Genomic DNA, 144,179 nt, shown 5'->3' on the forward strand with positions numbered 1-144,179 from the left:
ATCGTGTGTATTGAGTTATGCTGCTCAGGCCGGCTGAGTGGGTGTCTGGTGTCTTCTGGGCTGCTGGTCAGATACTAAGTGGACCTTCTGGCCCCGGTACAGATGGGGCAGCGCCAGGACTCTGTGCCCAGTGGACAATGCTCAGGCACCTGTGGGTGCTGCCATGGCCGTGACACCAACTGAGTTGGAGCAAAAAGAGCCTGAACAGACTTAGTCGTGACACACTGAGAATCTCTCACTGACTTTTAGAGAAACATAAATGTGCTGTGAGGCAGATACGCTGGCCCACTGAGTTAAGGTGAGGAATACTGAAACTGATGAAGATACTGTGGTGTTTAGTGTTACAAACAGAGACAGATTTAGATACTAAGACACAGATGGACACTGAGGCAAAACAGGGACAGGCTTGAGACACTGAGATGGACTTGGAACCATTGAGACAGACTGTGATTTACCGAGAAGTTATTTGCACCGAGACGTGCAGTCTTCCAGAGACACTGTACGATGAGGTAACCCACAGGCACCTGCCTTGGCAGCCGGTTTGACTTCAGAGTTTCAGAGGTGGACAGCATACCTTGACCCTGATTGAGGAGGGTGTCTGTTCACATCACTTCATGCAGCCAGGCCGAGCCCAGGCCTTAGATTTCTGCTTCGGAGCAGTTTGAGTGTCGGGTGATTTTACAGTAATATTCCCTGTAACTCAACAGGCTGGGCCGGGCAGAGAGATCGAGTTCCCAGACATTACAGAGTGGTTCACAAATAGAAACCAGCAGGGAGAGGATGGGTTTCATCTCAGGGTTTGGATGGAGGGAATGGAAGGTTTTGAAAATATTTTCAAAGAAGTAAACGATTGAATAGGCAATGTAGAAAAAGTGCACAGGAAGCTTTGCAGTGACGCACAGAGAAAGGTGACAATACATAAATTGAGCACAAAGGGAGATATGGAGAGGGGCAGGTGTTAGGAAAATGTCATGTTCTCGTTTACATCACATTGAGGTACTGAGAACGGTAATGAATTCAAATTGTGGCATTTCAGAGTGAGCATTTGCCTAGAAAATATTCTGTATAAGCAGCTGGCATCATCCCCCTGTCAGTCCTTGGCACAACTAGCAAATCATCTGTCGCTGGAGGAATGTCTGTGTTTGTGCGTGCCCCCCCCCCCCCCCCGTAAGCCCATTTAATCTTGTCTCCTGTCGAGGGGACTATTGGGAGTCCTACGTCAAGCGGCCATATAAGAAAAAAGAGGATGATTTGGCCAAGGCTGCGACAGCCAGGACTGTCAGAAATGTTGACGCTGGTCAGAGATTTGATAAACGCAGAGGCTGAGCTCAGAGAGAGATGGAAACCATGAGAAAGAAGTCCCACATCGCCCACACTGATCTCCCTCTGACCTATTAGTCAGTATGCTTCCCTGTGGTTCACATGTAGGCAGCAGACCAGCTACAAACACAACTACCTAAGGAGGTGCACACAAGCATCACTTTGTGTACAGTCTAATGGACTGGTCCGACAAACATACTCTCACACATGAACACCAGGCCACATACTGTATGGATATGTAGTACACTGTAACAGCTTAACTTCCCCTTGCATGTACAGTATCACATCTCTAATTGCATGAAAACTGCTTATGCGCATACTGAGATGTAGGTTTACTTTACCTCACATCTGACAGGAATCACTTACATGAGTCCACTCAGCTCGCTGTGGCTGAAGTGTAAACACGGGATAGCAATGATGATGTGATGCAGAGAACATGGTCTCCATCACTAGCTTTCTGTGTTCCTTCTATTGGTCTAGCTGAGATTAGGCAGCTGTTAGCAAGACACATTTATTCATGTCATACACATTTAGTCAGTACAGAAGTGTTACCATTTATCTGTACACATACTCCTCTCAATATAACACCTCATTCTATTTTGAATTGTGAGTGGTGAATGTGGGCCTTCCTGTTTTTACAAGAAGCCCTCTGCATTAGCATTGTTCAAGCCATGCGGAAGTGTCGTCCTCTCTATCTCTCTCTGTGTGGTAGAAGTTGTCAAAACGCGACAACCCGGCTGCTGTGTGAATGTAGAAACAGGAAGCGCATGTGTGTGTTTGTGTGACAGGGACCGTCTGCCCGCTATTTCTCCTCCCTGCCTCTGATGATAACCTCTGTATCGGCTGTCAGACGACTCTGTGGGAGGGGGAGAGGAGAGAGCGAGGGCCAGAAGAGCAGTGAGTAGGGTACTCTTCAACTCTTGGCTTCAACCTCCCAGAAAGATGCACTATATTAATTTACAACACGGCTGTAACCGGCCTTGTATTTCCTCCCAAGGAGAAGAGCACGGAACGGAAACTGACTGTAGGGCGTTTGAGTTTTCACTATTGGTTGTTGCCCTTGCTGGTTCTGTCTGTAGTGTACTCACCTGACCTCTTGCTGTGTCCCTCTTATGCAGTGCTCCAGCTCAAACTCCAGCAGAGACGGACCCGTGAGGAACTGGTCAGCCAGGGGATCATGCCACGTAAGTAACGCTCTCTCCCGTCTGTCAAACTGCCTCATCCCCAAACCAATCTCCCCCTCCTCTAGCTGCTACCTCACTTCATTAGCTTGCTTTTCAAAGTGAATGGATAGCTTGTTGACCTATCCTCACGCCCATAAGAATCAGTACAGCTACTCCTATTGTAGTCACCTCACTTGTTTCATAACAGGCACTTAATATACAACCGTATAGTATCTTACATGGCTTTACGAATCTCAATGCTTTGCTTTGTGTTCTAAGGTTCTAGAGATCCTGATGATTATGCATGTGGTTAAATCGGCGGCGTCTTTTTTTCTGAGAAATGCCGTTGTCAGTCTTCAAAGCAAAGTGGATCGAGCTCCTTCCTCTGCTTCTGACTTTTGAATGCTAAACTCATTCAGTGTGTACTGGGGGCCTGTTTGTTTAATTCATTGCCCCATTTAATTTGGAGCTGTTACACTTGTTCTATTCATTGCACAGTCAATGAATGTTTACATTACTAAGATAGACTTCCTCTCTGTTTCACACGAGTTAGTTCCAGGAACCTTTTTTACCTTTACGAACCCATTTACGTCCTCTAACTATATTTAGGACAATATAGGAATGCGCCACAGAACACATTTTGTTTGGTATAAATGCATGAAATTTGGTATCAACATAGTAAATACAGGTGACCTGATCTTAGCCCAAATATGGCAAATATATGATTCAACTCATTGTTTGTGAACTACGGCTGTTTCTGTATTGTACTATATTTAGTCTTTGGACACATGGGGTTACTGTTTTTTTACACAATTCATGAATAAAGTCATGTAAATATGTTCAAATTATCAGATCTTAATAGTTGTATAGATTTCCTGGACCTTATATTAGGGATGCTCTATATATCGGTGAACATATCGTAATCGGCCGATATTAGTTAAAAATGCCCGTATCGGCCTATGTCTAGTTTAAGCTGCGTCAATGTGTGTGTGTTAACTATTTAACTCTACTAGAATGCTTAAAAGGCCGCTAAAATTTGTAAAAGCAGTTATCGGTATCGTTTTGGGGTTTTTTGCAAGGAAAATATTGGATATCGGTATCGGCCAAAAAATAAACATCCTCTCACTGTCAACTGAGTTTATTTTCAGCAAACTTAACATGTAAATATTTGTATGAACATAATATTCAACAACTGAGACATAAATTGAAAGAGTTCCACAGACATATGACTAACAGAAATGGAATAATGTGTCCCTGAACAAAGGGGGGGGGGGTCAAAATCAAAAGTATCATTCGGTATCTGATGTGGCCACCAGCTGCATTATGTACTGCAGTGCATCTCCTCCTCATGGACTGCACCAGGTTTGCCAGTTCTTGCTGTGAGATGTTACCCCGCTCTTCCACCAAGGCACCTGCCAGTTCCCGGACATTTCTGGGGGGAATGGCCCTAGCCCTCATCCTCGGATCCAACAGGTCCCAGATGTGCTCAATGGGATTGAGATCCAAGCTCTTCGCTGGCCATGGCAGAACACTGACATTCCTGTCTTGCAGGAAATCACGCACAGAATGAGCAGTATGGCTGGTGGGATTGTCATGCTGGAGGGTCATGTCAGGTTTAGCCTGCAGGAAGGGTACCACATGAGGGAGGAGGATATCTTCCCTGTAACGCACAACGTTGAGATTGCCTGCAATGACAACAAGCTCAGTCTGATGATGCTATGACACACCGCCCCAGGCCATAAAGGACCCTCCACCTCGATCCCGCTCCAGAGTACAGGCCTCAGTGTAACGCTCATTCCTTCGAAGATAAGCGCGAATCCGACCATCACCCCATGTGAGACAAAACCGCGACTCATCAGAGAAGAGCACTTTTTTGGCAGTCCTGTCTGGTCCAGCGACGGTGGGTTTGTGCCCATAGGTGACGTTGTTACCGGTGATGTCTGGTGAGGACCTGCCTTACAACAGGCCTACAAGCCCTCAGTTCAGCCTCTCTCAGCCTATTGCGGACAGTCTGAGCGCTGATGGATTGTGCGTTCCTGGTGTAACTCGGGTAGTTGTTGTTGCCATCCTGTACCTGTCCCACAGGTGTGATGTTCGGATGTACAGATCCTGTGCAGGTGTTGTTAAACGTGGTCTGCCACTGTGAGGACAATCAGCTGTCTATCCCGTCTCCCTGTAGCGCTGTTTTAGGCATCTCAAAGTACGGACATTGCAATTTATTGCCCTGGCCACATCTGCAGTCATCATGCATCCTTGCAGCATGCCTAAGGCACCTTCATGCAGATGAGCAGGGACACTGGGAATCTTTCTTTTGGTGTTTTTGAGTCTGTAGAAAGGCCTCTTTAGTGTCCTACATTTTCATAACTGTGACCTTAATTGCCTACAGTTGAAGTCAGAAGTTTACATACACCTTAGCCAAATACATTTAAACGTACTTTTTCACAATTCCTGACATTTAATCCGAGTAAAAATTCCCTGTCTTAGGTCAGTTAGGATCACCACTTTATTTTAAGAATGTCAAATGTCAGAATAATAGTAGAGAGAATTATTTATTTCAGCTTTTATTTCCTTCATCACATTCCCAGTGGGTCAGAAGTTTACATACAATCAATTAGTATTTGGTAGCATTGCCTTTTAAAATGGTTTAACTTCTTATGGTTGCCATCCCGATAACGGGATAATTGTCATCAACAACCGCTGAATTGCGTAGCGCCACATTCAAATAATATTACTAAAAATAATTATATTCATGAAATCACAAGTGCAATATAGCAAAACACAGCTTAGCCTTTTGTTAATCCACCTGTCGTGTCAGATTTTGAAAATATGCTTTACAGCGAAAGCAATCCAAGCGTTTGTGTAAGTTTATCGATCGCTCGACCAAACATTGTATACCTAGCATCAAGTAGCTTGGTCACAAAAATCAGAAAAGCAATCAAATTAATCGTTTACCTTTGATGATCTTTGGATGTTTTCACTCACGAGACTCCCAGTTACACAATAAATGTTCCTTTTGTTCCATAAAGATTATTTTTATATCCAAAATACCTCTGTTTGTTTGGCGCATTATGTTCAGAAATCCACAGGAAAGAGCGGTCACGACAACTCAGACAAATTCCAAATAGTATCCGTAATGTCCACAGAAACATGTCAAACTTTTTTTTTATAATCAACCCTCAGGTTGTTTTTAAAATATGTTATCGATAATATATCAACTGCAACTGTCTTTTTCAGTTGGAGAGGGAAAGGCAATGGCTGCCCAAACTCTGTTTCGCATACAAAACACTGCTGGCACCCAGCCATAAAATTACGCAATGTTATGTTTCTCGCTCATTTTTCAAAATAAAAGCCTGAAACTATGTCTAAAGACTGTTGACACCTTGAGGAAGCAATAGGAAAAGGAATCTGGTTGATATCCCTTTAAATGGAGCAAAGGCAGGCTATGGAACATGGAGTTTTCAAAATAGAAGCCACTTCCTGGTTTGATTTTCCTCAGGGTTTCGCCTGCAATATCAGTTCTATTATACTCACATACAATATTTTGACAGTTTTGAAAACTTTAGAGTTTTTTCTATCCAATACTACTAATAATATGCATATATTAGCAACTGAGACTGAGGAGCAGGCCGTTTAGTTTGGGCAACTTATTCATCCAAGCTACTCAATACTGCCCCCCTGCCATATGAGGTTAACTTGGGTCAAATGTTTTGGGTGGATTTCCACGAGCTTCCCACAATAAGTTGGGTGAATTTTGGCCCATTCCTTCTGACAGAGCTTGTGTAAGTGAGTCAGGTTTGTAGGCCTCCTTGCTCGCACAAGCTTTTTCAGTTCTGCCCACAAATGTTCTATGTGATTGAGGTCAGGGCTTTGTGATGGCCACTCCAATACTTTGACTTTGTTGTTCTTAAACCATTTTTGCCACAACTTTGGAAGTATGCTTGGGGTCATTGTCCATTTGGAAGAACCATTTGCGACCAAGCTTTAACTTCCTGACTGATGTCTTGATGTTGCTTCAATATATCCACATCATTTTCCAGCCTCATGATGCCATCTATTTTGTGAAGTGCACCAGTCCCTCCTGCCGCAAAGCACCCCCACAACATGATGCTGCCACCCCCGTCCTTCACGGTTGGGATGGTGTTTTTCGGCTTGCAAGCCTCCCCCTTTTTCCTCCAACATAACGATGGTCATTATGGCCAAACAGTGCTATTTTTGTTTCATCAGAACAGAAGACATTTCTCCAAAAAGTACGATCTTTGTCCCCATGTGCAGTTGCAAACCATAGTTTGGCTTTTTTATGACTGTTTTGGAGCAGTAGCTTCTTTGCTGAGCGGACTTTCAGGTTATGTCGATATAGAACTCGTTTTACTGTGGATATAGATACTTTTGTAACCGTTTCTTCCAGCATCTTCACAAGGTTCTTTGCTGCTGTTCTGGGATTTTTTTCTTAGGTCTTGGCTGATTTCTTTTGATTTTCCCACGATGTCAAGCGAAGAGGCACTGAGTTTGAAGGTAGGCCTTGAAATACATCTACTGGTACACCTCCAATTGACTCAAATGATGTCAATTTGCCTATCAGAAACTTCTAAAGCAGGGGTGTCAAAGTCAAATGGACGGAGGGCCAAATAAAAAAATCAGCTACAAGACGAGGGCCGGACTGTTCGAATGTTCATTGAAAAATTTTTAAATGACGCATATAGTCTAGTGAACCTAATTGAACCTACTGAAAACCTAACAAATATATTACAATATGATCAGATAAATAAAGCAATATTTTCTTATGGCTCTGTCAGTAATCTTTAATTTTCAACAGACACAAAAGACAAATTTCCTTTATATAAATATCCCCATAACATGAACATTAAATGAAAGAAACCGGTATTCAAGGCACCATCAGTAGACTATATTTTCTATTTTAGCAAAAGTGGGCTAAATTTACTTCAAAGAAAAAACAATAATAGCAATTTTCTATCATCCACTCAACTGAAATATTTTTAAAATATAATTGGATTGAAATACAAAAAAATAAAGTGCAAAAATCTATTAATCAAAAACAACACTTTGTTTAAGGAGAAGTAACATGCAGTGAAAACAAATATTAAATTTTAACTTTTAAACTTGAACTGAGTAAAAACTCTAAATATGTGATTGCACAGTAATGTTCACTTGTTTGAGGTTGAGGGTGATACTTGGTGGTGTCCCATCTTTTCCACAAGTTCATCAATGTTCGGGGTAAGGCTCTGAGCTGAAGAAATCCTCAGAATTGAGTGGAGGTGTTCAGCAGTAAGTCGACTTCTGTGTGATGTTTTGTTCAGGTTCATCAAAGAAAACAGTTGTTCACACAGGTATGTGCTGCCAAACATAGACAACGTTTGAGCAGCCTGGATGCGCAGCTGGGGCATTGTGCCGGGGAGGAAACGGGCGAACTCCGCAGCACCCACTGCCGCATATTTTGCCCTCAGTGCATCATTGCATTGGAGGTCAATCAACTCCATTTGGAGGTTTGGTGGTGAGCTTTCCACGTCAACAGCAAATGGGTTACCGAGCAGTTCCAACCTGCTTTTTTGTGCTTCAAAGTCAGCAAATCGGCGTCGAAAGTCAGCGGCAAGCATACCTATTTTATCAGCCAACTGTGTGCTCGGGAACGCACTGGTAGAGAGCTTCTCTTTCATGGTCTGGCAGCTGGGAAAGTGGCTCAAATTTTCTTTCCGCATCTGCGTCTCCCACAGAGTCAGTTTGGTTTTAAATGCCTTCACTGTACTGTACATATCAGAGATGACACGATCCCGACCCTGCAGCTGCAAGTTTATTGCATTCAGATGACTCGTAATGTCACACAGAAAAGCCATTTCACACAGAAACATTTCGTCTCGGAGTTGTGTTGTGTCTTTCCCTTTGCTGTCCAAGAACAGACAAATCTCCTCACGAAGCTCGAAACATCTTTGAAGCACCTTTCCCTGGCTTAGCCATCGCACCTCTGTGTGATAAGGCAAATCACCATGCTCCGTTTCTAACTCCGTCAGAAATGCCTTGAACTGGCGGTGATTCAAACCTTTGGCTCTGATAAAGTTAACTGTGCGCGTGATGATGCTCATTACATGCTCCATTTTCAAGGCTTTACCGCACAACGCTTCCTGGTGTATGATACAATGATAAGCTGTCAGCTCACCTGTCGCGTTTTCCTCTTGCATCTTTTCCCGTATCTTCGCCACCAGTCCGCTCCTGTGTCCACACATCGCAGGTGCTCCGTCGGTTGTCAAACCCACGAGTTTTTTCCCAAGGCAGCTCCATCTCATTTACACATCTTGACACCTCTTCATACAAATCATGCCCCGTAGTTGTGCCATGCATAGGACGTAAAGCCAAAAACTCCTCTGTCACGCTTAGGTTGGAGTCCACTCCGCGGATGAAAATTGACAACTGGGCAATGTCAGAAATGTCGGTGCTCTCATCCACAGCCAAGGAATATGCAATAAAATCTTTTCCCTTTTTCACAAGCTGCTCTTTTAGATTGATGGACAACTGGTCTACTCTCTCGGCAATGGTGTTTCTGCTCAGACTCACATTTAAAAAGAGTTGCCTTTTTTCTGGGCAAACTTCGTCACAAACTTTAATCATGCAGTTTTTGATGAAATCCCCCTCCGTAAATGGCCGGGCTGATTTAGCGATCTCTTCTGCCAAAATAAAACTGGCCTTGACAGTTGCGTCCGCGTGTGTGTCCGCGTGTTTCGTTTCATAATGTCGTCTCAGATTATACTCTTTCAGTACCGCCACACTTTCTCCACACAGAAGACACACAGGTTTTCCAGCTACCTTCGTGAACATATACTCCGACTCCCACCTTGTTTGAAACCCCCGGTTCTCAGTATCCACCTTCCGTTTTGCCATTTTTGATGGGTATCTGAAAGTTAATTTTACTGTGATGCTGACGACTGCTGTGCCAATAAATATTGAAATGAAGCAGCCTACTGCTCGGTGCGTCACCTTTGCATTGTGGGAAATGTAGTATTGGTGCGTGTAAAAGATCTGCGGGCTGCCTGCGGCTTGCTGCGGGCCGGTTCTAATAATAAATCAAGATCATCCCAGGGGCCGTAAAAAACCTTCTTGCGGGCCGGATGTGGCCCGCGGGCCTTGACTCTGACATATGTGTTCTAAAGCCATGATGTCATTTTCTGGAATTTTCCAAGCTGTTTAAAGACACAGTCGACTTGTATTTAAGTGTATTTAAACTTCTGACCCACTGGAATTGAGATACAGTGAAATAATCGGTCTGTAAACAGTTGTTGGAAAAAACGACTTGTCATGCACAAAGCAGATGTCCTAACTGACTTGCCAAAACTATAGTTTATGTTCAAGAAATTTGTGCAGTGGTTGAAAAACGAGTTTTATTGACTCCAACCTAAGTGTATGTAAACTTCCGAATTCAACTGTATATACAAAAGTATGTGCATCGTTCCTGACAGGTGTATAGAATCGAGCATAAACAGCTATACAAACATTGGCAGTAGAATGGCCTTACTGAAGAGCTCAGTGACCTTCAACGTGGCTCCGTCATAGGATGTCACCTTTCCAACAAGTCAGTTCTTCAAAGTTCTTCCCTGTTTGCCCTAATGCCAACTGTAACGTTTGGTGGAGGAGGAATAATGTTCTTGGGGCTGTTTTTCATGGTTCGGGCTAGGGCCCTTAGTTGCAGTGAAGAGAAATCTTAACGATACAGCATACAATGACATTCTAGATTATTCTGTGCTTCCAACTTTTTGGCAACAGTTTGGGGAAGACCCTTTCCTGTTTCAGCATGACAATGTCCCGGTGCATAAAGCGAGGTCCATAAAGAAATGGTTTGTCGAGATCGGTGTGGAAGAACTTGACTGGCCTGCACAGAGCCCCTGACCTCAACCCCATCAAACACCTTTGGGATGAATTGGAATGGCGACTGTGAGCCATGCCTAATCACCCAACATCAGCCACAAGACCTCACTAATGCTCTTGTGGCTGAATGGAAGCAAGTCCCCGCAGCAATGTTCCAACATCTAGTGGAAAACCTTCCCAGAAGAGTGGAGGCTGTTATCGCAGCAAAGGGGGGACCAACTCCATATTAATGCCCATTATTTTGGAATGAGATGTTTGACGAGCAGATGTGCAAATATACAGTGCATTCGGAAAGTATTCAGGCCCCTTGACTTTTTCCACATTTTGTTACGTTACAGCCTTTTTGTAAAATGGATTAAAACAATTGTTTCCCTCATCAATCTACACAACACCCCAATTTATTCTAAATTAAAATGGAAATATCTCATTTACATAAGTATTCAGACTCTTTACTCAGTACTTAGTTGAAGCACCTTTGGCAGTGATTACAGCCTTGAGTTTTCTTGGGTATGACGCTACACGCTTGGCTCACCTGTATTTGTGGAGTTTCTCCCATTCTTCTTTGCAGAGCCTCTCAAGCTCAGTCAGGTTGGATGGGGAGCGTCACTGTACAGCTATTTTCAGGTCCAAAAAGTGCTGTAATTTCTAAACAGTTTTTATTATTTTTATTTTACCTTTATTTAACTAGGCAAGTCATTTAAGAACAAATTCTTATTTTCAATGACGACCTAGCAAAAATAAGAAAAGATGCTTCACTGTCCCAGTAATTACAGAGGGCACTGTATATACAGTACCAAAAATTAAGATCGGATCATTTGAACAAGACAGTAACCCCATGTGTCCAAAGGCTAAATATAGTACAATATCAAAACCTCATATTGTAGACAAATGCTTTGGCCGGTAAAAAATGTCCATCAGTAAGCTCAGAGAACAAGTGTACCAAAGGAAATGATACATTTCCGTTATGGACATGAATGGGTTCAATCTGATTGGGTTTATGAGTAATAAACCAGTAGCATACATGTTTTTCTTTTGGCATTTCATTCATTGAGGATGCACGATCCTCCTCAGCCAGGGTTTTGAACCGCCAATAGAACGCGTTCTCTCTTCACTTTCAAATCCCTATTTGGCCCAGTAAAGGAAATGCACATGTACTAACGTTACTCTCTATGCATTACAAGTTGATCATATTTACAGTACACTGCCTAGTATTACAGGAACAGAACACTATTATACATTTCTCACATTTTCCGTGTTCTGTAGGGAACCACACAAGGGGTAGATCTTATGGTTTGACACAGACTACCTTAGCGTTTAGACAAGTATTTAACAATGCCTATTCTCCATGCTTTTGGAGTATTAGAGAAGATACCAGTTGTAATCTACTCCTTTTAGTAATGTTGAGACAAAGGGTGCCGTTGAATTTAGTCACACTCTGTTCAGACCGATGTGTGTAGTGGCTGTCAGACTTGGCTAGAGTAGTCATTTGAGTCTTCCATCCCTGGGCACTCTCCATGAACCTTTGCTGGTAACAAGTGAAACGGCACACAGTGTTGTGTGCAGCGGGATTGAATTCAATGTGCGGCCAACACAAAAAAGGCTCGCATTTCATTCTACTACTAACAGCCTTGATACGTTAGAATCTTTCTTTACTGTGCTTTCCGAGTGGTTAAAATGCAACATTGTTAGACAGTCACAGTAGCAGCTTTGTTGGGCTGTATTGCTCAACGTTATTATATCTGCTATTGCTGCTTCTCTGTTATGTTTACTTCTCCTTTCTTAAGTTGATCAGAAGAGAACCAAAGTTCTGCTTGGGGCCAGACTAAGCAACAAGGCCAGGGTCTCATTTAACTTAAGAGGGGGGGGTGTTGGAGAGAGTGCAGAGGGTATGAGGGGATGGCAGAGAACAGTAGAGGAGATGGTGTGAGGAGATGGCAGAGAACAGTAGAGAAGTGGAGAGGGTGTGAGGAGATGGCAGAGAACAGTAGAGGAGAGAAGGGGGTGTGAGGAGATGGCAGAGAACAGTAGAGGAGAGGGTGTGAGGAGATGGCAGAGAACAGTAGAGAAGAGGGTGTGAGGAGATGGCAGAGAACAGGAGAGGAGAGGGTGTGAGGAGATGGCTGAGAATAGTAGAGGATAGGAGAGGGTGTGAGGAGATGGCAGTGAACAGGAGAGGAGAGGGTGTGAGGAGATGGCAGAGAACAGGAGAGGAGAGGGTGTGAGGAGATGGCAGAGAACAGGAGAGGGTGTGAGGAGATGGCAGAGAACATGAGATGGTGTGAGGAGATAGGAGAGGGTGTGAGGAGATGGCCGAGAACAGGAGAGGGTGTGAGGAGATGGCCGAGAATAGGAGAGGGTGTGAGGAGATGGCAGAGAATAGGAGAGGGTGTGAGGAGATGGCAGAGAATAGGAGATGGTGTGAGGAGATGGCAGAGAATAGGAGAGGGTGTGAGGAGATGGCAGAGAACAGGAGAGGGTGTGAGGAGATAGGAGAGGGTGTGAGGAGATGGCCGAGAACAGGAGAGGGTGTGAGGAGATGGCCGAGAATAGGTGAGGGTGTGAGGAGATGGCAGAGAATAGGAGAGGGTGTGAGGAGATGGCAGAGAATAGGAGATGGTGTGAGGAGATGGCAGAGAATAGGAGAGGGTGTGAGGAGATGGCAGAGAACAGGAGAGGAGAGGGTGTGAGGAGATGGCAGAGAACAGGAGAGGAGAGGGTGTGAGGAGATGGCAGAGAACAGTAGAGAAGTGGAGAGGGTGTGAGGAGATGGCAGAGAACAGTAGAGGAGAGAAGGGGGTGTGAGGAGATGGCAGAGAACAGTAGAGGAGAGGGTGTGAGGAGATGGCAGAGAACAGTAGAGAAGAGGGTGTGATGAGATGGCAGAGAACAGGAGAGGAGAGGGTGTGAGGAGATGGCTGAGAATAGTAGAGGATAGGAGAGGGTGTGAGGAGATGGCAGTGAACAGGAGAGGAGAGGGTGTGAGGAGATGGCAGAGAACAGGAGAGGAGAGGGTGTGAGGAGATGGCAGAGAACAGGAGAGGGTGTGAGGAGATGGCAGAGAACATGAGATGGTGTGAGGAGATAGGAGAGGGTGTGAGGAGATGGCCGAGAACAGGAGAGGGTGTGAGGAGATGGCCGAGAATAGGAGAGGGTGTGAGGAGATGGCAGAGAATAGGAGAGGGTGTGAGGAGATGGCAGAGAATAGGAGAGGGTGTGAGGAGATGGCAGAGAATAGGAGATGGTGTGAGGAGATGGCAGAGAATAGGAGAGGGTGTGAGGAGATGGCCGAGAACAGGAGAGGGTGTGAGGAGATGGCCGAGAATAGGTGAGGGTGTGAGGAGATGGCAGAGAATAGGAGAGGGTGTGAGGAGATGGCAGAGAATAGGAGATGGTGTGAGGAGATGGCAGAGAATAGGAGAGGGTGTGAGGAGATGGCAGAGAACAGGAGAGGAGAGGGTGTGAGGAGATGGCAGAGAACAGGAGAGGAGAGGGTGTGAGGAGATGGCAGAGAACAGGAGAGGGTGTGAGGAGATGGCAGAGAACATGAGAGGGTGTGAGGAGATAGGAGAGGGTGTGAGGAGATGGCCGAGAACAGGAGAGGGTGTGAGGAGATGGCCGAAAATAGGAGAGGGTGTGAGGAGATGGCAGTGAACAGGAGAGGAGAGGGTGTGAGGAGATGGCAGAGAACAGGAGAGGAGAGGGTGTGAGGAGATGGCAGAGAACAGGAGAGGGTGTGAGGAGATGGCAGAGAACATGAGAGGGTGTGAGGAGATAGGAGAGGGTGTGAGGAGATGGCCGAGAACAGGAGAGGGTGTGAGGAGATGGCCGAGAATAGGAGAGGGTGTGAGGAGATGGCAGAGAATAGGAGAGGGTGTGAGGAGATGGCAGAGAATAGGAGATGGTGTGAGGAGATGGCAGAGAATAGGAGAGGGTGTGAGGAGATGGCAGAGAACAGGAGAGGGTGTGAGGAGATGGCAGAGAACAGGGGAGGGTGTGAGGAGATGGCAGAGAATATGAGAGGGTGTGAGGAGATGGCAGAGAACAGGAAAGGGTGTGAGGAGATGGCAGAGAATATGAGAGGGTGTGAGGAGATGGCAGAGAACAGGAGAGGGTGTGAGGAGATGGCCGAGAACAGGAGAGGGTGTGAGGAGATGGCCGAGAACAGGAGAGGGTGTGAGGAGATGGCAGAGAATAGGAGAGGGTGTGAGGAGATGGCAGAGAATAGGAGAGGGTGTGAGGAGATGGCAGAGAACAGTAGGGGAGAGGGTGTGTGGAGATGGCAGAGAACAGTACGGGAGATGGTGTGTGGAGATGGCAGAGAACAGTAGGGGAGAGGGTGTGTGGAGATGGCAGAGAACAGTAGGGGAGAGGGTGTGTGGAGATGGCAGAGAACAGTAGGGGTGAGGGTGTTTGTGGAGATGGCAGAGAATAGGAGAGGGTGTGAGGAGATGGCCGAGAACAGGAGAGGGTGTGAGGAGATGGCCGAGAATAGGAGAGGGTGTGAGGAGATGGCAGAGAATAGGAGATGGTGTGAGGAGATGGCAGAGAATAGGAGAGGGTGTGAGGAGATGGCAGAGAACAGGAGAGGGTGTGAGGAGATAGGAGAGAATAGGAGAGGGTGTGAGGAGATGGCAGAGAATAGGAGATGGTGTGAGGAGATGGCAGAGAATAGGAGAGGGTGTGAGGAGATGGCAGAGAACAGGAGAGGGTGTGAGGAGATGGCAGAGAACATGAGAGGGTGTGAGGAGATAGGAGAGGGTGTGAGGAGATGGCCGAGAACAGGAGAGGGTGTGAGGAGATGGCCGAGAATAGGAGAGGGTGTGAGGAGATGGCAGTGAACAGGAGAGGAGAGGGTGTGAGGAGATGGCAGAGAACAGGAGAGGAGAGGGTGTGAGGAGATGGCAGAGAACAGGAGAGGGTGTGAGGAGATGGCAGAGAACATGAGAGGGTGTGAGGAGATAGGAGAGGGTGTGAGGAGATGGCCGAGAACAGGAGAGGGTGTGAGGAGATGGCCGAGAATAGGAGAGGGTGTGAGGAGATGGCAGAGAATAGGAGAGGGTGTGAGGAGATGGCAGAGAACAGTAGGGGAGAGGGTGTGTGGAGATGGCAGAGAACAGTACGGGAGATGGCGTGTGGAGATGGCAGAGAACAGTAGGGGAGAGGGTGTGTGGAGATGGCAGAGAACAGTAGGGGAGAGGGTGTGTGGAGATGGCAGAGAACAGTAGGGGTGAGGGTGTGTGGAGATGGCAGAGAATAGGAGAGGGTGTGAGGAGATGGCCGAGAACAGGAGAGGGTGTGAGGAGATGGCCGAGAATAGGAGAGGGTGTGAGGAGATGGCAGAGAATAGGAGATGGTGTGAGGAGATGGCAGAGAATAGGAGAGGGTGTGAGGAGATGGCAGAGAACAGGAGAGGGTGTGAGGAGATAGGAGAGAATAGGAGAGGGTGTGAGGAGATGGCAGAGAATAGGAGATGGTGTGAGGAGATGGCAGAGAACAGGAGAGGGTGTGAGGAGATGGCAGAGAACAGGAGAGGGTGTGAGGAGATGGCAGAGAACATGAGAGGGTGTGAGGAGATAGGAGAGGGTGTGAGGAGATGGCCGAGAACAGGAGAGGGTGTGAGGAGATGGCCGAGAATAGGAGAGGGTGTGAGGAGATGGCAGTGAACAGGAGAGGAGAGGGTGTGAGGAGATGGCAGAGAACAGGAGAGGAGAGGGTGTGAGGAGATGGCAGAGAACAGGAGAGGGTGTGAGGAGATGGCAGAGAACATGAGAGGGTGTGAGGAGATAGGAGAGGGTGTGAGGAGATGGCCGAGAACAGGAGAGGGTGTGAGGAGATGGCAGAGAATAGGAGATGGTGTGAGGAGATGGCAGAGAATAGGAGAGGGTGTGAGGAGATGGCAGAGAACAGGAGAGGGTGTGAGGAGATGGCAGAGAACAGGAGAGGGTGTGAGGAGATGGCAGAGAGTATGAGAGGGTGTGAGGAGATGGCAGAGAACAGGAGAGGGTGTGAGGAGATGGCAGAGAATAGGAGAGGGTGTGAGGAGATGGCAGAGAATAGGAGAGGGTGTGAGGAGATGGCCGAGAACAGGAGAGGGTGTGAGGAGATGGCCGAGAACAGGAGAGGGTGTGAGGAGATGGCAGAGAATAGGAGAGGGTGTGAGGAGATGGCAGAGAATAGGAGAGGGTGTGAGGAGATGGCAGAGAACAGTAGGGGAGAGGGTGTGAGGAGATGGCAGAGAACAGTAGGGGAGAGGGTGTGTGGAGATGGCAGAGAACAGTAGGGGAGAGGGTGTGTGGAGATGGCAGAGAACAGTAGGGGAGAGGGTGTGTGGAGATGGCAGAGAACAGTAGGGGAGAGGGTGTGTTGAGATGGCAGAGAACAGAGGATAGTAGAGGGTGTGAGGAGATGGCAGAGAACAAGAGAGGGTGTGAGGCGATGGCAGAGAACAGGAGAGGGTGTGAGGAGATGGCAGAGAACAGGAGAGGGTGTGAGGAGATGGCAGATAATAGGAAAGGGTGTGAGGAGATGGCAGAGAATAGGAGAGGGTGTGAGGAGATGGCAGAAAATAGGAGAGGGTGTGAGGAGATGGCAGAGAATATGAGAGGGTGTGAGGAGATGGCAGAGAATAGGAGAGGGTGTGAGGAGATGGCAGAGAATAGGAGAGGGTGTGAGGAGATGGCAGAGAATAGGAGAGGGTGTGAGGAGATGGCAGAGAACAGGAGAGAAGAGTGTGTGTGGAGATGGCAGAGAACAGTAGCGGAGAGGGTGTGTGGAGATGGCAGAGAACAGTAGGGGAGAGGGTGTGTGGAGATGGCAGAGAACAGTAGAGGATAGGAGAGGGTGTGAAGAGATGGCAGAGGATAGGAGAGGGTGTGAGGTGATGGCAGAGAACATTTAGAGGAGAGGAGATGGCAGAGAACAGGAGAGGGTGTGAGGAGAGGAGATGGCAAACAACGGTAGAGGATAGGAGAGGGTGTGAGGAGATGGCAGAGAACAGGAGAGGAGAGGTTGTGAGGAGATGGCAGAGAATAGGAGAGGTTGTGAGGAGATGGCATAGAATAGGAGAGGGTGTGAGGAGATTGCAGAGAACAGTAGGGGAGAGGGTGTGTGGAGATGGCAGAGAACAGTAGAGGATAGGAGAGGGTGTGAAGAGATGGCAGAGGATAGGAGAGGGTGTGAGATGATGGCAGAGAACATTTAGAGGAGAGGAGATGGCAGAGAACAGGAGAGGGTGTGAGGAGAGGAGATGGCAAACAACGGTAGAGGATAGGAGAGGGTGTGAGGCGATGGCAGAGAACAGGAGAGGAGAGGTTGTGAGGAGATGGCAGAGAATAGGAGAGGTTGTGAGGAGATGGCATAGAATAGGAGAGGGTGTGAGGAGATGGCAGAGAATAGGAGATGGCAGTGAACAGGAGAGGGTGTGAGGAGATGGCAGAGAATAGGAGAGGGTATGAGGAGATGGCAGAGAATAGAAGATGGTGTGAGGAGATGGCAGAGAATAGGAGATGGCAGTGAACAGTAGAGAATAGGAGAGGGTGTGAGGAGATGGCAGAGAATAGGAGAGGGAAAGAGTAGCAGTCACAGGAAAGGCATTAGTCTGCTAAACGACCACCTGACGACAGGTGAGTCATCATGTCTCCTGACTATTTCTTTCGCTACCCCTCGTCCTCTCGCTTCCCTCCTGAATACATATTTAACCTCTAGGTCTGAGTATCACTTCAAAATAGGTCCTCCTTGCTGGTACTGTCAGTGTGCAGACAGCCACTTCTCTTTCCTCTCATTCCCTCTTACATTTTTGGTGTAGTGCACGTTGTATGGAATAGGGTGCCATTTGGGACACATTCTCTGTCTTATGCAATCCCAGGGTGGCACCACTCCATCCAATCAGAGAGCAGTGAGGAAGTGGTCTCATGAAAAAGCAATGGTTTTGTTTGAACCACAGAAAAAGAGAAGCGCTAAATGAGTGTTAACTGTAGGGGCGATGCTCAGTCTCAGGCTCCTCTGCTCACTGCTGACCGCAGGACTGGTTCCATCGGAGGCCTGCAACATTTCTACTCACCACCTCAGAGATACGTAACTACATGACCAGAAGTATGTGGACACCTGCTGTGCAGGCCAGTCAAGTTCTTCCACACCGATCTCGACAAACAATTTCTGTATGGAACTCTTTGTGCATGGGGGCATTGTCATGCTGAAACAGGAAAGGGCCTTCCCCAAACCATTGCCACAAAGTTGTAAGCACAGAATCGGCTACAATGTCACTGTATGCTATAGCGTTAAGATTTCCCTTCAATGGAACTAAGGGGCCTAGCCCAAACCATGAAAAACATCCCCAGACCATTATTCCTCCTCCACCAAACGTTACAGTTGGCACTATGCATTGGGGCAGGTTGCGCTCTCCTGGCATCCACCAAACCCAAATTTGTCCGTCGGACTGCCAGATGGTGAAGTGTGATTCATCACTCCAGAGAACGCATTTCCACTGCTCCAGAGTCCAGCTGACGCTTGTGACTGAAATAGTCCACTAATTTGAAGGAGTGTCCACATACTTTTGTATTAATAGTGTTCAGCCAATTGGCTCTTTGTCCAGACAAACATTATCCTGAATGTGCACTGTTGGGTGGATAACACAACATTCTAGGACATTGGCTAACAGTCATACGTTTTCTTACGCACATTGTTACGAGTGTATGAAAATGAATTACTAAGTCAAGATAATGGGATTTTCCATAGCGTATACGCTCTAACCTAGAAAGCAGTGAAGCATATTCAGGACGCACACACTCATGTCTCTGTGGAGAGACATTTAGATTTTTGCAATTTAAAGCATTTGTCTAATTCAAGATAACAATGAAGCGTACTGTCAAGCCTTCAATTACAGGATTCAAAATGACCTTTAAAATAGAATAGATACTTTATTGTCCATTTTGGACAGTTTAATGACGGTTGATTATTGTTTTATATGATTGACATGAGCTGTTTTTATTAGATGGCTGTTATAGCGAGTGAAATCACATACCGTGTATTGAATTAAATAACAATCATGACTGTTTCTCGTGGTTGGAATCGTTAACAATATTTGCGCGACTGCATGCATGGTTAGCCGGCTGTGGTGTAAGGGTGTGTTTGTGTCACACTGTGTGAAACTGGGCTATAATAAGCAGACCTGGTGATATCTTACCTTACATGTTATTTATATCCACTTTTAAGACATTGCGCGCTGCTACTAGTAGAACTGCAGAGAAGACGTGATCCACACACCACCATGCATGAAACACTCGTCCTCAGGCTCGCAGATGCACTTAGGTGACTCTCGTTATTCTGCATGCATAAATCCATCACGGTCCATGATGTTCGTAAGCTTAGCCTCAGATAGACACAGTCAGTCCATTTAGGAGCGCAGGGAAGGACTGAGAAGGATTCTTTCACCGTGTACATTTCTTCAGTGGCGAGTGGTCAGGATGTACAGTGTTTTGCTCAAGAGGCTAGATGTATTTTTCACAGTCATGTTGGTTGATTATTTGGTGAAGGAAGGTTCAGAAAACACTTTCAACAATGAATATCTAATTAACGAAGATTAGGGTGCTGTGAGAGCAACAGCAATTATTGTTTTATTATCTTTCATTAAATTCAATTAGAAGGTGTAATGAGGGTCAATTTGTTCAGCCCATACATCTTGGTTACATAATGGGGTGTTGTGACTAGAAGGAAGGGGAGGAAGCCGGGAGGAAGCCAGACGGGAAGTGAAAAAAGAGAGTGAAAGTGGGGTTCATGTACAGTTAGTTGCACAGACAAACACCCAGCATCAGACTAAACAGGTTCAACTCCACTATAAAAACACAACTCAGACTTCAACCAGATATAAATTACTCAGGATAACACCTAACTCTCAAAGTCCTCCTGTCTTCAGATCCTGGAATGGCTCTTTGATGTTGTCAGCACAATGCCTCGATAATGAAGGGGGCTGTGCTTTTTACTGGTTGGCTCTCCTCTGTGTCTTTCTCACTTAAACAACCACAGCCCCTGAGAGCCGCCCCCTTCCATTACAATAGTTGGATTTTCAAATCAACCCCCGAGGAAGAATAAACAAACGTTTGAGATGGCTGTAGCGTAGCAGGACCGTTACATGTTATAACTGCTACGTAGCAGTCCCTCTTGTACCCTAACAGCAGGGCAGTGTGTCAGCAGCGAGGGGGTTGGAGGCCAGTGATGCGGGCGCTCACGCAGATAAATGGGGCTTTTGGCTCTGACCTTATCATCGCCCACCCGGTCCTCTCTCCTCACTGACAGACAGGCGCGCTGGAACCGCACCGCCCGAGGCGGTCATGTACCCGTCCAGGAGGCAAGGGGGCACGGGGGTAGAGTCCTAGGGGTATGGGGGCAACAGTGATGTGCTCATGCTCAACGGGGTGAACTGAAGCTTGTGCTGGTACTATGAGGCTGACCTGGGGCCAACTGATCTGACCCGTCCGGTCAGAACACACACTGTGCATTGCAGGGAGGGAGGGAGAGGGGGGGAGAGAGGGAGAGCTAATGTGTGACTGACAATCTAGCTAGCACTCTCTTTATTGCTGTCTCTTGTCTGCTCTGACTGCAGAAGCAGGTTACATGTCACTTCTCCCCACAGAAACAAGGTACTGCAGGTACCTACCTATATGATAGCTCAATATACAATACATGCATTACTCTATAGACCGGGACGCAACATCTAGTGGCTGGAGTAATTCTCAAACAGTGGAAAATCACGTTCAGGGAGAACCCTTCGATGTCTCCATTCCATTCCCACCTTGTGACTATGCCAGACCATGAAAATGGAAACCTGCTATTTGACTCATGCATGACTAGAGGCATACTGATATGCTATTGGTGTGGAGTACTCAAGTGTAAAATGTAAAGTACATTATGAAGTCATTGCCTGGTACATGAGGACATAAGTTTCTAGACACTTGTTTTTTAAACATCAGCATGAACATACACTTTGCCCTGTTAATGTCTTCTCTCTCTCTCCAGCGCTGAAAAGTCCAGCTGCCTTCCACGAACAGAGACGAAGTTTAGAGCGAGCGCGGGTGAGTTTCTCTTCATTCTCCTCTCACTCTTTGTGGTGTCTGTCAGATGAACACTTTTAAACTGAACGGTGAACTGGTTAAAAAGTGAATAATTTCTCCCCTTCTCTCTTCCTCTTTTCTCTTCCTCTTCTCCCCTCTCCCAGACTGAAGACTACCTAAAGAGGAAGATCCGAAGTCGGCCGGAGAGGTCGGAGCTGGTCAGGATGCACATTCTGGAGGGTGAGTTTCTCAGACAGCTCCCCCTCCCTGAGCCATAGGGTGCTGCACCTGAAAAATGTAGGCTACAAAATAAATTCCCTCAATTGTTTGCTCTTCCATTCCATTAGCTGATATTGAGTGCCATAACTGGTAGCTGTGCTGTGTGCTTGTACCTTCGTATCTGCATCATTACTTAAGCATTGATGTTGAAACTCACAGCTTTGATTTCCTGGTTCCCTGATAAAGATCACGTGCCTGATGGTTGTTGGCTGGCTAACCCGCTGTGTGCTGTGTGTTCAGAGACGTCGGTGGAACCCTCCCTCCAGGCCAAACAACTGCAGCTGAAGAGGGCCCGTCTGGCTGACGACCTGAACGACAAGATCTCCCACCGGCCCGGCCCCATGGAGCTCATTCACAAGAACATCCTGCCTGTGCACAGCAGCATCAAACAGGCCATCATAGGTAACTAAAGCAGCAGCATCAAACAGGCCATCATAGGTAACTAAAGCAGCAGCATCAAGCAGGCCAGCATAGGTAACTAAAGCAGCAGCATCAAACAGGCCATCATAGGTAACTAAAGCAGCATCAAACAGACCATCATAGGTAACTAAAGCAGCAGTATCAAGCAGGCCATCATAGGTAACTAAAGCAGCATCAAACAGACCATCATAGGTAACTAAAGCAGCAGCATCAAGCAGGCACAGTACCACTCCATATTATGTAGCCACACTAGCAAATGAGCTCTCATGATCACTACACTATTCTATCATTTCAACAGCATCAAACAGGTTATTGTAAGAAGTCCTCCATTCCACAAGCCCCATGTTTCCAATTGCCACAATTCACTAATTTGCTCACTAGCGTGACGTGAACATCTGCTGAATAAGCAAAAATAGTCCACCCAGTGAAACTACATGAAGGTCATCAGGAACAGGTACTGAATAAAATCTCATATGAACTCAGTCACACGTCATTAATACTGTGCATCTGTGTCTGTCTCAGTGTGTGTGTATGTACAGTGCATTCGGAAATTATTCAGACCCCTTGACATTTTGTTACGATACAGCTAAAATTGATTTTTTTTTTTTTTTTTATGCTGCCACCACCATGCTTCACCTTAGGGATGGTGCCAGGTTTCTTCCAAACATGACGCTTGACATTCAGGCCAAAGAGTTCAATCTTGGTTTCATCAGACCAGAGAATCTTGTTTTTCATGGTCTGAGAGTCTTTAGGTACCGTTTGGCAAACTCCAAGCGGGCTGTCATGTGCCTTCTACTGAGGAGTGGCTTCCGTCTGGCCACTCTACCATAAAGGCCTGATTGGTGGAGTGCTGCAGAGATGGTTGTCCTTCTGGAAAGTTATCCCATCTCCACAGAGGAACTCTGGTCACCTCCTTGACCAAGGCCCTTCTCCCCCGATTGCTTTGTTTGGCTGGGCAGCCAGCTCTAGGAAGAGTCTTGGTGATTCCAAACTTCTTCCATTTAAGAATGATGGAGGCCACTGTGTTTTTAGGGACCAGAAATATTTTGGTACCCTTCCCCAGATCTGTGAATCGACACAATCCTGTCTCTGAGCTCTACGGACAATTCATTCGACCTCATGCCTTGGTTTTTGCTCTGACATGCACTGTCAACTGTGGGACCTTATATAGACAGGTGTGTGCCTTTCCAAATCATGTCCAATCAATTGAATTTACCACAGGTGGACTCCAATCAAGTTGTAGAAACATCTCAATGATGATCAATGGAAACAGGATGCACCTGAGCTCAATTTTTTTGATTCTCATAGCAAAGAGTCTGAATACTTATGTAATAAGGTATTTCTGTTTTAAGTTTAATACATTTGCAAACATTTCTAAAAACCTGTTTTCACTTTGTCATTATCGGGTGTTGTGTGTACGTTGATGAGATTTTAGAATAAGTCTGTAACGTAACAAAATGTGGAAAAATCAAGCGTCTGAGTGCTTTCCGAATACACTGTTAATACACTGTGAATACACTGTGAATACACTGTGAATGCACTGTATGTGTGTTAAACGTGAGAACCTCTGCTTGTCCCTCCTGGCCATCTCCTCCTCCAGCCAAAATAAGTTGGCGTTCTCCCACCATGCCCATCTAGAAGGGCCTTGTCTGCCTTCAGATGCTTCTAAGCTGCTGCCAAGCATGGAGATATCATTGTTAACCTTAGATATGTATTTACACACATACTGTAAATGCATGACTTTCTGATGAACAGGGGCCAACCTCCCCACTGCGGGCCCTTCATGGGTGCACATTTGTATTAATCATACTAATGTTTGTTCGCATTTGTGCATTCACGGTTCACAGAAACATGTTGATTTCAATTTCACACGTCACTATAAAATGTGAGAGTGTCCGTTTGTGTGTGGGTGTGTGGCTGTGTTTGTGCACGCATCAAGACATGACTTGGCACAGTTGGTTGTATTATATGTAAAGGAATCACATAACAGGTATTCTCTACTGTGCTGTTAAAGCGTGAGATAAATGAGATGATGGAAACTAGATTGATTGCTGTGAAGATGAACGTGAACATGTCTGCGCGTCAGGTTCCAGCATGGTTCAATCTCAGGGGATTGCCCTGGCAGTCGGTGGTTCTTAATAACAACAATCAAATTACAGGCAGTCGTATCCACACAGAGAACAGGGACATGACCTCAACCTGTGCTGCTTTCCACACTCTCAGCCACACAAACACACACACACACACACACACACACACACACACACACACACACACACGGCGGTGCAAAGGGGAAGCCATCACATGATTGGTTCAGGAAGAGAATGAATCAAACCCCATATTGGTTATTCATCATCTCCCACTGATGGGAAATTAATAGCCAACGGTGCTCGCTGAGCGCTCCAACTGCCTGCCTGCCGTTAGTAAATAAAAGATCCATAATGGTCTTTGTCAAAGGCATGGGGATGTACCAGCCATATACAATGCGATGATAAAGCCCCGGGCCCAGCAGGCCTCCACCTCCTCCTGCTTCCACTGCAGGAACCTCTGTTGATGCTGACTGACTGATTAACTGACTGACTGATTAACTGACTGACTGATTAACTGACTGACTGGCTGCTGAGAGGAATGATGGCACGGCTAATGTTGACACAAAGGCTTCTTTTTACATGGCTCTCTCACACTGCATCACAACAACGATGACAAGGCAGATTGTTGCTTTGTACGAACTGTCACTGGTGGCTCATTATTCTACTTTAACTATTTATCTCCCTCTTTTCCCCCTTTTCACTCTTTTGTTCTTTCTTCTTCATCCCTCTTTCTCTCCCTCAGAGACAGACTTCCCCAAGGTTGCTGGGGAGATATCCTCCTTTGATGAGGACAGTAGTGATACTCTCTCTCCTGAGCAGCCCATTGGTCAGGAGTCTCCGCTGGGCCACGGCCCTCTGCCCTCTCCCCCTGACGCCCTAGCTTGCAACAGCACCCCCACACAGTTTCTCACTCAGGTTCCTCCGCCACCCCCTCCTCTTCCTCCCTTCCATGGGCCCTGCCAACCAGTGAAGTTGAGCAATGGGACAGCAGTTCTGAGAACCGGCCCTGCACTGATCAAGGTTAGTGGCAGCTGTCACGGCTAATTCTGAGTATTGTACCAAAGCCCATTGTATTATTAGTTTAGCATTACTTCTGTTGTTAACAGTAGACTAGTCCAGTGTTTAATCCACCACGTCTCAATGATTCTTCCCCCTGCAGTCCCAGCCAAAGCCCACCTCAGAGCGCCCCCCTCAGCGATCCAAGAAGCCCAAGGACAACAAGCCCAAGGTGAGGAAGCTGAAGTACCACCAGTACATCCCCCCGGACCAGAAGGCCGACCACGAGCCGCCCCCTCAGCTGGACTCCACCTACGCCAAGATCCTCCACCAGCAGCAGCTCTTCCTCCAGCTGCAGATCCTCAACCAGCAGCAGCAACACTACAACTACCACACCATCCTTCCTGCACCACCCAAGTGAGTGAGTGAGTGAGTGAGTGTGTGAGTGAGTGAGTGTGTGAGTGAGTGAGTGAGTGTGTGTTTGCGCGTGTGTGTATACAACTGCTTCACATAGCCATCAACTCCAGCCTTTATCCTATCATCGTTTTGACTCATGTTTTTTTCTCTCCAGACCACTAACAGATCAACCACCTCCCACCAATGGCCCCTCTCCTTCTCCGGCCGTACCCGCCCCCTCGACATCCTCCTCCAGTCAAAGTGCACCAAGCCGGCAGAATGTCACACATGTGGGAGGGGCCACACCAGGTTCTTTGCCTCCTAACCTGGACGACCTGAAGGTCAGTAAAAGCCGTTGCATTTATCAAGAGTTGACTGTGTTGACAAAACCAACTGTGTGTCTAAACATTTCACATTCTGACACCTTCTTTTGTCCTCCAGGTGGCTGAACTGAAGCATGAACTCAAACTGCGGAGCTTGCCTGTATCAGGCACCAAGAATGACCTCATCGAGCGGTTGAGGAACTACCAGGCTCAGCAGAACAGTCGTGGTGGTGGTAGTGCAACAACTACAACAGCAGGGGGTGCCACAGGGTCTGAGGCCGGAGCTTCCAAAACCAACCACCCAACACAACAACAACAAAAACAACTACTACTACTACAACAACAGCAACTTTCCCAACACCAGGCCCTGTCCTCTGTGGGCCACCAATCAGGAGAAGCAGGTGTGGTAACCTTGGCAACCTTCCCGTTCATGACCACTGCTCCACAGCAGATCATGCACTTTGGCAGCACTAGCTCCTCCCCGCCAGTCTCTCCTGCCCCCTCGGACCGCTCGCTAGCTGGGATGAGTCCAGACGAGACAAGCTGTAATGGAGACTCATTTGGGGAGATGGTAGGTCTCCTTTCTATATCAGATGTGTCCTTGCTTTTAAAAAAATATGTTTTTATAGTGCCCAGATATCCGGTTTTATAGTTTGAATCTTGAGACTACTTTTGTCTTTCCAAATAGGTAAGCTCTCCACTCACCCAGCTAAGCCTCCATCCCTCCCCCCAGCACCTTGGCACTATCAAAGAGGAGTTGAGCGGCTCGGCCCCAACAGCCTGCCAGTTCTCCATGGCTTCTCTGCAGAAACGCTTGCAAGTAGCACCCCCGTCTGTGAACAAGGACCAGATGCTGCAGGAGAAGGACAAGCAGATCGAGGCGCTGACGTGCATGCTAAGACAGAAACAGCGGCTGGTGGAGACCCTGCGCGTCCAGCTGGAACAGGGCAAGAGAGGGGGCCGGAACGCCCCCCCAGAACCCCTGGGCCTTGTCAGGGTGAAGGAAGAGCCCCCAGACATCCCCAGCATCCCCTCCACATTTTGCCCCATTGCCCGCTCCCCGACTCCTTCCCAGTGCCACATGGAGGTCACCAAGATGACCATCAAGCAGGAGGTCGGGGATGTGGAAGAGGCCGTGGAGCCGTCCTTGGAAGCCCCACCTCAGCAGGTGCAGCTGGAGCAGATCCAGGCGCAGCAGCGGTCGCAGCTCGAGCAGCTGAAGCTACAGCAGATGCAGCAGATCAACGCGCTGCAGCTCGCACAGCAGCAGGCCTTGCAGCAGCTGCTCCTACAGCAGAACCAGCAGAATCTGCAGAAACACCGCTCACAGCAGAGGAAGAAGAAGTCCCACAAGCAACAGCTCAAGCAGCAGCAGCAACAGCTACTGTCCCAACAACAACAGCAGATACAATCAAAGAACCAACAGCTGTTACAGTCAAAGCATCAACATCAGCAGATATTGCAGGCACAACAACAACAACAGCAGCTGAAGTCACAACAGGTCAGTGGCAGTCAAAACAACTCAATGGCTAGTCACAACAAGAGCTGCAGACAGTGACAGCAAAACAAATGTGATCCCAGTCAAAATAGTCAGTGTGTCACCTTGTGTGTGTCTCTCACTGACTAATGCCCTTGGTCTCTTCCAGGTGTCTCAGATGTTCCTCAATCAGCAGTCGCGCTCCACCACTTCCTTCCCCTTGGATCTCCTCAAGACACACTCCACACCTACCCTGGTGACAGACAGCAACGGCAACCATTTCCTCATCGCACTGACCAATCACTGTGCCGAGAGCCAAGGGAGTGAAATGCCACAAGGCACTCCACAGGGCAAAGCCTCCAATCGCATCATACTGCAGGTAAACATTTAAATCCCTCTTTCACACAAACCTAATATTTTTGTTTAGGGACTCCTTGTGCTGCTTACTTTTCTTCTCACACTTTTTCTCTCCTTGGTCTAACCAGAGACTGCAGTCAACTCCCACCAAGCTGCCCAGCCAATCCCCTCTTCAGTTGTCCAGCAGTGACACCCAATCAAAACCGAAAACTCAACCAGGCCTCGTGAAACAGCCAACCAGAAAGGTAAGGGAAAGGTTCCAAAAGCCTGATTTGTAGGATGTCCGTTGAACAGCGGTCAATGGAGCTTCAATTATGGTGGTGACTGGCTTGTTGCTAATGTCCCATTAAGTGAGAGAGTCATTTAGAATTGCCTCGGTGAATCCAATAATCGCCTGTGTTATGTGAATTAATGATGTAAACCCTGTAATACACTGACAGCATCCTTGATATGTAAGAGCTGATAACTAAGGCAATGTAATAGTGATTATTATTCTGGTAATTACTGTAATGATATACCTCATCTTTGTGATTCATGTTTTAAAGAATTAATCTTTCAGCTCATTTGCATCTCAGTTAATTAAGATTTATCTCCCATTTTGCTTAGGGACAGAAGGCGGGGCTGCAGGTGTCAACCAATCACTCCCCAGGGGTCGCGCTCTCCTTCTCTGCCCCGCCCAATCTCCAGCCTTTCTTCCCCAATGATGACTCCTCCCCTTCTGAAAAAGACGCCTCCCCCTCTCCTCCAGCTCAAACAGTAATTGTGAACTTGTTAAAACTTGTACTGTAGTTGCGGTTCTTTAAAGGGACAAGTTAATAGTATACATATTTAAGACATGAGAACATTGTTCTATTTCCATCAGGAGGATTTGAGTCCAGGTCTTGACCATGAACCCCTGTTCAGCCCTCCTTCTCCCAAACAGACGCCCTCCCCTAACCCACCGGATGACAAGGTAACCCACGCCACCTGGCTGTCTTTCTGTTTCTATGTTTGTGTCTCAGAGGTCTCATTATGGACAACCATGCCAAGGCTCTTCTGTATTCACCTCTCAACTCAGTGGCTGTGTCAGGACTTACTATTCTCCCTGTGTCTTGCTCCCAGGATAATGGTTCCACCCAGCATATGGACGACCTCTTCGACATCCTGATTCAGACAGGAGGTGAGTGTTGAATGCCGATAGAGAAGGAGAGCTCCTCCTGGTTTCCTGATTCAATATTTGTCTCCTACTGGTTGACATTTCTTCTCTCTCCTCCTCTCCCAGAAATCTCAGCCACCTTCAAACCAGCGCCCGACCCTTCCCTGGCGCGATTGCGCCCCAACACCCCTTCCCCTTCCTGCTCTCAGGCCCCCTCCCCTCTCCAGCTTCAACTCCACTTTTCGCCCCCCACCCCTCCCGAACCCGAGACCCCCAAGCCGAGCCCAGGGGAAGAGGAGCTGCAGGCGCCGGCCACCGATGATCAGGACGTAAGCAACACAGGAAGTGGACGCCTGGAGGACTTCTTGGAGAGCACCACGGGCAAACCCCTCCTGGGAGTGGAGCCTGGCGGGCCCCTGACCCTGATTGACGACCTTCACAGTCAAATGCTGAGCACCCCCAGCATCCTGGACCACACATCCTCGCCCATGGACACCTATGAGCTGTCGGGCTACACGGCCAACCCCCCTGGCCTGAACTTCGGAGACCATGCCCTGGACAGCATGGATTGGCTGGATATCACCATGGGAGGGGCGAGCAACGAGATTGCAGGGCTCGCCCCACTGGGTCCCCTGGGCCCCCACACTCCCCCCAGCGTCTTCTCAGCAGACTTTCTGGACAGTTCAGACCTGCAGCTCCACTGGGACTCCTGCTTATAGCCCTGGACAGTCTTAGTGTCATCCACACGGCTGGATGCTGATGTTACGTTGTCAAACTCTTTCTCTCTTTTCTCAACGTACGGTACAACGACTCAAAAACACACGGGCTCTACTGCACGCTGAACTCAGTCCCTCTTACTGAATAACACTTTGATAGATTTCTTATGTATACCCATACGTTCTATAAGGCAGGCCCTCTTACACACGTAGCTCATACAGTAATACCTTTGTTAACAAACCCGGTGGACTGTAGTTGATGATGCTCCTTCATCTGAGCCAGTCAGCAGCTTACCGGAGCCACCCATCTAGACTATTGTCTACGTTTATTATTGCCCTTAGTAGTATTAGGATGGTAATAGTGTGGAGATATTGTAACAATGTTGAACCAGTAATGTGAGAACAAGACGATAATCACATCTGTCTAGCAGCTTTAGGGTTAAAAAAACACAACCTACTTATTTTCATGAGAACTTTAGAGGAGATGATCAGGGAAGCCAAGGTGAAGGAGAATCAAATAGCTGTTTGTTAGCATGAATGCATGCAGGTGTCAGACCGTGGCTCCAGTGTAGCAGTCTGGTGACAGCAGCTCTGACTGAGTAGGAGAACTGCAGGAGGAGCCTGGTACAGAGGAGAGACACACAGACAGTGATATTTGACTATAATGTATTTTTGCCCATAATATTGGAATATTTTGGAATATATTTGAAAATGCCAGGAAACATGATTTCATGTTTTAGAACACATGGTCTTACCCTCTTAGCTTTAATGATACTGCTCTCGAACATTATGACAGATGTGATAGGATTTGATATATTTGATAAAAATGAGAACCTGCTTTTTTTAACAGAGGTATTGCTGCTACGTAGTGTACTTGATCTCCCTTGGACGTAGGTTCATTTTCATAGACGCGCAGAACTATATGTCAGCCAGTACTGTAGCTAAAGTAAGTTAGGGTTAAGCGATTGCAAAGATGGAAATGTTTGTTTCATTTGAACCTATATAAGCAATTAAGTATGCGGAGATGACGTGTTTCATGTATACTGTAGTGTATACTCCATCAATTATAGTGATGCCTACTGAACCAGGAGCTGCATTGGTGAATCACGAATGCTGTGTTATTATTTTGGGTGCCCCTTAACATCACAATTGTATTATTATTAATATGTACTGTATCAGTACCTTTGCCAAACAATTTTTTGATAAAGTCCTCCCTATAAATTCTTGCTGTGATATACCAATTTAGACACTGAACATGTATTATAATGCACAGTTCTTTTTTTTGACTTGACTCTATTTTAGGCAATGGAGCACTACGAAGTACATGGTTTACTGTGACAAATTCTGTCAACAGTGTGAACTCTGTATCCGGAGTTAGAAGACCCATTTTTTATTTTTTATTTTATTTAACCTTTATTTAACTTAGCAAGTCAGTTAAGAATAAATTCTTATTTACAATGACGGCCTACCCCGGCCAAACCAGGACGACGCTGGGCCAATTGTGTGCCGCCCTATGGGACTCCCAATCACGGCCGGATGTGATACAGCCTGCATTTGCACGGCCTCAGACTCGCAATCATGCAACACTGCACACACACATGTGCACATGCTCAATTTTGAGCATCGCTTGCTTGTTTGAATGTATTATCCTTTTCATGGTTTGTTGCACCACAAACATACATTCAAGATATGCTTCTCTCTCACTTCTCCTGTGTGTGTGTTTGTGGTGGGGGCGGACAGGCAGTTTCTGTCCAGTATATCCTCCTCTTTGACTTTGCCCTCATGGTAGAGGGATTGTAGACCAGTCAGCCCCGATCTGCTGTATTAGGGATTCTGAAATGCTCCATTTTAAGTTGTCAAAACTTGAGGGATTTGGGGATTGCTCGGGGGAGGGAAACTGGTTGGGCTTCTTCATGATTTGGACATTTTATTATGTTTTTTCTTTTTTTAGAAAAGTAATTGATTAAATTCAATTTGATAACTTGTGGTTTGCAACGTGGATGTTTGGGGGCCACAGCATGGAATGAGGGTTGGAGATGAACATTTTGAAAAAGCGGATACTGTGAAGTAATCATTTAGCACCAGAATCCCCATAGAGCACGTTTCTCCAACTGGCGGCCCTTGTCCCAAATTTGGCCAGTGGGTGATTTTATTTGGCCCCCCAAATTTTCTGAGCAAAACAAAATACAATATATAATTGTTTTATTGTTGGACATAAAAGACTAAAAACACGAGCAAATCGGCTTTAAGTTATTTTAATTTTGGAAGTCAGTTCCGAAGAATTCCCATGCATAAGAGATATACAGTATGTGTTCATATACAAATGTATGCAATGTTTGAAATGATTACATCTGTTTTGTCAAATATTTGTAAAATTGTTCCAGCCCCCTGACATTCTGATCAAGAAAAAATTGGTCTGCAGCTGAATCTAGTTGCTGATCCCTGCCCTAGAATGACCAAACTACTGTATTACAACTGGCCAATAGATATAGACCCTGCTTTGCAACTGCCCACTTTCATGTGCTCACTTTTTTTGTCTGTGTTTCATCCGGTATACTGATGAGGAGGAACACAAAGGTGTATATTTATTGGTATCGGTTTTCCACATATGTAGATCACATGTATCATCTTTGTATTCATTGTTTTATTTAATGCTTTCTCAAAAACCTTACAGGACTCAGTCACAGCAGCCACTGTCCTCTTCCCTTACCTCTTCAATGAAGATCCAAGGGGCTTCTGGACGCTTGTCAAAACTGAACTCTTTCAATAAGCAGTTCATATTTTTCCCCTCCTAAACGTTTTAAGGAACCATTTAAAGGATTCTTTGAAAGCTCTCTAGTTCTCCTCTAGCCCCTCCCATATTGTCCCTTTCATTTAATTAACCAATCTGGAACCCTAAATCATTTCCCAGCCAATTAGCCAAGTTAATCTGTTTTTAAGCTTTTATTTTCTCAGTGAAGTGTCCCGTCTTTCCAGTTCCTCTTGCTACTTTATTCCTGACTGTAATTGAAGCTGAAACAATAGTTTGCAGGACTCTGAGTATTGAGTAAGGTACTTTATTTCTGCCAACTAATTGAAAATGTCACTCGAGACCCCCCGCCACCCCATCCACCCACATCATGCCCCCTCCCATCCCACTTAAGTCATTCCGGATGCATCCAGTCACAATGAATTCCTCCGCATTTAATTCATTTTCTGCTCTGAAATAGTCCATCAGGTTTTATGGGCTGTCCAACCCCACCCACTACTCCATCACAGATCACCCCTCTTAAACCATACATATTGATTAGGGTCACTATTGTTTTATGAAGTGGTGGGGGTACCTACCTGCCATTGTTGGGGGATTGAAGCAATCTCTCTCTGGAATTAATTTGACAAATGACAATCTGTCATCTGGTTGACATTATTGGGGATAAAAGAGTCCTGTAGAGGTAGAGCTGCAAATTGAGTTGATTGACGGAGGTACAGTACATACTTGGAAGGGAACCAAATGCTTTTTTATTTCCTGCGTTACCTCTTCTGGCCACCAGGGTGTGATGTGCCCTTCAAGTAAAGGGTGCCTGAGAATAGCAGTGCAGGGGGACTATGCAGCTCTTCAGAAGTGCTCGAATTTAATTGAGTTTATGAAACGGTGAATGGGAAGATCGATGGAGCCCATCCATCTAATATACTGAGGTCGCTGTCGATGCCCCTCTGCAGATAGACAGGGTGTCCAGCCATCCACAGACCATTACAGGACCACCGCGCCACTCGGAGCACGGCGCCTGTATATGTCAGATGTTTGACCCGTGTCTGCTCTTATCTATTTCTCTTCGTCTTCCATGTTTTCCATCCACACACTTCCCTCTCTCTCCCTTTTCTTAAGCCTGTCGTTGCAGCCTGGGACCTCCCTGCCTGTGCACTGACAGCTGTTGTGTGCAGACACTGAGCCAATGAGATTGATGGAGCTGTTGCTGGCTTGCAGAGTGTGTGGGCGTGTGTGTGTGTGCGCGAGAGCATGTGTCGAGAGGGAGGTTTAAAAGGCTCAATATCCTCCGACTGCAGTCCAATCGCCCCTTACTGTTGTGCCAGACTGTTGCCTGTCTCAAACCCCCTATTCTGCTCCCTCCCCTCAGGCCCAGCCACCCCTCAAGGCCCCCCATTCTTGCCGCACAGTTAACAATCAATCAGCAGCATTACAATCACAATGCTGGTTCCTCATGTGGTAGGCTTATCTCTCTCTTAGTCAGCTCTCTCTGGTTTTGCTGTCGCTCTTGTCTCTGTCTCTTTTAATCTAGTGCTGTCTGTCTTTCTCTGTCTCTCTCATGTTCAATTCCTTCAGTTCTGCTTCCGTCTTTCCTTCTGGAAACATCAATCTCCTTTTTTCCCCACTTCCATTCGTCCTGCTCCTTCTTTCATTGTCCCGTCCTGTCTTATTCTTGCTCTCTTTCTTTTCCTCTCCCATAGCGTTATGATTTATTCATTTCCTTCATTATTGACTGCAGTCCCTTTTGTGTTCATGGTCTCCCTTATCTACACAGCCTGGTCTCACAGACTGGGGGTAACATAGTAAATGTAAAGCCTGGAGACTGAAATGAGTATGAATTGTTGCGTTTGGTATGTTTGCATAAGGCAAGAAACAAAAGGAGGAAGGGTGGATGGTCCATCCGGGTGGATGGGTGGGATAATGCGACCGTCTAGCAACCCAAAGGTTACGTGTTCGATTCTCATCATGGACAACTTTAGAATTTTAGCTCATTTGAAACTACTTACTACTTTTGAGATACTTTGCAAGTATTTAGCATGTTAGCGAACCCTTCCCCTAACCTTAACCCTTTAACCTAACTCCTAACCCTATCCCAGACTATTTGCATTGCCCCCCCTTTACGCTGCTGCTATTCTCTGTTTATTATCTATGCATAGTCACTTTAACTCTACCTACATGTACATATTACCTCAATTTCCCTGACTAGCCGGTGCCCCCGCCCATTGACTCTGTACCAATACCCTCTGTATATAGCCTCGCTATTGTTATTTTACTGCTGCTGTTTAATTATTTACTTTTATTTCGTGTTTTTTTAGTTGAGGTAGTATGTACATGTACAGTGCCTTGCGAAAGTATTCGGCCCCCTTGAACTTTGCGACCTTTTGCCACATTTCAGGCTTCAAACATAAAGATATAAAACTGTATTTTTTTGTGAAGAATCAACAACAAGTGGGACACAATCATGAAGTGGAACGACATTTATTGGATATTTCAAACTTTTTTAACAAATCAAAAACTGAACAATTGGGCGTGCAAAATTATTCAGCCCCTTTACTTTCAGTGCAGCAAACTCTCTCCAGAAGTTCAGTGAGGATCTCTGAATGATCCAATGTTGACCTAAATGACTAATGATGATAAATACAATCCATCTGTGTGTAATCAAGTCTCCGTATAAATGCACCTGCACTGTGATAGTCTCAGAGGTCCGTTAAAAGCGCAGAGAGCATCACGAAGAACAAGGAACACACCAGGCAGGTCCGAGATACTGTTGTGAAGAAGTTTAAAGCCGGATTTGGATACAAAAAGATTTCCCAAGCTTTAAACATCCCAAGGAGCACTGTGCAAGCGATAATATTGAAATGGAAGGAGTATCAGACCACTGCTAATCTACCAAGACCTGGCCATCCCTCTAAACTTTCAGCTCATACAAGGAGAAGACTGATCAGAGATGCAGCCAAGAGGCCCATGATCACTCTGGATGAACTACAGAGATCTACAGCTGAGGTGGGAGACTCTGTCCATAGGACAACAATCAGTCGTATATTGCACAAATCTGGCCTTTATGGAAGAGTGGCAAGAAGAAAGCCATTTCTTAAAGATATCCATAAAAAGTGTTGGTTAAAGTTTGCCACTAGCCACCTGGGAGACACACCAAACATGTGGAAGAAGGTGCTCTGGTCAGATGAAACCAAAATTGAACTTTTTGGCAACAATACAAAACGTTATGTTTGGCGCAAAAGCAACACACACTGTCAAACATGGTGGTGGCAGCATCATGGTTTGGGCCTGCTTTTCTTCAGCAGGGACAGGGAAGATGGTTAAAATTGATGGGAAGATGGATGGAGCCAAATACAGGACCATTCTGGAAGAAAACCTGATGGAGTCTGCAAAAGACCTGAGACTGGGACGGAGATTTGTCTTCCAACAAGACAATGATCCAAAACATAAAGCAAAATCTATGCAAATAGTCCGGGTAGCCATTTGATTACCTTTTCAGGAGTCATATGGCTTGGGGGTAAAAACTGTTGAGAAGCCTTTTTATCCTACACTTGGTGCTCCGGTACCGCTTGCCATGCAGTAGTAGAGAGAACAGTCTGTGGCTGGGGTCTTTGACCATTTTTAGGGCCTTCCTCTGAAACCGCCTGGTCTAGAGATCCTGGATAGTCAGGATGTTCTCGATGTTGCAGCTGTAGAACATTTTGAGGATCTCAGGACCCATGCCAAATCGTTTTAGTCTCCTGAGGGGAAATAGGCTTTGTCGTGCTCTTTTATTGACTGCCTTGGTGTGTTTGGACCATTCTAGTTTGTTGTTGATGTGGACACCAAGGAACTTGAAGCTCTCAACCTGCTCCACTACAGCCCCGTCGATGAGAATGGGGGCATGCTCGGGTCCTCCTTTGCCTGTAGTCCACAATCATCTCCTTAGTCTTGGTTACGTTGAGGGATAGGTTGTTATTCTGGCACCACCCGGCCAGGTCTCTGACCTCCTCCCTATAGGCTGTCTCGTCGTTGTCGGTGATCAGGCCTACCACTGTTGTATTGTCTGCAAACGATGGTGTTGGAGTTGTGCCTGGCCATGCAGTCATGGGTGAACAGGAGGGGACTGAGCACGCACACCTGGGGAGCTCCAGTGTTGAGGATCAGCGTGGCAGATGTGTTGCTACCTACCCTCACCACCTGGGGGCAGCCCGTCAGGAAGTCCAGGATCCAGTTGCAGAGGGATGTGTTTAGTCCCAGGATCCTTAGCTTAGTGATGAGCTTTGAGGGTACTATGGTGTTGAACGCTGAGCTGTAGCTAAGCTGTAGTCAATGAATTCTCACATAAGTGTTCATTTTGTCCAGGTGGGAAAGGGCAGTGTGTAGTGCACACTGCATCATCTGTGGATCTGTTTGGCCGATATGCAAATTGGAGTGGGTCTAGGGTTTCTGGGATAATGGTGTTGATGTGAGCCATTACCAGCCTTTCAAAGCACTTCATGGCTACGGACGTGAGTGCTACTGGTCTATAGTCATTTAGGCAGGTTGCCTTTGTTCTTGGCCACAAGGACTATGGTGGTCTGCTTGAAACACACTGCTATTACAGACTCAGTCAGGGACATGTTGAAAATGTCAGTGAAGGGCCTCCCGGGTGGTGCAGTGGTTAAGGGCGCTGTACTGCAGCGCCAGCTGTGCCATCAGAGACTCTGGGTTGCCAGATGCACGGTGTTTCCTCCGACACATTGGTGCGGCTGGCTTCCAGGTTGGATGTGCACTGTGTTAAGAAGCAGTGCGGCTTGGTTGGTTGTGTATCGGAGGACGCATGACTTTCAACCTTCGTCTCTCCCGAGCCCGTACGGGAGTTGTAGCGATGAGACAAGATAGTAGCTACTAAAACAATTGGATACCACGAAATTGGGGAGAAAAAGGGGTAAAAATGTAACAATTGAAATTAAAAAATAAAGAAAATGTCAGTGAAGACACCTGCCAGTTGGTCAGTAACATGCAAATTCGTAACATATTGTACATTTTTCAAATTTGTAATATATTTTACATTTTGCAAATTCGTAACATTTCATATGAAATGGATGATGGATATCCACAAATGAATAAATACCATACTAAATGGAGTGTCTCGGCTTAACGTACAGAATAATATGAAACCAGGTTGGTCTACACAATGTCAGCTGCTAGTAAAACCTTTTGAGAGCAGGAAGCAGAAATGTACTATGTGTAACAATATAGCTTCCGTCCCTCTCCTCGAACCAGGGACCCTCTGCACACATCGACAACAGCCACCCTCGAAGTATCGTTACCCATCGCTCCACAAATGCCGCGGCCCTTGCAGAGCAAGGGGAACTACTACTTCAAGGTCTCAGAGCGAGTGACGTCACCGATTGAAGCGTGTGTACCCCGCTAACTAGCAAACCGTTTCACATCGGTTACATATGTACCATTTGGACTATACCACAGTATTGGTTTAGGAATAGATATAAGAAGGCCTCTTTCTCTTTTTTTACTCCCTGTCTGACAGACACACTCACATAAACATGCCCAGACACAAGGTTAGTCTCACCATTTTTATTTTTTATCAAGTTCATACAAAGAACACTTAGTAAGGTTTCCTCTAAAAACAATGGTTAAAAAGCCAGACAATAAGTTTGACCTTGACTCTTCCTCAAAAATTATTTTGTAATTAGTGCTGTAAAAACGGAAACAATCTTCATCATCATTATCATCGTCATCATCAATGATGACCTCTTTTAAAATGTAAGTAAACAGCTAGGGAATGAAAGGACCCTGTTGATGTTATGAGGGTGTCTTTATGAGACTGATTGATCTGCATAGAACTAAAGTGTTAAGCTTGGGTGGGAGGGGTTTTTAATTCCCCTCATATCAATGTCCTCTGTCTTTGTGGAAGGAGCTCATTGGAACTCTCTAATCAACTGATCTGCTGCCCAAATGCAACATCCTGTAAACCTGTAGTGTAGTTATATTAATGCTCCATAACAGGAGTATGCTGCTATGTATTTCCGTCTTTTAACCTGAACATTTAACATTCCTAATTCAGGACATTGCCTCAGGTTGTCCACTACTGGAGTGGGAGGATGCGAGAGAGGGATGTGGTTTGTGGCGTTTGGCTCTTTGCTCTCTCTGATGGAGTCAGTCCAGACCCTGGAGACATTTAAATGAAGTCAAACATCAGTGACAGCTGGCCTGGGTCTCCGTGGGGATGCGGTGGCAGAACAAAACAAATGCAGGGCACTAGGAGAGAGGGATGCCCAGATAAATGCTGAATTCATGGAGTACTTGCCCAGACCAAAGGGTCTTCTTTTGACAGTGCCTGCCTTCCTTATACAATGTGAATGATAGCCACCAAATTAACATAAAATATGCTTTTCATTTGTCTTGCCTGTTCTTCTGGAATTGTATTTACTGTGTCAGTGTGTACTGTGCTGAATGCACGTGTGTTCGTGTGTACACATTTATTCACATGTAGGCCTACACATTTTTCTAGACATTAAATATACATTTTTAGCTCCATTTCTCGTGGCCTTTAACTATGAATAAAGAACTGCATAATCAAAAACATTTTGTAAACAGAGAACATAAGAACACCTGAAACAACAAGGATTATTTTTAGATGTCAGGGCAGTATAATTAGTACAGGCCCGTCAGCTAAATTAATATAATTTCTGGTCAAAACATGCAATGTTCCAGCACCTTAATTACCTTGTATCTCCATTCTATCTAGACAGCCTGGGCATATTAAGAGGTGTCCAAACCAATTTTCGGATTCATTTAAAAGCCATAGACCTTGAATATAAATCAAATTAGATGACAATTTCATTTAAAACAATCCAATTGTACATTTATAATTGGGCTATTTTATTGACCAGGTCTACAGGCATTGCAACGGTACTTGATAGATCCTTGGTTAAGGACGTCAATTAAAATCTTCCCTATGGTTTCTTCCTTGTCTAAAGAGTTTACACACTGATACCTTTTCATGATGCTGAGGAAGAGGTGGGTATGGCGACTTAATGGTAATGAAGTCTTGCTGATACTGGGCCCCTTCTTAAGGTTAAGATTAAAAAAGAGTACCAGTATTTGCCCTGCTTTACGGAGCGGAGTAGGGGGAAGGGGGGACTTTTAGCTGATAGAACAAGGAGTAGGCCTCCCCTCTTTAGCCTCGCATGTTCACAGATAACTTCACATACTCCAGGGGTTTGGAACGCTTCTGCCAGCTAACAACCAAGAGAAACAGATTCAGCCAAATCGGAGATGTCTGAAAAAATTAATTTGGACACCGCAATCTGGGTGACCCAAACACTAGTAGCTCTCCACTCAATGCAAAACAAGAGAAAGATGTGTTTTTCTTGTTTAAGTCTATAAAAAGCCCTTATATAAACCAAGTATTTAACCATTTTTAAAGCAGACAAGTGGTACAATATATATACACAAGTACATAGCAATCAAAGGTAGTCGACTACCAAAAGTATGGAACAACACATGATTTGCAGATATAAGCTGCACAGGAATCACAAATCTTCAATCGTCATTGTTAATGTCTTGCCAAAGCACTTGAACACAATGCATTTTTGACATGAATACACGAGTGTATGTACCATACATAGTATCCGAAAAAGCACAAGCTTCAAACACAGGACGTTTTCTGTCGGGAAGACGTGCGTGGCCAGTTTTGAATCTGAAAGCACTTCATCTCTCGTCAGTCAAACGCTGCTTTTTTGAAAGAACTTCCAATCCGAATACAGTACAAAAAAAATATACATACACAATATATTGCTACGGATGAAACCCAAGTATGTCTACCAGGTGGCATTCAGATAACCTGTTGTAGAATAGTTGTGTTTAAGGAAGTTTTACAAAGAACAGTCATTCAGCTCTTTCAGGGTGCTGTATATACAGTGTAATCAGTAGAGATTGAGTATACACACTAAGCTGATGGTCCACAGTCTGACATTCCCACTGTGTGCGATCAGTTACGTGTACTCAATTTCTCCTGATAAGAATTGTTTTGGTCCAGCTCCTACAACCACAGAATGGGCGACTGTGAGATATACATGGCTCCTCTGTCCTGCTGTGGTATATAATTTACATCATCCAGTGTTGAGAAACTGAGGCAAAACTTTGGGCCAGTAAGCCTTCGTCAGCTTTAATTCACTTTTGACTGTCCAGCATAGACTGAGGCAATCCAAAACCAGCGGGCTTACTGTGACAGTATTGATGTAGGATTCACTGTACGGAGGCCCGCGGGCAAAAAGACTCTGGCATACCTGTGGGCCAAAAAGGCCCTTCACCGGGTAAATGATACTCACGGAGGGTGTCACTATTTAGAACAGTCAGCAGTGTTTGTCTCCCGTGGGTCAGATATACCTGCGCGTCAACATTTGCTCAGGACTAGGATGGGAAGAAGAGGGACATTAAGGTGGAATCTCAGCCAATTACAGTGCTTCGTTCCACTATAGGAGGCAAGCCAAGGCGCTAGCCTGGCGACATCCTGGTGCCTCGCTAGCTGTCAGCTTGGCCCCAGGCTGTGTTTGTCCTTGAAGCCTCAGAGGCTCTCCCTCCTCATGGAGACTCCCTGGAGCCTGAAGGATCCATGTGTCACAACGTCAGCATCGTTCAGCTAGCATTAGCAACACTATCCTAGTGCCTGCAGCCTGTAGAGCTCAGATGGGGTTTCAGAGGTGTCCACTCTTGCAGGCCAGCCCTGATAACTGCTTGTAGGTTTGTGTTTCCTTTAGTATGGCCTTGCTGGAATTGTGTCTGTAAAATAACATTTGAATCCGTCCAATAGTAAAAGGTCATGGAGAGCTAATCAAGCTTTTTTTCTGAGTGGATAGGGTTCTCAGAGTTCTGATTCGCTAATGCAACTTCCTCTGCCGGAGAAGCGCAGGAGGTGAGAGAAGAGAGAATTAATAAAAGCTCAGTGGTCTGATTTCTGAGAAAATAGTCCTAAATATCTTTCAGAAGAGCCTGAGATTGCAACAACAACAAAAATTCTGGGTCTATGTAGCTCTGCTTCCACCTCAGCTCCCCACATTTAAAGGACTCCGGAAAGGTGCAGAGTCAGACTCCAGAGAGAGGGTTTGCAGATAGATGGGTACTTATTGCTTTGCAGACAGAACATATTGCTTGTTACTTGCACACATCCATTGCTTGTTCACAACCACTAATGCATCCTGAACGATAAAGGAGAGAGTCCATAGAATACTTTATATGGCTGGGCTGTTAAGCTAAGAATCATTGTGTGTAACCCCCCCCCCCCGTTTACAAATTGAAGTTGGAGAAAGCTAAATGGTGACCGTGCATGCTGCATACGGCAGCTATGAGTGCAGATGTGCATGATGCATATTTATACATGTACTGTGCATAACCCAACACTTCTCTATTTCTGATTTACTTTTATTCAACCATATCATAAAAACAACAACTCCAAGTGGGTCTTATGTGGATTACATAACAGCTTTAGAAATCCTGAAGTATGAACCGTGGACAGATAAATCAAATCCCCAATGAAATGTAACATAAGCATAAACCCAGAAACGTAATAGTCTACACGTAGTTTAAATCAATTCAAATGTCCTATATTCCATATCATGCTGCTACAGTGAAACCACTTTGTGTCTGTCCGTAACACAGAATGGCTCGACAATAGCAGCCGAATGAATCTCCAAATCATTTAACACTGTGAAAGCCCTGCTCCACTCCATGCATGCCTAGTGTGTGTGAGGGCCTGCCATGCTGGGGATTGGGTATCATTAGTTATGGCTACACCCCCCGTGAGGAGGCATGGTGTCCCCTGGCTGGGAACAGCTTGGAAGACCATGCAGGGGTTGGATGCTGGAGGCTCCCACCGTAAGTCAACCCCACTGGGAAAGGGAGAGCAGAGGAAAGGGGGTCTGGTGGAGCTCAGGAACAGGCTGGAAGCTGGTTGGTGGGGAGGAGCTAGCAGCAAATGGTGAATGACTCTAGTAAACATGACTGACTGGATGCCATCCGTTGATACGGTTCCACCTGTCTGGAATACCCTGGGCGTAGGTATGCACTGCGGCGTAACCTGTTTACTTAAGATAATACATTAAGCTTGAGGCTTGGGCTAAATTGCATCAAATGTATGGTGAAGGACGGCGCTTGTGTGAACTTAGACATATCAGGTTTCCATGCAAATATTGTACCTTGCGGTCAAGTGTAAAATGATAACGAGCCAAGAGGAGTTGCTTGCTCTCCTGTAGCTGGAAATTATCCTTGTGGTTGGGAAAGACTTACTGTAATGTCTATGTTTAGCCACTAGCTTCAACCCAGCTGCATTTACAGTGACTCATTATACATATAGATGAACCATACACCTGCATTCAACAAAATAATCATATTAAAGCCTATTTTAATATTACAATAATATATGCATGCATCACATGAATTGCTGCCAGTCTGGAAGACATACTTTTATAAAATACTCTGTGTATGAGTTTTCTTTCTTCCTGACGTTTGTGCATTCATGTTTGGATAAATTCTTCAACAGCAAGCCAAAGCTAAGATAAAATAAAAAAGCAATGACCTTTACTTCACACCTACAACTTTCCACCCTTGCATTGCCTTTGGCACCATATTACCCGGGACAGACACGGTAGCCTGTCCTGCCCTCCAGCAGGCGCCTATATTGTCCCTTGCGATTTGCGTTGAAGCTTCACTAACATAGACCGTACCATTTAACACGACTGTGGTGACCTTGCTGATACCTGTGCTGTTTGCCCTTTCCGATGCATGCATCACCGGTTAAGACAACAACAAACAACACATCGCTGAGAGACGTGGACGCTGACGATCCCCAGGGAGTCTCCAGACACAACCACTGTGTGAGATTCCCCAGCTTTGACGACCAGGGGGCCTAAAGCTTCAGGGCTCTTCTCCAGCAGGTGACGAACAGGAGGTGCTTGCCGCACCAAACCTCTGTCCGGCTTAGTTCCTCATCCCTTACGCTTCAGGATGAATAAACAAGCACCTCCTTTCCCGCTGTTTCTCTCTCTTCCTCTCCCTCTCTCTCTCTCTCTCTCTCTCGGTGGTACAGATTTGCCAGAATGGTATCTCACTCTGTTCTGGATGGAGAGTGATGGGAGCTGACAAGACAATGGCATTGTCACTGCTGTTGTTCAGGGTCCTGGGGGTGCTTTACCCATGTGTACCCATGCAAACAGTAGGAGAGTGCGTAAGTGTGTGTGTGTGTGTGTGTGTGTGGGGGGGGGGGGGGGGGGGGGGGGGGGGGGGGGATTTGTAGAGTAGTGGTGCCAGGGGGAGCAAAGAGGAGATTGACCAAAACAAAACAGGGAGGACGCTGGGACAGAGAGGGAATTTAGGGGAACCAGGTCTAGAGAGAGCGAGTCACTTCATGTGATCGTTACCTTCCGTTTTGGATTACATTATCAATAACGAAGAAAACCTGCAATTAAAATAGCAAAAGAAGATTGCTTGTTCCTGTTTGTCCCCCCAGCCATCAACACGACATTGATTCGTACAAAAAGCTCTCGCCCCCTGGCCTTACTCCCAGTCCTATAGACTCTTTTCTTGCCCTCCTGCTCTCCAAACATTCATGCTCAGACTGTGACCTCTGTCTTGCTGTTGGTGGGCAGCCCCTTGTTTTTGGGGTGCATGTGGGGCGACTGTCCATAGCCCAGAGGCTGGGAGAAGAGTTCCGGGAGCGTCTCAATGCTGAACTTCCGCTTGTTGGTGTAGGCCTGCCGGCGGCTGTTGGGCTGTTGATGTAACTGCTGTTGATGTTGTTGATGTTGCGGATGCTGCTGATGCTGCGGATGCTGCGGATGCTGCTGCAGTGCCTGCCCGATGTGGGAGGCCGTTGGATGCTGGACATGGCCCTTACTGGGGTCCCAGACTTTGAAGGCCGAGCTGGAGGTAAGCGGGTGGGTGTTAGTCTTGGAGATCTTGGGCTTGGGGAGCTGGGCGGCGGTGATAGTTATGGCCAGTGGGGCGTGGATGTCTGGAGGGGGCAGGAAGGGCTTGTCCTTGTGAAAGGCGATGGGCTGGAAGGTGGGAGGCGAGGAGTGATGGCGGGAGTAGTCCACCATGGGGTAGCCCTTGTAGTAGTCTCTTGCTGCCGTATCTGCTGCGAGAAAGGGGAGGAGACAAAGGTGGGGGAGAGAGAGAGAAGAATGTGGTTAGTGGTATAGAGGTCAAAATACCTTACAAATACCTTTAATCTTTTCCTTTGACATGGTATCCACTCAACCTGTAGGTCCACAATGAGTTATATGGGTCAGAATATCTACCTGGTACCCCCAGAGACCTCAACAATGTCCTCCTTTGTTCAGATACAGTAAGAGCTCTGTTATCCAGTGGCCAAACCCCTAAACCAAGTTAAAACAAACAAAACAACAATGAGAATCTGTAAGGATCTGTTGCACAAGCATCTCCTCCCTACTTTATCATGCTGTAAAGACAAGTGTGATTCCAGGTAATTACATTGTACACATTGTAATAGCAGTGTAATAGACCCCATCATAATGTGGCTGTAAAAAAATGCTGGAATTGAAGAGCACAGATTAATCAAATTCACTGAGTTATCCCACTCATATCACTTCAATAGCTTTGAACCTCACCCAACCTCTCTGTTTTGATTAACTGTACACTTTTAGGCAAGCTATACAAGACACTGTGTCCCTTTCTGGAGTCACTTGTATGCTATTCTGCTGCCAAGGGACGAATTAAGGTGAGACACCTCTCCCCCTGTGTTAATCCCTGTGCCGTTGGCTGTGTATTATATACCATGAAAGGAACCAGTAGCTTTAACACCATCATCCCTAAACCAGCCAACCTGTCAGGTAAACCTACAATGACATGGAGGTAGAGCTGCACAGAGTGTACAGCATCTTACACCCACAGGGGCTTGCATCTGTGTGTGTGTGTGTGTGTGTGTGTGTGTGTGTGTGTGTGTGTGTGTGTGTGTGTGTGTGTGTGTGTGTTTGTGTGTTTGTGTGTGTGTGTGTGTGTCTGTGTCTGTGTGTGTGTGTGTGTGTGTGTGTGTTTGTGTGTGTGTGTGTGTGTCTGTGTCTGTGTGTGTGTGTGTGTGTGTGTGTCTGTGTCTGTGTGTCTGTGTGTCTGTGTGTGTGTGTGTGTGTGTGTGTGTGTGTCTGTGTGTGTGTGTTTGTGTGTCTGTGTGTGTGTGTGTGTGTGTGCTTGAGAGGGGGGTTAAAATGCCTGAAGCCCCGTACCGTTAACGTTGAATGAAAACAAATAAGAAAAAAAAGCAACAGCAACTGGCGGATATGCTGGAGTTTTGAGGGGAGTAAAAATAGAGCGGGTTTAGAGTGTCGTGTCGTATTAGTGAGGGAGCCCTGAGTGCTACTTCATGAGGTCACAGCCGCCAACCCCTCAGCCCTCAGACACTAACAACCTTGTTCGCCCCACTGTTGTGTCATTTAGGTTTTTCTTCCCCTATTCTGTTTGAAAAAATTATCCTGGTTGTTTCTTTCCCCCCTCAGCCTCTGTGTGTGTGTGTGTGTGTGTGTGTGTGTGTGTGTGTGTGTGTGTGTGTGTGTGTGTGTGTGTGTGTGTGTGTGTGTGTGTGTGTGTGTGTGTACGTGTGCGTGTGTGCATACGTGTGTGTGTGTGTGTGTGTGTGTACATGCGTGCCTGCAGATAGGCTACTACATCATCATGAGTAGCCTATCTATAGCTGGCTAGATCGACCAATGGAGGCCAAGTCTTTGAGTGCATACCTCCTCCAAAGATGGAGAGTGAGGGCTACAGGCTATCCTTTCCGGTTCATATGTAAAGCCGTAACTGATGGTGCATTGAAGACAACAGGGAACACCCCCCCCAAAAATGCTCAGACTGAGAAAAATTGTTTTGAATGGTCAGCCAACTCGGAACTACAGGTCAGAAACTCGGGCGTTATCCTAGAGCTCTGACTTCTCCAACCTGAAGATCACAAAGTTATGATTTTTCCCACTGTGAGCTAATTTTGTTTCCGAATTCCCAGTTGTCTTGAACGTACCAAAAGTAATATGTTTCGGCCATGGCACACTTCATTTTTTACAATACAGTATGTGCTAAATAGCATGTAGTGTAATTAGTACACAGTATGCAGTTTCAGTAAATAGTAGGCAAGCCAGATTTCGGCCTATGTGCATATTGTTTATTTTTAATTTTTTAACCTTTATTTAACTAGGCAAGTCAGTTAAGAACAAATTCTTATTTTCAATGACGGCCTAGGAACAGTGATTAATTGCCTGTTCAGGGGCAGAACGACAGAGAATGTCAGCTCGGGGGAGAGGAGAGAGAAAGGAGAGGAACTACAGATGTATAAAGCTGCTTTAAATGGACAAATCACTGAAATTATTTTACGCAAGGCCTTAAACGACTATTATGCTGATAATGACAGTGCTCTTAAAAGGCCTGCTTTCATGTTGTGGCATGTGCCACGTTTGGCAAGTCATGGGAGGATTAAATGGCTATGTTTGCCAACGCAACTGTATACAGGCATGTGTTTATACATTCTAAATATTCTAAAAGGATAAGCAGCTTGATTCCAGCAGACCATGTGACAGTGTAAACCCTGTCACATGGCTTCTTTAAAGAATAGCAGTCTAACAGGTGCCAAGTCATTCATGCTGAAGACTTCCATTGATCCCCACAACACAGCCATTTTGAGGCCAAGTAGGGGTGTGCTGTAATTAGCCAAATAAAAAAAATTACAACAACCGACATTGCACCAGACTAGACCGACATTGTATCTCTTTATCTTTACTAGTGATGCTCGAAACCCATGCTATCCAGCTACTACCATGCTTGCTAAGAAAAATTTGCACGAAAGTGACGTCAGGGTTGCAGCAGCATGCGTTTTGTCACGGGGAAACACTGACGTTCTCGGCCGACGGCACAGGAAGTGCACGGTGAGAGAGCATATGCGCTGAAGGCGGGGGACCGGCAACGAGGCCTCGCTGCCCTCTCCGTCCATTTCTCGCCTTCTCCATCACTTTTTCGCACTACCCCTTTGTGCCCTAGCTGAAAATCTCAGGTCGTTAGTGTTTAATTAAGATACAGGGCTACAACTACATCCTGGTCCAAGGACCTGCTGGTACACCTGGCAGAAGTTGGCTGACGCCTGAGCCAAAGCCCCTGAACTACACTCTGTCCTCTCAATGACTTTGCCAACACAGTGAGTGGTGACGTGCCGTGTTGTTTATTGGCTTGCTGGGGGTTACAATCACGTGTGAAGAGATGAGAGGGCTAAGCCTATATCCCAAATGAGTTGCTGTCTGTGAGTGTGCCCTTATGAGTGGGTCTGCGTGTGCCCTTATGAGTGTGTCTGTGTGTGCCCTTATGAGTGTCTGTGTGTGCCCTTATGAGTGTCTGTGTGTGCCCTTATGAGTGTGTCTGTGTGCCCTTATGAGTGTGTCTGTGTGTGCACTTATGAGTGTGTCTGTGTGTGCCCTTATGTGTGTGTATGTATGTGCCCATATGAGTGTGTCTGTGTGCCCTTATGAGTGTCTGTGTGTGCCCTTATGAGTGTGTATGTATGTGCCCATATGAGTGTGTCTGTGTGCGCTTATGAGTGTGTCTGTGTGTGCCCTTATGAGTGTGTCTGTGTGCCCTTATGAGTGTGTCTGTGTGTCCGCTTGTGAGTGAGTGTGTCTGTGTGAGCGCTTGTGTGTCTTTGTGTGTCCTTAAGAGTGTGTCTGTGTGAGCACTTGTGTGTCTGTGTGTGCGCTTGTGAGTGTGTCTGTGTGTGTGCTTGTGAGTGTGTCTGTGTGAGCGCCTTTGTGTCTGTGTGTGTGCTTGAGAGTGTGTCTGTGTGAGCGCCTTTGTGTCTGTGTGTGCGCTTGTGAGTGTGTCTGTGTGTGCGCTTGTGAGTGTGTCTGTGTGAGCGTTTGTGAGTGTGTCTGTGTGAGCGCTTGTGAGTGTGTCTGTGTAAGCGTTTGTGAGTGTGTCTGCGTGAGCGCTTGTGAGTGTGTCTGTGTGAGCATTTGTGAGTGTGTCTGTGTGAGCGTTTGTATGTGTCTGTGTGAGCGTTTGTGAGTGTGTCTGTGTGAGCGCTTGTGAGTGTGTCTGTGTGAGCATTTGTGAGTGTGTCTGTGTGAGCGTTTGTATGTGTCTGTGTGAGCGTTTGTGAGTGTGTCTGTGTGAGCGCTTGTGAGTGTGTCTGTGTGAGCATTTGTGAGTGTGTCTGTGTGAGCGTTTGTATGTGTCTGTGTGAGCGTTTGTATGTGTGTCTGTGTGAGCGTTTGTATGTGTGTCTGTGTGAGCGTTTGTATGTGTGTATGTGTGTCTGTGTGAGCGTTTGTGAGTGTGTCTGTGTGAGCGTTTGTATGTGTGTCTGTGTGAGCGTTTGTATGTGTCTGTGTGAGCGTTTGTGAGTGTGTCTGTGTGAGCGTTTGTGAGTGTGTCTGTGTGAGCGTTTGTATGTGTGTCTGTGTGAGCGTTTGTATGTGTCTGTGTGAGCGTTTGTATGTGTGTCTGTGTGAGCGTTTGTATGTGTCTGTGTGAGCGTTTGTATGTGTCTGTGTGAGCATTTGTATGTGTCTGTCTGAGCGTTTGTATGTGTCCGTGTGAGCGTTTGTATGTGTTTGTGTGAGCGTTTGTATGTGTCTGTGTGAGCGTTTGTATGTGTCTGTGTGAGCGTTTGTATGTGTCTGTACCTCAATGTCTTTCCATGTTTCATTAACATTGTTTAGATTCTCGTGCATCAACCTGCTTTTCTGCTTTTGTGGCCATCTGCAAGCATTTGTGTGTGTGTGTGTGTGTGTGTGTGTGTGTGTGTGTGTGTGTGTGTGTGTGTGTGTGCGTGCGTGTGCGTGCGTGTGCGTGCGTGTGCGTGCGTGTGTGTGTGTGTGCGTGCGTAGGCCTGTGTGTGTCCACAGGACCATACGGCTGTCTGCTCCATTCATGAGGAAATAACAAGTAAAATACCCTAGAGGTGTAGATAGACTCCCGTCTCTTAAAATCAATGGATTCAAATGAGATGCAGAGATGTAAATACAAAGCAACTGCCCGTGGTAATGCACCAGCCGTGAGGTGGGCCCTTCTCAAGGGCCTGATGAGCCGGCATGCCAACCTGCTGTGCCACAGGACCCGTGCCCCGGCTGGCACCACGGATGGCAGCCACGCCATTGTCTGTACAACCTACAGCTATGTGTGTGTGTGAGTGTGTGTAGAGTGTGTGTGTGGTGGGCATAGTGTCTGTGTGGTGTGTAGAGTAGCTCTAAAAATGAATGCTGTTCAAAAGTGACTACATTAAAGAGCGGACCAAGTCATCCACATACGTATTCGGTTTAGTGTCCTCCTGGTGACAAGGGTTGGGGATTATAAAATGTGCTTTCATCAAACAGAAAGGAATATGACCACGTATGGAGAAAAAGAGTGTTGCATCACATTCGGATTAAAATGTTAATTTAAGTATTTTACTGCAAATGTCAATGACAACATCATATGAATCTATTGTCTTTTCTATTGACGGTCCTTTGGTGCAATCACACTTATTTACTCAGTAAGCAGCATAAGGAAGTGGACTCCTCCATCCCTGCCATTAGTGGTTTTAGAATAGGAAGGGCTAGTGACATGTTACTGTTACTGTTATTATAAACTGGTTACTAACGTAATTAGAAGAGTAAAAATAAATGTTTTGTCATACCAGTAGCCAATCAGCAAGTGTTTTGTTTATGTGTGTGTGTGTGTGTGTGTGTGTGTGTGTGTGTGTGTGTGTGTGTGCATACGCATGTGTGTGTCCGCAGGACCATACGGCTGTCTGTTCCATTTATGAGAAAATAATAAGTGAAATACCCTAGAGGCTTATAGGGCACCAACTACACAGTTTATGATATACATCAACATACAGGAAGGGGCTATGGAACCCTGACCTGTTCACCGGACATGCTACCTGTCCCATACCTGCTGTTTTCAACTCTCTAGAGACAGCAGGAGTGGTAGAGATACTCTTAATGATCGGCTATGAAAAGAAAACTGACATTTACTCCTGAGGTGCTGACTTGCTGCACCCTCAACAACTACTGTGATTATTATTATCTGACCCTGCTGGTCATCTATGAACATTTGAACATCTTGGCCATGTTCTGTTATAATCTCCACCCGGCACAGCCAGAAGAGGACTGGCCACCCCTCATAGCCTGGTTCCTCTCTAGGTTTCTTCCTAGGTTCTGGCCTTTCTAGGGAGTTTTTCCTAGCCACCGTGCTTCTACACCTGCATTGCTTGCTGTTTGGGGTTTTAGGCTGGGTTTCTGTACAGCATTGTGACTTCAGCTGATGTCAGAAGGGCTTTATAAATACATTTGATTGATTGAGTATCACAGGCATGGTGTCTCACGTAATAATGACAGCAGTTCTTCAAATGCACAATATCCAAATATTAAATGCATAAAATATGTCTATATTATTTATGTTTGCATGACTGGATAGGTTTTAGTTTATTTCTGTCTATGTGAACTGGTCTGTTGATAGACAGTGTATGTGAAAGGATGTCTGTAGTGAGCGGTGCGTTGCTTACCCACAGCCTTGAGGGAGGCGCACTTGTTAAAGCCCAGACCAAGGTTGTTGTGAGGGTGGGAGAGTGCCATCGCTGGACCCAGGGGTGAGAGGGCAGCATTATTCAGGTGGTTGTGATCTGAAAGACAGTGAGAGGGAGAGAGAGAGAGAGAGAGAGAGAGAGAGAAAGAAAGAAAGAAAGAAAGAAAGAAAGAAAGAAAGAAAGAAAGAAAGGAAGAGAAGAGAAGAGAAGAAGAGAGAATGAGCTGCTGATACCCTCCAATTAGTCCCAACACTTGGTATTGAAGATACAGAGTTGATAGAAATTGACAGAGACCACCTTGTGTACCACCTTGTGTACCACCGTGTGTACCACCTTGTGTACCACCATATGTACCAACGTGTGTACCACTTTGTGTACCACCATGTGTACCATCATGTGTACCACCATGTGTACCATCATGTGTACCATCATGTGTACCATCATGTGTACCATCATGTGTACCACCACGTGTACCATCACATGTACCATCATGGGTACCCGCACGTGTACCATCATGTGTACCACCACGTGTACCATCACATGTACCATCATGTGTACCATCATGTGTACCACCATGTGTACCGCCACGTGTACCGCCACGTGTACCGCCACGTGTACCGCCACGTGTACCGCCATGTGTACCGCCATGTGTACCATCACGTGTTTCCTGCCATGTGTACCACCATGTGTACCGCCACGTGTACCGCCATGTGTACAACCATGTGTACAACCATGTGTACAACCATGTGTACCACCATGTGTACAACCATGTGTACAACCATGTGTACCACCATGTGTGAGTAATGCTTAATGACCTGTATATTTATGCATCTACTCTGTGCATAGTGGGGGCTGGTGAAGATAAGGATGCATGCTGAGAAAAACATGTGACCACACTGTCCTTTGTAATATTGAGGCAGTCAAATATCCTCCCCTACACTAGAAAAACATGTGACCACACTGTCCTTTGTAATATTGAGGCAGTCAAATATCCTCCCCTACACTAGAAAACAAGGTGCTATCTAGAACTTAAATGGTTCTTCGACTGTCCCCACAGGAGAACCCTTTGAATAACCACTTTTGGTTCCAGGTAGAACTTTTTGGGGTTCCATGTACAACCCGTTCCACAGAGGGTTCTACGTGGAACAGAAAAGGTTTCTACCTGGAACCAAAAATGGTTATCCTATGGGGACAGCTGAAGAACCCTTTTGGAACCCTTTTTTCTAAGTGTGTATAGGAGGCATAGTGGCTAAAATCCCGTCTTCCGGACATCAAAGAGTCTATTTCCCAAAGGTGTTTTGACAGGAACTACAATCACAACACAACACAACCACACAACAAGCCCACTGTACAGTACTAGCTATAACTATACCGTGTCAAAATGGTTGTGACCCGACATTAACCCTCATTCAACCAGACCCCCACAGTGGTGCCCCCTGGGTCACAGTGAATGGGGGGTTAAGGACGCTAATGTGGCCCAGTGGTTGCAGTCACGGATGTGGCGATCATTGGCGTGCATGAGCACCGCCTCTCTATCTGCCCCGTGGCGGTGTGAGGCCGGATGGTTTGTTGTGCTACACACATGCAGGGCATCGACATGCAGCTGGAAACTCTGCCCAGAGCCATACTTTTAGAGAGTTATGCTTTTAGAATTTTGAATATTGTTATAATTCTAGACGTTCAGTTACAAAGCATTGTTAAAATATTCCCTATGGTATATTTAGATTGTACATATTTTTTAGTTTTTAATATCTTGTTGATAGATGAACTGTAATATCTGGTGGTGACCCACGGAGTTGCAGGACTGATTATGTCACGTCTAGCTAATATGATTTGAATGATGCAGCAACACCAGATCAACACCGTCTTACTGCCGCTTTTACAGTCGCTGAAGCATCACCCAGGTGGGTGCTACATTTCAGTACTGGACAATCTAGTCTATCTACGGAGGAGGAGCTGTGACTATCGAAGACGACTAGGTTCCAGATGAAGAGCTCTGTGTCTGTCAGATGTCTCTACCTCCCTGCCTGGCTGTACCATCTATGTTCCCTCCTCTTAAGATACTTCCTTTTCTGAACTGCCGTTCATCTTAAGCTATGGAAGACAATTTGATTTATGTATTTATTTAATGTAATATCTTATGTTGTGCTTCTCTATTATTTACGGTGGGAAATACACATGCGGAGATCATCCGTTCACCCACACCACGTCTCACAAAGACACAGCGGTTCAAACCAAAATCTCAAATTTGGACTCTAGACCAAGAACAAATTTCCACCATCTCTTCTTCTTATTGGTGTCCTTCAGTAGTGGTTTCTTTACAACAATTTGACCATGAAGGCCTGATTCACGCAGTCTCCTCTGAACAGTTGATGTTGAGATGTGTCTGTTACTTGAACTCTGTGAAGCATTTATTTGGGCTGCAATTTCTAAGGCTGGTAACTGTAATGAACTTATCCTCTGCAGCAGAGATAACTCTGGGTCTTCCATTCCTGTGACGGTCCTCATGAGAGCTAGTTTCATCATAGCGCTTAATGGTTTTTGCTACTGCGCTTGAAATGTTCCATATTGACTGACCTTTATGTCTTAAAGTAATGATGGACTGTCGTTTCTCTTTGTGCTTATTTGAGATTCTTGACCTAATATAGACTTGGTCTTTTACCAAATAGGGCTGTCTTCTGTATACCAACCCTACCTTGTCACAACACAACTGATTGGCTCAAATGCATTAAGAAGGAAAGAAATTCCACAAATGAACTTTTAAGAAGGCACACCTGTTAATTGAAATGCATTCCAGGTGACTACCTCATGAAGCTGGTTAAGAGTGTGCAAAGCTGTCATCAAGGCAAAGGGTGGCTATTTGAAGAATCTCAAATATAACATATTTTGAATTGTTTAACACTTTTCTGATTACTACATGATTCCATATGTGTTATTTCATAGTTTTGATGTCTTCACTATTATTCTACAATGTAGAAAATAATCAAACTAAAGAAAAACCCATGAATGAGTAGGTGTTCTAAAACATTTGACCGATAGTGTACACTGAACAAATGTGACAGTCAGAGGCTTGTTCACTCTGGCCTACTCCTATTTTCACAGCACTGAAATGGAACCCCGCAGTCATCAAGTTCTAACAGGTTCACCAATCCAGTGAGGTGATGCTGGTGTTCAGGCCAATGACGAGAGAGGAAGCTAGCTAGCATGACAACAACAGCAACCTGACCTGAGATGACGGACAGTTGCCCAAATGTAAGCACCAGAGGGTGACAAAAGGTTAAATGTTTGTGCCGTTTTAGATGCATCTTTGCAACTCAGAATATAATTGATTCACACATTATTGTCAGACTCTCTGAAAGGTTACTAGTCATTGGATGCTCATTTAAGTTATATAAAGCTTACATAGCTACTGTACATGGCTGTTGTGTGTGACCCTGGTGGGGACATTTTAAAATAGTCACTAAATATGTTTCACATTTCAATGAATAGATAGAATGATAACTTTTTGTAAAATAACCATGTGTGCTTCAAGGGTCATTATGTAACATAATGTACAAAATGTTTGGAAGGCATTCTTATGTCTAGATCACTTAGTGGCACGAAAAGTTACCAAACACAGAGCAATACCGTCGCGAATCGTCCGAGCCACGTTATGCATCGCATCGATGGAAACCATGCAGGAGATAAAAGGAGCGGTAGAAAAGAGCGGCGAGGGAACGATGACACTGAAGTTGACTGATTGAATTAGAAATGTATCTTCTCGTCCCCGTGTAATTGATATGTGATTATGACACGCTGAGTGAGCCGTGCGGAAAATTAACTGTCTTTCGTGCCACAGTGCACCACTGCTCTACACTCCACTCCACCCCAAGGAGAAAAGTGAAACTGGCTCCGGCCACCAAGGCTTACTCGCTCCCTGGCTGATGAGCTGTGAAGCGTTTGATTCTGGCGAGCAGGACATTTCCCACCAGTTCTCCCTCTCAAGAGGGGCCCGTCTCTCTGCAATCCCAGCGGTCATCTGAGCTGGCACCCCTAATGAGCTCTGTCTCTCACAAAGATTCCCTCGGAATCCCTTTCCCCTCCGCCTCAGAACTCCGGAATGTAATGTGACTGTCTGGCTGGACAGAGCTATGCCCCACTCGGAGTGTTTGTGTGTTTGTATCTTTTTTTTAAATTTTTTTTAGAGATTAAAAGTACATTTACATTGTAATCCTACTGACAACTAACTTTCTAACTCCGCCCACAACTTCAGGACTTTAGAGCATTCACAGAAGGCATGAATTATCGAGTCATTCTTAGTTTTACACTTAAGACATGACTCTGCCGTTATGCTGTTAAATCCAACTCTAACTGACTAATCAGCAGTGGAAAGAGGAGAGGCCAAGAGAGAGGGGGGAAGAACTAGAGAGAAAAAAATCAACTAATTGCATTGATGAAAAAAAATCCTTGGCTTCTGTCCAGTTTGACCACAGGGTTATGTGCTTGTGACATGGGGTGGTGGTGGTGGTGGTGGTAGTCGTGGTGTGGACAGAGCTGGACACTGTGTCCACACTGTGTGTGATGGCCATCTGTGCTGCAATGATGGGGTTGAATATTCACGGATATGAGAGCGTTTTTTTTTCTTTACGAAGTTTGTGCGTAGGTTCCTTGAGTATGTGCACACAGAACAATGTGTAAAGAGAGTTTACAGTTTTCATGTGGGTATGAGTGTGAGTGTCTCTGCGAATAAGGATTTGTATGTTGATATGAATTTCAAATTGTGTGTGTGTGTGTGAGAGAGAGAGGCTGAGTGAGATAGAGAGAGAGAAAATAAAGAGAGAGAGAGAGAGAGGGGTAGAGAGAAAAGAAAGAGAGAGAGTGCAAGGGAAAGATTTGGATTTGTGTGTGTGTACACATTGTGAATGAGTCGGAGCTGGTGTGCAGTACACTGCTGGGCGATGGCCTAATTCAGCAGGGCTGAACTTCAAAGGGCCCTAGTGCTGCAAGGGCTTCAGCAGAGCTGCCACTGATATGGCTCTAAAACACAGAGACAGTGGGGGCGAGAGACTACACCATCAATAGATTAAATACTGATATCGCAGAGCAAGAGGCATTTTACACTTGATGAGAAAAGATGAGAGTGTGAGCAGGCAAGCAAGTGAAAGGGAGAGCATGAGAGAGAGAGAGAGAGAGAGAGAGAGAGAGAGAGAGAGAGAGAGAGAGAATGGAGAACTCCACAGGGAGGATGTTAAAAAGACAGAGAAAGTGGTGGTAAGAGAGACATCTGTCACAGGCAGTCTGTTCTGCCATGTTGCAGCAATGGAGAGGAACCCCCCCCTCCTCTCCAATAAACAGAAAATATGCTTCACTTAATTTAAACACATCCCTCTCTCTCTCTCCTCAGTCTACCCCACTCTCCATCTCTCTCTTCCTCTACCCCACTCTCCATCTCTCTCTTCCTCTACCCCACTCGCCATCTCTCCCTATCTTTCTTTTCATCTACCCCCTCTATATCTCTCCATCTCTCTCTCTCACTCCCTGCCTCTCTTGTTCAGCTTCACAGATCTCTTTCCCCCTATAGCTCTCCTTCTAGTGCAGTTTGGTGCAGTAAGCTGATTAGCCCTGAAAAGCGTTCACATGCCCTTACACTGCAGATTAAGACACCTAGCCGTGAACTCCTGTGCTGTGACAAAATTACCCTGCCTCTCCTCTCAACTACATCTGGGGCACTGAAATCACAGTGTCTCACACTCACATACATACGGTACACACTTTGTCTCTCTCTCACACAGACACATCCTCTTTCTCTCAAGCACACACACACGCCTAGTTCTCTAATCTTACAACTAAAACTTAAGTAATGAAATCACTCTCTTTCTCACACAGACATATGTTACTATCATTAGACTCTCGCTTTCTGTATACTGAAATTACTCAATTTAAACTCACACAAATGTGGCTTGGGTTTGGCAGCTGAAGTAAGCCCTCCCTATTTAAACATGAGAAGATTCTAATTTCCAGAGCGCTAAGTACCCTGCCTGCCTGTACTTGTGATGGAGCGTGCATTGGGCCATCTGTTGTGCTCACGTGAAAAGCTTTAAAGGGATGTGTTTGGGAGATCAGCCATTCCTTACGGCTGCTCATTCTCACTCTCTCACTCTATCCTCTTTTCACATCACACTGTCTCATCCCACTCTCTCTTTCTCTCTCTTTATCACTCTCACTACCACTCCCCACTTCCTTCTCTATTTATGTTGTTATTTTTGTCTTTTAATTTCTCTATTTTTTATTTTTATTTATTTTTATTTAAGGGGTGGATCATCTTTAATAATGCGGATAGATTGTTGCTTCCATCAATGTAATTGTATGCATCATTTCCAACCCCCCTTATATTTTTGTGGTAAATATATGTATCTATATATATATATACATAGACATACCCACACACACATATATATAAACATACATACATACATACATACATACATACATACATACATACATACATACATACATACCCACACAAATATACAGTTGAAGTCGGAAGTTTACATACACCTTAGCCAAATACATTTAAACTCAGTTTTTCACAATTCCTGACTCTTAATCCTAGTAAAAATTCCCTGTCTTAGATCAGTTAGGATCACCACTTTATTTTAAGAATGTGAAATGTCAGAATAATAGTAGAGAGAATGATTTATTTCAGCTTTTATTTCTTTCATCACATTCCCAGTGGGACAGAAGTTTACATACACTCAATTAGTATTTGGTAGCATTGCCTTTAAATTGTTTAACTTGGGTCAAATGTTTAGGGTAGCCTTCCACAAGCTTCCCACAATAAGTTGGGTGAATTTTGTCCCATTCCTCCTGACAGAGCTGGTGTAACTGAGTCAGGTTGGTAGGCCTCCATACTCGCACACACTTTTTCAGTTCTGCCCACATATTTTCTATAGGATTGAGGTCAGGGCTTTGTGATGGCCACTCCAATACATTGACTTTGTTGTCCTTTAGCCATTTTGCCACAACTTTGTAAGTATGCTTGGGGTCATTGTCCATTTGGAAGAACCATTTGCGGCCAAGCTTTAACTTCCTGACTGATGTCTTGATGTTGCTTCAATATATCCACATAATTTTCCATCCTCATGATGCCATCTACACTGCTCAAAAAAATAAAGGGAACACTTAAACAACACAATGTAACTCCAAGTCAATCACACTACTGTGAAATCAAACTGTCCACTTAGGAAGCAACACTGATTGGCAATAAATTTCACATGCTGTTGTGCAAATGGAATAGACAACAGGTGGAAATTATAGGCAATTAGCAAGACACCCCCAATTAAGGAGTGGCTCTGCAGGTGGTGACCACAGACCACTTCTCAGTTCCTATGCTTCCTGGCTGATGTTTTGGTCACTTTTGAATGCTGGCGGTGCTTTCACTCTAGTGGTAGCATGAGACGGAGTCTACAACCCACACAAGTGGCTCAGGTAGTGCAGCTCATCCAGGATGGCACATCAATGCGAGCTGTGGCAAGAAGGTTTGCTGTGTCTGTCAGCGTAGTGTCCAGAGCATGGAGGCGCTACCAGGAGACAGGCCAGTATATCAGGAGACGTGGAGGAGGCCGTAGGAGGGCAACAACCCAGCAGCAGGACTGCTACCTCTGCCTTTGTGCAAGAAGGAGCAGGAGGAGCACTGCCAGAGCCCTGCAAAATGACCTCCAGCAGGCCACAAATGTGCATGTGTCTGCTCAAACGGTCAGAAACAGACTCCATGAGGGTGGTATGAGGGCCCGACGTCCACAGGTGGGGGTTGTGCTTACAGCCCAACACCGTGCAGGACGTTTGGAATTTGCCAGAGAACACCAAGATTGGCAAATTCGCCACTGGCGCCCTGTGCTGTTCACAGATGAAAGCAGGTTCACACTGAGCACATGTGACAGACGTGACAGAGTCTGGAGACGCCGTGGAGAACGTTCTGCTGCCTGCAACATCCTCCAGCATGATCGGTTTGGCGGTGGGTCAGTGATGGTGTGGGGTGGCATTTCTTTGGGGGGCCGCACAGTCCTCCATGTGCTCGCCAGAGGTAGCCTGACTGCCATTAGGTACAGAGATGAGATCCTCAGACCCCTTGTGAGACCATATGCTCGTGCGGTAGGCCCTGGGTTCCTCCTAATGCAAGACAATGCTAGACCTCATGTGGCTGGAGTGTGTCAGCAGTTCCTGCAAGAGGAAGGCATTGATGCTATGGACTGGCCCGCCCGTTCCCCAGACCTGAATCCACATCATGTCACATCATGTCTCGCTCCATCCACCAACGCCACGTTGCACCACAGACTGTCCAGGAGTTGGCGGATGCTTTAGTCCAGGTCTGGGAGGAGATCCCTCAGGAGACCATCCGCCACCTCATCAGGAGCATGCCCAGGCATTGTAGGGAGGTCATACAGGCACGTGGAGGCCACACACACTACTGAGCCTCATTTTGACTTGTTTTAAGGACATTACATCAAAGTTGGATCAGCCTGTAGTGTGGTTTTCCACTTTAAGTTTGAGTGTGACTCCAAATCCAGACCTCCATGGGTTGATAAATTTGATTTCCGTTGATCATTTTTGTGTGATTTTGTTGTCAGCACATTCAACTATGTAAAGAAAAAAGTATTTAATAAGAATATTTCATTCATTCAGATCTAGGATGTGTTATTTTAGTGTTCCCTTTATTTTTTTGAGCAGTGTATTTTGTGAAGTGCACCAGTCCCTCGTGCAGCAAAGCAACATGATGCTGCCACCCTCGTGATTCACGGTTGGGATGGTGTTCTTCGGCTTGCAAGCCTCCCCCTTTTTCCTCCAAACATAACGATAGTCATTATGGCAAAACTGATCTATTTTTGTTTCATCAGACCAGAGGACATTTCTCCAAAAAGTACAGTCTTCAAATCAAAGTTTATTTGTCACGTGCGCCGAATACAACAGGTGTAGATCTTACAGTGAAACGCTTACTTACAGGCTCTAACCAATAGTGCAAAAAAGGTATTCGGTGAACAATAGGTAAGTAAAGAAATAGAACAACAGTATAAAGACAGGATATACACAGTAGCGAGGCTATATACAGTAGCGAGGCTATAAAAGTAGGGAGGCTTCAAACAGACACCGGTTAGTCAGGCTGATTGAGGTAGTATGTACATGTAGATATGGTTAAAGTGACCATGCATATATGATGAACAGACAGTAACAGTAGCGTAAAAGAGGGGTTGGCGGGTGGTGGGACACAATGCAGATAGCCCGTGTGCGGGAGCACTGGTTATTGAGGTAGTATGTACATGGATGTATAGTTAAAGTGACTATGCATATATTATAAACAGAGAGTAGCAGCAGCGTAAAAGTGGGGTTGGGGGGGACACTATGCAAATATTCCGGGTAGCCATTTGATTACCTTTTCAGGAGTCATATGGCTTGGGGGTAAAAACTGTTGAGAAGCCTTTTTGTCCTAGACTTGGCGCTCCGGTACCGCTTGCCATGCGGTAGTAGAGAGAACAGTCTATGACTGGGGTGGCTGGGGTCTTTGACCATTTTTAGGGCCTTCCTCTGAAACCGCCTGGTCTAGAGATCCTGGATGGCAGACGGTTTAGCCCCAGTGATGTACTGGGCCGTACGCACTACCCTCTGTAGTGTCTTGCGTTCGGAGGCCGAGCAATTGCCATACCAGGCAGTGATGCAACCAGTCAGGATGCTCTCGATGTTGCAGCTGTAGAATCTTTTGAGGATCTCAGGACCCATGCCAAATCTTTTTAGTTTCCTGAGGGGGAATAGGCTTTGTCTCATCGTTGTCGGTGATCAGGCCTACCACTGTTGTGTCGTATGCAAACTTAATGATGGTGTTGGAGTTGTGCCTGGCCATGCAGTCGTGAGTGATCAGGGAGTACAGGAGGGGACTGAGCATGCACACCTGGGGAACTCCAGTGTTGAGGGTCAGCGTGGCAGATGTGTTGCTACCTACCCTCACCACCTGGGGGCGGCCCGTCAGGAAGTCCAGGATCCAGTTGCAGAGGGAGGTGTTTAGTCCCAGGATCCTTAGCTTAGTGATGAGCTTTGAGGGTACTATGGTGTTGAACGCTGAGCTGTTGTCAATTATTTCTCACATAAATGTTCATTCTGTCCAGGTGGGAAAGGGCAGTGTGGAGTGCAATAGAGATTGTATCATCTTTGGATCTGTTTGGACGGTTTGCAAATTGGAGTTGGTCTAGGGTTTCTGGGATAATGGTGTTGATGTGAGCCATTACCAGCCTTTCAAAGCACTTCATGGCTACGGACGTGAGTGCTACGGGTCTGTAGACATTTAGCAAAAAATTGCACCGGAAGAAATGGCAGCTATACTTTTTGTGGCTGTTTATTTAACACCACAGACAGATACTGGCACTAAGACAGCACTCCGTCAACTGTATAAGGAAATAAGCAAACAGGAAACCACTCACCCAGGCGGTGCTCCTAGTGGTCGGAGCCTTTAATGCAGGGAAACTTAAATCAGTTCTACCAAATTTATATCAACATGTTAAATGTGCAACCAGAGGGAAAAAAATCGCACTGAGCTAAAGGATAGAGCTGCCGCTTTCAAGGTGCGGGACTCTAACCTGGAAGCTTACAAGAAATCCTGCTATGCCCTGCGACGAACCATCAAACAGGCATAGCGTCAATACAAGGCTAAGATTGAATCATACTACACCGGCTCCAAAGCTCGTCTTATGTGGCAGGGCTTGCAAACAGACTACAAAGGGAAGCACAGCTGCGAGCTGCCCAGTGACACGAGCCTACCAGACGAGCTAAATCACTTCTATGCTCACTTCGATGCAAGCAACACTGAGGCATGCATGAGAGCATCTTTGTCCCCATGTGCAGTTGCAAACACCGTTTGGCTTTTTTATGGTGGTTCTGGAGCAGTGGCTTCTTCCTTGCTGAGCAGCCTTTCAGGTTATGTCGATATATGACTAGTTTTTACTGTGGATATAGATACTTTTGTACCTGTTTCCTCCAGCATCTTCACAAGGTTCTTTGCTGTTGTTCTGGGATTGATTTGCACTTTTCGGACCAAAGTATGTTCATCTCTAGGAAACAGAACATGTCTCCTTCCTGAGCAGTATGACGGCTGCGTGGTCCCATGGTGTTTATACTTGCGCACTATTGTTCGTACAGATGAACGTGGTACCTTCAGGCATTTGAACATTGCTCCCAAGGATGAACCAGACTTGTGGAGGTCTACAATTTTTTTTCTGAGGTCTTGGCTGATTTCTTTTGATTTTCCCATGATGTCAAGCAAAGAGGCACTGAGTTTGAAGGTTGGCCTTGAAATACATCCACAGGTACACTTCCAATTGACTCAAATTATGTCAATTAGCCTATCAGAAGCTTCTAAATCCATTACATAATTTTCTGGAATTGTCCAAGCTGTTTAAAGGCACAGTTAACTTAGTGTATGTAAACTTCTGACCCACTGGAATTGTGATACAATTAATTATAAGTGAAATAATCTGTCTGTAAACAATTGTTGGAAAAATGACTTGTGTCATGCACAAAGTAGATGTCCTAACCGACTTGCTAAAACTAGAGTTTCTCAACAAGAAATGTGTGGAGTGGTTGAAAAATGAGTTTTAATGACTCCAACGTAACTTCTGACTTCAACTGTATATATACATATACACACTTCTTTTATATATACCTTCATTTATTATTCCCTCTAAACCCTACCACCTGGCAAGTAGCCTAGTGGTTAGAGCATTGGGCCAGTAACCAAAAGGTTGCAGGATCAAATCCCTAATGTAAAAATCTGTCATTTTTCCCCTGAACCAGGCAGTTAACACAGTGTTCTCTGGTATGCCGTCATTGTAAATAAGAATTTGTTCTTAAACTGACTTGCCTAGTTAAATAAAGGTTAAAACAATTGGAGTAAACTAATAAACAATAACACTAAGTCTTCTACTTCCAGCTTATACACATTTTACAGACACAATCTATTTTACAATAGTTATATCTCGTTTGTTTTTAGTCCTGGCCTTCCTCTATTTTTGATATCCATCCAGTTTGATTTCTACTTGCAACTGTGCTATTTCACAAAAGTTGAACCTATATACATTTTACAGACCCCGTATGTTTTACATTGGTTATCTTGTTATTAGTCCCACCCTTCAGCTCCATTCAACCCCTCCCATCTATCTCTTAACACCATCCATTTTGGATTTCTATTTGCCACTTCCTTCTCTTTATCTTACTCTATATCTCTTCTTTCTCTCAGTTCCTTTCTGTCTCTCCACCTGAGAGGAAGACTGAATTGAAGGCTTAGCCAGGACAATGAGTTTGCTGCGGTCAGCACAGTCCAGCCCAGCTTAGTGATTTAAAAGGCCCCTCTACCTACCTTCTCTCGTGTACACACAAACACACGCCTTGCTGAATTATGGTCTATTAAAGCCAATTCCCCCTCAGTGCACCATTGCGAGTCAAAAGTCATCAGTGCTGGGCTGTGCTGAGATATCTTTCTGTACTACAGTTAACAATGTACACAACACACAAGTTGTGTACATTGTTAGTTGCAAGGCTATTCTCATGTGTAGACCTACAAAGCAACCAATTCATTTTACACTGGTACATCTGATACATGCATTCAGTTTATTATGTACAACACCCCATTCATGGAAATAGTTTGCTCCTGAAGACAGTGAGTCACGTGGCCATGGTTTGCTATAAAAAGCAGGCAGACAGGCATTCAGTTACTGTTTGATTGAACGTTAGAATGGGCAAAATTAATGACCTAAGTGACTTTGAGCGTGGTATGATCGTCGGTGCCAGGCGCACCAGTTCCAGAATCTCAGAAACGGCCATCCTCCTGGGCTTTTCACACACGACAGTGTCTAGGGTTTACAGAGAATGGTGCAACAACAAAAAACATGCAGTCAGTGGCAGTCCTGTGCGCGAAAACAGCTAGTTAATGAGAGATCGAAGGATAATGGCAAGAATTGTCCAATCTAACAGATGGGCCACAAGCAGGCAAATAACGGCACAGTACAACAGTGGTGTTCAGAGTGACATCTCGGAACGCACAACTTGTCGGTCCTTGTTACGGATGGGCTATTGCAGCAGACGACCACACGGGTTCCATTCCTATTAACTAAAAACATGAAGAAGAGTCTCCGGTGGGCACGTGATCACCCCAAAAAAACATTGCCTGGTCCAACAAATCCCAGTTCCTGTTGTGTCATGCTGATGGCAGAGTCAGGTTTAGCATAAGTCCTTGTCCCCATCCTGCCTGGTGTCAACAGTACAGGCTGGTAGCAGTGGTGTAATGCTTTGGGGAATGTTTTCCTGACACAAGTTAGGTCCCTTGATACAAATTGAGCAACGTATCCATGCCCCAACGAATTCAGACTGTTCTGGAGGCAAAGGGGGGTCCGACCCGGTACTATATGTATCTAATAGGGTATACCTAATAAACTGGCCACCGAGTGTAATCATTAACTTCCTAAGATCCTGTCACTGTTTGTGAGTAAGATAATGCGCTTGTCTGAATACATGACGTGGTTGAGTGTTTCCCACTGGGCACAGATGTCAGTTTGTCAACTAATGTGAATTCAACATGAAATCAGCAAAACATTTCTCTATGACATTGAATTTAGGTTAAATGTTGGGTGAAAAAATACTAAATTCCATTATTTTGATGACTTTTTGCAAATCCAATCAGTTTTCCAAGTGGATTCAACATCATCACATAGATATTTGTTGTTGAAATGACGTGGAAACATAGTTGATTCAACCAGACTTTCCAGTGAACCTCTCCCAGATAGAATTTCCTTTGTATCAAGTGAGTCTGCTGCCCTCTCTCTCTCTCTCTCTCTCTCTCTCTCTCTCTCTCTCTATCTATCTATATATCCCTTGTGATGCATAATTCACCCTGAAAGTAACAACACACCAAACCTCTGGGTGCTCCCTTTTAAGTTCAAAAGACTTAATAATTTAAAACAAGTAATTGAATTGCACAATCATTTCAAGCTTCACGTACAGACAGTTTATACAGCGATGAACTTGAAACCCCAGTTACGCAACAGCCTCTTATTAGGTTCCCTTTTTTTGGCTGGATAAATATTTTATTGACATTTTAGAAACACCTTTTCATTTTGGGATTAATTAGCAAGAGATGCCAAAGAGGGCCTAGTATTGTTATTTTAATGTTTTAGCCTTTCAACGTATTTTTTGACAATTATTCCAACAGGAACAGGGACTTAATTTAGGGATTGCAAGAAGTAGCCCAGGCTATACATTACAATATTAAAGATCCTTAAGAGTCTATTGACGCACCTGTGCTTCAATCCCCATCAAAATCCGTCAGTTTAATTTTGAGATATCATTTTTTTTTTACGGGTTGCGTCTCAACCCATCACATCCACCTATGTCGACTGTCCACATCTGCGGTGGAAGGTGGCCGAGCTACAGTGGTGTTTGTCAGACCATGAGACATCCCAAAAATCGGTCTTCTCACAAAAACATCTATAGGGTCCGAACGGTTTGGCCTAAAAACTATTATTCCACTTTATGGAAAGGGGAGACTCTCAAAAACACAATGAAAAAACATGAAAAATATGTGTACTCTTCATAAAACACAGTTTTCCACCACGATGCTAGAGTGGCTTATGCTACTTCCTGATGTTCAGCCAATCAAGTAGAAGCAGTATGTTGTTTACCACCGGCTGAACACCATGTGCAACATCAGGAAGTAGAATTAGCCACTCTAAAGTTAGTATGATGGTGGCAAACAGTTATTTTCTTTTCGTACTCATATTTTTCCAGATAGTTAAGGAGGAAACCGACGCCCTTGCAGCCTGAATGGAGGATGTGTTATGTACGAGCCGGTCGCCGGGGGACATGAGTGTATAGCCAGCTGCATACATTCCTGTTGGATGCAGATGACAAATGACGTAAAAGGAATAATAGCGCCATCTGCCGGCCGTTTAGTCTACACCGGATGTTTGTCGCAAGGCCAAGGCAGGTAGTTAACTGCAGGGTATTAATCAATTATTGATGAAGGACTTTCATGGGCCCTAGAGCGCAAAAAGGCCCACGCCCTTGGGCTAACCCTGTTTACACCAACAAGTAGGCTAGCTAGCCTAAGTAGCACAGAGTCCTAAGGGTAACGCAGTCAGTTTCAGACAGAAATAATCTATCTTTTTAGATGAATGTCAAATGTCTACTTGATGTCATGCCAACATCATTTGGCGACAGATACTTTAATAGAGGATAATGAGAGAGTCATTTCAGGGCAAAAAGACTCAAGAGGACATGCTTCCTCCTAATCTTCTAGAAGTTCTACAAGTAAGAAACATTGAGCTGTTAATTCATTATTCATGGGTTCACACAAGAAGAAAGAGCAGTCAGTATGCATATTCATGTTTATATTAAATATTACTAGCCAGACCTTTGAAGGCAAAGGAAAGTACTTAGGGTGGGGAGGTGTAAAGTGGACTAGAGAGAGTTTTGCAGTACCCTATGTAAGGCCTACTACACAACTTGTTGGTGGTGATGGTGGTTTTCTAGTCCACAAATTGTTCAAATGGGCTGTCTAGTGTTCACAGTGTAAATTGTGAACGTGGTATATTGTTATATAAGAGCTGTCAGCTCTCCTTTGCCTTTTGGCTCGTCTCATTGGCAGTGAGTTGGAAAGGTTTTGTTGTGATGTAATTTGATGCTTAATGGTAGATGACAGTGATATGTGGTGTCTGTGTATAGGGTATCCCTCAGCCGAGTAGTGTTTGTTTCCTCCTATTGCCCCTTGCTTGTTAGTGAGGGCCTTTCCCCCTGCTGGCAATTGCTTCTCCATAGTAACAATTATGTCACTGTCACACACATCCAGCCTCTCATAGCCACATTCACACACACAACACCACAGAGAAAGAACACACACACAAACACACACATCTAAAAAGAATGACACAGTGTCATGGTTTCCGAAAGATCACTAGATCTCACAAAGTCTGTACAACAAATCAAACTAATTTATGTAGAATACAATTTGACAGTCATAGATGAAGCTATGTTTGTATTCTGAACAAAATAGATAAACCTAATATTACATTTAGTAATACAATTGTTGACAATGTCATGCCACTACCACTTGTAATTCTGGTGGTATGGGCAGGTAACAACACAACACATCCGCCACCCTGATCCTCATCACAAGGGCCCCTCAGGGGTGCGTGCTCAGCCCCCTCTTGTACTCCCTGTTCACTCATGACAGCACGGCCAGGCACAACTCCAACACCATCTTTTAAATTTGCTGATCACCGACAACAACGAGACAGCCTATAGGGAGGAGGTCAGAGACCTGGCCGTGTGGTGCCAGGACAACAACCTCTCCCTCAACGTGATTAAGACAAAGGAGATGATTGTGGACTACAGGAAAAAGAGGACCGAGCATGCCCCCATTCTCATCGACGGGGCAGGTTGAGAGCTTCAAGTTCCTTGGTGTCCACATCACCAACAAACTAACATGGTCCAAACACACCATGACAGTCGTGAAGCGGGCACGACAAAACCTATTCCCCCTCAGGAGACTGAAAAGATTTGGCATGGGTCCTCAGATCCTTAAAAAGTTCTACAGCTGCTTGGTATGACAACTGCTCGGCCTCCAACCGCAAGGCACTACAGAGGGTAATGTGAACAGCCCAGTACATCACTTGGGCCAAGCTTCCTGCCATCCAGGACTTCGATACCAGGCGGTGTCAGAAGAAGAGCCTGAAAATTGTCAAAGACTCCATCCACCCTAGTCATAGACTGTTCTCTCTGCTACCACATGGCAAGCAGTAGCGGAGCGCCAAGTCTAGGTCCAAGAGACTTCTAAACAGCTTCTACCCCCAAGCCATAAGACTCCTGAACATCTAGTCAAATGGCTACCCAGACTATTCACATTGCCCCCCCCCCCCCCCCCTCTCCACACCACTGCAACTCGCTGTTGTCATCTGTGCATAGTCACTTTAATTAACTCTACCTACATGTACATACTACCTCAACTAACCGGTGCCCCCGCACATTGACTCTGTACCGGCACCTCCCTGTATATATTGTTATTTTTTACTGCTCCTCTTTAATTACTTGTTACGTTTATATCTTATTCTTATCCATATTTTTTTAAACTGCACTGTCGGTTAGGGGCAGTAAGTGAGCATTTCACTGGAAGGTCTATACCTGTTGTATTTGGTGCATGTGACTAATACAATTTGATTTGATTTTAATTGTAATTCTCATACAGTCCCTGGTGAAATGATGCCGTGTATCCATGTCTCTGTGTGTCATGTATGCATGGGAGCGTCTGTTTATGTAAGGTCATGGATGTTTGATAGTGCAGTTGTTAACCTTTCATGCTGTCGCCATGACTGGAGCATGCTACCGTACTTTGAGCTGTGAGCTTCACAGACGTGTTCTAGCTAATTGTAGACCTGATGTGAGTGTGTGGGCAAATGTGCAGAGCTCAAGCTACAGATGAGGTGGAAGACACAAGCTCTCCATCATGCTATCCCCCAGAGTGTGTGTGTGTGTCGCCAGAGCCCATCAGAGGATTAGCTCAATCTGACGCCATCATGCATTAACTATATTGAAGTAAAATATAAACGCAACATGCAACAATTTCAAAGATTTTAACTGAGTTACCATTCATATCAGGAAATCAGTCATCAAATTCATTAGGCACTATTCTATGGATTTCACTTGACTGGGTATACAGATATGCATCTGTGGGTCACAGATACCTTAAATAAAGGTAGGGCCGTGGATCAGAAAACCAGTTAGTATCTGGTGTGACCACCATTTTCTTCATGCAGCGCGACACATCTCCTTCTGCATAGAGTTGATCAGGCTGTTGATTGTGGCCTGTGGAATGTTGTCCCACTCCTCTTTAATGGCTGTGCGGAGTTACTGGATATTGGCAGAAACTGGAACACGCTGTTGTATACATCAATCCAGAGCATCCCAAACATGCTCAATTGGTGACGTCTGGTGAGCATGCAGGCCATGGAAGAACTGGGACATTTTCAGCTTCCAGGAATTGTGTACAGATCCTTGGGAAATGGGGCCGTGTATTATCATGCTGAAACATGAGGTGATGGCGTCGGATGAATGGCACGACAATGGGCCTCAGGATCTCATCACAGTATCTCTGTGCATTCAAATTTCCATTGATAAAATGCAATTGTGTTCATTGTATGTAGCTTATACCTGCCCATACCATAACCCCACTGCCACCATGGGATGGGGCACTCTGTTCACAATATTGACATCAGAAAACCACTCGACCAAGCCATTCACGTCATCTGTGGTTGTGAAGCCTGTAGGATGTACTGCCAAATTCTCTAAAAAAAGGTGGCTTATGGTAGAGAAATTAACATTAAATTCTCTGGAAACATCTCAGACAGACATTCCTGCAGTCAGCATGCCAATTGCAGGCTCCCTCAAAAGTTAGAACATCTGTGGCACTGTGTTGTGTGACAAAACTGCACATTTTAGAGAGGCCTTTTGTCCCCGGCACAAGGTGCACCTGTGTAATGATCATGCTGTTTAATCAGCTTTGTTTAATCAGCTTCTTGATGTGCCACACTTGTCAGTTGGATGGATTATCTTGGCAAACGAGAAATGCTTTGTAAATTTGTAGACAAATTAGTGCACACAATTTGAGAGAAATAAGCTTTTTGTGCTTTTGGAAAATTTCTGGGCTCTTTTATTTCAGCTCATGAAACATGGGACCAACACTTTATATGTTGCGCTTATATTTTTGTTCAATATACATTAGCTCTTTTAAAACTGCCCATTAAAGAATGGTACACAAGAATAGTACGAGAGTAGGTGTTCAAATCCATCTGGGGTTAACCAGTAGATTCAACATTGGGACTTTTCATTGTTCTATATTGCACCACACTGACACACACACACACACACACACACACACACTGTCTGGTTTGAGGCAAAGCCCTCAAGCATGTGCAAGGCGTGCGCACTCTGTCTGCACGACCACCCACCATTACAAACTGTGATTGATGTACTGCAGACGCATTAACAGACAGCCCAGTCTTTTGACCTTCAAATCACCTACCTCGCCATCCCCCCTATTTCTGTTCCTGACTTGGTATGTTCTGGCTAGAACCTGGTTTGTGTGGTGTCGGAATGGGTCACCGAGCTGGGGGGCTTGGGGGCTGGGGTGGGGGTTGGGGTTTAACAAGCCCCCATGCAGATTAAATACCACACTGTACATTCTGCTAGTGTCTGTGAGGAGAGAGGGAAAGGGTGAGAGGCGCATTGTGAGAGAACGGCAGAATAGCACAAGGCATAAAAATGTATACTGGGAGAGGGACACTACATGGAAAAAGGGAGAGCAGATGGCTAACAGAGACATTTAAAAAGAGAGGAAGACAGAGTGAAATGTATATCACAGCGTCCAGCTGCTCTCTTGTCACTGAGAATAATGATCACTCTCTTTTCATGTTTTTCCCCTTGTTGTAATGGTTCCCTTCTCATACCTTGCTTCTATCCCCCTCTCCCTCCCTCTCTCTGTCTGGTGTATGCTCAACCTGTCTCTATTTCTATCATGCTTTCTCCTGGACTTACATGTCTCTCTCTTTTGACCTTTCTCCATCTTTCACATTTTGTTCTGTTATCTCTCTCTCTCTCTCTCTCTCTCACTTTCTCGGTCTCTTTCTTCTCCCTCTTCTCTCTCTGTTTCCCACTCTCCCTTAAAGAACCAATGCAGTCAACCATGATTTTCCTTGTTTAAAAAAAATATTTTCACACTATGACGTTGGAATAATATTGTGAAAATTATGATAATGCCCTTTTAAGTTTAAGAGGTGTTTAAATAGACCAATAAGAAAGAGAGTTCCAAACATCTCTACCAATAACAGCTAGTTTTCAGTTTCCCACTCCCCACACCACTCCCAGACAGTCCTAGCTAAATTCTTGCTTGAGAAATTGCTATTTTTGTTTCTCTTTGACCATTTTAATTGAAAGCAATCCCCAGTAGGGCACTTAATTGTTACCCAGAAATGATTTGATACTGCGATAAAAACAGCTGCATTGAGCCTCTAAGGCTCTGATTTGTGGATTCTGTCACATTTCAGCAGCTGGAATCACTGCTCCATCTCATAGTGAGGCTTGGGAAACAGGCTCTGTGCACCGCATAGTAATTACGTGTTTAATGTCTCTAATGAGATCATTGTACATTGTGCAACTGTTGCCTTTCTAACATAACATCTGTATTTATTATTATGCATCCTTGATAATAAAAAGTAGAATGAGGCATTGCAATTAAGATAAACAAACCTTCATATCATAAAAAGCAGCATTAATGGGACATGTTTTTACAACGTCATCCTTATTTAATACCTACAGCTGCTATAATATAACTATTTTTCTGACTTCATAGGCCAAGGTCTTGCCCGTGACATTTTTAATCAGTGATTCAGCTCCCTTTTGACGAAAGCAGATGAAGCGTACAGCTGCAGGGTTTATTACAAAACATAGACCTACACATGTCTCAAGTAAAGACTCCCTTGGAACCTTATATTGCCTATCCACATGCTCTCACACACAGAATGATACTAAGGTACACAGATAGAATACTACATGAATTCACACTTAATTAAACACTCCTTGCATGTGGCAAATACATGCACTCTCACCAACACACAGGCACACACATGGCACACACACTATGACATACAGGCACGCCACCCTTTACCATGCTTGACATTTCACCCATTTTGCACCCACCACATGTAAGCTGTCCAATGACATTTAAGCAGCACTGCAGCAGAGAGCGAGGACAGAGAGAGCGAGGGACAAAGAGAGCGAGGGACAGAGAGAGCGAGGACAGTGGGGAGAGGGGGGTCGAAGGGTTTCCAGGGGTCTCTTTTCCAGAACACTGACCAATGGCTCTATAAATTCTGTCCCCCACATTTCCCTAAATGTTCCATGCCTCCCTCTCCCAACCCTCCTGCATGGTCTTCCATACCAGTTTCTATTACCTCTGCCACTCTTCATTCTCACTCTTTATTTCTATTTTCTTTCCAATTTTACTCCCTTAGTCGCTCTTTGTTTCTCACCTTCTTCTGCCACCTCACAAACCCTCCCCCCTCCATCTCTCTGTCTCCCCATTTCCCTCCTGTCAGAGCAGCGTTTCTGCATCTCTTTATGTTGATCTCACTTTCTTTGTTCCCTCTCTCTCATCCTCCGCTCTTTCCCTATCTGTCTCCCCACCCTCCTCTGTGTTCGGATGAATGATTGAGAGGCTCCATTCGACGACAGCCGCAGGATTGGAACGTCAGTCAACAGGAAATTCTCACTCCTCCCTTGCTGTCGTCAGATCACTGGGAGGCCAGGGGCTCTTTGATCCCCCATAATGCTGCCTGATCGTGGTGTCAGCTCCGACTCTCTACAAACATCTCCCTTGGCACTGTGTGCTGAGATCAATACCACTTCCACGAGGGGGCTTCTCTCCCTGCACCATCTCCTCCGAGCGCTTGCATGGCTCAGAGATTTGACATCTGAAAATCCACTCTGTACACCCTTATCAAAACAGTGGAAGTATGAGTAAGCACACTCTGTAGTTTAACACTGTGCCAAGTGACTGTGTTTGACACTGGCTCTCCGTGTGTCACCAATGACTCTTGCTGTTCTGTCCCATGTGTTTTGACAGGTAGCCCCTCTTAATCACCTTCACCTTGGACAAGACTGTCTGGTAAATACAATCAAAGCAATGAATGTGCTGTAACACACCATTCCTACGGGAGTCTAAGCACAAGGGAAAGCATGGGCACTACCTTTCCGGCTGTGGTTTAGGAGATCTCTCCATCCTCTTCTCTTGACTTAAACCTGGGTTGTCCACAGTCACTTCCTTTGTTCCAGAGCTCTAGTGCTGTAGCAGAGGCTTGTTGACAAATTATGTCTGTCTCTCACACAGCAGTGCACCTGCAGCACTTTGATGGACTCCCTCTGCATGGGTTCTGGAGCAAGCCCTTCCCTTCCTGTCACTCTCCAGTGATGGATGGATGGGTCCTGGACCGTGGTGCTGTATGCTCCAAACATCACTCTCCCTATAACTGGTACTGGGATCGATCATTTTGGGCCTCAGGCACTGAACTATAACCTCCCTGGTGGTGACTGTAGGTGCATCCTCAGTCTAGACGGGACTAGGATCTCATGAAACAGAGAAACAGATGTCCTGTCACAGTTTAAGTTAAAGTCACAGTGTCTTTCATTCCCCCATGTGGAATCCACCCAAGTTCGCCATATTTTCAATGGGCAGAAGATGAGCATCAACTGTCGTGACAGACATTTCTGCTTTTTTTCTCTTACAACTTGGTTGCGCAATCTTTACCCATGATTAAGTCTAAAGGGTCTCTGATCCGGTCAGACGTCTTAATTAGGGGATGCCAGCTATGACAGCAGTGTAAGCAGTGTGCACTGGCTTTTAGTTATGGGATTGCTTCCAATCAGAAATGTTTCAGCTACAGAAATGAACACAGCAGGTATTCAAACAGGAGAGTAGATCTATTAAAGCACACAGTGTGAGTGACCTTCAGCGAAACAACGGAATATACACTGCTCAAAAAAATAAAGGGAACACTAAAATAACACATCCTAGATCTGAATGAATGAAATATTCTTATTAAATACTTTTTTCTTTACATAGTTGAATGTGCTGACAACAAAAAATGTGCTTTCACAAAAATTATCAATGGAAATCAAATTTATCACCCCATGGAGGTCTGGATTTGGAGTCACACTCAAAATTAAAGTGGAAAACCACACTACAGGCTCATCCAACTTTGATGTAATGCCCTTAAAACAAGTCAAAATTAGGCTCAGTAGTGTCTGTATGACCTCCCTACAACACCTGGGCATGCTCCTGATGAGGTGGCGGATGGTCTCCTGAGGGATCTCCTCCCAGACCTGGACTAAAGCATCCGCCAACTCCTGGACAGTCTGTGGTGCAACGTGGCGTTGGTGGATGGAGCGTGACATGATGTCCCAGATGTGCTCAATTGGATTCAGGTCTGGGGAACGGGCGGGCCAGTCCATAGCATCAATGCCTTCCTCTTGCAGGAACTGCTGACACACTCCAGCCACATGAGGTCTAGCAATGTCTTGCATTAGGAGAAACCCAGGGCCAACCGCACCAGCATATGGTCTCACAAGGGGTCTGAGGATCTCATCTCGGTACCTAATGGCAGTCAGGCTACCTCTGGCGAGCACATGGAGGAATGCCACCCCACACCATGACTGACCCACCGCCAAACCGGTCATGCTGGAGGATGTTGCAGGAAGCAGAACGTTCTCCACGGCGTCTCCAGACTCTGTCATGTCTGTCACATGTGCTCAGTGTGAACTTGCTTTCATCTGTGAAGAGCACAGGGCGTCAGTGGCGAATTTGCCAATCTTGTTGTTCTCTGGCAAATGAAAAACGTCCTGCACGGTGTTGGGCTGTAAGCACAACCCCCACCTGTGGACGTCGGGCCCTCATACCACCCTCATGGAGTCTGTTTCTGACCGTTTGAGCAGACACATGCACATTTGTGGCCTGTTAGAGGTCATTTTGCAGGGCTCTGGCAGTGCTCCTCCTGCTCCTCCTTGCACAAAGGCGGAGGTAGCGGTCCTGCTGCTGGGTTGTTGCCCTCCTATGGCCTCCTCCACGTCTCCTGATGTACTGGCCTGTCTCCTGGTAGCGCCTCCATGCTCTGGACACTACGCTAACAGACACAGCAAACCTTCTTGCCACAGCTCGCATTGATGTGCCATCCTGGATGAGCTGCACTACCTGAGCCAATTGTGTGGGTTGTAGACTCAGTCTCATGCTACCACTAGAGTGAAAGCACTGCCAGCATTCAAAAGTGACCAAAACATCAGCCAGGAAGCATAGGAACTGAGAAGTGGTCTGTGGTCCCCACCTGCAGAACCACTCCTTTATTGGGGGTGTCTTGCTAATTGCCTATAATTTCCACCTGTTGTCTATTCCATTTGCACAACAGCATGTGAAATTTATTGTCAATCAGTGTTGCTTCCCAAGTGGACAGTTTGATTTCACAGAAGTATGATTGACTTGGAGTTACATTGTGTTGTTTAAGTGTTCCCTTTATTTTTTTGAGCAGTGTATTATCAGATCATCTTGGTTCTTCACTAAGTTCTGCTCTCAGCCATTAAGTGGTCTCACTTTATTTTACAATGGGTAACATTGTGTCTGATAATGACTCTCAGGCTGGACATGACTCTGTCTAACACAGAACAATTTGTGGTGTTTATTTCGTGAAAATGCTGTGACCTTCAAATATACACAAAACATTAGGAACACCTGCTCTTTCCATGACATAGACTGATCAGGTGAAAGCTATGATCCCTTATTGATGTCCCTTGTTAAATTCACTTAAATCAGTGTAGATGAAAAGGAGGAGACAGGTTAAAAAGTGATTTTTAAGCATGTCAACAATTGAGACATGGATTGTGTATGTGTTCCATTCAGAGGGTGAACGGGCCAGACAAAATATTTAAGTGCCTTTGAATGGGGTATGGCAGTAGGTGCGGGGCACATCGGTTTGTAGCAAGAACTGCAACAGTTTCCCGTGTGTATCAAGAATGGTCCACCACCCAAAGGACATCCAGCCAACTTGACACAACTGTGGGAAGTGTTGGAGTCAACATGGGCCAGCATCCCTGTGGAATGCTTTCGCCACCTTGTAGAGTCCCTGCCCTGACGAATTGAGGCTGTTCTGAGGGCAAAAGGAGGGGGGAGGGGTGCAACTCAATTTGAGTAAGGTGTTCTTAATGTTTTGTACACTCAGTGTATGTTGAGGATTCTACCACTTGATCTTCACCACACATCCAATCGGAAACACATCACCCCACTGGTAATGATGGGCTTGAGACTTGCAGGGGTTAGGTGGAAACTGTAGACTAATTTTGGCTCCGGAGGCTCATCTATGAAAGGGTTAGGTCTCATTATGACGGAATAACAGAGCCAGAATGGAGCCACATCCCCACTCAACCGCCCGGAAGCCATAATATCAGTACGTCAGCAGCCTGGCTTATCCCAGTAATTTAATGTATAGCCACGCACATCTCTGAGGGGCTCAGCTTCCCTCCTATCAGCTACACACAGACACACTGGATCGACGAAAAGCCTGCTTCAGCCCAATCACCATTACAGCCCTTTTAAGGTCAAGCTAAAACTGTGTCAATCCATAACTGTTGGAGCCCAAAGCTACAGTGGAGAGTGGGGAGGAGGCGATAAGGTTAAGAGCATGTCCATATTGTGCCCATAGCCCCATATCCATAATTTCTGTATATTGTATCACTTAAGACAGTGTCATCCGTAGCCCGTAGTGTGAGGTGTCCTTGAGATGACAGAGTGAAAGGACCCCGGGCGCTGGATCTACGCGATGCAAATCCCCTCAACCACAGCTCAGTGGCAGTGCATTACTTTCAGTCCAAATCCTTAACAGGGCACTGAGAGACAACCCAGCACTGGTCCAGGACCTGCTGCTCCATGCTAATCTACACCTCATTGGCTGAGAGGGTATCCAAATAGAACTGACTTGGGGGCACTGTCTGTCTAAGCAGCACTCCAAAAGCCCTGTGCACTTTATAATCCTATTCCCTTCTCCAACCCTCCTTAAACTGCACAGTCTAGCCTGTTGAGACGTAGCAGAAGCAACCAGCAGATATAGCCTGCAGACGCCCCTGGGCAGGACTGAAGGGGGAGAGATTGAGGGGGAGAGTAGGAGGTCTGTGGCTTTGTAAAGACAGCTGGAGGGGTCAGAAGAAGAGCGCCAGAGGCGTTGGAGAGAAGCTGTGCTGTGATCAAACACATCTGCCTCTAATGACACATACGAGAACACACACATGAACACAGCCAGGCAGCCAGTATATCAACTCACAAGCACAGTAATGGAAGTTAAGGGCTTCCGTCAAACAAACACTAACAGACACACTCTGACAGAACAAACAACAACAGACACACTCTGACAGAACAAACACCAACAGACACACTCTGACAGAACAAACACCAACAGACACACTCTGACAGAACAAACACCAACAGACACACTCTGACAGAACAAACACTAACAGACACACTCTGACAGAACAAACACTAACAGACACAGTCTGACAGAACAAACACTAACAGACATACTCTGACAGAACAAACACCAACAGACACACTCTGACAGAACAAACACTAAGGGGGCTTTTACACCAAATTGATTTGGGTTAGTCTGTAGTGGTGTAAACACTTAGTACACTAGGGAGTGCACTAAGCAATGCACTGTGGCTCTCTCAAAAAGGATGTTCTCAGTCCTATTTCATTCCTAGTGTGGTGCGGTTCGCTGCAGGTGAGAAGGCAGTCTGGACCAAACACAGGAAAAGAACCAGAGGTGAGCGGTATTATTGGTTGTTTGACTGAGAGCATTTGATGAAATGCACACAGTACCAGCTGTGGCTGCATAAAACATTCTGTGAATAGCAGCGCATTTATGAGCACATCCGATGCAGGTTAGGGGAGACTGGAGCTGAATATAGCCTATTCACGGCGCAGGTGGAGCGGCTATTCCGCTGTTTCCCACCGCATGTTGTTCGAAGACCAAAGCGAAAGTAATATGAAGTTTGAGACACACAAGTTATTCTTCCTGATAATCAGAGATGGAGTTAACGTGAGCATTTGTGCCCAATAAACAAATGACATGCATGAACATGTGGTTTTGTTTTGGCATTTTAGTTTGTTTAACATTTGGCAATGTGAGAACACCCGGACCAAAGGAAAAAAATGACAATGTAACAAATAATCAAACGCTGATTCGAACTATAGCTCAGAACTAACAAACACACTCTGACAGAACATACAGTAAAAAACAATGACAGAATCACAAACATGACAGCATGCAGGTAGGTTAACTCAAGTATACACAAATGCACAAATTGTGTACATACAGTGCATTTGGAAAAAATTCAGACCCCTTAACTTTTTTCACATTTTATTCTAAAATGTACTACATCGTTTTTTTCCTCATCAATCTACACACAATAATAATAATTATTATTATTAATTATTAATAATACATTTTTTGCAAATCTATAGAAAATAAAAAACTTTAAATCACATTTTCATAAGTATTCAGACACTTTACTCAGTACTTCGTTGAAGCATCTTTGGCTGCGATTACATCCTCAAGTCTTCTTGGGTATGACACTAGAAGCTTGGCACGCTTGTATTTGGGGAGTTTCTCTTATTCTTCTCTCAAGCTCTGTCAGGTTGGATGGGGAGTGTCACTGCACAGCTATTTTCAGGTCTCTCCAGATGTTCGATCAAGTCCAGGCTCTGGCTGGGTCACTCAAGGACATTCAGCGACTTGTCCCGAAGCAACTCTTGCGTTGTCTTGGCTGTGTGCTAGGGTCGTTGTCCTGCTGGAAGGTGAACCTTTGCCCCAGTCTGAGGTCCTGAGCGGTCTGGAGCAGGTTTCCATAAAGGATCTCTCTGTACTTTGCTCCGTATATCATTCCCTTGATCCTGACTATGTGGCTCCAGAGTGGCACAGTGGTCTAATATACTGCATCACAGTGCAAGAGGCGTCACTGCAGTATCTGGTTCAAATCCAGGCTGCATCATATCGGGCCGTGATTGGGAGTCCCATAGGGTCGGCGCACAATTGGCCCAGTGCCGTCCAGGTTTGGCCGGGGTAGGACGTCGTTGTAAATAAGAATTTGTTCTTAACTGACTTGCCTAGTTAAATAAAAAAGTATCCTAGTCCCTGCTGTTGAAAACCATCCCCACAGCATGATGCTGCCACCACCATGCTTCACCTTAGGGATGATTCCAGGTTTCCTCCAGACGTGACACTTGGCATTCAGGCCAAGTTCAATCTTGGTTTCATCAGACCATAGAATCTTGTTTCTCATGGTCCAAGTCCTTTAGGTGCCTTTTGGCAAACTCCAAGCGGGCTGTCATGTGCCTTTTACTGAGGAGTGGCTTACGTCTGACCACTCTACCATAAAGGCCTGATTGGTGGAGTGCTTCAGAGATGGTTGTCCTTCTGGAAAGTTATCCCATCTCTACAGAGGAACTCTGTAGTTCTGTCAGAGTGACTATCGGGTTCTTGGTCACCTCCCTGACCAAGGCCCTTTTCCCCCAATCACTCAGTTTGGCTGGTGGCCAGCTCTAGGACGAGTCTTGGTGGTTCCGAACTTCTTCCATTTAAGAATGACGGAGGCCATTGTGTTCTTGGGGACCTTCAATATTGCAGACATGTTTTGTTACCCTTCCCCAGATCTGTGCCTCTACACAATCCTGTCTCTGAGCTCTACGGACAATTTTTTCAATTTCGAGTCTCATAGCAAAGGGTCTGAATAGTTATGTAAATAAGTAATTTCTGTTTCATAGTTTTAATACATTTGAAAATGTTTACAAAAAAACCTGTTTTCACTTTGTCATTATGGGGTATTGTGTGTAGATTGATGAGAAAAAAACATATTTAATACATTTTAGAATAAGGCTGTAACATAACAAAATGTGGAAAAAGTCAAGGGGTCTGAATACATTACGAATACACTGTACCTACAGTACACAACATAGCTCAAAGCACACACACACAGATGGCAGAGGACACATGCATGAGCATGTATGTCGTACAGTGTGACTGTTATTCCCACAGCATCCTCTCTGTTTCTCAGAGTATCATTACCACAGCGTCATATGTTGACTGGTAGGCAAGCACAGTACGTATGTAATTGGCGCTGGCCCCATGTGGATTTTAATCACAGTGAATATACATAGAAATTAACATACACTCCCTCCACCCGTCCAAATTCCCTCATTTCCTTGTTTTGATTTCAATGTCACACTGATGCTATCGCTCTGGCCCTCACAGACTGCCTCTGCAACATGCAATTACACACGCTCCACAGATGCAGATCCCCCTTATCTACAAAGAGAGCAGGAACAGTGCCAATATAGAACTTGCACACAGTCCGCCCAGCCAAGATTATTCAACGCAGGGATATTTTCCTCTGAACGTGTTTGTTTAGATAACGGTTAGCCACTGTATGAGCAGGATCAACTTTGTCATCACTACAGTATCAGCGTCATCAACAACAACAGGGACATTGTCTACATCGTGTTCAATAACAGTAGTGTAACTGTCGTTATTGCCAAAACATTAACAAATGATGAATGTTGAGATCGGTCTGTTGAAGCATATAGTAACGCTTAAATAATTCATGGTGCAGTTCTAAGGAGTTTAGACCAGCCAGTCCCCTGTATTGTAATGAACCATTAGCTCTGTCCATGGTGCTCGAACATAGCTCACAGACATCAGAAACAAGTGGGATGAGGATAGGCTAGGGCCTTGTGCTTTGTGCTCTCTCAATCATTCTCTTTCCATCTGTTAGCCTTTCACTTCCTGCTTTCAGTCCCTCTGTCTCTGTCCTTACCCAATTTCCTCTCGTTCTCTTCATGTTCTCGTCTTTCTCTCTATTCCCCAAAATCGATATAAAATGTCCTCAGTCTCTTTATTTGTCATTCTGTCTCTGTCTCTTTCCCTCCATTGTTTCACAGAGGAACACACATGGCCTGTTCACTGGGAGATGTTTGACCCTCAGGGCAGCTCTCCACACAGAGCAGCTCTGTCCAGCTGTCCCACTCACTGTCATGAGAATGCTCTCATACAACACACACACACACACACACACACACACACACACACACACACACACACACACACACACACACACACACACACACACACACACACACACACACACACACACACACACACACACACACACACACACATTCACATAGGCACATTCACTATAATACATATAATACATGCCAAACACACTCTAACATAGACACACTCACAGGAACACAAAATTCCAAAAGGAACACTCAATTCCATCACAACTCATGTAGATACTTATACACTGTAATGACCAGCTTATAGCCAGCCAGCCGCTCACTGACAAGAATAATACACACATGCAGAAACGTTATAATTCTCAACCAACATTGGCCTCACATATGGTACATACTGTGCTGTTCAGGGAACAGTCTCAACACTCCGCACAGTTGCACACACTTACACACACACATACTGTGCACACACACACACTCTCTCTGCCTGGATTGTCCCCTAACCCCAACCTCACACTTTCAGACACTGATCTAGATGCAGCCTTAACCATATCATGTCAGATAGAGCACTGAGATTATAGGGCAGAGCAGTATTGGGTGGAATAGAAATAATGAAAACATGTGCAGAGCCAGAGGTTTACACTCTCATCCACCTCAGTAGACTAGGCAGCACCTGTATGTCCTCTCTTGAATGTTCATCATGACACAATGTCACACCCCAGTCAATGTCGTTCTTTCATCTGGTATTATTTGATTTGTTTTTTTACCCCTATCTTTCTGGGAATTCCTCAATGGCTATGTCACCCCATCTTTCATCTTTTTAAATGTTTGCATTGTTTTTTACCCTTATCTATTACAATCCCTACGTTCCCTCATTTCCATCCCATTCTCTCACCTTGTCACTTCTTTCTTGCCCTCTCCTTTGATATTTGTTCCAGAAATCCATCTCCCCCTCTTATCTCTCTGCCAATTCCTCCTTCCCTTTCTTCCACCTCTTCCTCTTCCATCCTCTGCACTCCATCTTTCTACTTCTACCTGCCCACCTTTCTCACACACATGCTCTCTGTCCCCATCCATCTCTTTCTCTCTCTCTCTTAAATTATCCCCTTCTCTCATCTTGCTCCATCTCCCCCTCTCTCCCCTTCCCCCTCCCTCTCTCTCTCTCTCTCTCTGGTCTGTGGTTCTTAATGAAGGTCATGCGGGTGATGGCAGGTTGTGGTTGTGTGGCCAGCAGACACACCATGCTGAGAGCTGAGGGGGGGGACAGGGGGCACACAGACGGGTCTCTCTGGCCTCCACGTCCCATTGTATCAGCCCTCCACAGATAATGACCACTTAATTAAAGACTCATTTAATGGTCAACGCTAGTCAGAGACAGGAGAAAGGAAGGACAGATGGGGAGTGAGTGTTGTTTGGCAAAATAATAAAGAGGAGTAGAAATGAAAGGAAGGTGGAGACTGATGGGTGTAGGTTGGCATGATCGTGACGGAGAAAATAATTGTTCGAATAGAGTGAAGATGAAAGCAAAGCGTGTGTGGTGCGTGCGTGCGTGCGTGTGTGCGTGCGTGTGTGTTGGATGGGAATGGGGTTCAGAGGGATTTGAGGGGATCTAATTAGTAAACAGATGAACTGCTTGGTGCTATATCAACAGGGCCCAGACCAGAACAAAAATAATTACAAATTCATTAACTTCTTTGGGACTGGGGGGCAGTACTGAGTAGCTTGGATAAAAAGGTGCCCAGAGTAAACTGCCTGCTACTAAGAACCAAAAGCTACAATATGCATATAATTTGCATAGAGAATTTGGATAGAAAACACTCTGAAGTTTCTAAAACTGTTTGAATGATGTCTGTGAGTATAACAGAACTCATATGGCAGGCAAAAACCTGAGAAAAAATCCAACCAGGAAGTGGGAAATCTGAGGTTTGTAGTTTTTCAAGTAATTGCCGATCAAATATACAGTGTCTATGGGGTCATATTGCACTTCTTAAGGCTTCCACTAGATGTCAACAGTCTTTAGAACCTTGTTTGAGGCTTATACTGTGAAGGAGGAGAGAATGAGAGCTGTTGTTGTTAAAAACATCCTAAAGATTGATTCTATACATCGTTTGACAAGTTTCTACAAACTGTAATATAACTTTTTTGACATTTAGTCTGACAAAGTGATCGCGCATTATGCATTTGGATTACTGGGCTAAACGCGCAAACAAAAAGGAGGTATTTGGACATAAATGATTGACTTTATCGAACAAAACAAACATTTATTGTGGAACTGGGATTCCTGGGAGTGCATACCGATCAAGATCACCAAAGGTAAGTGAATATGCCTCCCGGGTGGCGCAGTGGTTAAGGGCACTGTACTGCAGCACCAGTTGTGCCATCAAAGACTCTGGGTTCGCGCCCAGGCTCTGTCGTAACCGGCAGCGACTGGGAGGTCCGTGGGGCGACGCACAATTGGCCTAGCGTCGTCCGGGTTAGGGAGGGCTTGGCCGGTAGGGATGTCCTTGTCTCATCGCGCACCAGCGACTCCTGTGGCGGGCCGGGCGCAGTTCGCGCTAACCAAGGTTGCCAGGTGCACGGTGTTTCCTCCAACACATTGGTGCGGCTGGCTTCCGGGTTGGATGCACGCTGTGTTAAGAAGCAGTGCGGCTTGGTTGGGTTGTGTATCGGAGGACGCATGACTTTCAACCTTCGTCTCCCGAGCCCGTACGGGAGTTGTAGCGATGAGACAAGATAGTAGCTACTAAAAACAATTGGATACCATGAAATTGGGGAGAAACAGGGGTAAAATTGTAAGTGAATATTTATAACGCTATTTCTGACTTCTCTGACACCTTCTTTGGAAAATGGCTGGATGTTTTTCTGTGACTAGCACTGACCTAACATAATCGCAAGGTGTGCTTTTGCCGTAAAGCATTTTTGAAATCTGACACAGCGGTTGCATTAATTGTTCTTGTTATGTCCATGCATAACACATAACACTTGTATCAATGTTTATTATGAGTATTTGTGTAATTTGATGTGGCTCTCTGCACTTTCACCGGCTGTTTGTTTGAGACAATGCATTTCTGATCATAACACACCAATTTCAAATGAGGTTTTTGGACGAAAATATTAACTTTATCGAACAAAACACACATTTATTGTGTAACATGAAGTCCTGTGAGTGCCATCTGATGAAGATCATCAAAGGTTAGTGATTAATTTAATCGCTATTTCTGATTTTTGTGAGCCCTCTCCTTGGCTGGAAAATGGCTGTATGGTTTTCCATGACTAGGTACTGACCTAACATAATCGTTTGGTGTGCATTCGCCGTAAAGCCTATTTGAAATCGGACACTGTGGCTGGATTTACCAGAAGTTTATCTTTAAAATGGTGTAAAATACTTGTATGTTTGAGGAATTTTAATTATGGGATTTCTGTTGTTTTTTAATTTGGCGCCCTGCAATTTCACTGGCTGTTGGTGAGGTGGGACGCTACCGTCCCACATATCCCAGAGAAGTTAAAGATGACCAGCCTGTCCCTGCACTTCTGCTCAGCCATGGCGGGAGACAGCAGGGGCTGCTATGGAATTAAAGATAACCAGCCTGTCACTGCACTTCTGCTCAGCCATGGAGGGAGACAGCAGGGGCTGCTATGGAATTGAGCCTTCCTCCTAGCTCAATAACAAGTGTCTGCATGCGTGCGTGTCAAATCAATTTTGATTTGTTACATGCTTCGTATACAACAGGTATAGACCAACAGTGAAACATTTACTTACAGGCCCTTCTCAATAATGCAGAGCAAAAATTGAAAATTGAGTCTGAAATAGTCTGTTGTACCCTATTCAGAGTTAGTAGTGTCCTCATTAGTACATTGAGCACTAAAAGAGCCCTCGTGAGAGTGCTTGCAAAGCGTTGCTGGATCAGTATCCGATATGCTTAATTACACTGAGAGACATCTCCTGTAATAACCACTGTCGCTCCCAGAGAAACAGGTTTACCATTGTTGCTGCGCGGTGACCTGCCAGAGATCCCATTGGTCCCTATGGGGTGGTGACCCCCGGTCCCGTCCACTCCACCCACCTCTCCTGGCTGCTTCAACAACTCTGTCAAGGCCCTGCAGAGAGAAAGACAAGTGTTAGGTTAAAGATCACCCATCAGTAAGACGAGAGAACATTGTGTCAAATCGATTGAGATCACCATAGAATAAACTCCTTCTACAACATCAAATCAAATGGAAGTGTGCTGCCATAATTTCCTAATCTGTGTGATTTGATCACAATAAAAGCCCTCTTATATGTGATGTCCATTGGTGTGTAAAACAAACACTTTAATCATAGTGTAGTATGAGTCACTGACTTGATCTTCCTGTCTGAGTTGGCGCCCCCCCTTGGGTTGTGCCGAGGCGGAGATCTTTGTGGGCTATACTCGGCCTTGTCTCAGGATGGTAAGTTGGTGGTTGAAGATATCCCCCTAGTAGTGTGGGCGCTGTGCTTTGGCAAAGTGGGTGGGGTTATATCCTATTTGGCCCTGTCCGGGGGTATCATCGGATGGGGCCACAGTGTCTCCTGACCCCTCCTGTCTCAGTCTTCAGTATTTATGCTGCAGTAGTTTATGTGTCGGGGGGCTAGGGTCAGTCTGTTATATCTGGAGTACTTCTCCTGTCTTATCCGGTGTCCTGTGTGAATTTAAGTATGCTCTCTCTAATTCTCTCTTTCTCTCTCTCGGGGGACCTGAGCCCTAGGACCATGCCTCAGGACTACCTGGCATGATGACTCCTTGCTGTCCCCACTCCACCTGGCCGTGCTACTGCTCCAGTTTCAACTGTTCTGCCTGCGGCTATGGAACCCTGACCTGTTCACCGGACGTGCTACCTGTCCCAGACCTGCTGTTTTCAACTCTCTCGAGACAGCAGGAGCGGTAGAGATACTCTTAATGATCGGCTATGAAAAGCGAACTGACATTTACTCCTGAGGTGCTGATTTGCTGCACCCTCGACAACTACTGTGATTATTATTATTTAACCATGCTGGTCATTTATGAACATTTGAACATCTTGGCCATGTTCTGTTATAATATCCACCCGGCACAGCCAGCAGAGGACTGGCCACCCCTCATAGCCTGGTTCCTCTCTAGGTTTCTTCCTAGGTTTTGGCCTTTCTAGGGAGTTTTTCCTAGCCACCATGCATCTACACCTGCATTGCTTGCTGTTTGGGGTTTTAGGCTGGGTTTCTGCCATGCTGAAATACTGTCACTGTATTTCATGCTTTTCTTTTCACTTGTTGGGTTTCTCTCTAAAATGCCCTCCAGTCACCCATTCAGCAGTACACAAACAAACACTCTACTCCTTAACTCATCACCACCAGTTAGTGTCTGTCTTTCTGGATAGTTTCTGTCTTTCTCACTCATTCCCTTTGTTTCATCCGTCTCCTACTTGGCTAAAGCATTTCTCTCTCTTTCTCATCCTCTCTCTGTTTTCTTTCTCTCGGGCGTTGCTGATGGTGCTGTTATTGTGGAGTGCTGGTTGTTCCACCTTCTCAACACAGCTGTCAGCTCTCTGAACCCGTATTCTAACCCCCCCAGGACTGTCACATCTCCTAGCTAATGTAAAGATGTAAAGGGATGATGTGATTTGATGTGAGAACATTGCAACACTTTTCAGAAAAATTCCCAGAGCCCTCTCTTAGGCTCAGATATTACAAGGGCAAGGAAATGTTTAAACCACGATGGCAGCCAAATGCCCTGGTGAATCCCATGCACAGATACATTTCCATGCACAGCCAATCGGGATCTGTCTCTTTTATCATAAGAACCTGGGGAAAGGGTTTGTTTGGATGAGCCAGTGTTCCTCAAACACAATTCTCGGGGCTGACAGAACTATTTCCCTGGGTGTTGTTTCAAACATTACGTTCTCACTGCCAGAATGTTACAAAGGAAATTGTGTTAGATAGCTCCACCAGTCCTATTGCAGTGGTCAAATGTCAACTGCTTAGAAAAAAGCTCGGATTTTATGGCTTTGTACATTTCAAAAAGCCCTTGTAGTTTGTCACTGAAGATGTTCATTGAGGAATTAGTCTGTTTAGTCTCTCTCTCTCTCTCTCTCTCTCTCTCTCTCTCTCTCTCTCTCTCTCGCACACATTGTGCCACTGTTAAGAGAGGGGGAAACATTGTTTTCCACATTGGATACATTACAGGGGTTATCTTGAGGTTGCGTCAGATAGGACCACAGATGAGATTCATTTGCAGTTGAATTACTTAAAATGGATTGTGTGCTGTAATACAAGAAAGGAAATGAATCGATTAATGAATTAAAGATAACCATAAAGTTTTGTGCTCCCTCATCAGCAGTAGTGTGTCAGCAGAAAGGAGAAAAGTTAAGTTGGGAAAGTTTAAGTTCGACCTGAGGGGCTTTACTGTATGAGGCAAGATCCTGGAATTTCTTGAGGCATATCGTTGCTATTTCCTCCATATGCTGGTTGGTCGGTCCTGATGATGATGACTTCTGTAGTACTGCAGTGTCTGAGGTTTCCACAGGGTTGACTTGTCAGTTGCTATGAGGGACATTTGAAGGGAACGAACACGTGAAAAAATTGACAGGTGGAAACTCAGCACTTACTGGGCTGGTAAAATTCATAATGGTTACAAATTGAAAGAGTTTAAAGCCTCTGTGCGAATGTGTTTTTTGGCGCACCAATTAAATATGGATGGTAATTACATCAAATTGATTTCATAATCTATCCATCATCTTCTCAACCAAGCGCAAATCTTGGCTGTTCTAGGAGAGGTGAGGCAAGGACTTGTTTACACCACAAACAACTAGATTGAATGATTGAACAAAGGACATAGTTAAGTTACACTGAGTTAAGTTTGTGAGTTGCTTCACTCATTGATGGATGCTACAGTGTAGTGCATGCAGGTTTGCAGAGTAAAATGAATTAGACTGTAATAATGTCTGATACTCAAAGCTGGATTCCTCTGGTATTGTTCAAGCATGAATCAAATTATGCTAATGATAACTTCTGTTGTGATTTCAACCATCTGTAGCTAATTGTTTAGTTTCTTGCTGATGCACTACACAAGAACAAAGGCATGAGGCAACGGTACTTCTATGCTAAGGGATTTTTTTATCGATAATGACTAATTATGTATATATTTCAATCAGGACTGACTAATCAGAATACTATTATGTTACTGTATAGATGTATGAATTTTCTTTTAACCCTAGTACTGAATATAATGTGTGTAAATATAATCAAGAATTAGAACAATGACTGTCTGTTCCTTGGTAGAAATGAATGAACTTATAGTCAGACTGGCTAGAATGCTTATCTACACAGGCAGACCTTGGCTTGGGTCGTAAATGATCTTAGTAGGGAGAGACGATGTGGGAAGGCTTGAGAACTATACAGCCATTGTACTGCTGGTTGACGAGACGGGGTAGTACGAAAACGAATGACGTCATTTTCGGTTTATAATCTGCGGTAAACTGTATCATGTTCAGTACTCTTGAGAATAAACGCTGCTGGTTGATTTTTGAGACTGGTCTCTGTCCATTTTATGCAAATAAGAGTCCTACAAATTCTTAGGAATTGACAGTGTTTAATTTTAATTGGGTATTAAAACATAGAGGAATATAATTCCTGTAACAATACTTCTATTACTTTTCTTAGATCAATTATATTAAATTATAAACGGCTCTGGGATCGGCATGAAGGTCCTGTTACTCTGAGATTGTAGCATCACCCTAGTGGAGGCAGTGGGGGTTCAGGTTGGAGTTGAAGCCTACCTATCTCCGCTGCCCTCCCTGTGGGTGGTAAGGGTGAGGCCTACCTATCTCCTCTGCACTCCCTGTGGGTGGTAAGGGTGAGGCCTACCTATCTCCTCTGCACTCCCTGTGGGTGGTAAGGGTGAGGCCTACCTATCTCCTCCGCACTCCATGTGGGTGGTAAGGGTGAGGCCTCCATAACTCTCCATGTGTGGTAAAGGTGAGGCCTCTTTATCTCCTCTCCACTCTCCATGTGTGGTAAGGGTGAGGACTCTCTGTCTCCTCCACTCCCTGTGGGTAGTAAGGGTGAGGACTCTCTGTCTCCTCCACTCCCTGTGGGTAGTAAGGGTGAGGACTCTCTGTCTCCTCCACTCCCTGTGGGAAGTAAGGGTGAGGACTCTCTGTCTCCTCCACTCCCTGTGGGTAGTAAGGGTGAGGACTCTCTGTCTCCTCCACTCCCTGTGGGTAGTAAGGGTGAGGACTCTCTGTCTCCTCCACTCCCTGTGGGTAGTAAGGGTGAGGACTCTCTGTCTCCTCCACTCCCTGTGGGAAGTAAGGGTGAGGACTCTCTGTCTCCTCCACTCCCTGTGGGTAGTAAGGGTGAGGACTCTCTGTCTCCTCCACTCCCTGTGGGTAGTAAGGGTGAGGACTCTCTGTCTCCTCCACTCCCTGTGGGTGGCAAGGCCACAATCAAAGTGAGTGTATTAGTTCATTACCACCAGACAGCTGGAGCCCACTGAGCAGAAGAGGCCTGCTGTGACCCCCTGCAGTCTCAGCCAGGAGCCAGGGTGTCTCACTGTTTACCTCCAGCTGCTGTCCACTACTGCACAGTACAGTAAAAAAGAATAGAATTCAGATTTAATCCTTTTGTTTATTGTCCTTTCAAGGCGGAAATTGCAGAACACTTCTGCATGTTTATATCACCTTTACTGTCCACTGGTCTGGGGTATGTTTGAAACCCTTTATTCTTGTCACACCAGTGTGACCAGTGCCACACCACTGTCACACCAGGTTAGTGTGTTTTTGTTTGCCTCTACCATCCACCACTAGCTATAGTGTTTGTTATTACGCTTTGTCTTATTTCTACGTGGGGTTTTATCTGTGGTCCCCCACCTCGTGTTCAGTCCACCGTGGTTATTATGAGGACACCCCACCTCGTGTTCAGTCCACCGGAGTTATTATGAGGACACCCCACCTCGTGTTCAGTCCACCGGGGTTATTATGAGGACACCCCACCTCTTGTTCAGTCCACCGGGGTTATTATGAGGACACCCCACCTCGTGTTCAGTCCACCGGGGTTATTATGAGGACACCCCACCTCGTGTTCAGTCCACCGGGGTAATTATGAGGACACCCCACCTCGTGTTCAGTCCACCGGGGTTATTATGAGGACACCCCACCTCGTGTTCAGTCCACCGGGGTAATTATGAGGACACCCCACCTCGTGTTCAGTCCACCGGGGTTATTATAAGGACATCCCACCTCGTGTTCAGTCCACCGGGGTTATTATGAGGACACCCCACCTCGTGTTCAGTCCACCGGGGTTATTATAAGGACATCCCACCTCGTGTTCAGTCCACCGGGGTTATTATGAGGACATCCCACCTCGTGTTCAGTCCACCGGGGTTATTATGAGGACACCCCACTGAGTCACCCCCAAATCCCACTGAGGGTGTGCTGCTGAGGCTAAGTGTGGGTGGGGAACTTGAGCTACCAGAAAAGTTTCCCAAACAAAAAGATAAAATAAACCCTCCAGCGAGGAAAACTAATTCTGGACTGCATGGTGCGACAATGGCTTGGTTCACATTATTTCACTCCCTAAGTGATTTGATTTGATTTGAAGTGCAATCATAGAGCCCAACAGCCAGCTTCACTCACCAGGCGTAAAAGTTTCGTCATTTTGTACACATTCCTCATCTGTAGCTCTGCTCTTTCTTTGTCTTGGTGTTCTAGGCTGACAGAACCAACAGCTCTCTCTGAACCCTGTCTCCCTTGATCAATAATTCAGGCTGTGTCTCCATGGTGCTCGCTAAGGGAGGTATGTAGTAGCAGAAATGACACCCTGTGTTTTGGCTACTGAGTCTCCCACCCCGTGGTGCTGAGAGCCGAGTTCCCTCTCAACCAGGGAGGCTGACGCTGTAGCTACCACTGCCAGATAGTGAGCCCCACCAGTATTAGTGCCTGCAGCTGCCTGCCACTGTCTTCCCTACTTTGGTATTGGACGCGACAGCTGCCAAATAGTGCCTCTTAGAATGGCTGTGTGACTATGCCAGGGTATGTTTATGTTTGTATGTGGGTGGGCATGACTGTGCAGTGGCCTAGTTCCCTTCTATAGTTGCTGAAGCTACTTCTCCAAAACACACACACACACCATTTGTTACACCCTTCATCATTCCTAGGATGAAAAGTACCTCATTCACATTCAACCATCGGATAGGCTGGACTCTGGAGGAGCACCTCTTAGATCAAGCTAGGTTTCGGGCAAAGATGTCATGGGAGCTAGGGTTGAATATATTCCCTGTATTTTACCAATGTTCCATTCCGAGAATAAATCACATTTCTTTGTTTGATTGTGCCATTTCTTTGATTGTGCCATTAACCAATACATAGGCCTATATGAAATAGACTACTGCTCATTATGTACGACAAAAAAACATAAATGCTCATAGATAGCTGTATGCTCTCTTGGGTAAATACATGCAACTAGCTCCAGTAGGCTAATCTGTTTTGAGTGTGAACTGTATTACTGTACTGTATTTTATTATACTGAATTATATGGACTGGAATTACACACCTCGTTCAAACCATGGTAAAGCAGGGAGAGAACATGCAATTCTGGTGCAGCACATCTGGCCTACAAAGTTACAATTATAGGCTAGCGAAAATGATTTAAATGTCTAAATTTAACAGGGCCTATTTGTATAATTCATAATATTTCCCCTAATGTAATTATCCTACTTCCTCTTTCTCTCTCTATTGTCACATCATTCCTTCATCGCTTTCAACAGTTAAATGGAATATGTTTTGTTGTCCTTATCTTCATCATTCTAATGGCATGCTTGAATAATATGGGACTAGAATTAAATGCAGAAGGCTTTCACTTCTATTCACAAAGATTGAATGGTTAGCTGCAAAACGTTAAAAAAATAAAACATCTTTACAGTAAAAAAAAACAAGGTGACCCCGAAAGCCAGCTGGAGATGGGTAAATTAGATGCTGCAGCAAATGAAGGCCTACCTGTCACCAGAAAAAAAGTGACCGTGGTGAGATGAGAGGTCTACATGCATTATGAACTGCTCTCAATACTGTCCCCACCCTGAGCGTTGATGATTCATCATGTAGAGGCCGTAGAGAAGACAGAGTTAGACATCACATATAATTCAAGTTCCATTTCACGCATGCTTTTCATATAAATCATTTATTGTAATTTACCTGTTTCTCACAGTTATTTATCCCAGGAAAAGGGAGTGGTTCTGGGCAGTAAATCGTGGTAACCTGGTTCCTGCCATTCAACCCAAATAGGAGCTAATTAATGTCAACCACTGACTCCTACTCAAATGAAAGTTGGGTCTTTAGGACACACAGACCCTCTCCCAAGGATACAGTCATCCCAGGAGGACACACTAAGGTCCACATGGCCCTATCTAGGTGACGCCACAGACTGGCCATCATCCCCATGACAACCTGCCCCAGCACATAGCCTTATCGCTTCATGACCCACCATCAGCTCTGTCACACACATCCATCTCCACTGTATGGACAAGCGATCAATGTCGCCCCTGACATTTTCCTATAGAACTGTTCCAGTCCCATACTGGCCGTGTCATGCCTAAGATGTCATTGTATATTACCGACCTGCCACGGGGCTCAGGGTTTTGATGACTTAACAATAGCATCGTTCCATTCGCCATGTCAATGTAATGGCCCTGTGATAGCCTGGCTAATGGACCTGTTTTTGACTGCAGGGACACATGGCGCAGTGGCCATGTGCTCTGCTGAGTGCTGTGGCTGTTCCCCGTTCCCTGTGTCCGGCCCGCTTGGTCCATCCCCATTTCGTAAAGCCCATTTAAAGATGATTGTTATCAGTCTCCTGCGTGGTATCAGGGGGATGTTTTGTCACGCCGCGTATCATAATGAATTTTGGGAGAGCAAATAGCGGCGTTCCTAAATGCTCTGTGGTGATTTATTACGCCTCCCACAGGGGGAATCTCACGTATCTAATTAGTCATACCTCTGTCCTGACCCTCCTGCCATCAACACACAAACACATTCAAAATCCTATTGTCCATAACCCCGTAACCTAACCCTAACATTAACCCTAACGTTAATCCCTAACCCTAAGTCTTCAATCTATCGTTAACCCTAAGCCTAACTTTAACCCCAACCCTAAACCTAACCCTTAAGCTTACAACAGCATATGTAAGAATTCAGGCCATGGAAAGGGTTATTGTTTTCCTACCTTGCCAGGACATTCTGGTGACTTGTCAGGACATTGTTGTCCTAATAATGTAGGAAAACATGTACACACACACACACACACACACACACACACACACACACACACACACACACACACACACACACACAGATGGATATACCTCTTACAATACATAAGATCAAAGTATTTCCATGCATGTACAGAGTTAGGATACTCTCAGAATACAGAATGTCACAATGTTTATTCAAATACACCCACACATATGAGTACACTTTCCTCTAAGCACTTTACCCAAAAGCCAAAATAAACACTTCAATGCTTTTCACGAACAATTAAAATAACTTCCCTCCCGCAGTGCAGAGTGAAATCAAATGATGTATCTTATGAGCCCCCGCATTCAGCCTAGCTGAGCAAAGGATGACTCCAACTTTCCGCCATTATTAATGCATGGGCGCTTGAATGGAGCCATGCGTCGTCTGCGGCTGGCCTTGTGGGACCGAAGCCAATGTCCATCACTTCATGTCAGTCACTGGGCATTGAGTGTACTTTGGTGTTTGATAACGCTCTATTGGAAAATATGAGACCTTAGACAGTGTTTCACTGACAGCCAGGAGCTCGTCTGATTTGTGGATCTACTCAGTGAGCAACAGCAAACCAACAGAGACAGTGAGGGGTTGAAATATTGTTTCCTGGGGACAAACACTGCCATCCATCTTTTGAGGCTTGAACACAGAAACTCTACAGAGGAATACATACGAGGGCACAGCCATTATGGCTCTGATGTGGACACTGTACTCAGAGATGCCAACAGATGAATGACTTTTAAGGCCTCAATGCAGAAACTGGGTTTAAGCATGGACGCAGGTGCAAATCCATAATGGTTCCAGTGTGGATTAGTCATGCACAATCTTCTATTTACCTTCTGTGGACACCCACCTGCTCACACATGCACACATGCACACACAAACACACGTGTTCATAATAATTGATTATGTGTGCACTTCACACAAACATTGGCAATGCACCACTAACATAAATACACCAGCCGGAGACCTATGAAGTCATGGTTGCTAATGCGTATACACACACACACACACACATACACACACACACACACACACACACACACACACACACACACACACACACACACACACACACACAAACACAGATGGGTATACCTCTCACAATTCATAAGATCAGAGTATTCCCATGCATGTACAGAGTTGGGATAGTCTCAGAATACAGAATGTCATGATTTTTATTCAAATGCACCCACCCAAATACCAATATGAGGGGGAGAAATAGTGTAAGCACACTCTGACAATGCAGGACAATATCCTATTGCATATTACACTCACATCAAATTGTTGCTTCTCATTTTTCCTAATAGCAAAAACATGCCTTATCTGTACTACTCTTTCTACATGAGTGAATGTGTATCTACTGGGTGGGTCACATCAATGACTGTAATTTATCAACCTGTCCAACCTTCTCTCTCTCTCTCTCTCTCTCTCGCTCTCCCTTCCCCACTCTCTGGTCTTCCATGCAGTCCTTGAGCTATGTCCACTGACTGTATCGGTATGCTACAGTCATTCAGCAATTAAATTGAGTATCCGTCCTCTGTGTGACTCCATTTCATCCATCCCTCATAGTGACTGATTGGCATGACAATAATATTCATGCCTTGCCAAATGAGTTTAAAGAGACAATAACAGAATGCCACAGGAGAGAAAATGTAGCCATGAAAAATGAACATCCACCAGATAACCTCTGATAACATGCCAATTAACCTCTATCTCCTTATATAGTTAATCTCCACGTTCCCACAGACCCTCCCTCTCTCTCCCTTTCTCATGCTTTCTCTCTCTCCCTTTCTCATGCTCTCTCTCTCTCTCTCCCTTTCTCATGCTCTCTCTCTCTCCCTTTCTCATGCTCTCTCTCTCTCTCCCTTTCTCATGCTCTCTCTCTCTCCCTTTCTCATGCTCTCTCTCTCTCTCCCTTTCTCATGCTCTCTCTCTCTCCCTTTCTCATGCTCTCTCTCTCTCTCCCTTTCTCATGCTCTCTCTCTCTCTCTCCCTTTCTCATGCTCTCTCTCTCTCCCTCCTTCCCTGTTACGTGTGCTGTTTAGCTGCGCTCAGCTTCACCTGTCAGCTTGGATCAGGACTCTCTGGAGCAGCAACATGACAAACTGGCCTCTGATTCACACACACACACACACACACACACACACACACACACACACACACACACACACACACACACACACACACACACACACACACACACACATTATTGGGCAAACCTCACTCACAGACAAACACACACTCACAGTTTTGGCCTTTTACACACAGAAACATACACTGGCTTAAAAAGTTGTCCATTTCTACAGAGGCACACAAAGACATAGTTTTAGACAGATGTGGAGGCAAACTGTAGGATCATTAAAGAGTTAGACATACGCATACCTACATTCCTACATTTTGCACACATATTTTGTGTACTGGCATCTACTGTATACTGTAAAACATACATTTAACAAGCAACGCTTAAAGTCAAAATGTGTGAAGGCAGCAGGTACATTTTGTTCTATGGCAGGCATGGCCACTCACAGCCAGGAGATCATAAAGCAATCACTTTAGTGCTTTAAAATGCTAATATATGCAATATCCTGCTAAAGGGGCTGAACCAGCTTTACCGTACTCCCCCACTCACTCTGTCTGTTTGTGTCAAATATCCCAGAGCACACCCCCTCCTCTATATCTATCTCTCTCTCTCGCGCGCGCTCCCTCTCTCTCTCCTCTCTCTCTCTCTCTCTGCCATTCTCTTTTCATCTCCTTGTCCCTCACTCATCTCTTTCATATTATCCCTCGTTCTTTCATTTCTTATCTTTCTCTCTCCTTCCTTTCTCTCTGCCTCTCTTCCTCTAAGTGATGACTGTCCCACCTGCTAAGCCGTTGATAATGTATCCCGTCATTAAGGGGATTTATGGCTAGTCCCTCCCGGAGCATGCTGACATCTCCCACTCACAATCAATACTCCTTTATGCAGTCTTCTCGCAGGGCTGTCCTGCTGTTTACCCAAACACAACTCTGCGTAGCCAGGGTCAGCTCACACATCCTCTCACACCCACATCCAAATATTCAACCAAACGCACAGAAACACACTTACAGACAGCTAAACCAAACTGGGCCGAGGCCAGTCCAGCCAAGCCAGACAGAGTCATTTGGGCCAACGGTCCCCAAGCTCATAAAGAGGTGGCTAGCCCAGCGTGTCACGGCGGCACAGACAGCACATACACAATTGTCAAGTGCTCTGCGTCACACGGAGCGAGGGATCACAGTTAGAGCAGTGGTTAAATAAAACAGCACCGCTGGCAGAGGAGCAGTTCATATGCTTGGTCTAGTGACCTGCTGTAATGCAGAGCATCCATCTGTTTGCTGAGGAGACCTGGTGTATTTGTATTTTTGGTGTGTGTGTGTCTGTGTGTGCGTGTGTGCGCTTTAATAATGTGTACGTAAGTTGTGTGCATGTTAATTTGCATGAAGGTGCTGTATTTGTCCAGTGATTTAGTGTTAAGTGTGTTTTTCTTCCTGCGTGTTTTTGTGTTTGCCCCCGTGTCAAACTAAGTGAGCACATCATACACTCATCGCTCTTCAGGGCTGCAGACGTCAGAAAGAGTTTTGGGAGAAAGCAAAGAGACACGCTACATCAGACAAGAGAGGGGAAAAAGAACCACTCAAAATGGGAGGGGAAGGAGGGACTTGTTGTTTTTACACGTGCCACAGTATTGTCTGTTCATGTTTGTGGTGGTGAGGGTATTTGGAGCAGATGGAATGCACTGGGATGAGAGTAGAAAACGATCATGTCTGTCGAGCCACACAACAGACACTTCCTGTTTTTGTACAGACTTGTACAGTCTTTGCACCTGCCAGGAACCGAGGATTGGTTTTGAATTGAAGGCTGCTGCATCTAGAGGAGGACGGCTCTCAGAAGTGTGTGAACAGGGTGGTGTGGAAGACAGAGGGCTTTTTTGAAAAGTCTCCCACTGCCAGAGAAAGAGACAGAGCAGTCCTTCTCATGGTTTATCATTATATTTTCTGCGGAGGGCAGATCTATGTGCTCCGAATGCGAATGCCCCGCAACACATGTCAGGGTGACTCACATTCTTTTTGATGCTTTGTGAACGTAAGGGGGATCTGGGTAGAAAGGGGGTGAGGGAAGGAGGGGGTGAGGTCGGTGGAGGAGAGGAGGGGGTTAGTCACATTGAGAGCCGGCAGCAAAGGACACAAGACGCACAACTCCTCTTTGGTAATCAAAAAGCATGTGCTTTAGCTCTGCCAAAGAGAGGGAGGAAGAGGAGGAGGAAGAGGAGGAGGAGAGGGAGGAGGCGTCCTCTGGGCTTGATCTCTCATACAGATGTAGTATCTTAATTTGAGCCAGTTTGCTACAGCAGGAAAACAATCCTGCACTAACAGGAAATGTGAATTATTATGTGGATTATAATGAATGGACATTTTTGTAGAGGTTAATACACTTTTCGTAAGGGGAGAATCAAGTCTGACATTTCAAAGTGGAAATTACAAACTTCAGAAGCCTTTTTAAACCTCAAATACACTACAAGTTTGACATGTTCTCCTGCAACAGAGTGATCAAATTAAACGTCCTGCCATCTCTCCGATGGTGCTCTCCCTCTCTCTCGTTCTATTCCGTTCTCTCTGTATCTAGTCCTCTCTCTTCTTCTCACTGAAGCCAAGTCCCATGTTATGTAACACAGTATCTCTATGTGCTCTTCCATTTAAGGATCAAACAGCAGCATATGCACAATTGGGTTGGCCATGGTGCTGTTGGGGTGGGGGGTGGGGGGGGGGTCATTGGTGTAGTTGTACTTGGTCATCTACTCCACATGCAGAATCTCAGTTTTCATGTCACTTCTCATTGACTTCTTATTTTTCATTGGGCCAATGGGAGTATTGTATTGTGTCCTGTGTCTAGCTCAAGGGCACGTTGTCTCTCTCTCTCTCTCGTTCTCTTTCTCTCTCTCTCAAACACACTCATACACATACAGTAGCTATCAGTGTGGGAACCCTCTGTCACTGATCTGACTGTTGCGTCATTGTGACACTGTGTCATTGGCTACATTGATATGGCCGCAGAGTAATTAGTATGCATAACAGTATTGACAGTACCACTTTTGCTGAACGTCACTGTGTGTACAATGTACAATGCACTTCCGGAGTTAGAAAGCACTATTGTTTATGGCGTGTGAAGGGTAGTGTTTACATAGTATTTTGAATGAAAAGAGTCGAGGTAGTAGAGTTAGTATTGTAATGACAAATCATTGAAGTGAAAATGGTTGTACTTCTAGTACAGTGCCTTGCGAAAGTATTCGGCCCGCTTGAACTTTGCGACCTTTTGCCACATTTCAGGCTTCAACCATAAAGATATAAAACTGTATTTTTTTGTGAAGAATAAACAACAAGTGGGACACAATCATGAAGTGGAACGACATTTATTGGATATTTCAAACTTTTTTAACAAATCAAAAACTGAAAAATTGGGCGTGCAAAATTATTCAGCCCCCTTAAGTTAATACTTTGTAGCGCCACCTTTTGCTGTGATTACAGCTGTAAGTCGCTTGGGGTATGTCTCTATCAGTTTTGCACATCGAGAGACTGAAATGTTTTCCCATTCCTCCTTGCAAAACAGCTCGAGCTCAGTGAGGTTGGATGGAGAGCATTTGTGAACAGCAGTTTTCAGTTCTTTCCACAGATTCTCGATTGGATTCAGGTCTGGACTTTGACTTGGCCATTCTAACATCTCGATATGTTTATTTTTGAACCATTCCATTGTAGATTTTGCTTTATGTTTTGGATCATTGTCTTGTTGGAAGACAAATCTCCGTCCCAGTCTCAGGTCTTTTGCAGACTCCATCAGGTTTTCTTCCAGAATGGTCCTGTATTTGGCTCCATCCATCTTCCCATCAATTTTAACCATCTTCCCTGTCCCTGCTGAAGAAAAGCAGGCCCAAACCATGATGCTGCCACCACCATGTTTGACAGTGGGGATGGTGTGTTCAGCTGTGTTGCTTTTACGCCAAACATAACGTTTTGCATTGTTGCCAAAAAGTTCAATTTTGGTTTCATCTGACCAGAGCACCTTCTTCCACATGTTTGGTGTGTCTCCCAGGTGGCTTGTGGCAAACTTTAAACAACACTTTTTATGGATATCTTTAAGAAATGGCTTTCTTCTTGCCACTCTTCCATAAAGGCCAGATTTGTGCAATATACGACTGATTGTTGTCCTATGGACAGAGTCTCCCACCTCAGCTGTAGATCTCTGCAGTTCATCCAGAGTGATCATGGGCCTCTTGGCTGCATCTCTGATCAGTCTTCTCCTTGTATGAGCTGAAAGTTTAGAGGGACGGCCAGGTCTTGGTAGATTTGCAGTGGTCTGATACTCCTTCCATTTCAATATTATCGCTTGCACAGTGCTCCTTGGGATGTTTAAATCTTGGGAAATATGTTTGTATCCAAATCCGGCTTTAAACTTCTTCACAACAGTATCTCGGACCTGCCTGGTGTGTTCCTTGTTCTTCATGATGCTCTCTGCGCTTTTATGGACCTCTGAGACTATCACAGTGCAGATGCATTTATACGGAGACTTGATTACACACAGGTGGATTGTATTTATCATCATTAGTCATTTATGTCAACATTGGATCATTCAGAGATCCTCACTGAACTTCTGGAGAGAGTTTGCTGCACTGAAAGTAAAGGGGCTGAATAATTTTGCACGCCCAATTTTTCAGTTTTTGAATTGTTAAAAAAGTTTGAAATATCCAATAAATGTCGTTCCACTTCATGATTGTGTCCCACTTGTTGTTGATTCTTCACAAAAAAATACAGTTTTATATCTTTATGTTTGAAGCCTGAAATGTGGCAAAAGGTCGCAAAGTTCAAGGGGGCCGAATACTTTCGCAAGGCACTGTAAATTTCTTGCAGGTGTTTAGAATATAAAACTTGATTAAAAATACATTCCTGAACACTGCTGAGTGGTTCTGAGTTGACCCGTGCATCACTATTGAGGAGGTGCTTACGGATTTAGGTGCACTGGTGTACAGTGTATTTAATCATTATCACACTAAGGAAGTCTTAATCGTCATTAAGAGCCCTGAAACAGATGAAAGGAGTGATTAAGATCAGAGAGATAGTGATCAGAGAGATAGTGAACAGAGAGATAGTGTTTTGACCCCTTAACTACATTGAAGCTCTAAGAAGTGTATCAAATTCCTTTTAAACTGAATGCACAGAAACAGATGCCCTCCGCCCTCCATTCAGATCTCATAAAATACACCATTGGATGGAACTGAGTGCTATTTTTAACCACTTGGATCCCCCATGCTAACGCTTGATTGTCCAGACCTACTCCATTTGATATAGGAGATATTACAGATATAACCTACCTCAAACATAAGTGCCCCCTGGGTGACAAGGGGCCGTCTCTCGGAGCGTCTCCAGACCGGCTGGAGAGACTATGATTACCGGGGTTGTCTGCAACAGCCGTGGGTTTGCCTGGCCATCAATCACAGTGCACCAAAGCCTCAGCAAACATCAGAGTGAGATCGTGAGGGAAATCTAGTCCAGTCAAGATGAATGACTGCAGCTTTCCAGCAAAAAAGTGAGAAACTGCCGGGGTGATTATACCAGACAGACGGGCATTACTCTTCAAGGCCTTTTGAGAGTGGACATCCGCATTCAGGTGAGGCTTTAGGCGCTGAAAGAGAGATTTTGTTGAAGCCTATATATTGAAGCCTACTATTTATCATGTGTGCGTTACAGCCCATGCTCTTCTTTCATTCTGTACATTTAGCTTGAAATGAGAATGCGGTACAGTGGACAAAAGATAAATCAGTACCAGTGTACAGATCTAGCCATGGCCGGTCCTACCCCGGGGTCATTATTCCCTGCAGTGGGGTCAGTCAGTCTCTGGTCTCTCTTCACCACAGCAAATTAACCCTAACGAGTCTGTCACTGCGGCCGTTTACACGCCATTTGGTCTCACAAAGGCCTTCAGTCACACTGCCGTCCCTAACACCACCGAAGAGTTCAGGATGAATGAGCAGTGGAGGAGCGGAGGGAAGGGAGGGGAAGGGAAGGGAGGGGAAGGGAATGGAGGGGAAGGGAAGGGAGGGAGAAACAGATGAAAGGAAAATAAAGAAGCACGCTGCTTTGCCCGGTTCCCCCTCGAGGCCCGAGCAGAGTTTCACTGATACTCATCTCTCTCTTGTTTTTTCTTGTGTCTGCTGTGTTTTTCAGGCTCTAGCCGATGGTGTGAACGATAAGGGCCTAGGTGATTACTGAGAGGATGGTGAGAAGGTTGAGGATGGATGGGAGGGTAAACTGATGGGTTTGGGGTTTGCTGGTCCGATAAAGACTGAGGCTCTGATAGTGCTTGGTACTGAGTCCGCTCCAACAAATCGCTACAAGTTAGCTGTTGATGTTCTGTCACTGTGGCTTGGGCACTGTGTCAATCCTCCCTGGTCTTTCCCATTACCCAGCCCAGTCGAGTGAAAACAGGACCCGGGCTGTACTGCATGTCCCAGCCGCCGGTATACACAATCATATGCACTCTCTACACACACACACAGACACACATACACACACACACATAGCGGCAGTTTGTAATCCTCACTATTTGCAAAGCCTACATTGAATTATTACTGTAGTGTTATGTGTTACTATGCACATGTCCCATCTACTCAAACGGCTTGTCTCACAATGAAAAATACAGTATTTTAGCAGTTAGTCTCTGGTTACGTAAACAAAAAGCCTACTATCAAGAGTTATCTACTGACATTCAAATTCAAGTCAAACCCACGTTGTAGTACAGTTTTAGTACATGTCATGTCTTATTTGTGCCGATATCTATGCTGTGTTAGTTTGTCTTTAGGATAATGTGTGTGAGAGGTAGCTTTGGGATAATGCAGCAACAATTGAGCTGTGGTCCTCAGTATTCTGCAGCTCTCACTGTGAGGCTCTGCACTGGGGCCTTCTAAGTGATGTCACTCCCACAAAGCCTGGGATGTGTGGTTGTAAGATAAAACGTTCTGGGGTTGTTTCTGTATAAAATCTCGGTGTAGTAAAACTGGGAGCATTTAACAGTGTCTAGCAGTGGAGGCTGCTGAGAGGAGAACAGCTCATAATAAAGGTCTGGAACGGAGCAAATGGAATCAGACCATTCCACCTATTCCACTCCAGTCATTACCACGGCCTGTTCTCCTCAATTAAGGTGCCACCAGCCTCCTGTGGTGTCTAGGTGTTCTAGGGCTTATTAGTGGTAGCAGATAGTTTGAGTTTAGTTTTATTGGACTATAACACATTTGGTTTGTATTGTATGTTCATGTGTGTGCGTGTGTGTGTGTATGTGTGGATAAGACTGTAACTAATGCCGTGCACATAGCACATCTAAGCGTCCCCGCCTGCACTCATTACCTACACCCTGAAGGTGGTCCCAGTCCCACCGTATCCAGGACACACCTAATGCAAAATCCACTTTGGAGCAGCAGCTTCTCCCATCTCTCCTGACTGCTTTACGGACCGCTCCCCCGACCTGATCTGGAGCGACAGACAGAGCACAGGGGGCCACCAGAAAGGGGTGGGAGAGTAGGATGAAGGGAGTGAAGGGACAGGACCATTTGAAGTGTGGAGTGATACTCCAGAAAAGGCTAAAGGAAAAGCCTGGGGACCACCTGCTGTCAAAAGTGTTTTATAAGTGTGTGTGTGTGTGTGTGTGTGTGTGTGTGTGTGTGTGTGTGTGTGTGTGTGTGTGTGTGTGTGTGTGTGTGTGTGTGTGTGTGTGTGTGTGTGTGTGTGTGTGTGTGTGTGTGTGTGTGCAGGCTTATGAGTGTGTGTGCACACATCAAGGCTTGACATTACATTTTTTAGTAGGACAGATTTTTTACTTGTTCAAAAATGTAGGCTACACTGCCTGTTGGCTTCTTTGCATATTGAAGCCTGTCTCAAAATACAACAGTGCCCCTTTAAGGCTCTCCTGGAGGATGGTTGGCCACACTTGGAAGCCTATAAAATATTGCAACATTACGATTACAACCAGGGCTCAAAATGAAGGGCGTCCCGTCATCCCTGGACAATAGAAATATGTCTACTGTTCAGACTCTGGGACAGTTTTGGGATGACACATCCAAAATTCATACAACCACTGCACATTAAGAAATGAAAAAAACAATGAGGCTGATGCAACAGATCACACCGTATAGCTTAAATGTTGATAGAATTGTATTTCTTCATTTTATTAGCTCAACAATGAGCACATGACTGTAGGCTATGTGTGAATGTTCCAAAATGCAACCAGGAAAACACTGTTCTCAAAAGCGCATGTGACAGAGATGAAAATGTCCATTAGAAATGAAGAAAGAGGGGAGCTCTAAAGATGCATCAACTAGCATGGGTTAGGGTAGCTTGGGGGGAAATGCCCCCCTTAAAGGAAAGGTTCACCCATTTTGCATATTATGTTGTTTTTGTTCGTCTCTGAGCGATGTTCTATCGATTTCCTGGGTCATTTCATGTTTTCATGTGTATTGGCGTTCAAGCATGCAGGAATCTGTCCGGTATGACATAGCACTGTGATAAAGTCGCTCCCACTACACTGGAAGTTAATAGGAATACGACTTTTAGATCGGCAAAACGTCTATCATTCATGTCAGATTTCAATGCTGGCCAATATCAGAACTTGGGAGGAAGTCTTCTCTGGAATAAGCCATTGAACATATTTTTGCGATATTCCTACCTCAAGAAATGTCTAATTTAGGGTCTAGCACATTTATCCTGATTGTCTGCCTCTTTAGTCTAGGGTGCGTAGAAAGGAGATAGGAATCCAATGTATAGCGCCCAGCCCCACCCATTCACGTTGTCATGCTGCTAAGCTAATCGCCACGCAATCCCTTCTCAAAGTCAGTGTACATGCCGATGTGCCTATTTTCCTCGAAAGTACATAATATCACAATTCCAAAGCTATACGATATTACAGATAGCAAGTTAATTATCTTACATAATATTTGTAATGTTGTACCTCTTGTTGTGCTAATGTTGTGCTAATGTTGGGTTTTTGAGACACTCCCTAGAACATGAAAAAAATATTTGAATATTATTCCAATGTTGGCCTCTTATCCAATTCTGATTGGAGTAATTAATTGAGTTTGTCCATTTGGACAACTTATCTACACTGAGTATACAAAACATTAAGAATACCTGCTCTTTCCATGAAATAGACTGACCAGGTGAATCTAGGTGAAATATATGATCCCTTATGGATGTCACTTGTTAAATACAATTTAATGTGTACCATTCAGAAAGTGAATGGGAAAGATAAAATATTTAAGTGCCTTAGAACGAGGTATGGTAGTAGGTGCCAGGCGCACTGGTTTGTGTCAAGAACTGCAATCCTGTTTTTCACACTCAACAGTTTCCTGTGTGTATCAAGAATGGCCCACCATCCAAAGGACATCCAGGCAACTTGACACAACTGTGGGAACCTTTGGAGTCAATATGGGCACGCTTTCGACACCTTGTAGAGTCCATGCCCTGACGAATTGAGTCTGTTCTGAGGGCAAAAGGGGGTGGGGTGCAACGCAGTATTAGGACGGCGTTCTTAACATTTTGTATAGGACAAGCGTTGAGCCCTGATACATGTTAGCAACCATGTCTTTCTTCATAGGTGTACGGCTGGTGTATTTATGTAAGTAGTGCATTGCCAATGTTTGCGTGAAGTGCACACAGAATCACGTATTATGAACACGTGTGCATGTGTGCATGTATGAGCAGGTGGGTGTCCACTCACGGGAACCAGTTTTTTCCCTCAAGCCTTAAGTCGGTCACCTGTTGGCATCTCTGAGTACAGTGTCCACATCAGAGCCATAATGGCTGTGCCCTCGTATGTATTCCTCTGTAGAGTTTCTGTGTTCAAGCCTCAAAAGATGGATGGCAGTGTTTGTCCCCAGGAAACAATATTTCAACCCCTCACTGTCTCTGTTGGTTTGCTGTTGCTCACTGAGTAGATCCACAAATCAGACGAGCTCCTGGCTGTCAGGGAACCACTGTCTAAGGTCTCATATTTTCCAATAGAGCGTTATCAAACACCAAAGTACACTCAATGCCCAGTGACTGACATGAAGTGACGGACAATGGCCTCAGACAACAAGGCCAGCCGCAGACGACACATGGCTCCATTCAAGCCCCCATGCATTATTAATTGGATAAAGTTTTATTCTTTCTTCGCTCAGCTAGGCTGAATGTGGGGGCTCATAAGATACATCATTTGATTTCACTCTGCACTGCGGGAGGGAGGTTATTTTGTTGTTCAAGAAAGCATCAAAGTGTTTATTTTGGTTTTTGTGTTAAGTGCGTAATGGAAAATAATAGGGCAGAGAATGTCGTTTTACATATGCATCAGGGACCTCTGTGGAGAAAGAGGTGACAATATTCATAATGTTAAATCCCCTGTTAAAGACTATACTGGAGGAATGAACTTCACGTCAATTGTTGCCCTTCTAATTTGTGAAGGCAACCACATAAAAAAAAATCTGTTTTCAAATATTTGCATATTTTCTTCTGTCCTTCAAAGCTGGCATTGGTTTTGCCTGATGACTCACCATGAATTTAATTCCACTGCTCTATCGATCACTACATACATTCAGTTTAAAACCTCCATTACTAAAGTCATTTGTGTGACTTCAAAATGAGGAGCCTTGTACAAAACAAATTCATCAGCGATTGGATCGTCTCTAACGGGTCTAACCAATGAGAGTATCAAATTTGATAATGCCATCATGTAGGCCGGCTCTGGCCCAACCAATCGTTGTCTGGGACCAATCAAAGCGGTCAGATTTTTTTGGCATTCTAGAAATCGGCGGGGAGGGAGGCAAATCCAGACTCATCGTGGAGAAGAAACATCCGTTGGGCGGAGCGATGTGAATGGGTAGCCAAGCAACCATTGGCTATGAATGATCAAGAGCAGTGGTGGGAATTGTTAGAATAGTATTCTAAGTATTGGCTGTTTAGATTCCTGGTGGGTCAGGCTGCTGCCGTGCCCTTGAGGATAACACTTCAGCTGACTTGCTCAAAATGAGCATGCAGCCGCATTAATGGAATAGTGGATTTAAACAGGTGAGCCACTCACTGATAAGTAAAAGCATCTTGTAAGCACACAGAACATGAAATTAATTTTTTTAAAGCTTGAGACAGAGCTGAAATATCTCACCCTTCAAATTATGAAGGTGAGGGACTAAGCCTGCTGTGCTGCACATACATGAGCAACCTGTTAGAAACGTCAGGAGCTAATGGCGTGGGCCATAAATCCCCTCCAGTTCGATATCTGAATCTGGAGGGAAACGCAAAGCACTCTCTCCCAACTCATCCACATCAGACTAAGCCATGCACGAGATTAGCAGAGTTGAAGTTGGCTTGGCACATTAATAATTCTCTACCCGAACAGGAATCAGCGCATTAAAGGACATGATGCATGTTTTATATCTCTGTGTAGCATTTCACTCAATGTGTGCTGGAGACTATGAGGCTAGCTGTGGTGAGGAAAACAAACACATGTACCCGCTTGGGAACCGTGGTACAGGGGTACCGTGGTACAGGGGAACAAGGATGCATAGAGGCCTGGGATGCGGTTCAAACGCAAGAGAACTGTGTCTTGTAATCAAAGCAAGCAGTGGTACAGTGATGGTAAACTCTCCCAAGCTGAGCAGTATCTCACACAAGTACAGTATCAGTCAAAAGTTAGGACACACTTACTCATTCAAGGGTTTTTCTTTATTTTTACTATTTTCTACATAGTAGAATAATAGTGAAGACATCAAAACTATGAAATAACACATGGAATCATATAGTAACCAAAAAAGTGTTAAACAAATCAAAATATATTTCATATTTGAGATTCTTCAAAGTAACCACCCTTTGCCTTGATGACAGCTTTTCACACTCTTGGCATTCTCTCAACCAGCTTCACCTGGAATGCTTTTCCAACAGTCTTGAAGGAGTTCCCACATATGTTGAGCACTTGTTGGCTGCTTTTCCTCCACTCTGTGTTGTCACCTGGAATGTATTTAAATTAACAGGTGAGTTCATTTATGGAATTTATTTCCTTCGTAATGAGTTTGAGCCAATCAGTTGTGTTGTGACAAGTTAGGGTTGGTATACAGAAGATAGACCCTATTTGCTAAAAGACCAAGTCCATAATATGACAAGAACTGCTCAAAAAAGCAAAGAGAAATGACAGTCCATCATTACTTTAAGACATGAAGGTCAGTCAATGTGGAAAATGTCAAGAGGTTTGATAAGTTTCTTCAAGTGCAGTTGCAAAAACCATCAAGCACTATGATGAAACTGGCTCTCATGAGAACCTGTCACGCCCTGACCTTAGTTATCTTTGTTTTCTTTATTATTTTGGTTAGGTCAGGGTGTGACGAGGGTGGTTTGTGTAGTTTTTGTATTGTCTAGGGGTTTTGTATGTCTAGGGGTTGTTGTATATCTAGGTGTTTATATGTCTATGGTTGCCTAGATTGGTTCCCAATCAGAGGCAGCTGTTTATCGTTGTCTCTGATTGGGGACCATATTTAGGTAGCCATATTCCTTGGGTATTTGGTGTGTTATTGTCTATGTGTAGTTGCCTGTCAGCACTTGTTATTGTAGCGGCACGTTCATTTTGTTCATTTGTTATGTGTTCTTTGTTTAATTAAAAGAAGAGGGAATTCTTATCACGCTGCGCCTTGGACTCCTCCATACAACGAACGTGACAGAACCACCACAGGAATGGAAGACCCAGAGTTACCTCTGCGGCAGAGAATAAGTTCATTAGAGTTACTAGCCTCATAAATTGCAGCCCAAATAAATGCTTCACAGAGTTCAAGTAACAGACACATCTCAACATCAACTGTTCAAAGGAGACTGCTTGAATCAGGTTTCATGGTCGAATTGCTGCAAAGAAACCACTACTGAAGGACATCAATAATAAGAAGAGACTTGCTTGGGCCAAGAAACACGAGCAATGGACATTAGACTGGTGGAAATGGGTCCAAATTTGAGATTTTTGGTTCCAACCTCCGTGTCTTTGTGAGACGCAGAGTAGGTGAATGGATGATCTCCGCATTTGTGGTTCCCGCCGTGAAGCATGGAGGAGGTGGTATGATGGTTCTTTGCTGGTGACACTGTCAGTGATTTATTTAGAATTCAAGGCACATTTGACCAGCATGGCTACCACAGCATTCTGCAGCGATACGGCAACCCATCTGGTTTGTGCTTAGTGGGACTGTCACTTTGTTTTTCAACAGGACAATGATCCAACACACCTCCAGGCTGTGTAAGGGCTATTTGACCAAGAAGGAGAGTGATGCAGTGCTGCATCAGATGACCTGGCCTCCACAATTACCTGACCTCACCCAATTGAGATGGTTTGGGATGAGTTGAACCACAGAGTGGAGGAAAAGCAGCCAACAAGTGCACAGCATATGTGGAACTTTTTAATTTTTAACTTTTTAATTTTTTTACATTTTTAATTTTAGGAACATGTCCAATTTAGAAAGGTTGAATTCAATAACATTCAGCTGTTGAAAGGCATTTTGAATGATTCAAATCAATTACTCCTTGAATGCACAACAAAACACCAGACATATTCTGTTACACTGAAAGAAAGCTTTACCGCAGGATGCACACACACACACACACACACACACACACACACACACACACACACACACACACACACACACACACACACACACACACACACACAGTGAGAAGCAAATTGCAGATACAGTACCCCTGTGATGAGCCACACAGCACAACTAAAGAGAATGGTCTTGAATGTCATTTTCCCACAGACAACTGTCTCCTTCCCTCTAATATATCACAGATCTAAAGGCCCTGTTTCATGTTCATGAAAACATTTGATTACTTTTCGCATACAAGTGATCATACCCTTTCTGATATCAAATCATATCAATCTATTCTCTTCAGCTTAGGCTAAAGAGATACATTCAGGAAAAGCTAAAACACTTTGGAAAGTCATAGTTTATTAAAGTATGTTATTGTTCAAGTAATGTAATTAAAACTATCCCCAGGCATCTCCAATGTTTGTGTGCGTGTTTTAGCCGCCCACAACCTTGAAATTGGGGTCTCAGTGAATCAATGGGCCCAGTGACTGGGACAACTGGCTGACTGACCTGATTGGGTTTCTCCATGCTGATCAATAAGATACCACCCTCTGCCCCTCTCTCTGTCCCTCTCCCCCCACTCCCCATCCGTTGTAGGATGGCAGGACGCCTTCATCGAGGCTCGTAAAAACCCTGCGCACTACGGTAAATCAGGGGAAATTATAGCTGCCCAGCCTCGCGCTCCAATGGATTTCCCTTCCATTCGCCCCCGCCTTTCATTGGGCTCATCAATACAGCAGATGACTCGGGTATTGGAGGCTCCTGTCTCTCTCTCTCACCCTCTCAGCCCTGCAGATTGTCTCCTCTGAGAAAACAGAACCTGCGAGGGTGTGACTAGGCCCTCTTTTCTCTCAATAATAATACTGGTGTGGTTGAAGTCCCCCTCCCCCAAATTGAGAGATCCGGTAATGACTTGTATTAACGCCATCCCTGTGGTCTCATTCTTAACAACCAATAGTACGACCAGTCACACCCAGCCCTCCCTTCACTTTCACTGAACTAGAATTAGCCCTTGGCACTGCGCCAGCCAGCGCATGTCAATAGTCCACCAAAAACCCCAGTTCCGATTCCCTCACAGTGTACTAGAAGCCATAGTCTGGGCTCTCCACAAATAGCTTTACGCAAACACTCCATGGTCACGCCTATTATCGCTTGTGAGAGCACAACCACATCCACCCTGCCCCCCAGCCACCCTGTCCCACTGGCCCATGACCCCTGCTACTCTCTTACCTAGAGTTGGTCATGTCTGTCTGGCCACCTCTGCTCTTCTCCAGGCCCAGCTTGGTGAAGATGCCCACCAGCACCATAATGGCCACCACGCCACAGATGATGTAGACAACCATGTGGGTGCGGTCTCGGTCGGGCTCCTCCTGCACCTCAGTGACGGGGGCCGCCGGCTTGCCGGTGTTGGCCCAGACGGGCGTGTCGTAGTTGGAGCAGGACTCCTGCTCCAGGCTGTGCACCTTGAACTGGCAGCAGAAGCGGTAAAAGCAGGAGCCGCAGCAGAACAGGTAGACGCCAGCATTGCAGTTGAACGGTGGGTCCCATTGGCCCATGACATCATAGTAGCCCCGGCAGCGACTGCCTATCATTGGGATGGTCTGGTCCTCCGCCACCGGAGTGGCCAGCGTAGCCTCCGGAGAATTAGAGGTGGCTGCCGTCTGGTTGGTGGCCTGGGCATCTGCCCCAGCCTCTCTAGAGTTCTGACCCAGTGAAGTGAAGCCCAGCAGAAAGCTGAAGGCGAGGCAGATGAGCACAGAATTGGCAGCCATGTTTGATACCTGTGGATGCTGCTTCTGTTCAGTTGCTGAAGTGTCTCAAAGCTGGTGCAGGCCAATAAACACCAACTTCAGAAATGCAGGCTTCTCACTGGCCCCCAAAAAATGACATGAAAATAGCCTTTTAGGTATTTCACACACTAGAGACTTGAAAAGGAGTTGAGCTTTCAATTACTTTGCTGAGAGTTATTACAGCACTCAGTTACAGGAGGCTCAGTGTGAAGTAATAAATTGCCATCAAGAAGGGGGATGAGCAAGTAAGTGAAACAAACTAACCCCAAATCTCAACCTGCTCCTCACAAATGAGTCCCCAGTGACTCAGTCCCAGACTCAGACACACAGTTCTGGCAGCGTTGCGAAAATACAGCCCTTTTCTGCCAAATGTCAATAGCAGATGTGATCTGAAATCTGGAGCACCTCCAGTTTAGGAGGTGTCACCCAGAAATGAACTGGCCCGTGGCATTTAAAAAAAATCTCCCCCCAGTAAAGAAAGTGTTATCCGTAAATCAGAGAGATTGGAATCCCAACAGCGCCAGCGGAAAAGCAGATTCCTCAAGGCTCCAAGCTCCTTTCTGTAAACGTCTTCATTTAGGAGAGGGACACACAGATTTTGATAATTGCCCTGCCAAGCATTAATCAATGCTGAAGTGGGGGAAACGACAAAGCACTGGAACTTCTAGATAATCCCCTTGTCATAATCTATAAATATGGGAGTTGTTGATATTCCCCTCTCAGATTATTTTGCCTCGAACAACTGCCTGGTCTCCAACTGAATGTTCATTTGATTCTTTGTTATTTTTCTTGCAGCCATTTTTAATCCCTTTGCTAAGTGAAACATGATGCTCTCATTCCTTTCCTTTCCAGATGTGCAATTCCAGTTAGATGTTATTCTACAATTGGTCTTCAATATTATATTATGCCAGAAAAAAAGGTATATTGGTTTTTGTTTCCACTCCCTCTAGCGAAAGCACAGCCTGCAGTTCTTCAATGTAGTCCTATGAGATCTGAAATGATGATTTAGTCCAGATTTAAAAGAGGTCCTCAGAACCTGAGGCAGCTTGCCTTTCTCACACACACACACACACACACACACTCTCACAGACACACACACACACATTCAAATCCATAGGCGACAGCGCTCCGTCAGTGTCAGTTTGGCTTAATGGGTTTAGAGGGATGGGGGTCCAGTCACTCTCTGTTGTTGTGGGTTTCTCTTGGTGCTGTCGGATCGGCGACACACCACACCTGAGAGGGATTCTAAAAGGATGGGGTCACCAATACAGCTCTGCTGCCAGACAACTACAACCCCACAAGTGCTACCAAGCAGGGGATAGGGGAATGACAAGGGCAGCGATTTGAACAATCCCCCCTGCCTGTGGAGTCTAGTCCAGTCCTCCCTTGTCTAAATTTATGAGAAGCTCACTTTTGAGCGAACATGCGGTGTAATTACATTTCTGCGTAGTGTCCCACTTCTTTACTGTGGTCGGTCGTTAGTTGCTATATTTGTTTTGGTCCCTTCCTTGTTTTCCTGGTCTTCGTTTATTTACCACGACTCCATAATCCCTCGCTGCTTTTTGTTGTTTCTTGCTCTCTGCTTTCTTCTGTCTTCCTCACTTACCTCTCCCTCTTTCAGACACAACTAAAGAGCAGGCTTTCTGCCGCGTTACTGCTGTGAATACAGGAGGGTATTACTGAGCCTGTGGAATGCGGTCCATGCATTCAACACACCCAAGCCTCAACTCCCCAGCATGTTCCAAGGGCAGGATAACTGGAGAAGCGACAACAAAAGGCAATGCAAAATCCTGTTTTCAAGAAGCCTTCAAAAATGGGACTGCAGCAAAGCTGTTTGTGTTGTTTATGGTCTTTTATCACGCTCATTTGCAAAAAGCATTAATATGCAACAGTTTTACCAAATGCTGCACATTAAAGCAGTCTTCCAATTGTTATGCAAGGGACCTCAACACAGTCCTTCCCCCAAAGCAGCTTCTGTGAAAACAGGCATAATTTGATATATATGTATAGGAATTTTAGATATATATCACATGTATGTGTTTTCTCTGTTTCTTTGCTTATGGAATTCTCCAACAGAAATTGGATAAAACAGGATAACCAACAGCAGTAGGATGCTTTTTTTCATTCCATCCCCTCTTTGTTTTTCTTCAGACGTGTATTCCTCTGTTTCCCTTGTCCCTCGCACAGAGCTTCTTTATCCCGTCTCCGTTGATGTTGCACTACTGTGCTCTGGCAGGACTAAATGCTCACACGCTCTCTCCCTCGCTCTCTCTCTCTCTCGCTATCTCTCACTCGCTCTCACTCGCGAATGAGCGCACCTCTCTTGGTGACCCCCCCCCCCCCCCCCCTCTCTCTGTCACTGACACCCTCCTCCCTAGGCTGTATCCCATGTTTTTTGTACTCTCTCCTTCCAAATCTCTCTCTCTACATCTTTCCCCGTCTCTCTTCCTTTCTCTCGTTCTGCTCTCTATTCTTTTTTTTATCCCCTAATTTATTTTTACCCCCTGTCTAACCTTTTCTGTTTACCTTGCCTACATCCTCTATCCCTATCCATTCCCCCTCTCTCTTTTTAAACCCCCATCGGTTCAACAGATGAGTGCAGTGGTGCTGACTGCATGTGTCCATGTGTGAGCATGCTTGTGCTAATGCCTATGTACCATCCTGGTCTTTATGTGAGCATGCTTGTGCTAATGCCTATGTACCATCCTGGTCTTTATGTGAGCATGCTTGTGCTAATGCCTTTGTACCCTCCTGGTCTTTATGTGAGCATGCTTGTGCTAATGCCTATGTACCATCCTGGTCTTTATGTGAGCATGCTTGTGCTAATGCCTTTGTACCCTCCTGGTCTTTATGTGAGCATGCTTGTGCTAATTCCTATGTACCCTCCTGGTCTTTATGTGAGCATGCTTGTGCTAATGCCTTTGTACCCTCCTGGTCTTTATGTGAGCATGCTTGTCCTAATGCCTATGTACCATCCTGGTCTTTATGTGAGCATGCTTGTGCTAATGCCTTTGTACCCTCCTGGTCTTTATGTGAGCATGCTTGTGCTAATGCCTTTGTACCCTCCTGGTCTTTATGTGAGCATGCTTGTGCTAATGCCTTTGTACCCTCCTGGTCTTTGTGTGAGCATGCTTGTGCTAATGCCTATGTACCCTCCTGGTCTTTATGTGAGCATGCTTGTGCTAATGCCTATGTACCCTCCTGGTCTTTGTGTGAGCATGTTTGTGCTAATGCCTATGTACCCTCCTGGTCTTTGTGTGAGCATGTCTCTAACATGTGCTGCAGGATTTGATTTACTGAGGCAGTGAGGGAGGAGAGGGAGAGAGAGAGAGAGAGAGAGAGAGAGAGAGAGAGAGAGAGAGAGAGGGAGGAGAGAGAGAGGGAGGAGAGGGAGGGGAGTGAGCAAAGGAGAAGAGAGAGAGAGAGAGAGAGAGAGAGAGAGAGAGAGAGAGAGAGAGAGGTGACAACGTAACAGGGACTGAAGAGCAGGGAGGAGAGGGGCGGCTTTGAAAGGGAAGGAGAGGGAGAGGAATTATTAGATTGCAGGAGGGATGGAAAGGAGTAGGAATAGATGGAGAGTGAGAGGGAGCAAGCCAGGTAGTAGAGGAAGGGGAAGATAGATAACAGGCGAAAGAGTGAGAGACAAGGTGGCGTGGGGGATGAGAGAGAGGGAGATAATTGAAGGCTAGGAAAAGGATATTCTGCAGGAAAGGCAGAGAGCAAGGCCTGAGCGATTAGGATGAAAAGAGAGTGACAAAGAGAAAAGAGAGAGAGATAGAAAATTGTATGAATTTGGAATAATCCCTGATTTCATGTTGTACATGAACTAGATTTGGTAGAAAATGTGCCGTTGGGCCTTCTTTGTGCGTTCTAGGCGAATATGCATCCTCATCAGAATACATAGCAAAATAGCGAAGGGATGCTGCTAAATATTTGATTCTGTTTCAAAGCTGTTGACATTATACTCCTTTTGAATATTCATATTTTCATTTTTTTTCTCTTATTTTGTTTAATTTCACTGCCCTAGTCTTCTTCTCTCTCTGTATAGCTGCATCTCTCCATCTATTTCTTTCTCTCTTTTGAGCCACTGTTGTTTCGCCTACCCATCACTATTCCCTGCACAGCATCTCCTTCTGTCTAACCCTTACCAACCCTCTTTCCCAAATTCACTTAGGAATTTTGGCAGAGCGCATACAGACATACACACACTAAGGCACTCTGGCACACACGCACACGCACACACGCACACAAACACACACACACACACACACACACACACACACACACACACACACACACACACACACACACACACACACACACACACACACACACACACACACACACACACACAACATGCAGTCATAAACCCTCTTTCTCCAAGTCTCACATCTCCTCCATCTCATCCCCCTCTCATCAATATTTGTTTTCTTCTCTGACTTCCTCCCTAACTGCAGGTCTAGTATGAAACTGCCTGAAGTAAGAAAGTATACTGTTGATAAAGATGTCAGGCAATGTTGCTGTTCTGTGAAATATTGCACTTGTGTATACTGCTGCCTACAATTATCTATTGAGATGGAGGGGGGAGAAGGAGTGAGGGAGGAGTGGAGAGGGAAAGAAAGATGAGATGGATGGAGCGGCAGAAAGAGGGGATGATGGGAAATGTCTCGGGGGGTAGAGGGCAGGGAGGGTACAGGCTAGATGAGAGTTCTGTCTTTAATCATTTTATTATTTCCGTTCACCGGACCTGATAGCACCCCTGTGGCACTCATATTTATTTTAGCCTGGTTTCACCTTGGCAGAACTCATTGTACCAATCTGCTCCCATCAAAAAACCCTCCTAAACAGAGAGTGGAGAGCTGTTCCTGTTGCATGCTGGATCTCCCCCTGTCATCCCTCTAAATAAAAGATGAACGTCAAAATATATTACATGTCATCATCATTCCTTTTTCCATCCCTCTGTATTCATCTCTCTCCCTCCACCCGCTGTCCCCTATGTCCACTATACGGTACCTCTTAATCCTCCCCATCCTCTCTCTCTTTCCCCCTTTCTCTCCCCTTTCTCCCTAAGTCTCTGTCGCTCTCCCTCCCTCAGTCTCTGTCACTCTCCCTCCCTCTGTCTCTGTCGCTCTCCCTCTGTCTGTCTCTCTTTCTCTCTCTCTCTCTCTAGCCAGGGACAGAACATCAGTCCTATAGCCAGTAACTGTCACTCACTCTAGATTTGTTTAGGTTCTGGTCTCTTGGATGTTGGGTGTGAGAGGAAGAGATGGCAGGAAACAGATAGATAGAAAGATAAAAAACTAAGAGAGACGGAGAGATGGACAGGTGGAGAAAATTGAGAAAAAGAGGTGGGCTGAACCCAACTCTAATGACAACTCTGCCTACAGTCTAGACAAAGAGAGAGAGGAGCATATTGTCTGGTTCAGAGGCCCTAGCTGCCAGGCCGAGTTCAGGGAGGAAACAGTGGGAGTTTATTGCCTAAAATACTGTCACGTCTGGATGCTGATTGATGTATTTGGCTAGTCTACCATTTTTCCTGATCGCTCTGATACCTCAAGCACCGATGCGAGCGAGTGGCCCTCCGACACCCACGCCCTTGACTGCGGGGATAGACATTGCACACCCAGCATTGATCTGGTCCACTCCAGACATTCATATCTTGTTTGTTTTTTGAAGGTTGTGTCCCTCCTAGGATGATTGGAAGGAGGGGTTGAAAGTTAAGAGGTGACATGGATATAGTAGATGGAGATTGTGAATAGCTTACCGTTACATTCAGAGCACTTTCAGTATTTGTTCATTCCATGCAAGAAAAGTGTTTGCGTGTAAACGCATGGTGTGTGTTTGTTTAAAGACACTGATTTGCCCTATCGTTAGGAGTGGTTGTTCTTATAAACAAGAGAGCTTGCCAATGGCCGAGAAACTCTCTCTAATGAATGGAGATTTAATTCCTTTGCTAAATGTACACACTCTGGATACATCACTTCCGCCCACTTATTGCCAGTACAGAAATGTGCGACAGGTCAGGCCCATTTGCTCTAATATCTCAGTCTTCCGGCCCAGTGTTTTTCCAAAGGGAAAGACTGGGCTTTGGAAACCGCCCAGAAACCCAATCTGTTGTAAAAGGTGAGTGAATTTATTCAGGTTGTAAGATAATGTGGGACAAAAATCTATTGTACATCTTGCATTTTTGACCAATAAACTTGAAGAAGTTGTTAGTATTATTTGTGGTTGTTATTATACTTCAAGCTAATTGTGTGTCATTAACCTTTTGTTTTGTAGCAATTCTTGTGTAAAAGAGTATGTTATTAAATGTCTTCCTTCAAAACTCCCATCACTTCCTGACATCTCATCATCATTGACCCTTTGCATGTTCACTCTCTCTGTCCTCCCTTTTCTCCGTATTTCAACAGACCATTAATATGTTTTATCCCACTCGTCCCCTCCCTCCCTCCCTCCCTCCCTCCCTCCCTCCCTCCCTCCCTCCCTCCCTCCCTCCCTCCCTCCCTCCCTCCCTCCCTCCCTCCCTCCCTCCCTCCTCCTTTGCCACAGGACAACACCAGATCTGGGTGTCTCCCTCTGCCACCCTGGCACCATTTAAATACTCTGTGTCTGCAGATTGTATCTGCAATTCGGCAAAGGTATCTGGGCAATATGCATATTATTAGTCTAGAACTTTTGGAATATGTGTTTTTTTAATTGCTATTTAATTTTTTCAGTTGATGTTTTATGTGCTTTATTTTTGACATGCATCACTGGCCTGTTTATGGGCATGATGTTTGTGTTTGTGCATTACTGGATTAGTCTATTTGAGTCAGATTTCTTGTTTTAGTCCTTGTGTCTTAAGCTGTTTGATGACTCATACATCTCTGACAGTGCTGTGGCTGGTGACATCACACATATTTTTCCCGCTGCTGCTGTAGGCTGTTTGTTTTGCTCTGCTAATTACAGTACAATAACTGTTTCATGAACTATAATAACTGCCGGTTATAGATGAGTAAGCAAACACTTCAAGGGTCAGTCTGTGTTACCAGTTTAAAGGGGGAAAAAGATTAGTTTTCACAAACACATAGTATGAGAGAAATGTGTAGGTATACAGTGGGGCAAAAAAGTATTTAGTCAGCCACCAATTGTGCAAGTTCTCCCACTTAAAATGATGAGAGAGGCCTGTAATTTTCATCATAGGTACACTTCAACTATGACAGACAACTATGACAGACAAAATCACATTGTAGGATTTTTAATGAATTTATTTGCACATTTTGGTGGAAAATAAGTATTTGGTTAATAACAAAAGTTTATCTCAATACTTTGTTATATACCCAATGACAAACATTTTCTGTAAGTCTTCACAAGGTTTTCACACACTGTTACTGGTATTTTGGCCCATTCCTCCATGCAGATCTCCTCTAGAGCAGTGATGTTTTGGGGCTGTGGCTGGGCAACACGGACGTTCAACTCCCTCCAAAGATTTTCTATGGGGTTGAGATCTGGAGACTGGCTAGGCCACTCCAGGACCTTGAAATGCTTCTTACGAAGCCACTCCTTCGTTGCCCGGGCGTGTGTTTGGGATCATTGTCATGCTGAAAGACCCAGCCACGTTTCATCTTCAATGCCCTTTCTGATGGAAGGAGGTTTTCACTCAAAATCTCACGATACATGGCCCCATTCATTCTTTCCTTTGCAGAAAAACAGCCCCAAAGCATGATGTTTCCACCCCCATGCTTCACAGTAGGTATGGTGTTCTTTGGATGCAACTCAGCATTCTTTGTCCTCCAAACACGACGAGTTGAGTTTTTATCAAAAAGTTATATTTTGGTTTCATCTGACCATATGACATTCTCCCAATCTTCTTCTGGATCATTCAAATGCTCTCTAGCAAATTTCAGACGGGCCTGGACATGTACTGGCTTAAGCTGGGGGACACATCTGGCACTGCAGGATTTGAGTCCCTGGCGCATAGTGTGTTACTGATGGTAGGCTTTGTTACTTTGGTCCCAGCTCTCTGCAGGTCATTCACTAGGTCCCCCCGTGTGGTTCTGGGATTTTTGCTCACCGTTCTTGTGATCATTTTGACCCCACGGAGTGAGATCTTGCGTGGAGCCCCAGATCGAGGGAGATTATCAGTGGTCTTGTATGTCTTCCATTTCCTAATAATTGCTCCCACAGTTGATTTCTTCAAACCAAGCTGCTTACCTATTGCAGACTCAGTCTTCCCAGCCTGGTGCAGGTCTACAATTTTGTTTCTGGTGTCCTTTGACAGCTCTTTGGTCTTGTCCATAGTGGAGTTTGGAGTGTGACTGTTTGAGGTTGTGGACAGGTGTCTTTTATACTGATAACAAGTTCAAACAGGTGCCATTAATGCAGGTAATGAGTGGAGGACAGAGGAGCCTCTTAAAGAAGAAGTTACAGGTCTGTGAGAGCCAGAAATCTTGCTTGTTTGTAGGTAACCAAATACTTATTTTCCACCATAATTTGCAAATAAATTCATTAAAAATCCTACAATGTGATTTTCTGGAATTTTTTCTCATTTTGTCTGTCATAGTTGAAATGGTGGTATCCAATGAAAATTACAGGCCTCTCATCTTTTTAAGTGAGAGAACATTATTTATTTATTTTTTAAAATTAAAAATTTTACCCCTTTTTCGTGGTATCCAATTGTTTTAATAGCTACTATCTTGTCTCATCGCTACAGCTCCCGTACAGGCTCGGGAGAGACGAAGGTTGAAATTCATGCGATACACAGCCCAACCAAGCCGCACTGCTACTTAACACAGCGTGCATCCAACCCAGAAGCCAGCCGCACCAATGTGTCGGAGGAAACACCGTGCACCTGACAACCTTGGTTAGCGCGCACTGCGCCTGGCCGGCCACAGGAGTCGCTGGTGCGCGATGAGACAAGGACATCGCTACCGGCCAAGCCTGACGCTAGGCCAATTGTGCATCGCCCCACGGACCTCCCGGTCACAACAGAGCCTGGGCGCGAACCCAGAGTCTCTGATGGCACAGCTGGCGCTGCAGTACAGCGCCCTTAACCACACTTAACCACCCGGGAGGCCCAAGTGGGAGAACTTGCACAATTGGTGGGGTATTTTGTTTTTGATTTGCCATAGTTTCTGAAACTCTTTCCTTCTCTCACATAAGCCAGTCCTTAAATCACTCTCTCACATAAACCAGTCCAGCATTTCTTGAACTTTAGAAAAAACATCTTAATCTAATTTGGGATTCCTAAGGAAGTCCAACAGTTTTTTTCTAATGGTTCACTTTTCACTTTTCACTTTGAAATATTCAAAATTAGGCCAAATAAATCATTCAGTCTATTGAAATATTTATTCCAAGTTGAAAACTTCCATTCATAATTGACATGGATAGCCATGTTTTGGTTGAAATATGTGCAATAAATTGTGATGGTAGATTAAAATCATACACTTTGTCTATGTATGTGGTGTCATAGGGAGTGAGGGCATCTTTGCGCTAAGCTAGTTAGCAATGCTGTACCTGAAGCACGCTAAGATAGCACTAACGCTAGTTAGTATTAATTGACTTGCGAAACTGCCTCTAACTTCCTTCCTACTGGACACAGAGTCATAAAAATGGTATCCACGAGTTTATCTGACTCCATGGAACTATCCCTTTAATACACTCACTCCCTATGCTGACACATAGAAAAGCTTGCAAAGTATATAATTTTATCTTACCATCACAACTTACTGCACACGTTTTTCAACCAAAACATGGCTAACCATTTGAATTATGAATGGAGGTTTCTAACTCGGAACACATATTTCAACTAATATGAACACTTAAAATTAGTTTTGGAGAAAATGTTTACCTTCTGTAAGTTTAAGGAATATTGGCCCATGCCTTGTAATTCTGTTACCAGAAACCCACATACACTACATGATCAAAAGTATGTGGACATCTGCTCATCGAACTTCTCATTCCAACATCATGGGCATTAATATAGAGTTGGTTCCCTCTTTGCTGCTATAACAGCCTCCACTCTTCTGGGAAGGCTTTCCACTAGACGTTGGAACATTGCTGTGGGGACTTGCTTCCATTCAGCCACAAGAGCATTAGTGAGATGGGGCACTGATGTTTGGTGATTAGGCCTAGCTTTGTGCACATTGTCATGGCAGGGTTGCCTAGTGGTTAGAGCGTTGGACTAGTAACCAAAAGGTTGCAAGTTCAAATCCCGAGCTGACAAAATACAAATATGTCGTTCTGCCCCTGAACAGGCAGTTAACCCACTGTTCCTAGGCCGTCATTGAAAATAAGAATTTGTTCTTAATTGACTTGACGGCTAGCTTTACACCATTCCAACGCATTATGATCTTAGGCAGTCTGTGCGACTGCTCGGCCATGGAAACCCATTTTATGAAGCTCCAGATGAACATTTCTTGTGCTGACGGTAGTGAGTGTTGCAACCAGGGACAGATAATTTGTACACACTCGGCGGTCCTGTTCTGTGAGTTGACTTGTTGTAATGGTGGCATCCTATGATTGTGCCACATTGAAAGTCACTGAGCTCTTCGGTAAGGCCATTCTTACATGGCTGTGTGCTCAATTTTATACAGCTGTCAGCAATGGGTGTGGCTGAAATAGCTGAATTCCCTAATTTGAAGGGGTGTCCACATACTATTGTATATAATTTATCATTTCTCTCCCTATTGAGGAGGGAGAATAATGAAAGTTCATTGAAGTAACAAGTAATGGTAGACCTACCAATCAGTTCATGTAATTTGTGTGTTTATTAGTTAAATGATAAAACTCGTAATTTAGTGATTAAAACTCGTAATTACGTTACCAAAAAATCGTTAACGGAATTACTGCAACTGAATTGGTTACAATGGGAAATCATAATATTCACAAACCACTGTTGGGTCACCTGCTACTGTCCTCCCTTCCACTGGCATATTGTTATGTTCAGCAACCCCTCCCTCTCTCTATCTGCCTCTGTCTCCCTCTGCCTCACTCTCTCACTCTCCAGTTCATCTCACCTCTCCCAGCTCTTACTGATGCCTACCCATGAGCCCCCTCTCATTGCCAAAATCCTGAACTATCCCTTTAAGACTAAACTATATCTTACTCAAGAGACTTGGTTAACAGGACAGATTCCAAATATATACATTTGATCTGTCTCCTAAACCATGGCAGTCTTATCAAAAAATGCATACGGTTTAACAAAGCATTCATGTTGAATTCAAATGTTACTATTTACTGTCAGTAATAGCTGACCTATACAGCTAGCCAAGCAACCCCACAATTCCGCCTCCTACCTTGAAAGTCTTGAGTTACAGTTTCAGTTTCATTTCCACAATGAGGCTGAGGACAGGTTTGGTCCTCCTGTCATGGTGACTGCCGTGTCAGCAGAAAGCTGTTGATCAAAAATGATATCCCTCCATAGAGGACAGACTTTGTCACACATGTCACTACGCCACGTAATTTTAAAAGGAGCCAGTCCAGTGGTCCACGTGTTAGACGAGCTGCTCTCGGGTGGTTCAGTGTGTCTGGTTACAGTGGCCTGAATATCATGACCCCCCTCAAGAATATCATGACCCCCCTCATGAATATCATGACCCCCCTCAAGAATATCATGACCCCCCTCATGAATACCATGACCCCCCTCAAGTATATCATGACCCCCCTTATGAATATAATGGCCCCCCTCATGAATATCATGGCTCCCCTCATGAATATCATGACCCCCCTCATGAATATCATGCCCCCCCTCATGAATATCATGCCCCCCTCATGAATATCATGACCCCCCTCATGAATATCATGGCCCCCCTCATGAATATCATGACCCCCCCTCATGAATATCATGACCCCCCCAAGCATATCATGACCCCCCTCATGAATATCATGCCCCACCCCATGAATATCATGACCCCCCGACGAGCTGCTCTCGGGTGGTTCAGTGTGTCTGGTTACAGTGGCCTGAATATCATGACCCCCCTCAAGAATATCATGACCCCCCTCATGAATATCATGACCCCCCTCAAGAATATCATGACCCCCCTCATGAATACCATGACCCCCCTCAAGTATATCATGACCCCCCTTATGAATATAATGGCCCCCCTCATGAATATCATGGCCCCCTTCATGAATATCATGACCCCATCATGAATATCATGGCCCCCTCATGAATATCACGCCCTCCCCCCATGAATATCATGACCACCCCCTCATGAATAGCATGGTCCCCCTCATGAATATCATGACCCCCCTCATGAATATCATGGCCTCCTCATGAATATCATGACCTCCCTCATGAATATCATGCCCCACCCCATGAATATCATGACCCCCCTCATAAATATCATGAGCCCCCCCATGACTATCATGGCCCCCCTCATGAATATCATGGCCCCTCATGAATATCATGGCCCCCCTCATGAATATTGTGGCCCCCTCAGGGATGTCACCTCATCCTGAAAGGGAACAGGAATGTAGCCAGCCAACGTGTGTCCATGGATACAATCAGTAATTGAATGTGGAATATAGATGTAGCATGAATAGAAGTCATGAGTGTAGTGTATAGTTGGGGTGGAAGGGTAGCCTAGTGGTTAGAGCGTTGGACTAGTAACTGCAAGTTCAAACCCCCGAGCTGACAAGGTACAAATCTGTCGTTCTACTCCTGAACAAGCACTAGGCTGTCATTGAAAATAAGAATTTGTTATTAACTGACTTGCCTATAAAGGTAAAATAGTGCTGTTTGGAATTTAATATTGACACTGAGAGCAAATCTTGTGAATATCAGTGTATTATTCATTCGATCTATGATTTGGTATAACCTACCTAGATACTATGTACGTACTGTACATACAAAGTCTGAATAGTCTATAATCAATTGCAGGATCAAAACCTATCCACGCACGCACGAACGAACACACACACACTCATACTACCGTTACTTGACTGGTCCAAACAAAACACAATACCATATCCGACTCCCTGGTTGTATGGATCAGGGTTAAAATAAGCAGTAAGCATGTGTGCAGCTTACTTTATCCAGTTAACCCCCTCAGGTCAAACCCTTACTGACTCTCCTAAGTTCTGTAAGAAATGCTATTATATCAATACATTACAATTCTACCTGTGATTACAGAAGTACAATGATTGTTTTGCCTTCGCTTGAGATTAAGAATCAGTGGTGAACTGTACAAAGTCATATGTCTGTGTGTTGAAACTATACTTTGGGTAACAGATGGATAAAGGGAACCAAGAGTTCCTGCTGTTGCTATGTTCCAGTTTTACTTCTGCTGACACATGATAGCAATAAGGGAAAGGTGATTGGGAAACTAACTGCCAATAACACAATAAGCTGAACTCCGCCTAGCAAAGACATCTTTGTATTAGCAACTATGAATTTTGAGATTATATAGTATTACAGTTTTTAACAATCACTTTGGCACTAATTTCATAACCTTGTGGTCATTTTTCAAAACTCTAGACACAAAGCTCAAAACGGTCATCACTTGTAACACAGGCTGTCCAATGTTCCAAACATTCATTTAGATCACCCACACACAAGATACCGATAGTTTCACTGTGTAGTTGTTCGTACAATCATTAAATATTGTAGTACAGAATAATGTGATACATGTTTCATTATGCTACTACACGTAAATACATCACTGTAAAATAACTAGTAGAGAGAATACTACAGACACAGTGGAATCATTGAACAAAATATGACATTTATTGATGAAATACAATAAAATCACAACATAGGTTTCTTTGAATCAGCTTACTGTAAAACATCACTGTAGTGTTCCTCACCTGGCTTACTGTAAAACATCACTGTAGTGTTCCTCACCTGGCTTACTGTAAAACATCACTGTAGTGTTCCTCACCTGGCTTACTGTAAAACATCACTGCAGTGTTCCTCACCTGACTTACTGTAAAACATCACTGCAGTGTTCCTCACCTGGCTTACTGTAAAACATCACTGTAGTGTTCCTCACCTGGCTTACTGTAAAACATCACTGCAGTGTTCCTCACCTGACTTACTGTAAAACATCACTGCAGTGTTCCTCACCTGGCTTACTGTAAAACATCACTGCAGTGTTCCTCGCCTGGCTTACTGTAAAACATCACTGCAGTGTTCCTCACCTGGCTTACTGTAAAACATCACTGTAGTGTTCCTCACCTGGCTTACTGTAAAACATCACTGCAGTGTTCCTCACCTGGCTTACTGTAAAACATCACTGTAGTGTTCCTCACCTGGCTTACTGTAAAACATCACTGCAGTTTTCCTCACCTGGCTTACTGTAAAACATCACTGCAGTGTTCCTCACCTGGCTTACTGTAAAACATCACTGCAGTTTTCCTCACCTGGCTTACTGTAAAACATCACTGCAGTTTTCCTCACCTGGCTTACTGTAAAACATCACTGTAGTGTTCCTCACCTGGCTTACTGTAAAACATCACTGCAGTGTTCCTCACCTGGCTTACTGTAAAACATCACTGCAGTGTTCCTCACCTGGCTTACTGTAAAACATCACTGCAGTTTTCCTCACCTGGCTTACTGTAAAACATCACTGCAGTGTTCCTCACCTGGCTTACTGTAAAACATCACTGCAGTGTTCCTCACCTGGCTTACTGTAAAACATCACTGCAGTGTTCCTCACCTGGCTTACTGTAAAACATCACTGCAGTGTTCCTCACCTGGCTTACTGTAAAACATCACTGCAGTGTTCCTCACCTGGCTTACTGTAAAACATCACTGCAGTGTTCCTCACCTGGCTTACTGTAAAACATCACTGCAGTGTTCCTCACCTGGCTTACTGTAAAACATCACTGCAGTGTTCCTCACCTGGCTTACTGTAAAACATCACTGCAGTGTTCCTCATCTGACTTACTGTAAAACATCACTGCAGTGTTCCTCATCTGACTTACTTTAAAAAGAAAAACAAAAGATTGATCACTGTACATCTATATTTCCCTCAACCCTGTCTTGTGGATTTGTCCACAGGTTCTCACCCACATCACAATGGATGTTTTCATTAGCCAAACATCTTGGGAAGAATCTTCAGGCGAATCCAGGCCTGACACTGGTCTGCCGTGATGTCATTGCATGCGTCATCCATGGCCTGGAGAAGGGCGGCTTGTTCGTGAGGGCGCCTATCATATACCTTCCACCTCCAAGTGGAGAAAAATTACAGGGTGGTAAATTGTGGATGGGCCTGAAACCATGCTTGCACTATTTAAGTATGGTGGAACCTAACATTATCCCACACAATCCCACACAATGACATAGGTCATGCCATCAGCTCTACAGCTCTGATTTAGCTCATCAAGGAAGGTTACATTCGAACAGGGAATCATGTGGCTGCCTGCAACTCAATATATAGAGTATATAGAGTAGAGAGCTTTAGTTGTTGTTCGACCTAACATTAGAACGGGCAAGATGAGTAATCTAAGCAACTTTGACCGTGGTATGATTGTTGATGCCACACATGGTGATTCCAGCATCTCAGAAACAGCTGCCTTCCTGGGATTTTTATGCACTACAGTCTCTAGAGTTTACAGAGAATGGTGCGATAAACAAAACACATTCAGTGAGGGGCAGTTCTGTGGGAAAAAACACCTTGTTGATGAGAGAGGTCAGAGGAGAATGTCCAGACTCATTCAAGCTAACAGAAAGGCCACAAATGCTCAAATATCAGCTGTTTAAAACAGTGGTGTGCAGAAGGGCATCTCTTAACGTGAATAATTCAGGCTGTTGTGGAGGCAAAAGGGGGTCCTACCCAGTACTAGATACAGTAGGTGTACCTAATAAAGTAATGTCAAATCTGAAAACATGGTTTGGAAAAGTGGTACATGGGACCATAGAGACAGTGCCTGATAAAGAATGATGACGAAATATTACATCCACAGATAATGTAGTCCAATTGGTTCATGTTCCACGGTAATTGGTGTCAATGGATCTCGTTATCCTGAAACTTTCATGATCTAAACATGGAATATTGTTTGTCAGTTTCCACAAAACTATGCATTAAGAGTAATGCAACAGTTACTTATCATTTTGAGCAGTTGTATCAATTGATAGTTAGATCATTGTAATGAAATGAATCGACAGTCATCTCAGATGTAATGTGTGAATTGCCTTTTGAAATGGTAATTATTTGATGTTATGTTGTGTCATTTTGAACAGGTGATTTTAGTTCAATGAACAAATGATCTTAGCTTTATGTGTATTGTATCCAAGCAATTGGAAAAAAGTGTTAGAGTTTTGAAAAATTTGCATTTTGATCATTGGTTGTGAGTTTTGTGTCTAGAGTTTTGAAAAATTACATCAAGGTTCTGAAATTAGTGCCAACGTGATTGTAAAAAACGGTAAAGTGAAGGGACATCACCCTGGGCGGGGTGAACCATAGTAGGGGATTAATAGGGCAAACACCATCTCCAGAACTGAGTGTGTTACTTGCAAATGACTGTAAATGTTTACTCCGGGTTGCAATCCTTATTAAACAAACTAACCTCTGATCAAAGAAGTTTCCTGTGGTCTCTTGTATAACATAGGGCAGAATTTCCCTTACAGGTCAAACAGTGTCTCCAGCCTCCCCTCCTTGTCTGACTCTTAACTCTCTAAACTCTGTTACTAGTCAAACATACACCATCCATCAATGGAGAACTGTCGTCTTTTCACCACTACATCCCTGATGAAGATGATGTCTGTGGAATTCATTTACGGCGCGATTAGAATGTATTAATATAATCAATGTAGTATTATTTTTCATTATCATTCATACTAGTATTGTAATGGAAGCCCACTGGGCACATACTGGTTAAATCAATGTTGTTTCTACGTCATTTCAATGGAATTACGTTGAATTGGATGGAATGGAATAGACTTTGAATTGACGTCTGTGTCAAGTGGGAGAAGTCATTATCGATATTGACGTAAGTGACTGGTGGCTTAAAGCAAAAAACAAGTACTGATTTTCCAGACTATTTTCTCCAAGAGCCTCCACTTCCAAGAGTGCCCAATTATATGGATGAGCAAGCTGCTGGCGTTTTACTCAGAGGATGAATGTGTCTCTTGGTAGAATGACCCCTCTGCCTATAAAATGTAGCTGCTATGTGTGTGCTATGTACTTAGCCCCAGCTTTGTATTGATGTAGACCTTGGCTAAATGTACATGTCATGTGTTTCTATGACAGACCTGTCAGATAGGATCAGCAGAGCAGTCTGTACCTCGGCATCTACCCTACACTTGAATCAACTCTGTTTCCCCAGGAACGTATTTTTTTGACGAATCGGTTTGTTGCATCAAACGAACTAGTAAACCATTCAACAGGCACAGTATAGTATTTTTTATAGTATTTTTTTATGCTACAGTAGATGCAAACATAATAACAGTGTCTCTCTTAGCCTCAGAAACTCACAAATGCATAGCAGTGGGATTGAATGTGATTCTATTTGACATTTGTTTAAAAGCTCCTTGTAAGAAACCGTTTAAGTGAACAAATACCAGGGTATTGTACTTGGGGAAAGCTAAATGATGAGATCAGTTGTCTGCTACACCAGCGCCAGGGAACAAGTTACTGAGTTTGTCATCTAAATTGTTCAGGCGAGTGAGACAAAAACAAAGAAAGATAGAAAGAGAGGGGGGCCTGAATTGAAGGTGCCTCTGTTTAATTAGAGGTGGCAAATTCATTAGAGCCAGAATAGGAATTAATTAGCAGTGACTTGATTTACTCCAGTCAAAGTTGTGTGTGTGTGTGGATCTAAAATGCTCCATAATTTTAGTGTTTTGTTGTTATGCTTTTGTTGAAATGTTGCACTTGCAATAAAAAAGCTGATGTTTTGAATGCCTCAACTAAAGGTTGGGAAGAGGGTTATGGGGCGGGAAGTCATTTTTGAAGGTCTTACGGATTTCAATGGTCTGTTAAAGCTATTTAGTGCCCAATCCTGTCATCATTTCTGGATAGTTTTATACCCATTGTATTCATCCAACAGGTTGTGAGTAATGAAGTGAATAAGCTTCAGACACAGGTCCGCTGATCAGCTCTGTCACTGGGGATCTGGACCTGATGGTAACAAGTACAGTTCCTCAAGTACACCACACCATACCACTGACCATAACATGATAATGGGTCAATGACTTCATTCAGGGCAGGTGGGACAGAGTGTTGAACCCCACCTGTTTAATCAAATAAAAATACATTCAATTAAATGATATATATATATATATATATATATATGTTTGCCTGTTTTGCATGTTATTTTGGCATTCATTATTGTTTGTTTAATTTGTGATGGCAAATTAATTAGTGCCAGAATAGGAATGAATTAGCAGTAAAAAGCAATATAAAGAAAGTGCCATATGGAGAGACTGGAGGTCGGAACACACACTAGGGTTTTGTCACAGTCAGTGAACGTGATCCCATTATTTTGCAATTAAATATATTTTCCATTTATGCAGCGCTCAACTTAGTGCAGTTAGTGTACACTCCACCACCTTCTTTCAAACAGCTGTGAAGTAGTGGCTGTTGTTTTATGTACTCCTCAGCTTGATTTACTCCAGTCAAAGTTATGTGTGTGGCTCTAAATTATTCCAAAATTTTTGTGGTCTGTTGTTGTTTTAGTTTTATTTGTGCAGTCACCGTGCCCCTGAGGCGCACTTGCAATAAAAAGGTGATGTTTTGAAAAGGGAGGGGGACGGGTGGTCATTTTAAGGTCTCGCAGATTTTAATGGTTTTTAAATGCTATTTAGTGCCCAATCCTGTCATAATTTCTGGAAAGTTTTATACTCATTATATTCGTCCAACAGGTTGTGAGTAATGAAGTGAATAAGCTTCAGTCACAGGTCCGCTGATCAGCTCTGTCACTGGGGATCTGGACCTGATGGTAACAAGTACAGTTCCTCAAGTACACCACACCATACCACTGACCATAACATGATAATGGGTCAATGACTTGGGCCTACCCACACCTTTTTATTGGTGTTCTTGACAGAAGCAGTGGACGACTGTACCGTCTGCCCTTCACAGTGTCGCATGATTGGTAGTGGCCCTGGTAACTGTGGAGTTGTCACCATGGAGACCAGGAAGAGGTGGTAGGAAGAGGGTTAAGCCCCAGAGTATTTACCCAGCCAGCGGGGGAAGAGGAGGAGAGGAGATGTAAAGAGAAAAGAGGAGAGAAGAGAGGTAAAAAAGAGTGGAGGAAAGAGAACAGAGCTGATGAGAGTGGAAGCAAGATAAGAATAAAATAGGAGAAGAGGTAAGATTGTGGCACAGGGAGCCAAACCTGGGGTCAACACTGATTACGTAACATGATGGATAGGCATCGATTCTTCCAGCAGCCTGTGTGGAGTCATGCGCGCTTCTCATCCCATCCATCGACCGGACAGACCCAATCAATGCTAATGACAGTGAACGTCCAACGCACAATTTATTTTGACCCAAACTTCTGATCATAATCCCATGCTGTGAGATGAAATGTGATGGGAGTTGGGTTGCAAAGGGTCTGTAACTTTCGGTAAATCTCCCAAAATTTTCCATGGGAACATATATATATATTTTTTCTATTGGAAGGATTTAATCATTTGCAATGATGTCTACTTATGATAAGATCAAATGTTTATGTTTCTGTCTCCATATGATATGGTAAATATATCCAGTGCAAAAAACATCTACATTTAAATGGTATTACTGTAATAGTAATATATTTCCATTCATTCCCATGAAAGGTTTCCACCTCTGAATATTCCCCAAAATGTGCAACCCTAGATGGGAGGTTGTATTGTAAGCATCAACTAGCAAATAGGCCTCTGACTCAGTAGCACAACGTTGCAGGTTGACTTCCCAATTTGTATTCCCCAGATTACCTGTGTAGATTATCTGTGTAAACTCCTGACTCCTGTGTGTGCTTGACCAAGGTACTTTTAGGGGATGGCCATGGTTAACATTCAACAGTACACTGTCACACACCACTTTGCCTAGGAGAAAGGTGCTGCCAGCCAAACAGTGAGTGGATAATAATGGAGTATATCATAGAGAATACATTTGCACCCATACATCACCGTGAGATAAGGTCGTCTGCTAAGCGTCTGAATAATGATCATAATAATGCGATGCGCTGCGGCTGTTTTTGAAGCTTAAAAGCCAAGAGAGGAGCACAGTCTCGTGGGGGATGGGGGGGGGGCGATATGATCCTTTGGATAGCTTTACTGTCTGCTCTGAGCTGCAAAATGCTGGTTCGCCAACATCCCCCCCCCCTCCCACCCGCCTATCCCCTCCAATCTGAAAACAATAGCGCCGATGCTAAATTTAGAGCCCCTGTGTTTTGTCTCCTCTCTTCTAAGACACATTTCAGTTGAATGCATTCAATTGTACAATGGACTAGATATCCCCCTTTCCCTTTCTCACATTCCCCCTTTCTTCTCACACTCCCCATTTTCTCTATACCTCCTTCTCTCTCACCTCAGATCACACTTGTTTCTCTCTTCCTACCTTCTCTGGCTATCTGTTACGTCCTCTTGTTGTTATTGTTGTCTTCGTACTATTTGCCGGCAGCAAGGCTGTTTTGGGATCGTGTGTGAATGCAAATTGTGTTGATTAGTGTTTTTGATACCCCACTCATTCACTGTCCTGTTATTATGCTTTCCGTATCTTTGTGTGCATCAGCATTTTCACTGTGTGTGCTGCTGTGATAGGATTTGATAGGCTGTGATAGGATGTGAGAGGATGTGATAGGATGTGAGAGGATGTGATAGGATGTGATAATCTGTGATAGGCTCTGTGTGTGTGTGTGTGTGTGTGTGTGTGTGTGTGTGTGTGTGTGTGTGTGTGTGTGTGTGTGTGTGTGTGTGTGTGTGTGTGTGTGTGCGCGCGCGCGTGCGTGCGTGCGTGCGTGCGTGCGTGCGTGTGTGTGTGTGTTTGTTGCTGGATAACTGTTGATGTACATTGGTTTTTGGGCCATGTCATTAGCATTTTGTTTGTCTGCATGAGAGCAGGAGTCAAATAATTGTATGTTCTTAAATGCTGCAGCTTAATTATATACGGTTCTTGGCTATGTTGGTTCGCAACAACACCACAATCTCCTACCCGTATATCTTCTTTTATGATCTTCAATTCCACAATACGAAGACACCCCACTCACCATCTCCTTCTCTTTACCTTCCCCACTAACCCAGCCTTGCTCCTTCATGCACCAAACCACCCTTGCTCCTTCACGCACCAAACCACCCTTGCACCTTCACGCACCAAACCCCCCTTGCTCCTTCACGCACCAAACCCCCCTTGCTCCTTCACACACCAACCCACCCTTGCTCCTTCACGCACCAAACCACCCTTGCTCCCTCACACACCAAACCACCCTTGCTCCTTCATGCACCAAACCACCCTTGCTCCTTCACGCACCAAACCCCCCTTGCTCCTTCACGCACCAAACCCCCCTTGCTCCTTCACGCACCAACCCACCCTTGCTCCTTCACGCACCAACCCACCCTTGCTCCTTCACGCACCAAACCACCCTTGCTCCTTCACCCGCAAACCTTCCTGCTTAAAATACCAAAGCTGCAGTTTAGCGTGTGATGTTTTGAGGCTATGGTAATAATCAGAATAACAAGCGTGGAGGTGATAGCTGAGTCTGAGCCGCCAGTGTTTGTGACTTCAAACGGCCTGCGCCGTGGGAGAGACGCATGGAAAACGGGCGTCTTGTCGCCGCCAGGGGGCTGCTGGGAAGGGAACCTACTGCTCCACTCACACTAGGATCAGAGGACCGAGAGTCAGAATGTTAAACACTATTCTATGTTCTGTTCTGTTCTCCACATAGCATGTACATGGGCTGGATTGTTGGTTCATACTTTGGCAGGCTGGGACTGGGGATGTGTTATTTCTGGTTTCCTGAGTGCTGTGTGGGGAACACTGATTATAAATGAGTTTGAAATCGTTTATTAACCATGACATAACTGTTTACCATTAGTATCTACACTGAGTGTACAACACATTAGGAACACCTGCTCTTTCCATGACATAGACTGATCAGTTGAATTCAGGTGAAAGTTATGATCCCTTATTGATGTCACCTGTTAAATCCACTTCAATTAGTGTAAATGAAGGGGAAGAGACAGGTTAAAGAAGGATTTTTAAGCAGTGAGACAATTGAGACATTTGCGTGTGTGTACCAATTAGAGGGTTAATGGGAAAGACAAAATATTGAAGGAGGATTGGTAGTAGGAAGAACTGCAACACTGCTGGGCTTTTCACACTCAACAGTTTCCAGTGTGTATCAAGAATGGTCCACCACGCAAAGGACATCCAGCTAACTTGACATAAACTGTGGTAAGCATTGGAGTCAACATGGGCCAGCATCCATGTCGAACGCTTTTGACACCTTCTGGTGTCCATGCCACTGCTGTTCTGAGGGCAAACTCAATATTAAGAAGCTGTTTTTAATGTTTTGTACACTCAGTGTATGTCTCGTTTTGTTTACGTATTATGATTGACTCACTAGTGTTTTAGTTCTCTAAATGTAATGGCTGTAGATTGCTGGTGAATATTGACTCAGTGTGCAGTAACCATGTCTTTCTATCTTCTAAAGGCATGGTCAGTAGAACACCTGCACAACAGTATCCATGGCTGCATGTTTTGTGTACTGATTGGTTGGCATGTGTGTTTACTTGTTGTGGACAGCAAGTACCAGTGAGTTGGCACAAAGAACCTGGTCTGCTGACGCATATATTGGAAATCAATTCTGTGCATGCAAGCCACCGACAGCCTCTGTAATATGTTACTGCAACTCCCTGGAAAGGAAAATGCATGATTAGCATGCAGATATTAGTCATTATCGTTTGACCTAAACATGTTTGACCAATGACCATACTTATCTTGTGACCTCTTGAGGGTTATTCAGAAAATGTTGCTGACATGAAATTGGCTCAAGTGTTTTTTCAATGTAAAGTTAATTGACATTGAATGAATGGATGCATGCCCACGTTCAGGATGCTGACTATTTACAATGGGTTTAGACAGGTAATTCAATTTTTCCATGACTTGATCAAAACAATGAGTACGTTTCCTGTAATATAAAGATGTAATGAAATACTCCCTGTGGATTAGGTTCTTGTTTTAATAATGTCTCATTCAATCTGTTGATAAGCGATTCCACTGCCATGCTCCGTCTTAACATTAGCTATGGCGAAGACGTAACACTTCACGTCCCATTTGGATACTGCAAGACTAAGACTGATACTCTTCCCGCTAAAATGAACTTCTCTCACAGAGCTTCCTTTCTTATCTCTATGCAAAGTGGAAGGATTTAAAGGGGCCTTTCGTCTTTTGTCTGTGACGACGGTTATATCTATGATGTCAGATGGGATTCAGTGCTATTGTTGAAGAGGGATTTGAAAATGCCAGTGTAACACATAAGAAATCGTTCAAATGTAATTTCCACCTTAAAACAGTGTTAGCAGTCACACAATTGTAACAAGATCAACGCTTCCTGTGTCTAATTGAGATCATTTATCTTCAAGCAAAGAGTTACTGCTTCTTAATGCAACCGCAACCACCTGTATCTTAAAAATGTATTATATCCAATAGGGCTGAGAAATGCCAGGGTCCTCACGAAAATATATTATCACGATACTTAGGTTCCAATTCTATACGTAATTGCGATTCGATGTTCCAAACATATTGCTCACCATATGTCTTCTGCAGAGGGACAAGAGAGAGCCATGAGAAGGCAAGTTTGATCAGTCATGGAAATAAAAGTGCTGAAGGCGAATTTGCTCCATATTTAAAAAGAAGATGGAGAAAGCTACAGTATTAAGAAGAAAACATACTGGAGTTTTTGTGCAGTTACAGCCAACTAGCCAAATATAATATTGCGATACTGTCAAAACAATACGATATGAAATATCATCAACAATAATATTGTTAACTGTATCTATTTCCCCCCCCCATCACCAATATCCACAATTATTGATTTCAATTAGCTCATGCTAGTGCCCAGAGCTGCCGTAGTTAGATACAGTATCAAAACTCTGACAATGCTGCAACAGTTACAATCAAGCTTTGAATTCTAGTTGTGTTTTTCAGTTCCGTCGTGCCACCTGTACCATGAAAGGATGAGCTCTTGGAGGCTCCAGGCACCCCGTCGGCCCTCCCGGTTGGGATGTCTCCCCAATTACTGTGGTGCTGGTGAGGACGGCCTACACCTGGCTGGTGTCTCAGCGAGTTTTCCCTAGTCTTCATCATCAGTACCCAGAGTACATTAGAGGTGGTGAGAGGCTAGCAGGGCAGAGGTGGAAGGTTGGAGAGAAGCGGTTTAAGAGCCACACTGCGCCACTCCACATGGGGCCTCTTTCTCTCGCACACAGGCTGGCAACAATAAAGCCCTGTGCCATGTTAGTCCTGAGAACGCATGTCATGGCCTCCCCATGTAGACATAATAATAATAATAAAAGTAATAATAAATGTTAAGTGCTTTTCACGACACCCAAAGGTTCTGAGTTCCAGAGTTGGGGCGCTGTACTGCTAAAAGCCTGTTTTCCCATGGAGCGGAGCCTGGTAGGAGAGATGGTGAGGAGGCCAGTGTCAGAGGAGCGCGGTGAACAGGTGGGCGTGTAGGGGTGCATGAGGTCAGTAAGGTATGTGGGCACCAGTCCATTGAGTGCTTTGTAGGTGAGCATGAGTAATTTAAGATGATCCTGTATTGAACTGGGAGCCAGTGGAGTTTGACAAGAGTGGGGGTGATGTGGTCCACGGTCTGGTGTGTGTGAGTACTCGTGCAGTTGAATTTTGAGTATGTACCCAGTGTTTTGGCGGGGAAACTGTAGAGAACGACGTTGCAGTAGGCCAGGCGTGAATGTGGGTTTCAGCGGTGGGGTCAGTGAGAGAGGGCCTGAGTTGTAAAATGTTTTTGAGGTAGAGGAACGCTGACTCTGGGATGTTCCGGATGTGGGGTTCAAATGAGAGTGGCTGTGTAGTCGGAGTGTGGATGCTGCAGCCGTCGATTGTCATGTTGAGTTGACCCAGTTTTTGATGAGGGAGTTGGGGACCATGAGCATGATCTCTGTTTTTTCATCGTTTAGTTTTAAAAAGCTCTAAATAGCATGTCCTTTATCACTCTGTATCTCTCCCTCACTCCCTATACTGTATCTCTCCCTCACTCCCTATACTGTATCTCTAACTCACTCCCTATACTGTATCTCTCTCTCACTCCCTATACTGTATCTCTCCCTCACTCCCTATACTGTATCTCTCTCACTCCCTATACTGTATCTCTCTCTCACTCCCTATACTGTATCTCTCCCTCACTCCCTATACTGTATCTCACCCTCACTCCCAATACTGTATCACTCTCTCACTCCCTATACTGTATCTCGCCCTCACTCCCTATATTGTATCTCTCTCTCACTCCCTATACTGTATCTCTCCCTCACTCCCTATACTGTATCTCACCCTCACTCCCAATACTGTATCACTCTCTCACTCCCTATACTGTATCTCTCTCTCACTCCCTATACTGTATCTCTCCCTCACTCCCTATACTGTATCTCTCTCTCACTCCCTATACTGTATCTCTCCCTCACTCCCTATACTGTATCTCTCTCTCACTCCCTATACTGTATCTCTCCCTCACTCCCTATATTGTATGTCACTCTGTATCTCTCTCTCACTCCCTATACTGTATGTCACTCTGTATATCTCTCTCACTCCCTATACTGTATGTCACTCTGTATCTCTCCTTCACTCCCTGTACTGTATGTCACTCTGTATCTCTCTCTCACTCCCTATACTGTATGTCACTCTGTATCTCTCTCTCACTCCCTATACTGTATGGCACTCTGTATCTCTCCCTCATTCCCTATACTGTATCTCTCCCTCACTCCCTATACTGTATGTCACTCTGTATCTCTCTCTCACTCCCTATACTGTATGTCACTCTGTATCTCTCTCTCACTCCCTATACTGTATGTCACTCTGTATCTCTTCCTCACTCCCTATACTGTATCTCTCCCTCACTCCCTATACTGTATCTCTCCCTCACTCCCTATACTGTATGTCACTCTGTATCTCTCCCTCACTCCCTATACTGTATGTCACTCTGTATCTCTCCCTCACTCCCTATACTGTATCTCTCCCTCACTCCCTATACTGTATGTCACTCTGTATATCTCCCTCACTCCCTATACTGTATGTCACTCTGTATCTCTCCCTCACTCCCTATACTGTATGTCACTCTGTATCTCTCCCTCACTCCCTATACTGTATGTCACTCTGTGTCTCTCCCTCACTCCCTATACTGTATGTCCCTCTGTATCTCTCTCTCACTCCCTATACTGTATGTCACTCTGTATCTCTCACTCACTCCCTATACTGTATGTCACTCTGTATCTCTCCCTCACTCCCTATACTGTATGCCACTCTGTAGCTCTCCCTCACTCCCTATACTGTATGTCACTCTGTATCTCTCCCTCACTCCCTATACTGTATGTCACTCTGTATCTCTCCCTCACTTCCTATACTGTATCTCTCCCTCACTCCCTATACTGTATCTCTCTCTCACTCCCTATACTGTATCTCTCTCTCACTCCCTATACTGTATCTCTCCCTCACTCCCTATACTGTATCTCTCCCTCACTCCCTATACTGTATCTCTCCCTCACTCCCTATACTGTATGTCACTCTGTATCTCTCCCTCACTCCCTATACTGTATGTCACTCTGTATCTCTCCCTCACTCCCTATACTGTATGTCACTCTGTATCTCTCCCTCACTCCCTATACTGTATGTCACTCTGTATCTCTCTCTCACTCCCTATACTGTATGTCACTCTGTATCTCTCCCTCACTCCCTATACTGTATGTCACTCTGTATCTCTCTCTCCCTCACTCCCTATACTGTATGTCACTCTGTATCTCTCTCACTCCCTATACTATATGTCACTCTGTATCTCTCCCTCACTCCCTATACTGTATCTCTCTCTCACTCCCTATACTGTATCTCTCTCTCACTCCCTATACTGTATGTCACTCTGTATCTCTCCCTCACTCCCTATACTGTATCTCTCCCTCACTACCTATATTGTATCTCTCTCTCACTCCCTATACTGTATCTCTCCCTCACTCCCTATACTGTATCTCTCTCCCCCTCCCTATACTGTATCTCTCCCTCACTCCCTATACTGTATCTCTCTCTCACTCCCTATACTGTATCTCTCCCTCACTCCCTATACTGTATCTCTCTCACTCCCTATACTGTATCTCTCTCTCACTCCCTATACTGTATGTCACTCTGTATCTCTCCCTCACTCCCTATACTGTATCTCTCCCTCACTCCCTATACTGTATCTCTCTCACTCCCTATACTGTATCTCTCCCTCACTCCCTATACTGTATCTCTCCCTCACTCCCTATACTGTATCTCTCCCTCACTCCCTATACTGTATCTCTCTCTCACTCCCTATACTGTATCTCTCCCTCACTCCCTATACTGTATCTCTCTCTCACTCCCTATACTGTATCTCTCTCTCTCTCCCTATACTGTATGTCACTCTGTATCTCTCCCTCACTCCCTATACTGTATCTCTCTCTCACTCCCTATACTGTATCTCTCTCACTCCCTATACTGTATCTCTCTCTCACTCCCTATACTGTATCTCTCTCTCACTCCCTATACTGTATCTCTCCCTCACTCCCTATACTGTATCTCTCCCTCACTCTCTATACTGTATGTCACTCTGTATCTCTCCCTCACTCCCTATACTATATGTCACTCTGTATCTCTCCCTCACTCCCTATACTGTATGTCACTTTGTATCTCTCCCTCACTCCCTATACTGTATGTCACTCTGTATCTCTCTCTCACTCCCTATACTGTATGTCACTCTGTATCTCTCTCTCACTCCCTATACTGTATGTCACTCTGTATCTCTTCCTCACTCCCTATACTGTATCTCTCCCTCACTCCCTATACTGTATCTCTCCCTCACTCCCTATACTGTATGTCACTCTGTATCTCTCCCTCACTCCCTATACTGTATGTCACTCTGTATCTCTCCCTCACTCCCTATACTGTATCTCTCCCTCACTCCCTATACTGTATGTCACTCTGTATATCTCCCTCACTCCCTATACTGTATGTCACTCTGTATCTCTCCCTCACTCCCTATACTGTATGTCACTCTGTATCTCTCCCTCACTCCCTATACTGTATGTCACTCTGTGTCTCTCCCTCACTCCCTATACTGTATGTCCCTCTGTATCTCTCTCTCACTCCCTATACTGTATGTCACTCTGTATCTCTCACTCACTCCCTATACTGTATGTCACTCTGTATCTCTCCCTCACTCCCTATACTGTATGCCACTCTGTAGCTCTCCCTCACTCCCTATACTGTATGTCACTCTGTATCTCTCCCTCACTCCCTATACTGTATGTCACTCTGTATCTCTCCCTCACTTCCTATACTGTATCTCTCCCTCACTCCCTATACTGTATCTCTCTCTCACTCCCTATACTGTATCTCTCTCTCACTCCCTATACTGTATCTCTCCCTCACTCCCTATACTGTATCTCTCCCTCACTCCCTATACTGTATCTCTCCCTCACTCCCTATACTGTATGTCACTCTGTATCTCTCCCTCACTCCCTATACTGTATGTCACTCTGTATCTCTCCCTCACTCCCTATACTGTATGTCACTCTGTATCTCTCCCTCACTCCCTATACTGTATGTCACTCTGTATCTCTCTCTCACTCCCTATACTGTATGTCACTCTGTATCTCTCCCTCACTCCCTATACTGTATGTCACTCTGTATCTCTCTCTCCCTCACTCCCTATACTGTATGTCACTCTGTATCTCTCTCACTCCCTATACTATATGTCACTCTGTATCTCTCCCTCACTCCCTATACTGTATCTCTCTCTCACTCCCTATACTGTATCTCTCTCTCACTCCCTATACTGTATGTCACTCTGTATCTCTCCCTCACTCCCTATACTGTATCTCTCCCTCACTACCTATATTGTATCTCTCTCTCACTCCCTATACTGTATCTCTCCCTCACTCCCTATACTGTATCTCTCTCCCCCTCCCTATACTGTATCTCTCCCTCACTCCCTATACTGTATCTCTCTCTCACTCCCTATACTGTATCTCTCCCTCACTCCCTATACTGTATCTCTCTCACTCCCTATACTGTATCTCTCTCTCACTCCCTATACTGTATGTCACTCTGTATCTCTCCCTCACTCCCTATACTGTATCTCTCCCTCACTCCCTATACTGTATCTCTCTCACTCCCTATACTGTATCTCTCCCTCACTCCCTATACTGTATCTCTCCCTCACTCCCTATACTGTATCTCTCCCTCACTCCCTATACTGTATCTCTCTCTCACTCCCTATACTGTATCTCTCCCTCACTCCCTATACTGTATCTCTCTCTCACTCCCTATACTGTATCTCTCTCTCTCTCCCTATACTGTATGTCACTCTGTATCTCTCCCTCACTCCCTATACTGTATCTCTCTCTCACTCCCTATACTGTATCTCTCTCACTCCCTATACTGTATCTCTCTCTCACTCCCTATACTGTATCTCTCTCTCACTCCCTATACTGTATCTCTCCCTCACTCCCTATACTGTATCTCTCCCTCACTCTCTATACTGTATGTCACTCTGTATCTCTCCCTCACTCCCTATACTATATGTCACTCTGTATCTCTCCCTCACTCCCTATACTGTATGTCACTTTGTATCTCTCCCTCACTCCCTATACTGTATGTCACTCTGTATCTCTCTCTCACTCCCTATACTGTATGTCACTCTGTATCTCTCTCTCCCTCACTCCATATACTGTATGTCACTCTGTATCTCTCCCTCACTCCCTATACTGTATGTCACTCTGTATCTCTCCCTCACTCCCTATACTGTATGTCACTCTGTATCTCTCCCTCACTCCCTATACTGTATGTCACTCTGTATCTCTCCCTCACTCCCTATACTGTATGTCACTCTGTATCTCTCTCTCACTCCCTATACTGTATCTCTCCCTCACTCCCTATACTGTATCTCTCTCTCACTCCCTATACTGTATGTCACTCTGTATCTCTCCCTCACTCCCTATACTGTATGTCACTCTGTATCTCTCTCTCACTCCCTATACTGTATCTCTCCCTCACTCCCTATACTGTATCTCTCCCTCACTCCCTATACTGTATCTCTCCCTCACTCCCTATACTGTATCTCTCCCTCACTCCCTATACTGTATCTCTCTCTCACTCCCTATACTGTATCTCTCTCTCACTCCCTATACTGTATCTCTCCCTCACTCCCTATACTGTATCTCTCTCTCACTCCCTATACTGTATGTCACTCTGTATCTCTCCCTCACTCCCTATACTGTATGTCACTCTGTATCTCTCCCTCACTCCCTATATTGTACGTCACTCTGTATCTCTACCTCACTCCCTATACTGTATGTCACTCTGTATCTCTCCCTCACTCCCTATACTGTATGTCACTCTGTATCTCTCCCTCACTCCCTATACTGTATGTCAATCTGTATCTCTCCCTCACTCCCTATACTGTATGTCACTCTGTATCTCTCCCTCACTCCCTATACTGTATCTCTCTCTCACTCCCTATACTGTATGTCCCTCTCACTCCCTATACTGTATGTCACTCTGTATCTCTCCCTCACTCCCTATACTGTATGTCACTCTGTATCGCTCCCTCACTCCCTATACTGTATCTCTCTCTCACTCCCTATACTGTATCTCTCTCTCACTCCCTATACTGTATGTCACTCTGTATCTCTCCCTCACTCCCTATACTGTATGTCACTCTGTATCTCTCCCTCACTCCCTATACTGTATGTCACTCTGTATCTCTCCCTCACTCCATATACTGTATGTCACTCTGTATCTCTCCCTCACTCCATATACTGTATGTCACTCTGTATCTCTCCCTCACTCCCTATACTGTATGTCACTCACTTTCTCCAGGCTTCCTCAGACTGTCCCCTCTCCTCCCATCTTACTATTAATACCGCTCTCTTTACCCATTTCTATTTGTCTTCCTATTACTGTCTTCCCTCCATCTTTGTTTGCTCTCTGGCAATAGGTGTGCTGTGTGCTGTGTGCTGTGTGCTGTGTGCTGTGTGTTGTGTGCTGTGTGCTGTGTGCTGTGTGCTGTGCCAGTCTCTAAGACTGAGGGATTTTGCTGTGTGTGTGAACCTGCCTCCAGTGCCTTGGAGCGAGTGCATCTGTTGTGCTCAGGAACTATAAAGAGAATAATGGATACATTAAGGGAGATGGAGAGAGAGAAAACAAGGGGGTGTTAATTGTGTTGGACGGGTTGGGGGGTGCTGTTAATGGAGGGGGTGTGGAGGGGGAGAAAATAGATGGAGAGGAAAACAAGGGCAGAAGAAGGTGGAGGGAGAAGAGGTGGAGAGAGAAGAGGTGGAGAGAGAAGAGGTGGAGAGAGAAGGTGGAGAGAGGTGGAGAGAGAAGAGGTGTGCGTCCAATCATGAGGGAGAGGATAGTGAAATGGGTGAAGTGGAAAGGCTCATTGCCGTAGTGATTTCCTGTGCGTGTTCGGCAGCAGGCATCACTACTCAGTCACATTGTCTCTTATATTTTGGCAACACTTGAGAGGCTCCTCTCTGGCCTGTGAACAAATATTTGAATTTGAAATTGGGGTTCTGAGAAGAAAAGGTTCTGAGAGGAAAAGGGAGGAAATTAAGGAATGTGTAGAAGGAGTGAGAAGGACCTCCTATATATCCCCCCACCCCAACCCCCTCCAGCCCAACACACACACATAGTGAGATCCACACGTTTCCACATATAGCCAGACAGTACACACCATACCTTGTACATACAGTGTATATGTTCCTGTTATTGTGTATCTAGACAGGCAGACATGAACAATCATTTACTACTTCTGTCACTCTGAAAACTGTGCACGGATCTTTAACTCCCGGCCCATAAAGTGGTTTAGAGGAGGGTCCAACATCTGATTGACAGTAATCTGCATTCTCTGTTCCACATTCAGCTTTAATAAGTCTCAACAAGAGCTTGTTGTTGCCCAGAGTGGAATATTTGCTTTAAGAAATTGGGACGGTATGCAAACAGGGAGCCATCTTAAAAGCATTTCTCTGTTGAACATCAGTGCTTCCACACTTGACAATGCTGTCATGTTGTAGGGTTTCAGTTAGCCGTGGTCTGAGTTCAGCTGAAGGAGCGCCCTACTAACGTAAAGAGCTGGAGGGAGCACAGCTTCTACACAGTACTTCACATGTCAAGTGGGACTTCCGCTTCCCACGCCATCACTAATCCCACAGCCCTCTGCCAGGATCCTATGGGAGCCAGAGTGGACATCAGTTATCTGGCTGAGTGGAGGTACACCTGGATTGTCTAACACGTCACATGACTTAATGGGGGTCTCTAGCATGATTCTCACTGGAAAGATTGATAAAATATGAGGTCAAGATATGTCATGGAATGAAAAGGATTGGCATTATTCCATTAGAGGAAATTATCTGTGTAGAGAAAGGTAGACTGAGAAGGGGGGAGGGGGGGCTGTGTCTTTTTGCGGAGGTGAGGGAATTCAGGGAGACACCCAGAAACAAATGAGAGCTGTCACCCAGCATATGATGCTGCCTCTGCTGTTTACCAAGGATGGAGAAAGATTGATGGTGAGAACATTAAGGTATTCTCTCTCTCTCTCTCTCTCTCTCTCTCGCTCTACCTCTTCTCTCTCTCTCCGTTCTCTCTCTACCTCTCTAACCTCTCTCTCCCTCTACCCTCTCTTCTCTCTCTCTCTCTCTCTCTCTCTCTCTCTCTCTCTCTCTCTACCCTCTCTCTCTCTCTCTCTCTCTCTCTCTCTCTCTACCCTCTCTCTCTCTCTCTACCCTCTCTCTCTCTACCTTCTCTCTCCTCTCTCTCTCCCCTCTCTCTCTACCCTCTCTCTCTCTCTCTCTCTCTCTACCCTCTCTCTCTCTCTGTCTCTCTCTACCCTCTCTCTCCTCTCTCTCTCTACCTTCTCTCTCCCCTCTCTCTCTACCCTCTCTCTCTCTCTCTCTCTCTCTACCCTCTCTCTCTAAATCATTATATTTCTCTTCCTCCATCTCATTCCTTTATATCACTCTGTGTATTGTTAGAATAGGTAGGTTGAGGGTTTCAGGTCAAGTTGGTTATTTTCTGTGTCACACCCACTTGATAGCTAACAACTCTCTGTATCTTACTTGTGAGTGTATTTCCATGTACTGTACATTCACAATTTACATTTTAGTTACTTACTGCAGCAGGAACTCTTATCCAGAGCGACTTACAATAAGGGCATTCAACCAAGGGAGGTGAAACAACCTCATAACACAAACATCGCAAGTAAGATTATAGTAACAAAGGCTAAAATAAGAAATTACAGTTCAAAAATTCAAAAGACACCAAGTTCAAAATGTAAAAGTATACAAAGAGCAAAATTAAAAATAAGTTCAATCCGATGTTTGAAAGGAAATGATGAAGATTAAGCAAAGTTGTTGGCATGTGATATGTGTTGTGGATCGTAGCACCCTGTTCGTTAGGGGTCATATACTCTCACATTTACTTAGCTTATAGGCTTAGCAGAACACAGTCATATTACAAAGCAATAGAGACGAAGCACTGAAAGAAAAACTAACTGTAAATACGCCCTTAAGTAAGCTCTCACACACAACTTCATCCTAGAGAATCACTCTAGTTTGTTACAGGGAATAACAAGATATATGTAATGTCATCAGAGACGATGAAGGTCATTTAGATGGTTGGGATGTTGATGTTATTGATGATTTCGAGGATCTTTATAGGAAGGTATAAGACAGTAGTAAAGCAGTAGTTAATCATGAATAAGAGAGAAGTCATACTCATCCTGGCAGAGAGTCACAGGTAGACAGAGACAGACCTGGGCATAGCTCCTGTTTGTCACA

At 44.9% G+C, this 144,179-nt stretch overlaps 1 protein-coding gene and 1 pseudogene across 1 annotated transcript; one reads left to right on the forward strand and one right to left on the reverse strand.

Moving 5' to 3' along the window:
* Nucleotides 1-31,825, forward strand: part of LOC139421311 (myocardin-related transcription factor A-like) — a 52,283-nt pseudogene extending 20,458 nt beyond the window's left edge.
* Nucleotides 31,826-43,825: 12,000 nt separating this feature from the next.
* Nucleotides 43,826-110,905, reverse strand: LOC139422234 (protein shisa-8-like). Its single transcript, XM_071173407.1, has 5 exons — nt 109,686-110,905; nt 84,518-84,633; nt 50,847-50,963; nt 44,614-44,691; nt 43,826-44,450 (listed from the first exon to the last, which is right to left on the reverse strand). The coding sequence occupies exons 1-5, from the start codon at nt 110,225-110,227 to the stop codon at nt 43,924-43,926; spliced, it is 1,380 nt and encodes a 459-aa protein (XP_071029508.1). The 5' UTR covers nt 110,228-110,905; the 3' UTR covers nt 43,826-43,923.
* Between the last annotated feature and the right edge of the window lie 33,274 nt (nt 110,906-144,179).

This window comes from Oncorhynchus clarkii, chromosome 12 (genome assembly GCF_045791955.1).
Source record: "Oncorhynchus clarkii lewisi isolate Uvic-CL-2024 chromosome 12, UVic_Ocla_1.0, whole genome shotgun sequence".
Lineage (NCBI taxonomy): Eukaryota > Metazoa > Chordata > Actinopteri > Salmoniformes > Salmonidae > Oncorhynchus > Oncorhynchus clarkii.

Excerpts from the sequence above, each read along its gene's own strand:
- LOC139422234 (XM_071173407.1), bottom strand. The coding sequence starts at position 110,227 with ATGGCTGCCAATTCTGTGCTCATCTGCCTCGCCTTCAGCTTTCTGCTG. Across the intron at positions 50,964-84,517 it reads GTCACCGCGCAGCAACAATG|ATCACAACCACCTGAATAAT; the intron begins GTAAACCTGTTT and ends ACTGTCTTTCAG. Across the intron at positions 44,451-44,613 it reads GAGGTCTCTGGGGGTACCAG|CAGATACGGCAGCAAGAGAC; the intron begins GTAGATATTCTG and ends CCTTTCTCGCAG.